This window comes from Manis pentadactyla, chromosome 13, assembly GCF_030020395.1.
Source record: "Manis pentadactyla isolate mManPen7 chromosome 13, mManPen7.hap1, whole genome shotgun sequence".
NCBI lineage: Eukaryota > Metazoa > Chordata > Mammalia > Pholidota > Manidae > Manis > Manis pentadactyla.
The window spans coordinates 93,650,028-93,794,206 of record NC_080031.1 but is presented as its reverse complement, the minus strand read 5'-3'; the positions used below and the strand labels follow the sequence as shown (position 1 = coordinate 93,794,206).

Below are 144,179 nucleotides of genomic sequence, written 5' to 3'. Positions count from 1 at the left end.
GCCAGCTTTTTGAAGTGGAAAACTTTCATGTAAGGTGAGTTAAAGCAATTCATAGCATGAACTTGGATGTTATGAACTTGGAATCAATAAACTCCCCAAATCTATGTATATATAAAGTTTATTGATATATTTAGATAGAAAATTTAGATATATTTATACACACATGCACATGAATTTAATTATGTCAACCCAAATTCCAAGCATATAAATAACTCTATGTGAAATGACATGCTCTCTCCCCATGTTAAGATAAACAGAACTTTGGTTGAGAACTAAGGACTCAAAACTTCATTCCATCTTTACCACCATACTTAGAATCCTTACTTTGAAATATAAAGGATCAAGAACAAAAAATTAGATACATTTAAGTTGCTATTTGTTAGCTGAATGAAAAAAAGTAGCAATGGCTATTGTAGGTCAATTGTTAACACCTTCAGTTTCTAGTTTCCAAATACTATGGCCTTTTCTCCAAGGCTACGGTTTCCCATCTCAAAAAGTCATGCCTTAGAATTACTGCAGGAGACATTAAGGCTGCCACCTACTGCTCACCAGCAATGGGCCATTCTGAGTATCTCCTTCAGAAGCAAACAAGCACAGACTGTTTTCTATTATCTTTGCTGCTTCTAAAATTCAACCAGCAGCTGTTACCTCCAGTGCTATCTTCCCTGCCATTCTGTCTCCTTTTCTCTCGCCTTGTCCTTTTCAAGTACTGGCAAAGCTTTGGCATTTTTTTTATTCATCCAGAAAAAAACACTTAGTAAGAATCTTAACCTGGTTTTCAACGCTTTTGCCATTTTGTTTTACTCACCTAAAAAATGTTGATGCCAGCGGGAGGTACAAAGTTGAGTTAGATCTGGTCTTTGGACTCCCATTGTGTTCTGTCTCGGCCTCCCGTGAGGTCCTGTCAATGTCGGAACATGGTTATTGTAAGTTTGTCCGATCTCTACTGTTCAAGCTGCAGGCTCCTGGAGGGCAAAGTTACTGCCTGCCTGGCCTCCCAAGTCCTTTGCGGGCAGAGTGCTTTTCACTTCTCCAAAATTGTTTGGGCAGGAGGGGTCAAATTTCTCAGGTTTCATTCTGGTAAAGAGCACTCGACAGGACTATTCCCATCCCTTTAGAAGACAATTAGAGTCTATTAATTGTAATATTCCTGTTTTGAAAAATCATTTAAGTAGAGAAGCAACCCTCAGCTCTGCAGCTAATTAGCTATATGATTTTAGGCAACTTAACATCATTGCAAGATCGGTTTCTTCATATATAATATGGAGATAATATTCTTACCTCACTGAAATACTGTGAAAAATAAATGTAAGATAATTTGTGAAAAACATAGTATCCTTCACCTAATACGTATTCAAACAATGCTGCTCTGTTAGGATAAAAAATGCAAAGTAGGATGCCCGGTAAGAAGTAGGCTTCCTCACTGATATTATTAGCTATATTTATTGGTAGGCAGTTAAGAACCGCTGTCTGATGATGTATGATGGAGTCTTGGGTAATGGTTAGCTCTTTTCTATGATGGAGCTTTCAGAAAGTTTCTAGAAGGTAGGCTTCACTGAAAACTTTTTGGTTTAAAGAACATTTCCAGGAGCATGAATGCTCTATGGAAGGAAACATTACATCTAATTTATGTCCAGTTTTTTTCTCTTTTCCAGTGGAGGCTAAATAGAGGATTCTATAGTGAAGTTAAATGAGTATGGAAGAGGAGCAAAATGAATTAAGAACGTTACTAGGTCATTAACTGATAATATTGCTCATCTCGGCCTTTTAGGGAGGCGGCATTATTTGATGCCTGAAGCATGTGCTCAGCAGTCAGACCAGTACCAGTCCTCAGTCCATCACCCTTTAGTTCTGTGACCCAACACAGCTTACTTGGGCCAATTAAATTAAAGTTTTCATATCTCTAAAATGGGGTAATGACGGCATACACCCACACCCACACACACTCTCCACAGGGTCATTGCCATAACTGGATTAAATAATGTATGTAAACCACAGATGCTCAGTACATGTCAGGATCCCCTTTGCTGAGGGCAGCCAAGTATAAAGATATACTATTAAACATGTTACATCAAGAATAGACTGGATACCCATTCAGGTTTCCAATATTCAATCAAATTCAGCAAAGACACACATAATGAACAAATGTCAACAGGAAACTTTGAAGTGAGATATAGAGCAGTAAAGATTTTATCTACCCATTATCCCAGAAATACACAAATAGTAAAAGAAAAAATTAGCCTGTCTTAATTCTTCCATTCTCATTCTATCTAAATTTGGAAATAACATTAATTCTCTCCACACTGACTGCCTCACTAATGAGTTTACCAACTGATGTACTATATTGACTGTAAATATTTCATTGTATCCATTTACTAGGTTTATTAGTGGAATTTTTCATGTGTTTACTTACTGATTTCACTTACTCAGTGCCTATTAAGTATCTGAAAAGGAGACAGATATACAGAACTGAAGCAGTCCCATGAGGGTAAAAACAAATCTGATCAAGTTCACAGAATAAGGATGACTACTGAGTCACAGAAGAGGCAAAGAAAAAATAATTTTCTAATTTAATTGGTTTATTTAAATAAATTACATATTAAATTGTGTACCCTTCCCAACATTGCAATGTACACACACACACACACACACACACACGAACTGAATTATGGTTTATGCTAGAAACTATTATCTATGTGTTATGCATTGCTTTCAGTCCTGGAACACATGATTCTTTGCCAAGATGGTCTCATTAGTAAGAAAAAGATTTTAACTCACTTTATCAGTTTGTGTGTGTGTTGCAGTGTTGGGTAAAGGAACATGAAAATTATCCTTGACCTTATATGGCTTTAGTATGTGATTAATTAACCTGCTAGTGAATGAACTGGAAGAATGAACACCTATTACTTTTATCACCATGTTCTCACTTTCTGAGGCCAATAGGGAGCAAACAGCTTAAACAGCCTATGGTCATTCTCAGGGCTCTGTGATAAAAAATGCAAAGTATAATGCCTGATAAGAAGTAGGCTTTCTCACTGATATTATTAGCTGTATTTATTGCCAGGCACTTAAGAACCTCTGTTTAATAATGTATGAGATAGGATTCTGAAATTCAAGTTATCTTTTTATCTTCTCATAAGGTTAAAATTAAGAGGCAAGAGAATCTAATATGGAGTTTATTGGATTAAAGATGGCAGCATGAGAGGTGAGACAGAGACCTCCTCCTAAAACCACATATAATATGAAAATATAATTAATACAACTAATCCTGAAAGAACAACAGGGAAGAAGGCTGCACCAGACTGCATTAACCTGGAGAACAGAGCAGACCTCACAGAACAGGGTAACATACCAAAGCTGTGACCCAGTGGGATCCAAGCCCTTCCCCAACCCCAGCTCACCACGGGAGGAAGAGAAACAGAGTGGGGAGCAGGTGGAGGCCTGGGACTGCTGAACACCTAGTCCTGGAGATCTGCTCTGGGAACACGAACCTACATTGCATGGTGCTCTGGTGAGTAGTGGGGTTGGAAAGCTAAGACAGGCAGAATATCTGGAAAGACAGATTCCAGCTGCTCGTGGAAAACAGGGATTCATATCCGGCTGATCTGGGCGGGCAGTCTGAGAGACTTCCTAACAGCGAGAGGGCTGCTAAAGGGGCAAGGATTGCACAGAGCTTGCTGCTCAGGAGAAAGGACAGGTAGACAAAATTGTCTGGGTGCACTCTGCCCAGCAGGTTGGGAGCTTTAACGATCTTCAGGTGCTCCATCCCTCTGGATTAAAAGCCGGGGTATTAAAAGCAGATTAGATATGGTGGAGACGATAAATGAAATAAAAATTAGGGAAAAGGAATACAAAGAAGGAGGTGCAGGCCATGGAGGTGCACAGATCTCCCAACACAAGGGACCTAAGGAGGACAACACCAAGACATATAATAATTAAAATGGCAAAGATCAAGGAGAATCTAATATGAACCAAGTCACAGATCTATTTTATATGCATACACATATTATAAGGATATTATAAGGATAAACATGGAAGAAGAGAAACTCAACTAATAAAGATGAAACAAAACAAGAAATGCAATGCTTGGAATGGACTTTCTTACTTTTTATTAGTTCCAGTAGTTACAGGTTGGCAGAAATAGGGAAAACCTTTTAAGTGATGGTGGGAGTTACCATGGGGGATGGGAAGGAATGTGGAAGACGGGTCGGAAGGCCTGAGTGCAAGTTCCCAGCCGTGTCCCTGGGGGACTGTGTGACCTTCCACGTGAGCTCAATGGGGCTCAGATTTCTGTTCCTTAAAATATGAAATTTGGGCCAAAAGATGCTTAAATAATTATAGAGATGACTTCTAACATTCTTTTCTACATGGATATGTATCTGTCTATACCTATAAATCCACATTTTAACTCCAACAAGAAGACTGAGCCAAGCTAAACTCTGGTTGGAACTAGTGGCCCTGGGTCAGGCTGTCCAGAGCTGGTGGGGAAGGGGCTGCAGGATGATGTCCAGGGACGTCTCTGCCTATAATAAGGGGAAGAAACAGTGGAGAAGAGCACAAGGCCCAGAGACCACAGCTACTGCTGATATGAACAGGTGGATTCCAAAAATCACCAAAAGAAAGGCAAAGGCCACAGAAAGTGCAGATGTGGGAGCCAGGCAGGGGGGAGAGGGATGAGGTCAAATGTGAGGATGAAGCAGCCAAAGGAGGTCAGTGGTCAGGGTAGTTGCATGGGGTACAAATAGAGTGAGGAGACCCTGGGGAATGCTGTGCAGCCCACCGGTTTAACCACACACACCTAGCTTGGAAAAGGAAGAGGCTCAGAGTCATAACCATTTCCCACTCCCCTTCCTCCCTCTGTGATGGCCCTGAAAACCAGGGGAGAGGTCCGATTCCAACAGCACACTCTCAGCGTTGGCATGATGCCAGTGCAGCTCACAGGCCCTGCTGAGGGCTGCCTGTCTCCCTGTCTAAGAAGCAGGTCTCACAAAATATTATAAGGATAAATATGGAAGAAAAGAAACTAGGCTAATAAAGATGAAACAAAACAAGAAATGCAATGCTTGGAGTGGAGGGGAAGGGGAGGCAAAGCCAGCATCAGCCAAGGCCCAGGCAAGAGGGACCCTGTGCCCTGGCCCGGCGCCTCCTCAGGGCTTAGAGGCCTTAGGCCCTGTGCCGCCTCCCTTCAAGATCATGTTCCTCTTACCCTGGACCCAGAGATATTTCTCCCTGAGCCTCCTTCCATGGACTGATTCTTCTTTGGTCCATCCATCTAAGGAGAAACCACGCCTCCAACAGATCTACCTCTAGGCCCAAGGGGCTTTTTCAGGGGTTTTTGGATAGAGCTTAGACACACGTACTGGGTGTCCACCTGTGCGTGTGGAACAACATGAAACAGGGCAGGAGACAAGATGACCCAGGGCCTGTGCCGTGGGCTGGGCAGTGCAGTGGGGGATGCTAAATGCCAACGAAAAGGGGCCGTAGATTAGGGCCTTGTTAATCTATTACCTGGACCCCTTCCAGCATGGAAATCCTGAGAGTCTGGCAATAATATTAAACCTGACTCCTACTAAATTTCTAAATTGTTAAAATATGGTATTGAGCCTCCATCTCTACTTTGCAGGTGTTAGAAAGGGCCTGGGCAAAGGAAGTCAAATCTGCAGTGTTGATTTGATTTATACTGACAGCAACGGGTTTGGTCATATCCAGAGAGGTTCTTCAAAACACATGCATAGTTTTACATTTTTAAATAGAATCAACTCCACCCTTTCTTTATTCCCTCTTCTGAGTCTATTCAGGCTTTCAGTCCATATGAAAATAATCTGTTCTATCCCGTGTGTGGGGGCTGGTGGGGGCAAGAGAAGTGGGGTAGGGGGGACTGTTCCTCAGAGCTCCTGATTCTATGATCAAATTTGGATAGCCTGGCAGCATTTTTTTGATGATAACCATAATACTAGTTGGTTTTCTTCCAAATGTGTGTAAAGAACATTATGTTTGTGTTCCACTGGGCCAAGAACAAGATGCTTACTCTGTGTTGTAGCTTGATCTGTTGAAGTTAACTATGTATGCATTTTTCTACCATCCTTGTATTAGTGGCGCTGATTTCAGTGCATACCTGCCTTATCTCAATAGCTGTTTACTTATTTCTAAAATACTTCTTCAATTTCAACCTTCTAATGGTCAATTTTACTCCTCATGTGTAATGCTACCCAACCCTGTATTTAACCTGTGTGACCATTCCCCAGCCAGGGCTACCAAATATGAAAGGGGCCACTTTTGCCTTCCAAAATCACGTAGACAGGCCCTCATCTAAGACCATGGTGAAAATGCACAGTCGGATTCAGGGCCTGGGTCATGAACTCACTTGAATGATCTGGGCTAAGTCACTTTCAGTCCCTAGGTCTGAGTTTCCCTGTCTGTCAAATGAAGGGATTAGAATCTTTAGTTGTAAGTGGAGTAAAAGCCAAATCAAATTGAAAAAAACCATAATGTGTCATGAGCGTGTCTGCATGCACGTGTGTGTGTGCATGTGAATATGTGATTGTGTGTTAGGGAGGGAGGAGAGTGGTTTCTTGCCTAGTGAGACTAAAATGTCCTGGAGTGGAAATGGCTCTAGGTGCAGCTTGATCTCTTACCTGGACCTGCTGTCTCCAATCCACAGCTCCCCTCTACTCCGCAGCGGCTTCACTGTCAGATAGCAGCTTCAACCCTCCAGCTTCCTAGGTTAAAGTCCAAGGACAAAAGAAATCTATTAACACTTAAAAGTGTTGAGCCCATCCTTAAGCCAGTCAATGAAGCCAGAGAGATAGAAAATGCTAATGGCCAGGTCAGAATTCTGCATTGAACCCCCACCTTGAGCCATGGAAGGAGAGTCTACTTCCCCCAAACCACCTGGGCTGAGAGTTGGGACAAGATGGGTCCCAAAATAGAAATTCAGGTGCTTTTACTAAATACAGTAAGAAATACCCCATAAAGACTGACTGTTAATGTTACATCTAGTTCCAAACTTATGTGACTCCATAAGAGATTCTTTAAAAAGTGGTTGGAAAGATGCTCCACATCACTTATCATCAGAGAAATGCAAATTAAAACCACAATGAGATATCACCTCACACCAGTAAGGATCGCCATCATTGAAAAGACAATCAACAACAAATGTTGGCGAGGTTGTGGAGAAAGGGGAACCCTCCTACACTGCTGGTGGGAATGTAAATTAGTTCAACCATTGTGGAAAGCAGTATGGAGGTTCCTCAAAATAGAAATACCATTTGACCCAGGAATTCCACTTCTAGGAATTTACCCTAAGAATGCAGCACTCCAGTTTGAAAAAAACAGATGCACCCCTATGTTTATCACTGCACTATTTACAATAGCCAAGATATGGAAGTAACCTAAATGTCCATCCGTAGATGAATGGATAAAGAAGATGTGGTACGTATACACAATGGAATATTACTCAGCCATAAAAAAAAACCAGATCCTACCATTTGCAACAACATGGATGGAGCTAGAGGGTATTATGCTCAGTGAAATAAGCCAGGCAGAGAAAGACAAGTACCAAATGATTTCACTCATCTGTGGAGTATAAGAACAAAGGAAAACTGAAGGAACAAAACAGCAGCAGAATCACAGAACCCAAGAATGGACTAACAGTTGCCAAAGGGAAAGGGCCTGGGGAGGATGGGTGAGAAGGGAGGGACTATGGCGGGGAAAAAGAAAGGGGGCATTACAATTAGCATGTGTAGTGTGTGTGGGGCACGGCGAGGGCTGTGCAACACAGAGAAGACAGGTACTGATTTTACAGCATCTCACTAAGCTGATGAACAGTGACTGTGAAGGGGTATGTAGGGGGGACTTGGTGAAGGGGGGAGCCTAGTAAACATAATGTTCTTCATGTAATTGTAGATTAATGATGCCAAAATAAAAATAATAAAAAATGAAAAATAAGTGGTTGGAAATAAATGTATGATATTTCAAATTTTATTAAAATTAATTTGGGTTAAAAATAAGAGGGAAAGTACTTAAAAAATGATGTGATGAGTAGAGATGAGATATGAAGTAACGTTTAGCACAGTCTAACTGCAGGCAAACTTCACAGCAAATACATGAATTCCTCTGGAACAAATAAGTCAGGCAAGACCCTTTGACAGATCTGCTCTTATGATACTGAGAGGCAGGCTCCGTGCATAACAGACATACCAGGGGACATTCCCCCTTAGTATTGAAAATGACAGCAAAGCAAATATGACATGGAACTCAGCAGCAGAAAAATCCCCAATGCAATTAGGTGCTGATTGTTTGGGGAGGAGGACAATAATTAAAGAAGAACCAAAGCTGGTATGAAAGGGGAGAGACCGATATTTGAACAAAAAAATGTTCCAACCCAAAAATGATCCGTGAAATGTTTGCTTGTTTGTTGTTTTTGAACACTGTACAACAGCAAAAAGGCTGCCCCGAGGGAATCTACAGGGGGAAGCCTTTGCTGTCTGCAGCCAGATTCTGCAGCCAGACCCACGGGGTCTCCTAGGGCTCCAGGACACAAAAGGGCTACGGACTGGGTGCTGGGCTGTGGGGAGTGTCCTTTTCAGAAGTTAAGGCTGTAGATGTGGTCTGAGAAATGCATGGACCGTGGCTTCCCTGACAGTGACGGTCCAGAGCATGGTGGTGCAGCTTCCTGTCCCCAAGTGGGGCCCGACACCCCTTTCCCGCAGCAACCTGTGAGGCCGTTGACAGATGACCTGGCAGCTGACACAAGTGTAGGAGAATGGGGGGAAAGCAGAAAGATGAAAAGGCAGGCAGTAAGTGAATCAATGTCATTCTCTCCTCAGTTCTCAGGAAAGCTCTGAACAAGTCCCGGGGTGTTATGTCTACAGATGTTATGCAGACAACACCCTCCATCAGAGATGCACGCTGTGCTGCCACGGAGCGCTGGCTGGGTAAGAGAGGGTCAGGACTCAGGTGCCCACAGTCTCATGTCAGGGTCCGTCACTGACTCCTGGGAAGACCCAGGAGAATCCCCTGACCCCCAGGACTTGGTTCCCTCCGCTTTGTCTAGGTATGTTGGGCTGCGTGGAAAGTGGTTGCCGAGCCTTAGGCCACTGCTAGAAAATAGGGCTACAATGATGCTCCAGGAACTTGAGATTTTACCTTTTAAAGTTGTGTTTAAGCTTGTGCTAGTCCCGCAGGCTTTGTTCACAGGAGACAGTTGTCAGGACGCAAAGGCAAAACATTCACAAGAGCTGCTGCTCAGGCTCAAGTGGGCTGAGATCAAAGAACTCACCCCTTGGCCGCCTAGCTGGCCCCTCAGCAGCTCCTCAGGGTCTGAAGAGGTGAAGATTTAGAACCGTCTGGCCTCCCTTTCACAGACGGGAGCCCTGGAGCTGAGAGGCAGTAATTAGCCAGCTTGCAGCTAGTTAATGGAAAGCTGAGATAATAACCTCTTGACCTCCGGCCGAGTGTTTTCTGTTAGACACAGGGGACACCTTTAGTGAAGATTGGCAGAGCCCAGAAGGCACAGTCTGACACTAAAATGAGCCTGGGTGTGTTCCCACAATGTTTTCTAGCTAATCTGAAAACCCCCCAGCTACAATGACAGGTACTGAGTAGAATATAACAAATATTGTTTTAAATGCGAAGGTGAGCTCACAGGAAAAAGTGAGTGTACTTGTTGGCAAGGGCCGCCGCCACAGTGTCAGAGACGGGGGGCGTGAGCGGCAGAAAGCTGCTTCCTCACAGTTCCAGAGGGTGCAGAACGGACCGAGGGTGGGGCTGCTTCCTTCCGTGCCTCTCTCCTCGCCTGGGCATGTCACCGGCTCCTCACATGGTCTTTTCTCTTACTTGTCTATGTCCAAATTTCCTCTTCTTTTAAGGACATCAGCCCTACTGGGTTAGGGCCCACCGCATGACCTCATTTTAACTTAATTACCTGTTTCAAGACCCTATGTCCGCATGCGATCACTGTCTATAGACTAGAGAGCTAGGACTTCAACATACGAATTTGGGGGGATGTGAGAGAGGACAAAATTCAGCCCATAACAGTGATTTCCTAGTTTCCAAAACTGAAGAAAGACTAACATCACCATTGTTAGAATCTCTGAGCTGATGTAGCAGATGCCTTGCACAGGATGGAAAGATGAATGTCCCAGCAACTAAGGGCTCTGTCTCCACCTGGATTTTGGAGGGATATGGGGAGGGAGGGCTCCACGGGGATTTATAAGCCATGAAAAGCCTCCTAGTCTTGGAGTTAATTTATACTGTCAGTATAGCCCAAGAAGGTTCGAGCTTAGAAATTAATAATAAGAAATTTTCAAAGAGTAATTGGGTAAAAATACCCTTAATTTGTCAACCTCTATTCTAAAACACGTTCTAAGCCTGTTCCTGGAATTTGGAAGAGCTTGCTTATAAAATCATCTGGTCCTAGTAAATGTGTGTGTGAGTGTGTTGGTGTGTGTGTGTGTTAAGTATATAACCTTAACTACAGTTTCAGTTTCCTTAATGGTTATGTATCTCCTGCATGCCCTATTCATTCTTGAGTCAAAGCAAGTACTCTGAGTAATTTTACCTCTTAAATAAACATGAATTTCATCCAACTTTTCAAATTTGATTCGACTGCCGTTGTTTACATTCCATTGTGATTTTTATATCCCTGAATGTAGCATTCCTTTTTATGTGCCCTATTCCATTCTTAATGATGTTTATTTTTCCCATGACTTTTGTGATTAATCTTACTAGAAGTTTATCTTTTTCATTAATAAGTTTCGAGAATTAGCCTTTGGTTCTCTTGGTGATCTCTATTTTCTCCTCTTTTTATTTCATCAATTTTTACTTTGGGTTTTATTATTTCTTTCCTCCTACTTATTTTGGATTTACTCTCTTTTCTACTTTCAAATACAGGCCACCCAATCTTTGCTGGACTGTGATGTCACACAAGAGCAGCCACAGGCAATTCCTAGACAAATGGGCAAAGCTGGGTTCCAACAAAACTTTACTTACAAAAACAGGCGATGGACTAAATTCAGTGAGCAGGCCATAGTTTATCAATCCCTGTTGTCGACAATAAAGAGGAAAATCTCTGCAACTCATTTAATGAGACTTTTACTACCATAAAACCAAAATCAGGCAAATATAAGAAAGAAAGAGAAAAAGGTTATGATACTTGTGAAGACCAAAGTAAAAAATTCCATAGAAAACATCAGCAAACTGAATGCAGCAATATAGGAGAGTAACAATACGACACGGTGAAACAAGGATTGTACCAGGACCCTAAAGGTCATCTAATACTAGAAAACCTATTCATTGTACTCAGTATAATTTCAATCAAAACGTCAGCAGAGGTTTTTAAGGAACTGGAAAAATCGATCCTCAAACTCACTCACTAGGCCAAAAATGGCCAAACTGGTTTTGAAGGAAAAGAATAAATGAGGGTTCCTTTTATAGATACCGACTTACTATGGGACTATAATAAGTTAAGCAATGTGATACTGGCTCTGGGAGCCCATATGCATATGGGAGCCAGTAGCTGACAGAGCAGATATTACAAATCAAATGGGGAAAAAATACACGATTCAGTAAGTGGTGCTGAAAACTTCAGTAATCCACATAACAAAACACAAAAGTAGGTCTCCAGCTCATATATAAAAATTAATTCATAAGTGTAAGAAACAAATCTCTAAAATTTTGGACAGTATCTTTATGACTTCAGGATATAATTTCTTGAACAGGACCCAAAAATCCAAAGCTGTAAGACAAAGTATTAACTTAAATTAATTAAAATATAAAACTTTATGAAAAAAGTCACAACGAAGTAAAAAGGCAAGTCACAGACTCCAAGAAGAATTAATATATGTCTCACAAATTAAAATTTATGAATAAAGACAATCCATGGGAAAAATGTATAATTGATAAGAACTGGCAAATCATAGAAGACAACAACCAAATGGACAATGAATGTATAAAACACTGATTAACCTCACTAATAATCAGAGAAATTCTATTCATTGAAAATTCCATAGAGCTATTAACATAAGTGACACTGGCAACATCAAATGCAATTTATACCATCAGAATAGCAAAATATTTAAATACCTAATAAACCTAAACTGATGCTTGAGAAGGTACGAAATTTTTTAAGAGGCATAACATTTGGTCATGCCCAGAGTATTTTGGGCAATTCAGAAGTGGGGGTGCCAAAAAAATTGGAATTCTCCAAAGAGTGGCCAGTGGCAAATATGGCCTATTTCACCATTGTATCTGGTTTGGTACAATCTACTTGCCAGATCCATAAGAGCCATTCTTTTATGCTGTGGGTAGAGTGTAAATTGGTTGAATCTCTTCGAAGAGAAACTGGATAATATCTAGCAAAGTTGAAGATGTGTATAGGTAGGTAGGTAGGTAGATAGATAGATGATAGGTGAAAATTGATAGATGACAGATAGATAGATAGACAGATAATGACCCACAAAGATCAGAAATTTCCTATTATGTATCCTAGAAAGATGTCACAAATAATCTCAAAGAAACATTGAGTTCTTTATTGTTCATTACCCTATAGCTTATAATAGAAAAACTGGAAAAATCTAACTGTCCATAAACCAGAATATAGATAAACTAATTCAAGTGTGCAATGAAATTCTAAATAACTATTAAAATTAAAAACACAGCTCATGAATCAACATGAACAGACCTGAAAAAGATGATGCGAGATTCAGAAAGCAAGTAGCAAAATACAGTATTCACAAATGCATAAATGTATAATAAAAGCATAAATACATGCTTGGGGAAGATTAAAACACACTTCTGAAGTCTGAGGAAGACAGGTGAGGTTTTGATCCATTTGTAATGTTTTTCTCCCACAAAGTAAAAAACAGAAGAGAAAAGAGAAAATTCAGGTAAATACATCAACAGTTTGACATCTGTTGAGTCTCAGTGATGGGTATATGATATGTACATTCTTTCTTTTGACTTTTCAGCATGTTTGAAATATTCCATAACTAAAATTAATTTTTAAGGGAGCTTGGAATTAGTATATGAAGTTTTACTTTCAAAGTGCCTTACTGAAGTTCTTAGTTATTTCCTTTTTAATAAATAATTTTCCCAAAGAAAATTGGCAAAAGAGCAAAAATAAAATGAGGAAAGGTGTTTAACAAGGTTGATTTATTCATCCAACCTACATCCATATTTACCTGGTAAAGAATAGCAATAATAAAGAAGAGATGAGGAAAGAGAAAAGAAAACAAAGCCCAGTTTAAGATGGAGACTCCCAGATGGTGAGAGTTTTCCATGCCCACGGGAACATAGCCAAGCACAGAACTCTCAGGTGAGTGCCTCTCCTTAAATGACTTCTTTCATCCCCTCCATGAGGTTCAGGTCCTGACTTTCCCAGTCTCTCCCAGAATGGAGCTTTTTACGCCTTATCCCTGGCTTATAGCCTCTCTCTCCTAAAGACAGGTTTTACTTAGTTTTATGGATAATTTATGCTTAATATTTACACTAAAATCTTTGTACATTATCCTAACTAATTTATAAGAATCAATTTATGTAGATGCATGGATGAAGGGGTGACTAGCTGGCTAGATGGATGGATGGGTAAGTGTGTGGATAGGTGGAAGGGTAGATGGCTGGGTGGATGAGTGAATGGATGAGTGGGCAGATGGATGGATGGATGGATGGATGAGTGGATGGGTGGATGCATGGACAGAGAGCTTATAGATAGGTTAATAAGTCATAGAGAATAGAAGTAATAAGTGTGATGTCACAGATAACAACTAAGTCCCCCAGTTTCTGGTTCCTCTGCTGTAAGGCCAATCAATCTGGGAAGGAAGGAGTTAAAGCAGTTGGCCATTTTCTATTTCTGAAAGGAAAGAAGACAAATGACCCAGACTAATCTGCTTGTAATCATGTTGATGTTCATGTTCCAAGTAGACAGACTCATAATATTTGCTAGGAGGAGAGTCCTGTTCTATGGAATGTTCATAGCAGTAAGTCTCTGAATTAGGATTGTGAAAGGCAGAATAATGTTCCCGCCAAAGAAAGTCATACCCTAGTGTACAAAGATCTCCTTTACCAGGCAAATATTCCACAATGCTTTCCTTACCTCGGGGCTGTGTTCACGCACTCCCAGTCTCCTCCAAAGTATAGTCTCTAAAGAACTTAATCACCCTGACCGCCTACAGTACAATCATGCTGACTCACTATATTGACAACTTGCGAATTGAACTTGATAAGCAGTGACAAGAACCCAAGATGCTCTGATAAGACAGGTGCATACCAGAGGGCCAGCCACAAACTTGACATCAGGCACCTGTCACATCAGTGAAGTTTCCAGGGATTCAATGGCCTGGGGCACTCCCTCTATGGATGCCAGAGGGTCCCAACTGGTAGCTGATTCCTAGCAAATATGCATTTAAACAGCTCTCCCTGCCTCACACAGTGGCAGGCCCCCAGACTCAAAGCACAGATGGGAATTGAAGAAATGCATCCATGAGTGTCAACTTCTATGCTCACTTTATTCAGATTTCTCCAAGATCAATGTCTGGGCTCCATTCCCAGAGGCTTGACTTAATTGGTCTGCAGTGAGGACTAGGGGGTTTGGATATGCTATGAATTCTTGATTTTTGGTGGATGCCCATGATATTTTCATACGTAACAAAGAGATGCTGCACTTGCCCAAACCTGAATTCAGAGCATTGTATTTCCTCATTGAGTTCCTCATATGATCACTTCCCCAACTTAAACGTTGGGCTCCAAATGGTTCTTCGAAAACACCTAGACCATAAAGTTTATCTTTCATTGCCTTGTTCCTCTTATATCCTATTAGCAGAGGGATAAAGAACATTTGCAGGAATGAGGCCACGCAGGCATCTGAGGGTTTGTAAATCAGAACACACCGAGGTTAAGTTTCACGGACCTTTGACCATATGGCTAAATTGTCCCATCTCCTCTGCCTTGTCCAGCATTTGATAAAGAGCTTATGGTGAGTAGATCCCACATCATACCAACCCCTAGCCTCTAGCCTACAGGTAGCCCCTAAACAGTACTCTATGGCTAGGGAGTAGCCCAAGGTGTATTTGCAAAGATTAAAGAATCTGAGATTATATTGAGAAAGACATATCGTATTGGTTTTACTTCAAAAATTCCAATTGAGACCCTTCTGTGATTTCCACCAAACCTGCCTTATCAACCTGTCTTCCAACCAGGGACTAATTAATTAAACTAATATAATTCATTAGTTAGAGGACCATTTTACACTATTCCCTCTTTCCTCCAACTTCTAACTTTTCTGCCTTTCTGTTCCCTTATTTCCTATTCTCTGAGAAGTGGAAAGAACTTCCACATATTCCCACAATTACCTTTACTAACAAAAAGTCACTTGCATCTGTATGTCCTGCCTTCCATCCTACAGCAGAGATTGGCTAGAAGTCCATTCAGTCTCTCTTTCATTCATTCCTGAAAACACAGGAAGACTGCATGTTCCAGCCTTCCCTGTCACTGGGTTAGGACAGGAATGGTAGCCAAAGGAATATATATTATAAAGGTTAATATAAAGGACACATAAGCCATTTCCATACCTGGGCCCTAAAATCTCCCTTATTCTTGGCTCATACTCTACCCCCTTCGTCTGGCTCGAAGGGAAGGATCCCAGCATAGCAGAACCACACCATGGACAGTATTCCAGGTCTCAAATCATCTAGAATCACCACTGACAGGGTATAGCCTCAGAGAGAGGCCTGACCTGCTCTGGACCGTGATACATGCGGTTACTGCACAGCCTCCAACAAATATTCTGCTAGTACAGCCCTGCGTCTGTGGATGAACCGTCCACACTCCGATCTAAGGCTGCTCCTCGAGCTAGATCCACCCATCTTCTCCCGCCTGCTTAAGGACAAAGCTCCGACGATTGCCCCTCTCTCTGTGACATTGTCGATGTGACTCTCTATACTGGATCCACCCCTGCGTATAAACATGCTGTAATAGCTCCTGTCCTTAGAAAAGGACAACAGTGCTTTTATCTGCGTGATGACACTTTTAAAAGAGAATCTTAACTTTTTGCTTTCTCTCCACTATATTGCTTAAATGAATCCTTTTTGCAGAAAAAAAAAAAAAAGAAAGGAAGGAAGGAAGGGAGGGAGGGAGGGAGGGAAGGAAGAAGGAAAGGAGGGAGGGAGGGAGGGAAGGAAGAAGGAAAGGAGGGAGGGAGGCAGGAAGGAAAATCATCACCGCTGAAGATGTTCTGCTGGATACATGGTATTAGCAAGTGTTTCCCGTTTCTTTCCCACGTCAGGCATTCCCTGGGCCTCCTTCAGTCATCATCAGCCTGCCAAGAGTCTGACTCCCAGAACTTCTTGCTCCATAGAGTCTCTCCACCCAGCATTCACCAAGGACATCAGGAAATGGAAGTGAGACACGCTAGCCACCCGCCTTCCCACGGCCAGTCCTCCTACTCCGCAGCGTAAGACAGGCGGCCCTCGTCCCCAGCTGCCCCTTCGCCCCGGCCAGCGGCGCTCTGTCTTTAGCTGGTGACGTCCTTCTCTCTCTCCCCTCCATCCGAGCCATATGTATGATTTCAAGTAATTCACATCTCATTAGTTTCAAATAAATCCTATTTAAGTCCATCCAGATCAATGAATTCTCTCTCCTTGGGTTTACAACCTAACACTCTGACACATGTAGCTCTTGAAAAATGTAAGTGCTTTTTATTTCTCAGGATTAATTTTTTAAAAAAATCTAAAGTGGAAGTGTTTTCTAAACAGAGACAAACTGGTCTTTTCACATTTCCATGGCAGTAATGGACACCAGCTGCTGTTGCCTACACACTTACTTCACAAAAGCACTTCTTTGGGGGAGAATTTTTTAACTGCTTGCCAGTTCTGAAATCAAGCTTTTCTGCTCCTTTTGGACAGGGACCCGGGTTTCTGTCATCTTCCTAAATGTTTCACTGCAGTGTGAGCGGGGCCCAACATACAGCAGATTGACATTCTGAAGAATGTCAGCCTGTCACTCGGCCTCCACATGTTATTCAGCTAGAAGTCTCCTTGCTGTCACTCTTTGGACAGAAAGAATAGCTTGTGGAAAAAAACAAGTCAGACAATACCCTGCTGCCCTGAAGGATCCTGCTGTCAACAGCCACTCTGGGCCACACCAAATGTCACTCCTAAGGGAACAAACACGGATTTGGAGAGCAGACATGGCAGCAGCCTCTATTTCAGTGACATCCCTGTGCATAAAATTATTGGCTAAAAACATCAGCTTAAAAAAACAGCCTGTAAGGTAATACCTGTTTGATGTTTTTTTTTTTTACTGTCTGTGTTTAATTCACTTTAATTTAAACTCAGAAAAGAGAGTTTAATTAGAACCATGGAACCATATCCAGTATACTTTGGGGGACAATAAATTATATCTTCACCATATGCCTCAGAGTTTGTGTCCAGCAGAGATGATTACTCCAAATGCAGGGCCAGACATATTCTCATGGAAAACACCAGAGGAAAATGCCTGCAGCTTTCCAGTTTCCTTATTAAAGAGAGTTAATCAATTTTAATTCAGTCATTCAACAGGTATGAATCAAACACCTGCCATGTGTCTCACAAGAGGATTTTGGAACAAACAGAGCTTGGAGCTGGATTTGAATCAGAAACAGCCAGGGGCACCATTATTCCAATACCAGCAGCTGCAGGGGAGAAGAGCAGAACTGATTTCTCTCCTCCCAGAGTTTAATGGAATATAGTTATGTATTAGGAGAACAGAGAAGAGAAACAGAGAAAAAGCTAGTGAAAGAGGTCACTTACAGCTTGCATATTATATGGCATCTGTGTTTTATGAAATTTTACTGTTCCTTATAATAAACACATATTATTATTCCAAGTAAGTATAACATATTTTATAAACTTTGGGGTCAAGAGGCTACATTCTCCAGTTAAGAAAGACTTTGTTGTCACAATAAAACAACTTGACCTTAAGAATCTTTATTTCTTTGCTGTGAATGTCAGGAAAACACCACAGAAAAAGTCTCTAACTGAAGATAAGAGATAGATTTAATCTGATCTAAGACCACTTCAGTCTAATGAATCAATTAATACGATTCTGGAGTTAACTCATTAAGTCAAAGACACTCTTCAAACTTCCCCATTCTTATCAAAGTGCTCAGATAGGTAATTGAAAACACACCTGGATACACAAAGGGATTGCTTCCTTTTGGTACCCATAACTGATTTCTCCTCGGGGCTAAAGAAGAAAGGTCTTATATACAATCCCATTTCACAGCTCCCTTCTGAAACACAACATTCTGACCTCACAGGTTCTGATTCTGTATCCTGAACAAAACAGAAGTGAGGATATATTCCCTAACTTCAAAAAGCTCTGAGAAACCCTAACATAGTTAAGACAATAAGAAGTCACTTAAGGATTTAACTGTGGGGCCCGCCCTGAGTAAAACAGGAAACCAGAATAAGGAGATTCCAGTGTGGCTGACAAGGTGAAGATGGGTTTTTGAGCTGAGTCACAGTCGCTTTAATCTGTTTTCCTGGCTTCCTCCCAAGTGTCCTGGAGAGCTTTTTAACTAATGAATTTTGGCCACACCTTCCTTAAAGCACACAGGCAATGACTACTAAATGTTATTTAAGAATCTGAAATACAGACCAAGCCAAATTCTTGTTATCCTTTAAGACCCATCTCTTTGATGGAGGCTCCCACCTATCTGCTATTGGCGTCTGAATCCCTATTATTTGGGGCAAAGTAACATTAGGTGGTATTAGAAATGACACAATGAAGAGCTGTAATCATGTTCCCAAAATCTTGTCTCACTCAGGCAGCCAGATGGCCTCCTGGCACCACGCCCCATCTGGTGCCCATAAGGGGATGCCATGCATGGCCATGAGCAAGAAGCTCCAGCGGGAGCTGACCATCCTCACGAAGTCTGGCATTAAGGCAATCTCTGTCTTCTCTGAGTCAGCCTATGGGAAGTCAACTGCCAGCCTGCAAGCAGCCACGATGAGCCAGGAGTTATCCTTCACTCACGTCACTGACTTAAACCTCCTGGCAATTTTAAGAGATTGAGTGGACACATGAACAAATGGAGGGCCGAAGAGGTTAAGAAGCCTGGCCAACATCACATAGCTAATAAGCAAGGACCTAGAACTCCAACAAAATTCTTTCTAACCACAAAATATTTTCTTTCCAGTAGATTATGCCCTAATGTAATCCAGTGTTGATATGTGAGTGAAAATGGCAGTTTAGTTGCTCTTCGATTTTGTTTCCATTCGGAATGGGAAAATGAAACCAAACACTGCCTCCTAACCCAAACAGAGTGTGTCCTTCAAGAGACCCGGACTCCACAAGCTTGTGTTTGCCAGGCTCCTAGTTCGAGCAATAAGATGGCTTCCAGATGTTCCCGGGGTGCTCCTTTGGAAATAGAGTTCGGCTACTGGGATAACCAATGGATATTCTTTCAAAGCAACAAATCAGACGAAAAACTGCTACCTGGTGCTCAGGAGCCTGTGTATGTTTGGGCGATGGGGGAGGGGGAAGGAGGATGGTTTCCTTGACTGAAAATAACCAACGAAAGCCAAGTTTGTTATTCATATTTTTGCATGAATCACTGATCAATTCCTTCTGCAGAAAACTATCAGAGCCCTCTTAAGAGTTTTATTCTTCAAATATAAAAAGTAGTTTCCACTGAAAATGTAACTATCAAGGGAACAGACACTTTACTATGTCTCAAAATCACATATCTGATCTGGGTTACTCCCCTACTTTAAAATGCTTCAGTGGCTCCAACTGCCTATTACATCATATCTGAATTTTTTAGTGTGACATTCAAGGCCTTTTAATATTTGAATTAAACCAATTATTTCAACTCCAGTGCCTTCCATTCTCTCCATGTACTGTCCTCTTAACATATGCCAAAATACACGCCATTCTGCAAATTGGCCCTACATTTCATATTTGTGTGTCTGCAGAGACTGTGCTCCCTGTCTTTTCACTATGCCTGTTGAAATTGTATTCATTCTCCCAGATCCATTTCAAAATAACCTCTACCCTCAAGTCTTCTCTAACTACAGCCTAGACAAGTGAAAACCAAAGTTTTGAAACACTGACATTATTATTATAAAAAAAAATAAGGGAGGGGGGCGGAAGATGGCGGCGTGAGTAGAGCAGCGGAAATCTCCTCCCAAAACAACATATATCTATGAAAATATAACAAAGACAACCCTTCCTAGAATAAAGACCAGAGGACACAGGACAATATCCAGACCACATCCGCACCTGAGAGAACCCAGCGCCTCGCAAAGGGGGTAAGATACAAGCCCCGGCCCCGCGGGAGCCGAGCGCCCCTCCCCCCAGCTCCCGGCGGGAGAAGAGCAGGCGGAGCGGGAGGGAGACGGAGCCCAGGGCTGCCGAACACCCAGCCCCCGCCATCCGGGCCAGAGTGCAGGGCCCTCGATACTGGGAAAACAGGGCAGCAAGAACAGTGAGCAGGCACTGGAGGCTGGGCGACAGAGGACATAAGAAAAGCGCGCGACCATTTTTTTTTTCCTTTTTTGCTGTTTTGTTTTGGCGAGCGCTTTTTGGAAGTCTTAAAGGGATAGGGACCCCAATACTAGGGAAACAGGGCAGCAAGACCAGTCAGCAGAGGCCTGAGGCTGGCACCAGAGAATAAAGAAAATGAAAGACAAACTTTTTTTTTTTTTTAATTAAAAACTATTTTTTTTTTTTAATTAAAAAATTTTTTTTCTCCTTTTTTTTTTTTGGGGCGTTGTTTTGGCGGGTGCTTTTTGGAAGTCTTAAAGGGGCAGGGCGGGTCACTTAATCCAGAGGTAGGGAATCTGGGATCTCTGGGCACCCTAACCCCTGGGCTGCAGGGAGCAGGGAGGCCCCTTACGGAGATAAATAGCCTCCCAGCAGCTCCTGCTCCAACGCGACTCCACCATTTTGGAGTAGCTGCCCGAGCCAGGCCACGCCCACAGCAACAGCGGAGATTAACTCCATAGCAGCCGGGCAGGAAGCAGAAACCCTGTCTGTGCGCGCTGCGCAGCACAAGCCACTAGAGGTCGCTGTTCTCCCAGGAGAGGAGGGCCACAAACCAACAAGAAAGGAAGTCCTTCCAGCCGTCACTCGTCCCAGCTCTGCAGACTATTCCTATCACCATGAAAAGGCAAAGCTACAGGCAGACAAAGATCACAGAGACAACACCAGAGAAGGAGACAGACCTAACCAGTCTCCCTGAAAAAGAATTCAAAATAAGAATCATAAACATGCTGACAGAGATGCAGAGAAATACGCAAGAGAAATGGGATGAAGTCCGGAAGGAGATCACAGATGCCAGAAAGGAGATTGCAGAAATGAAACAAACTCTGGAAGGGTTTATAAGCAGAATGGATAGAATGCAAGAGGCCATTGATGGAATTGAAATCAGAGAACAGGAACGCATAGAAGCTGACATAGAGAGAGACAAAAGGATCTCCAGGAATGAAACAATATAAAGAGAACTGTGTGACCAATCCAAAAGGAACAATATCCGTATTATAGGGGTCCCAGAAGAAGAAGAGAGAGGAAAAGAGATGGAAAGTATCTTAGAAGAAATAATTGCTGAAAACTTCCCCACACTAGGGGAGGAAGTAATCGAACAGACCACAGAAATACACAGAACCCCCAACAGAAAGGATCCAAGAAGGGCAACACCAAGACACATAATAATTAAAATGGCAAAGATCAAGGACAAGGAAAGAGTGTTAAAGGCAGCTAGAGAGAAAAAGGTCACCTATAAAGGGAAACCCATCAGGCTAACGTCAGATTTCTCAACAGAAACCCTACAGGCCAGAAGAGAATGGCATGATATATTTAATACAATGAAACAGAAGGGCCTTGAACCAAGGATACTGTATCCAGCACGACTATCATTCAAATATGACGGTGGGATTAAACAATTCCCAGACAAACAAAAGCTGAGGGAATTTGCTTTCCACAAACCACCTCTACAGAACATCTTACAGGGACTGCTCTAGATGGGAGCACTCCTACAAAGAGCACAGCACAAAACACCCAACATATGAAGAATCGAGGAGGAGGAAAAAGAAGGGAGAGAAGAAAAGAATCTCCAGACAGTGTATATAACAGCTCAATAAGTGAGCTAAGTTAGGCAGTAAGATACTAAAAAGGCTAACCTTGAACCTTTGGTTACCACGAATTTAAAGCCTGCAATGGCAATAAGTACATATCGTTCAATAGTCACCCTAAATGTTAATGGGTTGAATGCACCAATCAAAAGACACAGAGTAACAGAATGGATAAAAAAGCAAGACCCATCTATATGCTGCTTACAAGAAACTCACCTCAAACCCAAAGACATGTACAGACTAAAAGTCAAGGGATGGAAAAACATATTTCAAGCAAACAACAGTGAGAAGAAAGCAGGGGTTGCAGTACTAATATCAGACAAAATAGACTTCAAAACAAAGAAAGTAACAAGAGATAAAGAAGGACACTACAAAATGATAAAGGGCTCAGTCCAACAAGAGCATATAACCATTCTAAATATATATGCACCCAACACAGGAGCACCAGCATATGTGAAACAAATACTAACAGAACTGAAGGGGGATATAGACTGCAATGCATTCATTCTAGGAGACTTCAATACACCACTCACCCCAAAGGATAGATCCACTGTGCAGAAAATAAGTAAGGACACGGAAGCACTGAACAACACAGTAGAGCAGATGGACCTAATAGACATCTACAGAACTCTACATCCAAAAGCAGCGGGATATACATTCTTCTCAAGTGCACATGGAACATTCTCCAGAATAGACCACATACTACGCCACAAAAAGAGCCTCAGAAAATTCCAAAAGATTGAAATCCTACCAACCAACTTTTCAGACCACAAAGGCATAAAACTAGAAATAAACTGTACAAAGAAAGCAAAGAGGCTCACAAACACATGGAGGCTTAACAACACGCTCCTAAATAATCAATGGATCAATGACCAAATCAAAATGGAGATCCAGCAATATATGGAAACAAATGACAACAACAACACTAAGCCCCAACTTCTGCGCGACACAGCAAAAGCAGTCTTAAGAGGAAAGTATATAGCAATCCAAGCATATTTAAAAAAGGAAGAGCAATCCCAAATGAATGGTCTAATGTCACAATTATCGAAATTGGAAAAAGAAGAACAGATGAGGCCTAAGGTCAGCAGAAGGAGGGACATAATAAAGATCAGAGAAGAAATAAATAAAATTGAGAAGAATAAAACAATAGCAAAAATCAATGAAACCAAGAGCTGGTTCTTTGAGAAAATAAACAAAATAGATAAGCCTCTAGCCAGACTTATTAAGAAGAAAAGAGAGTCAACACAAATCAACAGTATCAGAAACGAGAAAGGAAAAATCACGACGGACCCCACGGAAATGCAAAGAATTATTGGAGAATACTATGAAAACCTATATGCTAACAAGCTGGGAAACCTAGGAGAAATGGACAACTTCCTAGAAAAATACAACCTTCCAAGATTGACCCACGAAGAAACAGAAAATCTAAACAGACCAATTACCAGCAACGAAATTGAAGCGGTAATCAAAAAACTACCAAAGAACAAAACCCCCGGGACAGATGGATTTACCTCGGAATTTTATCAGACATACAGGGAAGACATAGTACCCATTCTCCTTAAAGTTTTCTAAAAAATAGAGGAGGAGGGGATACTCCCAAACTCATTCTATGAAGCTAACATCACCCTAATACCAAAACCAGGCAAAGACCCCACCAAAAAAGAAAACTACAGACCAATATCCCTGATGAACGTAGATGCAAAAATACTCAACAAAATATTAGCAAACCGAATTCAAAAATACATCAAAAGGATCATACACCATGACCAAGTGGGATTCATCCCAGGGATGCAAGGATGGTACAACATTCGAAAGTCCATCAACATCATCCACCACATCAACAAAAAGAAAGACAAAAACCACATGATCATCTCCATAGATGCTGAAAAAGCATTTGACAAAGTTCAACATCCATTCATGTTAAAAACTCTCAGCAAAATGGGAATAGAGGGCAAGTACCTCAACATAATAGAGGCCATCTATGATAAACCCACAGCCAACAGTATATTGAACAGTGAGAAGCTGAAAGCATTTCCTCTGAGATCGGGAACTAGACAGGGATGCCCACTCTCTCCACTTTTATTTAATATAGTACTGGAGGTCCTAGCCACGGCAATCAGACAAAATAAAGAAATACAAGGAATCCAGATTGGTAAAGAAGAAGTTAAACTGTCACTATTTGCAGATGACATGATACTGTACATAAAATACCCTAAAGACTCCACCCCAAAACTACTAGAACTGATATCGGAATACAGCAAAGTTGCAGGATACAAAATCAACACACAGAAATCTGTGGCTTTCCTATATACTAACAATGAACCAACAGAAAGAGAAATCAGGAAAACAACTCCATTCACAATTGCATCAAAAAAAATAAAATACCTAGGAATAAACCTAACCAAAGAAGTGAAAGACTTATACTCTGAAAACTACAAGTCACTCTTAAGAGAAATTAAAGGGGACACTAACAGATGGAAAGTCATCCCATGCTCGTGGCTAGGAAGAATTAATATTGTTAAAATGGCCATCCTGCCCAAAGCAATATACAGATTTGATGCAATCCCTATGAAACTACGAGCAACATTCTTCAATGAACTGGAACAAATAATTCAAAAATTCATATGGAAACACCAAAGACCCCGAATAGCCAACGCAATCCTGAGAAAGAAGAATAAAGTAGGGGGGATCTCACTCCCCAACTTCAAGCTGTACTATAAAGCCATAGTAATCAAGACAATTTGGTACTGGCACAAGGGCAGAGCCACAGACCAATGGAACAGACTAGAGAATCCAGACATGAACCCAGACATATATGGTCAATTAATATTTGATAAAGGAGCCATGGACATACAATGGCGAAATGATAGTCTCCTCAACAGGTGGTGCTGGCAAAACTGGACAGCTACATGTAGGAGAATGAAACTGGACCATTGTCTAACCCCATATACAAAAGTAAACTCAAAATGGATCAAAGACCTGAATGCAAGCCATGAAACCATTAAACTCTTGGAAGAAAACATAGGCAAAAACCTCTTAGACATAAACATGAGTGACCTCTTCTTGAACATATCTCCCCGGGCAAGGAAAACAACAGCAAAAATGAGTAAGTGGGACTATATTAAGCTGAAAAGCTTCTGTACAGCAAAAAACACCATCAATAGAACAAGAAGGATCCCTACAGTATGGGAGAATATATTTGAAAATGACACATCCGATAAAGGCTTGACGTCCAGAATATATAAGGAGCTCACACGCCTCAACAAACAAAAAACAAATAACCCAATTAAAAAATGGGCAGAGGAACTGAACAGACAGTTCTCCAAAAAAGAAATACAGATGGCCAACAGACACATGAAAAGATGCTCCACATCGCTAATTATCAGAGAAATGCAAATTAAAACTACAATGAGGTATCACCTCACACCAGTAAGGATGGCTGCCATCCAAAAGACAAACAACAACAAATGTTGGCGAGGCTGTGGAGAAAGGGGAACCCTCCTACACTGCTGGTGGGAATGTAAATTAGTTCAACCATTGTGGAAAGCAGTATGGAGGTACATCAAAATGCTCAAAACAGACTTACCATTTGACCCAGGAATTCCACTCCTAGGAATTTACCCTAAGAACGCAGCAATCAAGTTTGAGAAAGACAGATGCACCCCTATGTTTATCGCAGCACTATTTACAATAGCCAGGAATTGGAAGCAACCTAAATGTCCATCAATAGATGAATGGATAAAGAAGATGTGGTACATATACACAATGGAATACTACTCAGCCATAAGAAAAGGGCAAATCCTACCATTTGCAGCAACATGGATGGAGCTGGAGGGTATTATGCTCAGTGAAACAAGCCAAGCGGAGAAAGAGAAATACCAAATGATTTCACTTATCTGTGTAATATAAGAACAAAGGAAAAACTGAAGGAACAAAACAGCAGCAGAATCACAGAACTCAAGAATGGACTAACAGGTACCAAAGGGAAAGGGACTGGGGAGGATGGGTGGGTAGGGAGGGATAAGGGGGGGAGAAGTAGGGGGGTATTAAGATTAACAGGCATGGGGGGGTAGGAGAAAAGGGAGGGCTGTACAACACAGAGAAGGCAAGTAGTGATTCTACAACATTTTGCTATGCTGATGGACAGTGACTGTAAAGGGGTTTATAGGGGAGACCTGGTATAGGGGAGAGCCTAGTAAACATAATATTCGTCATGTAAGTGTAGATTAGTGATACCAAAAACAAAGCAAAAAAAAAAAAAAAAAAAAAGGCAGTTCCTGTGTGGTAACCTCCAACGAGTTCTACACAATGGTATAAAGGGCATATAAAAGTGTAGGCAAAGGGTCTGTTTGTGTTTATACAGAGGATCAAAGCCTAATTGGGCTATTCCGAAAATGAACTAAGATACGATATGAAAAAGAACTTCCAACATCTGCACTCTCTGGAAGACTCATGCCAGAAGATGATCATCAAAAAACCCCAACAAAGATCCACGCACTGCTACAGCTGTAGATGCACTCATCCCACCAGTTCCTGGACTTGCCATGGGAATGAGGAAGGAGATATCTAAGCTGGCCTGTGCATACAGTAAAACAACAAATTTGACTGGTTCTATAGTGTTGGAACTCAACCAAGAATTAGGAGAAATGCAAATTGTAGCGCTCCAAAGTCTTACAACTACAGACTATTTACTGTTAAAAGAACATATGGCATGTGAACAGTCCCCAGGAATGGGTTGTTTTAATTTGTCTTATTTCTCTCAGACTGTTCAAGTTCAGTTGGACAATATCCACCATATCATAGATAAGTTTTCACAAATGCCTAAGGTGCCTAACTGGTTTTCTTGGTTTCACTGGAGATGGCTGGTAATTACAGATATGCTTTGGTTATGTAACTATACTCCTATTATGTTAATGTGTGTGCACAATTTAAGTAGTAGCTTAAAACCTATATATGAAGTTACTCTACAAGAAGATATGTCAAAGAAATAATCAATCTTCCCATGTTTTCTTCCGCCTGCTACTTCTATAGCTTTTCTTCTTCCTTCCTAATTAGAACCCTTAAATAGAATTCGTGCCTCATATCAAATTTACCGAGTATCATAATTCTTCCAAGTGGTAAAGATACCTCAAGACAAATGCTGGGCATAGAAGCCACAGGGCATAAATATGCAAAGAAGTAAAAAGCTAACCTTTTCAAACAATAAGGCTTCCCTCTCACTTACCAACTTCACATTTCCCTGTATGGCCCCGGAAGATGAATGGTTAGCCAGAGACGGGTAAGATTCCTCAAGGGAGGAACAACCTAAGACAGGCACAGTCGCAGGGGGGCCATCAGGTGAGAAATTGGGGATCAACAGAGGTGAGGCTTAGCACCTCACCCCCCCTGTTCTGAGAGAAATCTTCTGCATACGTGGATGTTTTATTGCCCTGGTCTAGCTTGGATTAACACACAGTCTACAGGAACACACCTGATCATCTACATTTGCTCTCTTACAACACTAAACTATGTTTTCTACCTTTATCTTGTATCTACCTACCACTTCAGCATTTTATTAAAAATAATAATAATAGAGAAATGTGGTATCCACATATAAATCAAGTATAAAAACCAAATGAGTATTCATATTTGAACTGACTGTTTATAGTTCATAATGCATGAGCAAAACCGAAAGTTTCTGTGATGACTGCCCTTGTAATGTTCACTATGTAACTTATTCATTATGTAAGAATTTGTTCTCCATGTAAGAACTTGTTTGTTATGCCTCAGAAGATTGGAGACTGACGAAAATTAGGCTTGGGGTGAATTAATGATTGTGCATTGTGCATTGACTCCCCTATACAGAATTTTATTGTCGTTAACAACCATTTGATCAATAAATATGAGAGATGCCCTCACAAAAAAAAAAAAAAAAAAAATAGGACAGACTTCCAATGGTAAAATAAATAAGTAACCGGGATGTAATGTATAGCATAAGGAATATAGTCAAGATATTGTAACAGCTTGGTAGGGTGATAGCTGGAACCTAGAATTATGTATATAAATGTTCTACCACTGTGTTGTACACTTGAAACTAATGTAATGTAATACTGTGCGTCAACTACCCTTCAATAAAAAATAATTATTTAAAAAAAAAAAAAAATAAGGGAGTCCTAATATAAGATTGTCCATTTTTACTTTGGCAAGTAAGGTCACACACATACATATACCTATCATAACACAGAGGACAAATTAGAACCAAAAAAAAAAAAATCACAGGATAAATGACAGCTTTTCAGTTTCATTAATTGAGCTTCCTGAAAATTTCACTCATTTGGTTATCCTTAATTTTCTCATTTTGCTGCAGGAAAAATAAACAGCCATGGACTTGGAAACCACTGTCCTAGACTATAAATGGAGTTGTTCCATTAATTGTCCTCTGTATACAGATTTGCTACATTGAGTTGTAATTGTTTTCCTGGAACTCTCCTACCCTCTTCTCACTGATTTTTGAGTTTTTGAATATAAGGATGGTGATTATTGCTATTCTCCATACTCCAAGCAGCTGAAGCAGGGGCTCGATAAATGTCTGTTAAATTAATTTTTACACAAATGACTGCATGGAAAAGGAATGCCACAGCAGACTGGTACCAGAGAGAAAACGGTCCACATCACTCACTCCCTAAGGGACCATACCTCCATGTTTGCATGTTTGTCATCATTTGATGGTTCTGCACCATTAAATGGCATCCTTCCTCCATGAAGCTCTTCTGGGAACAGGAGGGTAGACAAAGTTCCTCTCCTTTAGGATGTAAAAGAGAGGAACAACTGCATCATCATCCTCAACAAAGTATGTCCCCCACCCTGTAGTCTTCGAGATCTTACAAATCCAGAATTTCATGTGCTCATTGAGGCCACCTACATATTAGTGAGGTTGTTCTAAGTTACAAATAACACAATAGCCCATCAAACGAGATTAAATGAAAAGGTAATTTTGGGGATTCACATAACTTAAAACTTGCTCAGGAAAAGCTTGATCCAGCAGCTCACTGATGACCCCTCAGAAATGACCTTTCTGTCTGGCCACTGCCTTCAGCACAGCCTGCTTTATCTGGCATTGGCCCCTTTGGTCTTGAGAGTAGAGCTGTCAGCAGCTCCACAGGCTATGTTTTTCCATCTCCATGTTGCAGAAAAGAAAATATAATTGTCCCTACATTCCCACAAATTCAGTCTGAAATTATAATGGTTTTGGTTACCTGCCCATAGCTGAACTGAGACCAGTGGAATTAAACCCACTGACTGTCTTACTACACTCTCAGGCTCCAGCTCCGAAGCCAGGCATGGAACCAGCTTGCCAAGAAACATAAATTCCCACATGGAAAACTGGGGTTGTAGGAAGAAATAAAGAAACAGTAGTCGTTGGCAGCAAGTGTCCATTATTGTTTATACCAGTGATAATTCTCTGAAGACACGGGAATCCTCGAACACCTTAGGATTTTTACAAATATACTTGTGGGTGTTTAAAAATCTCTCTCTCAAAAGAAAAAAAAATGCTCTCCCAAAACTCATATCCTTCCCCCCAAAAAGCAGCCATATTATTCTTTCTTTAACAAAAGTAGAATTTAAAGATCCCTTCTAGAAAAAGATGGATGATAAAGGAGTTGTTTCAGGAGCTGACCCAGAAGGTAATGATTAATTACATTCTTGCGGGCTGAACTGTCCAATGTACTAGAGGACATCATCTTTCTTCCAGCTTCTAAGGAGGTCGAGAGATTTTTTTGCTTGTGGCAGTGAGATACGAATGGAAGGTTAGTCACTTGATCCTTCTGCAGAAGCAACAACTCACCGTCTCCAAGGCAAGCTCTCCAAAGAGCACATTAGAGGGACTGCGCCAGACCAGCCCACTCAGCTAAAGCGGATTCTCAGAAGTTGTTTTAAAGGGAAGCTGCTTTAGGCGGCTGGAGAACTCAGGTGGCTACCCACGTAGACTAAATTCCTCTCATTAGTGGTTCAGACTATCACAATCTAAGAAATGACTAAGGCTTATAATCTTGAAGGGTAAGACCCAAATTTTATTTGTCATGCAATTCTTCTTCACTGAGATTTGGTTAACTGAGATCAACTCCAGTTAGAATTTTAATTACCCTTGAGGTAAAGTTACTGTCATGAGCCCACAGAATCGCATCTTCCAATCCATCACCCAATACGATCGCATGCTGGGGAACACCGTCACATTGGTGCTGCCTCTGTGGAGGGAGTCAGGAATGAAGGGGAAGTAAAAAAACAGGCATCAAGCTGATATAGTAGAATGTCAGTGTTTGCTAATTCAGGAAAGGGGTTAATGGTGACATTTCAAATTGATTATGTTATCTTATAATTCAAAATATTTGATCATTTTAGAAAGAGGGACAAGTAGACAAAGGAGGCAGCCTGCTCTGTGGGTTTGGGTCTGCATTTCCTCCTCCTCAGCCCTCACAGTCAGGCAGCCAACAAGACACCAAGGCTCTTCTATGGGTGCACGTATGTGGCTTCAGGTGAAGCTGATCCCTGTAGGGAGGGGCACTCCTAGCAGCTTGTCTTGATGCGTGTCTCCTAAATGCTGACCTCATGTCAGAGCATTGTCTAGTGGACATTATATTACCTGGTTGGCATCACTGCGGGATGATGCTTGATATTTTCCTGGAAACTGAACAATGGAGACAGAAGGTCTGCCTCTGTGAAGGGCAGATAGACACAGTGAAATCCCAGGCTTCTGGTCAGCAGGGACCACGGCAGGGAGATGGCTCAGTTGCTGCTTCCTGGCTGGGCAGGGCTGTTGAGTGAGGTTGTCACAGACACACTATTTGCAGTCTCTGCATCCCTGGGGGCTCAACATCCAAAGCTCCTCATGAAACAGACTTTCATTATTAGTCAGGTCCCAGGACAGTGCAAACCCTTAAAGACCAAGACTCTAGAAGGAAGGCATTTGGGATGGCTGCTTCCCTGTGCTGTGAGGCCAGGTGTTTACCATCCCTTTTTCTCTCTGCATTGCACACACCTTGCACGTGTGCAAACATCAGCTTTCTCTATTTGGACCCACTCTGCATGTTTTCGGTAGAAGCTGTGGCATCCAATCCAGTTAGTGATATCAGGAAACCAGTTCTAAATTATATATTTTGGATGTTAACCCCTTATCAGATAAGTCAATTACAAATACATTCTCCCATACTGTAGAAGGCATTTTGTTTTGCTGATGGTGTCCTTTGCTGAAAAGAAGCTCTTTATAATTTGATGTAGTCCTGCTTGTCATTTTTAATTTTGTTTCCCTTGCCCGAGGAGATGTGTTCAGGAAACAGTTTCTCATATTTATATTCAATAGATTTTTGCCTATGTTTTCTTCTAAGAGTTTTATGGTATCATGACTTACATTCAGGTCTTTGATTCATTTTGAGTTTACTTTTATGTATGGAGTTAGGCAATAATCCAGTTTCAACAGTAACTGTAATGGGGTTTGTGGGGGGGATTTGGTGAAGGGGAGAGCCTAGTAAACATAATGTTCTTCATGTAATTGTAGATTAATGATAACAAAAAAATAATAATAATCCAGTTTCATTCTCTTACATGTAGTTTTCCACGTTTCCCAGTACCAGTTGTTGAAGAGAGTGTCTTCTGCATTGTGTATTCATGGCTTCTTTATCGAATATTAATTGGCTATCTATGTGTTGCATTCTGTTTCCCCCTTTAGTTCCGTTAGTACTTGTTTTACATATTTAGGTGCTTCTATATTGGGAACATAGATATTTATGGTGGTTATGGCCAAATAGAGAAAGCTGATGTTTGCACACGTGCAACGTGTGTGCAATGCAGAGAGAAAAGGATGGTAAACACCTGGCCTCACAGCATAGGGAAGCAGCCATCCCAAATGCCTAGTGAACATTATATCATTATATAATGTCCTTCTTTGTCTCTTGTGACTTTGTTTTGAAATCTATGCCTGATACAAGTACTGCTACTCCTGCTTTTTCCTCCAATTAGTCGCATGAAATATCTTTTTCCATCCCTTCACTTATAGTCTGTGTGTGTCTTTAGGTTTGAAGTGAGTCTCTTGTAGGCAGCATATAGATGGGTCTTCTTTATCCATTCAGTGACTCTGTGTCTTTTGATTGGTGCATTCAGACCATTTACATTTAGGGTGATTATTGATATGTATGTACTTACTGCCATTGCAGGCTTTGGATTCATGGTTACCAAAGGGTCAAAGCTTCCTTACTGTCTTACAGGCCATCTTAAATTGCTAATTAGTCTATATTTTTTTAAAAGGTACTTTTTTCCCTCCCATTCCTCCTCCCCCTTGCATTATATATACGGTATCATATTCTTCACTCTGTGTATCCCTTGACTGACTGTGTGAGTAGTTGACCTAATTTTGTATTTTTTTGGCTTCTTTTTTTCCATGCTCCCTAATTTCGAGATACCCTACAACTTTTTCCACCTGTATAAGCCTGCTGTTAATTCCCTCTGTTGTATTTTTCATTTCAAATACTGTATTTGTCAGTTCTGAGTCACTTTTTTGGAGGTCTTATTTTTGTTGAGGTCCTTCCTGAGCTCTGGAATATTTTTCTGTAGATCCCTGAGTATGCTTATGACTTTTACTTAGAAGTCTTTATCAAGAAGATTGGTGATTTCAATTTCACTAAGCCCTCTTTCTGGTGTTTTCCCTTGTAGATTTGTTAGGACCAAATTCCTGTGCTCTCATTTTGTTTGTTTCCAATGGAATAATACTTTTGTGTAGGAGGCACCCTCTAGTGTCTAGAAGCTCAGTTACATGTGCAGGAGCCGCAGCTGTTCGTGTGCTGTGGGTATAGCACCCTTCTGTCTCACTTGCAGAGATCTGACTTCAGGTGGGCTCTGTGGGCCATCAGCTGATCCCGTCAACAGGGAGAATACTCAGAGATGTGCTGCTGGAGCTGCCATGGGTGGAACCGCCCTCCACCCAGGCTGCTACAATGGCAGGGGTCACAGGCAAGCAGGACCAGCACCTGCCAGGTGGACAGAGCTCAGCTGGAAGGATTTCCTGCCTTCTCAGCTATACCACCTGCCTCCACTGCCAGGTCAAGTGGGCCTCATGTGTTGGGAGGAGCCACAGTGCTGTGCTGCAGGAGCTTCTGAGGGCAGAACCACCCTCCGGCCAGCCTGCTGGGAAGGAGTGGCAGGATGTGCACTGTGCACTGCAGGGGGTAGCCTCAGGGCTGCATTGCCAGTAAGGGGGATGGAGCATCTGCAGCTCCTGAGAGTTTCCGACCTTTTGGGATGAGGGCGGGCCAGGGAGGTATTGTCCACCTGCCCTCTATCCTGAGAAGAGAACTCTGTGTAATCTTTTGCCCTCTAGCACTCCTCTCATGGCTGGGAAGTCCTTCAAACTGCTTGCTTTGCTTTTGTCTCAGAGGTCTGGTAGTGCATACCCATTCTCCACAAGTCACTGGAACCCCGCCTCTCTGATTGCTGTCCATTTTTGCTTTCTAGCCCCACTAATCTCCAGAGCACCATGTCATGGGAGTTTGGGTTCCTGGAGCAGATCTCTAGGGCCAGATGTACAGTGGTTCTGAGCTTCTGCTCCCTCCCTGCTCTGCTCTGCTTCCTCCATCTGTGGGCTGGGAGGAGGGGAGGGTTTGGGCCCCAGCAGACCCTGGCTTTGCCACATTACCCTTTTCTGTGAGGTCTTCTCTTCTACCCTATGTGTAGACAGTATGTTCTACAGCCTTCAGGTCATTTTTAGGTTTAGTTGTATTTGCTGTACTTTTGTGTTCTATGTGATATGGGGCGGAGGTTTCTGTCTTGCTTTCTTATACCACCATTTTTTTGCAGAATCCCTGTATGTATACCACATTTTATTCATCCGTTCATCAGTTGGTTGTCAGCTGGCCTGCTTCTAATTTGTGGCCACTTTGAATAATGCTGCTATGAACATGGATTGACAAACACCTGCTCAAGTCCCTGCTTTCATTTCTTTTGTGAATACATCTGAAAGTGGAATGACTTGATCATATGATTCTATGTTTAAATTCTCAGAAAATGTCGTATTTTTAGCACATAAGGTCATATAAAAAGTTAATACAGAAAAATTAATTGATCAATGCATGGACACATTAAGTTCACTAATAATGAAAAGTTTGTAATGAATGTTTTTCCCATAGAATAAAGATGCCTCTGAATAGGCAATGGATCAACGACCAAATAAAAACAGAGATCAAGCAATATGTGGAGACAAATGAAAACAACTCAACAGCCGAAAACCTGTAGGATAAAGCAAGTAGGATAAGAGGCAAATAGATAGCACTACAGGCATTATCTCAAGAAATAAGAACAATCCTAAATGAACAGTCTAAGCTCACAATTAATGACAATAGAAAAAGAAGAAGAACAGATCAGGCCCAAAGTCAGTAGAAGGAGGGACATAATAAGATTAGAGCAGAAATAAATAAAATTAAGAGGAATACAATAGGAAGAACCAATGAAACCAGGAGCTGGTTCTTTGTGAAAATAAACAAAATAGATAAACTTTTTGCCACACTTAACAAGAGAAAAAGAGAGTATGCACAAATAAACAGAATCAGAAATGAAAAGGAAAAATTACAATAGACACCACAGAAATACAAAGACTTATTAGAGAATACTATGAAAAATCGTATGTCATCTCCACAGATGCAGAAAAATCATTCGACAAAATTCAACATCGATTCATGATAAAAACTCTCAACAAAATGGCTATAGAGGGCAAGTACCTCAACATAATAAAGGCCATATATGACAAGCCCACAGCTAACATCATACTTAACAGCGAGAATCTGAAAGCTTTTCACCTAAGATTGGGAACAAGACAGGGATGCCCACTCTCCCCACTTCTATTCAACACAGTACTGGAGGTCCTAGCCACAGCAATCAGACAACACAAAGAAATACAAGGCATCCAGATTGGTAAAGAAGAAGTCAAATGGTCACTATTTGCAGATGACATGTATTGTACATAAAAAACCATAAAGAATCCACTCCAAAAGTACTAGAACTAATATCTGAATTCAGCAAAGTTGCAGCATACAAAATGAATACACAGAAATCTGTTGCTTTCCTGTACACTAACGATGAACTAGCAGAAAGAGAAATCAGATAAACAACTCCATTCACAATTGCATCAAAAAGAATAAAATACCTAGGAATAAACCGAACCAAGGAAGTGAAAGTCCTATACCCTGAAAACTATAAGACACTCACTCTTAAGAGAAATTAAAGAGAATACTAACAAATGGAAATTTATCCCATGCTCTTGGGTAGGAAGAATTAATATTGTCAAAATGGCCATCCTGCCTAACACAATCTCCAGATTCAAGGCAATCGCTATCAAAACACCAACAGCATTCTTCAAAGAACTGGAACAAATAGTTCTAAAATTCATATGGAACCACAAAAGCCCATGAATAGCAAAAGCAATCATGAGAAGGAAGAATAAAGCAGAGGGGATTTCACTTCCCAACTTCAAGCTCTACTACAAAGCCACAGTAATCAAGACAATTTGGTACTGGCACAAGAACAGAGCCACAGACCAGTGGAACAGAATAGAGAGTCTGGATATTAACCCAAACATATATGGTCAATTAATATACAATAATGGAGCTGTGGATATACAATGGGGAAATGACAGCCTCTTCAACAGGTGGTGTTGGCAAAACTTGTCAGCTACATGTAAGAGAATGAAACTGGATCACTGTCTAACCCCATACACAAAAGTAAATTAGAAATGAATCAACGACCTGAATGTAAGTCATGAAACCATAAAACTCTTAGAAAAAAAACATAGGCAAAAATCTCTTGGACATAAACATGAGCAACTTCTTCATGATCATATCTCCCCGGGCAAGGGAAACAAAAACAAAAATGAACACTGCAACTATATCAAGCTCAAAAGCTTCTGTACAGCAAAGGACACCATCAATAGAACAAAAAGACATCAAACAGTACGGTAGAATATATTCATAAATGACAGATCCGATAAAGGCTTGACATCCAAAATTATATATAAAGAGCTCATACATCTCAACAAACAAAAAGCAAATAATCCAATTAAAAAATGGGCAGAGGATCTGAACAGAACACTTCTCCAAAGAAATTCAGATGGCCAAAAGGCACATGAAAAGATGCTCCACATTGCTAATCAAAGAAATGCAAATTAAAACCACAATGAGCTATCACCTCTCACCAGTTAGGATGGCCAACATCCAAAAGACAAATAACAACAAATGTTGGCGAGGATGTGGAGAAAGGGGAACCCTCCTACACTGATGGTGGGAATGTAAGTTAGTTCAACCATTGTGGAAGGCAGTATGGAGGTTCCTCAGAATGCTCAAAATAGAAATACCATTTGACCCAGGAATTCCATTCCTAGGAATTTAACCTAAGAATAAAGCAGCCCAGTTTGAAAAAGACATATGCACCCCTATTTACAATAGCCAAGAAATGGAAGCAACCTAAGTGTCCATCAGTAAACGAATGGATAAAGAAGATGTGATACATATACACAATGGAATATTATTCAGCTGTAAGAAGTAAACAAATCCTACTATTTGCAACATGGATGGAGCTGGAGGGTATTATGCTCAGTGAAATAATCCAGGTGGAGAAAGACAAGTATCAAATGATTTCACTCATCTGTTGAGTATAAGAACAAAGAAAAAGCTGAAGGAACAAAATAGCAGCAGACTCACAGAACCCAAGAATGGACTAATAGTTACCAAAGGGAAAGGGACTGGGGAGGAAGGGAGGGTTAAGGTGGGAAAAGAGGCATTATGATTAGCACACATAACATAGGGGGGGCATGGGGAAGATTGTACAACACAGAGAAGGCAAGTAGTGATTCTATAGCATCTTACTGCGCTGATGGACAGTGACTGTAATGGGGTACGTGGTGGGTACTTGATAATGGGGGGAGTCTAGTAACCACAGGGTTGCTCATGTAATTGTAGATTAATGATACCAAAAAAAAGTGAAAAAAAATTATATGCCAACGAATTGGACAACCTAGATGAAAAGGACAGTTTTCTAGAAAAATACAACCTTGCAAGGCTGATCCAGGAAGAAACAGAAAATCTGAACAAATTACCAGCAATGAAGTTCAATTGGTAATCAAAAAACTACCTAAGAATAAAACTCTACACCAGATCGCTTCACTGATGAATTTTATCATACACTTAAAGAGTCCTCCTACTTAAAGTGCTCCAAAAAGTAGAAGAGGAAATACTTCCAAACTCTTTCTATGAGGCCAGCATCACTCTAGTATGAAAACCAGACAAAGACACCACAGTAAAAGAAAATTACAAGCAAAAATCTGTAATGAACACAGATGCAAAAATACTCAGCAAAATATTAGCAAACCAAATCCAAAAAACACATCAGAAAGATCATCTATCATAACCAAGTGGTATTTATTCCAGGGATACAGTGATGGTACAATATTTGTAAATCAATCAAAATCATACACCACATCAACAAACTGAAGGACAAATATCACATGATCACCTCAATAAATCCTGGAAAAATTTCAACATCCATTCATGATAAAGACTGTCAACAAAATGGGTATAGAGGTAAGTACCTCAGCATGACAAAGGCCATGTATGACAAACCTATAGCCAACATCATACTTAACAGTGAGAAGATGAAAGCTTTTCCTGTAAGATCGGGGAACAAGACAAGGATGCCCACGCTCAATAGTTTTATTCAATACAATAATGAAGGTTCTAGCCAGGCAATCAGACAACACCAAGAAATAAAAGGCATCCAAATTGGCAAGGAAGAAGTTAAACTGACACTGTTTGCAAAGGACATGTTATTTATTATATATAGAAGCCTTAAAGAGTCCACCAAAGAACTATCAGAACTAATAACTTAATTCAGCAAAGTTGCAGGATACAAAATTAATACACAGAAATCTGTTGCTTTCCTATATACTAATCATGAACTAACAGAAAGAGAAATCAGGTAAACAACTCCATTTACACTTGCATCAAAAAGAATAAAATACCTAGGAAAAAACCTAACGAAGGAAGTGAAAGACCTATACTCTGAAAACTACAAGACACTAATGAGAGAAATTAGATACCAATAAATGGAAACACATCCCGTGCTCATGGATAGGAAGAAGTAATATTGTCATAATGGCCATCCTGCCTAAAGCAATCTACAGATTCAATGCAATCCCTATCAAAATACCAACAGCATTTGTCAACGAACTAGAGCAAATAGTTCTAAAATTCATATGGAAGTACAAAGGACCCCAAATAGCCAAAGCAATCCTGAGAAGGAAGCATAAAGCTGGGGGGATTACACTCCCCAACATCAAGCTCTACTACAAAACCACAGTAATCAAGACAATTTGGTACGGGCACAAGAACAGAGCCACAGATCAATGGAATGAATAGAGGGCCCTGATATAAACCCACACATATATGTTCAAATAATATTCAATAAAGGATCCATGAATATAAAATGGGGAAAAGACAGCCTCTTCAAATAACTGGTGCAGGGAAAACGGGACAACTACATGTACGAGAATGAATTGGATTACTGTCTAACCCCATACACAAAAATAAACTAGAAATGGATCAAAGGCCCAAATGTATGTCATGATACCATAAAACTTTTAGAAGAAAACCTAGGCAAAAATTATATTATCTTGAACATAAACATGTGCAAGATTTTCCTGAACACATCTCCTCAGGCAAGCGGTACAAAATCAAAATTGAACAAGTGGGACTACATCAAACTGAAAAGCTTCTGTACAGCAAATGACACCATCAGAAGAACAAAAAGGCACCCTACAGTATGGTAGAATATATTCACAAATAATTTATCTAATAAGGGGTTAGCATCCAAAATACATAAAGAATTCACATGCCTCAACATCCAAAAAACAAATAACCTGATTAAAAAATGGGCAGAGGTTCTGAACTGCCACATCTCCAAAGAAATTTGGATGGTCAACCGGCCCACTAAAAGATGCTCCATATGGTTAATCATCAGGGAAATGCAAATTAATACCACCTCACATCAGTTAGGACGGCCAACATTCAAAAGACAAGTAACAACAAATACCGGTGAGGATGCAGAGAAAGGGGAACCCTCCTACACTGTTGGTGGAATGTAAATTGATACAACCATTGTGAAAAGCAGTATGGAGATTCCTCAAAAAACTAAAAATAGAAATTCCATTTGACCCAGGAATTTCAGTCCTAGGAATTGACCTGAAGAAAACAAGATCCCTCATTCGAAAAGATATATGCAGCACTGTGGTTATTGCTGCACGATTTACAATAGCCAAGATATGGAATCGACCTAAGTGTCCATCAATAGATGACTGGATAATGAAGATGTGGTACATAGACAAAATGTAAGATAATTGAGCATAAAAAGAAAATAAATCCTGCCATTTACAGCAACATGGTTGGAGCTACAGGGTATTATATTTAGTGAAATTAGCGAGGCAAAGAAAGATAAATACCAAATGATTTCACCCATTTGTAGAGTGTAAAAACAAAAGAAAAACTGAAGGATCAGAATAGCAGTAGATTCACAGACACTGAGAAGTGATTAGTGGTTACCAGTGGGGAGGTGTTGGGCAGGGTGAGTGGGGATGGAGAAGTGCTTAGATTAAGGGCACTATAATTCACAGTCACAACATAAGTAGGTCACAGGGAAGGCAGTACAGCATGGAAAATACAATCAATGACTCTATAACATCTTACTATGCTGATAGTGACCGTAATAGAGGGGATGAGGACTTCATAATATGGGTGAATGTTAAAACCCCTGTGTTGTTTGTATGAAACCATCACAAGGTTGTATATCAATGATATTCTAAAAAAATTTTTCTAAAAAGAGAACAGTTTGTACTGATGAATAAAATGGACTAACATGTTCAATTAGGAATTAAGGTTGAGATCTTGCATTCCACTACAGTATGGATTCACCAGCATACAAGTGCTTTGCCTGTGAAATCATGATTTCTCATTACTATATTAAATTGAAGTGCTAAAATTTTAACTCATGATCTCATGAAGTGTAAAAAATGTACCCTGAATCTATTGAGATGAAATAGGAAAAGTGTCTGAAAATCTCAAATGTCTGTATTGATGACAGTAAGAAATGTTTAAAAATTATAGATCAGAATCTGCAGCATGAAATAGAATGAAGATTAAGATACAAAAATATTCAGGGGATCTTGAATGAAACACCAGAGTGTTTGCATTTTACTTTTATTTAGCAGTACTTACAAATGTGTTTTTTACAGAAAATATTAGCTATGTTTTCACACTGAAAATTAGAATCATTTTCCTGATATCTCTTATTAGATTAGATGCCATACCTTCTACCAAAAATATGCAGACTGGGTCCAATTAGAGAAAGCTAGTGTGTTCACAACTTGTGTGAAATGGGGAGAAATGGATGGTGAACACCTGAACTTGCAGGGTAGGGAATAAGCCATCCTGAATGCCTCCCTTTTAGTCTTGGTCTCCAAGGGTTTGCACTCTCCTGGGACCTGAATAATAATGAAAGTCTGTTTAAGGAGGAGCTTTGGATATCGGGCCCCCTGGGATGCAGAGATTGCAAATAGTGTGTCTGTGACCACCTCACCCAACAGCCCTTCCCAGTCAGGAAGCACCAGCTGAGCCACCTCCCTGACAAACATGTTTCAGGTTTCCTTCCCATGGAAGTGACAAGACCCAGAAATGAAATCCTTCCTTTTCAGTGTTTCCTGTCGATGTACCTGGTCAACACAATGGAAAACCTGTTCATTTCCTGGATGCCTTCTCTGACTCCCAATTCCACACCCCCATTTCTGAAATGAATGTGTCAACAGCCTCTGGAACTCCCTCTGGAGTTCTAGAAGAGGATCCTTCTTTGCCTCTTCCAGCTCCTAGTGGCTCTAGACATTGCTTGGCTTGTGGCCACATCACTCATCACTCCACTTTCTGCTAAAGTTCCACGAATTTGTCTTCACATGGCCTTCTGTGTCTGTCTCTTCTCCTCTCCTGTCTCCTAAAATTTAACACCTGTCACTGGATTTAGAACCTACCTAGATAATCCAGGATGATCTCATCTTGAGACCCTTAATTATATCTGCAAAAACCCTTTTTCCAAATATGGTCAGTCACAGGCTGGGGGATGGTGAGCACCATTCAACCCAATACAACAGAATAAAGGGTTAGAACAGTAGTTCTCAACTGCCCTCTGGGGACACTTAGTGACATCTGGAGACATTTTTAATTATCACAACTCAGGGAAGGGGTGCCACTGGCATTGAATGGGTTGAGGCCAGGGGTGCTGCTGCTAAATGTCCTGTAATGCAAAAGACAGCCCCCACCACAATGACCTGGCTCAAAATGTCAAGGATGATGTATTTTGGAAGTGCTGGGATAAATGAAAGCCCTGGTAAAGTTGCAATTGGCTCTGCAGCCCAGCACGTCATTGGCTGGGTGACTTGGCTGTTCAAATCAGCTCCTCTGAGGCTCCGTGCTTCACTGTGAAATGGGATAAAATTGTACAGACCTTGTAGGGCTCTTCTAAGAACAGGAGCCCAGCAACTCATAAGCCATCACAATAAAGTTCTCTATTGTTGAGATCATTTTGCTCTCGGTGAATTCAACTTCTTGAATTCACAGTATGAGATTTCCCAGTTTTGGCAGTTTCCCAGACTGGAATATCTGACCAGGAAATCTTTTTCTAGACACAATGTAACAGGGATGCTTCAGGAATGGGAACATTCACAAAACCTTGACAATATGAATCAAACTCTTGAGGATGAGGATTTTGTGGTTTCCTTTTCTTGTTTTCTTTCAGTTTCTCATTCTCCTATGCCCAGAAAAATCCTCTAGGACCTGGTGTTTTGGTTATCTATTGCTCTGTAACAAATCACCCCAAACTGAGTGGCTGCAATACAACAGTGAGTGACTGTTTCTCAGGATCCCATGGTGTAGCTCCAGGCCAAAGGGGGTTTCAGTTCCAGGCAAGTTTACTCTGGATTCCCTGAGACTGAATAACGCCAACAGAACACAGCAGGTACAAAAGGGCTCATACCAAGCTTTATTCTTGCAGAGGTAGGTTGTGTTAGAATCACATCTGCACCCAGAAGTCTCCAGGCTCGTAGGACTGCGGGGGTAACTTGTCATGGGCTCCAATACCCAACCAAACCAGAGCCTAACAGGTATACTTTAGGATATTTACACAAAAACAAAAGGATTCTGTGTGACACTGGTGCACGAGCCTGACTGCCCCTCTCTTTATGCTGCCGCAGAGCCCGGAAGGCCTCCCAGACAGCTGGGTGTGGGCCAGGCCGCTGCAGTTACCAGTCCCTGTGGATTCTCTCTGATGCGTATCCTCAGTCTTCTTTGCTGGGTGCTGGGCATGTGGAGCACACAAGTCCATTACCAGCCAGATAAGGACATTGCAAAGGATCTTGCTTATAAGCTCTTATCTCTCTTAGGATAAGAACTGCAAGATTCTGTTTGGAGTAGGTACCTGAAATCAGTAAAGTACATTCTGAACCTCTACGACTGGTGCTATTGCTAGAAACCAGGGCATTAAACTTACCGTGACTCTGAACTTAGGCCTGTATTCTCAAGAATGTCGTAATATCCAAATTTATGGGCCTGTTTTGACAATAGTTCTTTTACTATCTCTGAACCAGAATCCTCAGACTCAGCATTGGGCTCCGAAAATTAGAAAGGATGGACTCAGAGGCTAAATATACCTTAGACCTGTCTTGCTTCTCAGTGTCCTTGATTACAATAATTTCTTTTTCTTCTGGATATTCCAGGTTTAAGTCACCTTCCAAACTGCAACCAGCAGCATCCTGTGGAGTGAAAGGTGTGATTCTTCTGAACAGCTGCTTTTTGAGACTTCTACAAGCTACCCCCACCCCCTGCCTCTAACCACTTCAAAGCATGAATGTTATGTCTCCTATTATTCCTTTTCTTTATAAAGGAGACGTTGGATTGTCGAGCACAGTAGTGTTGGAAGGAGATAAAGTTCCCTTCCGAATGACTCCCCTCCTCCTCCCCTCTTCCCCTGCCTCCCCTGCAAGGTATTCCCAAAGCCCTCGTCTCAGGAACCATATTCCATTAATCAGCAAACTTTTGGACAGGGTTAGGTTTGTCCTTCACTTTCCCAGCATGGTATCCTCCATGCTTTAATTCTTTTGGCCCTGCCAGCACCCTCAGTGGCTTCTAAAACGAGACTTTGTCTCAAGAGTGACAGCAGATTCTGAATCAGGGATCCCGGGCTCATGAGAATGACGGCTCTCCGCCTGAGTCCCCTGCACCTGTCCACCCTCTGCCACCGCCTTGCCCTTTCTCATACTGTCCCTGATCGCCCTCCGGCAGTGTCCCACCCAGCCCAGCTCAGGGGAGCAAAGAATACCGACCTTGGAGTTTTCATCTTCCACATTCAGGGTGCACACGTCAACAAAACATATCTGTATCAAATTAGGAGGGACCCTAGAGACATTGCCAAAGAGTGAGGGGAGGGCTCTGGCGGAGATCTGTGTAGTCGTGCATGGCAAGGGCCAGGACGGTGGGCAGTCAGCAGCCCAGAGAGGCATGTGGGCGTGTCTGAATGCAGGGACGGGCCCAGGAAATGGACCATTGAAGAAGTGATGTCACTGATGACACGCCCAGGAGAACCTCAATTGTGACCCGGACGGACAGAACCCAGCTCCTGGTTGCAGACCCCAGTCCAGCTCACTTGACCGGAGGCGCTCGACAGAGCAACATGTGGTCTTGTTTTGCGGAACCTTCTTGTTCTGCGGATCCTTCTGAAGGCGTAGGAGTCAGGGAAGCCGAGAGGGAGAGTCTTTCTGCTCAGCGTGGGCGTTGGCTCAGTGACCTCCTCCAACGCCTCTGTCCATGTCTCCTGAGGAGCCCCGAGGTAACGCACGGGCCACCCCAGTGCCAGGCCACAGTGTGACCCATCCCGGGCTGACCTTCCTGCTGGCCCTTCTTGTGTGCGGTGGGCGTGGGGCATGGGTGGGACGGAAGGCTGGAGAGGAGGGGGCAGTTAGTGACACCGCTCTGGTCTCATCATTCAGGATGTGGAGGTGTTGGGACCAGGTACTTCCACCAACGTCAACCCTGAGCCCGGGGGTGACCTTTCCTTCCCTGAGCGACTGGATGTCTACGCAGGCCACCCTGTGTGCCTGTTCTCGGGGGCAGGGCTGGGGGCCTACACTGCCCTCTGCGGGGAGGTCCACGCAACGGTGGGTGCCTCCTCCCCAGCTACCAGGTGATGGCTTTGCAGAGCTCCACCCTGGAGAGCGTGGAGGAGCTGGTGGATGGATTCACCTACTCCATCTCCTTGACCTGGGGCAGGCTGTCTACACCCCAGGACCCCGTTCCACACCTGGCAATCTGCCAGGGCCCTCCCACGAGAGTGGCCGACAGTCCCACTCCAGAGGGCCTGGAACCTCGTTCCCGGGGGCACCCCGTGCCTCTCCTTGTTCGCATCCCAGGGGGCTGGGGGATCTCGGGTGAGCTGCAAGCCTCCCTCGTCCTGGTGAGTCCTGGGTTTCCCACTGACTATATCCCTGCTGCCCCCCTCAGTGTGAACCTGAGCCAACTGTCCGTGGGACTGAGGTCCCCACGTGCAGGGCTCCCCGGACAGGAGTGAGGAGGAAGGGGAGAAAGCGCTCGGTACGAGTGGAACCAGCTGCAAACACCAGCCGGAGCGCTCCTGAGCTCACACTCCCTCCCGAGGACACCAACCAGCTGGCAGCTGTGAAGGGGAAGCAGGGACTGTTCAGGGGAAGAAAGCTGTCTTCAGCGACAACCTTCAGCCGGAACATTTCTTGGTCCCTACTCCCTGCAAGGGATGCTGACCAGCCGGCCACGGTGAAACCTACTGGGTTTCACCACTGCTTACCACCGTGGCCTGCACCATGCCTTGATTTCCCTCTTGCCTTCCCACTAAGCAAGAGTCACCTCAGAGCTCTGGATTTTTACTGCGACCCTACCAGTGTGCCCCTACTTTATGCCTTTTGGGAGTTGTAATCTAGACCCTAGTTTTCTTTGCACAAGGTTTAGCATAGTACACTTGGGATCATTCCTTGAGAGCCCCCTGCCTGTCCGATAAGTGCAGGGACTGTGTGACATCTCGCTGCCAGAGCCTTGGTCAGTCACAAGCCTGTTTCACTTCCCTGGGGCTACAGGTAGGGAAATGCCATAGCCCCAGGATGGCTGCCTCTAAGGAAGGGAGGTCAATAGCATAGAACCATTTACATGTTGGACTCAGGTTTCAGCCTGACTACTGCACAGACTTCACTTACATTATACAGGAGAAAGCGGCACAGCCCTAAGAGGACGGCTTTGAACGAGGAGCAGGGGAACTTTTTCCAAAGCCAGAGATAAAATTCAGAGGCTGCCACGGACATTTATTGGGGAGCGGGGGGTCTATACACTTACACACCAGTTTCTGCCACTGCCTGGGAATCACCCTGCTAGTCACCCACTGTAAGAAATCTGACCTGTGAGACAAGAGGTCAGGGGTCATCTGTGACTCTCCCATAGGCAGCAACCTAGCCGGAGGTTCACTCAGCGCCATCGGATCCATCGGCCAGAGCCGAGATCCAAGGACCACTGTCTACTAGTCCGGTCTGCCCTCCCAGTCTGCAGCTTACAAGAGGAAAGCAGGAGCTCCGTGCAGACACTCCCTGACATTCCCATCTATCCAGAGGTGGGAATCATGGATGGCACACACCGGGAAACTTTCAACACGACTTAAGACTGGTAGCCGACGATAATGGTCTTTTAGGTGGCTAACGGGTGCACAGACACATTTTTATTAGATAAAAAGAACACCATTTAGACAGGAATAAAAGTGTAGGTCTCCTACCTTGCGGTGGTGAGCATCGGGGTCCGTGACGCTGATGAAGTTAGAAGAGAGTAAGGAACACCCCCTGAATTACTCAGAGGCCAGGGTGGCCTGAAGAAGCAGGCTGGAAGTCAGAGAGACAGAAAGAGGGACACTCCTCATGGATATCCAGTCGGGCTGTCGGGGTCTGATTCCAAACACGCGGGCCTTTGAGAGGCCGCTGAAGCGCAGCCTCAGCCTAGGCTCTCGCAGGTGCCCAAGGCCTCCCTCAGCTCCTCGCGTCCAAGGAGATGCCTCTGAAAGGGAATCCTGGCCTCCACTCAGGTGACTTTCCCGGCTCCCAAGGGAGATGGGGGAACCTCTGAGGGAGACGCAGGGGAACCTGTCGCTCGAGACTTTAAGATCGGCAGCCAGGCTAGTCCCATTTAAGTGGCTGACGAGCACCCGATGCTGTGTGCCATAGACGGCTTCCTTCTATAAGGACAGTGAAAGAAAAGGCAGGCTCGGATGCCTATACTCATCTCTGAAGTTATCCTGGACAAGCCCCCAAAAATGATGCAGCTTCTCACACCACAATGGTAGAAACTAGAAATAAATGACACAAATAAAACGAAAAAGCATACCATCACATGGAGGCTTAACAACATGTTCTTAAATAACCAATGGATCAATGACCAAATAAAAAGAGAGGTCAAACAGTATATGGAGAAAAGTGACAACAATTATTCAGCGACACAAAATCTGTGGGACACAGACAATGCGGTGCTAAGAGGGAAGTATATTGCAATACAGGCCTACCTCAGGAAAGAAGGACAATCCCGTATGAACAGTCTAAACTCACAATTATCACAACTAGAAAAAGAAGAACAAATGAGGCCCAAAGTCAACAGGAGGAGGAACATAATAAAGATTAGAGCAGAAATAAATAAAATCGAGAAGAATAAAACAATACAAAGAATCAGTGAAAGCAGGAGCTGGTTCTTCGAGAAAATAAACAAAATAGATAAACCCCTAGCCAGAGTAATCAAGAAAAAAAGAGAGCCTGCACACATAAACAGAATCAGAAATGAGAAAGGAAAATTCACTACAGAAACCACAGAAATACAAAGAATTATTAGAGAATACGATGAAAAATTGTATGCTAACAAACTGGATAACCTAGAAGAAATGGACAACTTTCTAGAAAAATGCAACCTTCCAAGGCTAACCCAGAAGGAACAAAATCTGAACAGACCGATTACCAGCAACAAAACTGAACTGGTAATCAAAAAACTACCTAAGAACCAAAAACCTGAGCCAGATGGCTTCACTGCTGACTTTAATCAAACACTTGGTGAAGATCAAATACTCATCCTCCTTAAACTTCTCCAAAAAGCAGAAGAGGAAGGAATATTTCCAAACTCAATCTACGAGGCCAGCATCACCTTAATACCAAAACCGGTCAAAGACACCACAAAAAAATGGAAATTACAGACCAATATCACTGACAAACATAGATGCAAAAATACTCAACAAAATATTAGCATAGCAAATTCAAAAATACATCAAAAAGATCATCCATCATAATCAAGTAGGATTTATTCCAGGGATGCAGGGATGGTACAGTATTAGAAAATCTATCAACATCATCCACCATATCAACAAAAAGGAGGACAAAAACCACACAATCATCTCCACAGATGCCAAAAGAGGCATTCGACAAAATTCAACATCCATTCATGATAAAAACTCTCAACAAAATGGGTATAGAGGGCAAGTACCTCAACATAATAAAGGCCATATATGACAAGCCCACAGCTAACATCATACTTAACAGTGAGAACCTGAAAGCTTTTCCTCTAAGATCGGGAACAAGACAAAGATGCCCACTCTCCACCACTGTTATTCAACATAGTACTGGAGGTCCTAGCCATGGCAGTCAGACAAACAAAGAAACACAAGGCATCCAGATTGGTAAAGAAGTCAAACTCTCACTATTTGCAGATGACATGATATTGTACATAAAAAAACCCTAAAGACTCTACTCCAAAACTACTAGAACTAATAACAGAACACAGCAAAGTTGCAGGATACAACTTTATTTAACACACAGAAATTTGTGGCTTTCCTATACAGTAACAATGAACCAATAGAAAGAGAAATCAGGAAAACAATTCCATTCACAACTGCATCAAAAATAATAAAATACCTAGGAATAAACCGAACCAAAGAAGGGAAAGACCTATACCCTGAAAACTACAAGACACTCTCAAGAGAAATTAAAGAGGACACTAACAAATGGAAACTCATCCCATGCTCTTGGCTAGGAAGAATATCGTCAAAATGGCCATCCTGCCCTAAGCAATATACAGATTTCATGCAATCCCTATCAAATTACCAACAGCATTCTTCAACGAACTGGAACAAATAGTTCTAAAATTCATATGGAACCACCAAAGACCCCGAAGAGCCAAAGCAATCCTGAGAAGGAAGAATAAAGTAGGGGGGATCTTGCTCCCAACTTCAAGCTCTACTACAAAGCCACAGTAATCAAGACAATTTGGTACTGGCACAAGAACAGAGCCACAGACCAGTGGAACAGAATAGAGAGTCTGGATATTAACCCAAACATATATGGTCAATTAATATACAATAATGGAGCTGTGGATATACAATGGGGAAATGACAGCCTCTTGAACAGGTGGTGTTGGCAAAACTGGACAGCTACATGTTAAGAGAATGAAACTGGATCATTGTCTCACCCCATACACAAAAGTAAATAAGAAATGGATCAAAGACCTGAATGTAAGTCATGAAACCATAAAACTCTTACAAAAAAACATAGGCAAAAAATCTCTTGGACATAAACATGAGCAACTTTTTCATGAACATATCTCCCAGGCAAGGGAAACAAGAGCAAAAATGAACAGTGCAACTATATCAAGCTCAAAAGCTTCTGTACAGCAAAGGACACCAGCAATAGAACAAAAAGACATCAAACAGTATGGGAGAATATATTCATAAATGACAGATCCGATAAAGGCTTGACATCCAAAATATATAAAGAGCTCACACATCTGAACAAACAGAAAGCAAATAGTCCAATTGAAAAATGGGCAGAGGAGCTGAATAGACAGTTCTCTAAAGAAGAAATCCAGATGGCCAACAGGTACATGAAAAGATGCTCCACATCGCTAGTCATCAGAGAAATGCAAATTTAAAAAACCACAATGAGATATCACCTCACACCAGTAAGGATCGCCACCATCCAAAAGACAAAAAATAACAAATGTTGGTGAGGTTGTGGAGAAAGGGGAACCCTCCTACACTGCTGGTGGGAATGTAAATTAGTTCAAACATTGTGGAAAGCAGTATGGAGGTTCCTCAAAAAGCTCAAAATAGAAATACCATTTGACCCAGGAATCCCACTCCTAGGAATTCACCCTAAGAATGCACCAGCCCATTTTGAAAAAGACGGATGCACCCCTATGTTTATCACAGCACTATTTACAATAGCCAAGAATTGGAAACAACCTAAGTGTCCATCAGTAGATGAATGGATAAAGATGTGGTACATATACACAATGCTATATTATTCAGCTGTAAGAAGTAAACAAATCCTACTGTTTGCAACAACATGGATGGAGCTGGAGGGTATTATGCTCAGTGAAATAATCCAGGTGGAGAAAGACAAGTATCAAATGATTTCACTCATCTGTGGAGTATAAGCACAACGAAAAAGCTGAAAGAACACAAAACAGCAGCAGATTCACAGAACCAAAGAATGGACTAATAGTTACCAAAGGGAAAGGGACTGGGGAGGAAGGGTTGGAAGGGAGGGACAAGGGCGGGAAAAAAAGAAAGGGGGCATTACGATTAACATGTATAGTGGTGGGGGGCACGGGGAGGGCTGTGCAACACAGAGAAGACAAGTAGTGATTTTACAGCATCTTACTATGTTGATGGACAGTGACTGTGAACGGGGATGTGGGGAGGACTTGGTGAAGGGGGAGCCTAGTAAACATAATGTCCTTCATGTAATAGTAGATTAATGATACCAAAATAAAATTTTTTAAAAAAACATAGGCAAAAGTCTCATGGACATAAACATGAGTGACTTCTTCATGAACATATCTCCCCGAGCAATGGAAACAAAAGCAAAAATGAACAGGTGAGACTATATCAAGCTGAAAAGCTTTTGTACAGCAAAGGACAACACCAATAGAACAAAAAGACATCCTACAGTACGGGAGAATATATTCATAAATGACAGACCCCATAAAGGGTTGACATCCAAAATACACGAAGAGCTCAAGCACCTCAACAAACAAAAAGGAAATAATCCCATTTAAAAATGGGCAGAGTTGCTGAACAGACAGTCCTCCAAAGAAGCAAATAGGATGGCCATCAGGCACATGAAAAGATGCTCCACATCCCTAATCATCAGAGAAATGCAAATTAAAACCACAATGAGGTATCACCTCACACCAGTCAGGATTGCCAACATCCAAAAATGTTTGCTTTAGCACAATATCCAGAATAGGCACAAAAAACAAATGTCCACTATATGTTCCTGGAGCACTCCAGCCCACTACTCCCTCCCCAACTTAAACTGTCCAACCCCTTCAAAAACAGGAACATAAATTCCTAATCTCTACTTTCCGAAGTCTTCCCAACTTTTTCCAGTATCTCTGCACTTAACCAGATGCAAACACACCAATGTTCTAAAATGGTGTCCTCTTGGAGACTTGCTGATACAAATACCTAGCTTAACTTCTCCACACTGGCTGCATCTTTCAAGAGAATAAACCCAAACCCTCTTGACCGGCCAGTGTTGGGATCCATTTTTATTGTACAGTCAACGACCTCTCCAAATTTGGTAAAATAATCCTTTAGGTCCTTTTTGCTGGTATCCCAGCTCAGGCCACCAACGAACATTTTTCTGAAATCGTAGGTTGAGAGACACACGACAAATCTTGTAAGAAAACTGTTAACCTGGCCCTGACACAGCTTTCACTGAAAGAATTACACAGAAACCACTACCCAGGACAGAACAAGGTCCACCCTCGGAGTCCATAAGGGTCCTACTTTTTGGAAACATGTTAACTCCACTACCGTCCCAAACTCCACCTTAGCCTTAACTAATACTTTCAGGAGAAAGAGTGCACCCCCAGGCTGGGCGAAGCTAAGGGACAACCTGGCCAGAGGTACGGGCCCTGAGCACGTACAACTGAAGGGATTTGTCTAACCAGCACGTTTCCAAAGGCAACCGCGCGGGCACAACTTCACCACATCCGAGGCCTCGCTCTCAAGGAACTCGGGGCTTCCGCGGCCGAGCCCGCCTTCCGACCGTGGCTTCGTCCCGGGCAGGAGGCCGAGGCTACAGGCCCCGCCGCGCGCCAACTCCTCCCACACCGCCCAGCCAGGGTCCGAGCGCACTCCGTTAACGGGCCGCCCGACCCCGGCTCCGCGTCCCACGCGAGCAACACTGGGGCGGCGCTAAAGTCAACCCAACAAACTCCTGCAAACGGCGGCGCGGATCGGCGCGGAGGAGCTGCTCCCCGGGCCACAAGCAGGCCCCGGCCGCCGCCGCTGCCCCTTCCCCCGCCGCTTGGCGCTAACAAAAGGCGGCGCCCCAGTCGGCCCGTGGCCGAACCTACCCCGCATCCTCCTCGTTCTTGCTGGCGTTTATTTGGTCGCCCTCGGCGCCATTCTGGTTTCCGGCTGGAGGCGCCGCGTTCCCGCCTCCGGCGCCCGCTGCGGCCCCTGTGACGGTGGAGGCTGGCGACTCCCCTTCGGGGGCGGCCTCATGTCCGTTCTCCGTGGCGCCCGTCGTCTCCATGGGCTGCTCCTCACTCGCTTCCGACGTGCTAGGCCAAGGCGTGGCGGCTCCTGCAAAGAGAACCCACATGCAGCCCCAGCGCGTCAGAACGGTGCGGCTCCCGCCGGGGCCCCCGCCCGCCGCCCGCGGTCCCAGCCGCTCACCTCGCCGCCGCCGACGCCGCGAGGCCCACTCGTCCCCGCCCGCCGGGAAGGTGTCACATGCTCGGCGGCGCTCACCCTCGCGCTGCCGGGCCACGTCTCCGGCAGCCTACGGAGCCGCTCCGATCTCGCGACCTCTTTCTCGGCCGCAGCCGCACGGAGCCCACCAACATACAGGAACGCACCACCCGCGCAGTGCCGCCGCCTGACAATGCCTACTCGTGGCGCTCTTTATAATGCCGGATCCGGGGTCCAACGGGCAACAACGTGCATGCTCATTGGCTCCGCTAGCCCGTCACTTAACCCCGTGCCGGCGTCCCATTGGCCATGGCGGTGCGTACACGCCAGACCCGGGCGGGTTTTGTCCTCGTTTTAGAACGCGCGCGAGCCCCAGTTTTGCAGTGATCTTGGGCCGGTCAGACTTCCTCGATCCAAGGCGGCTAGGTCCGAGCCTGGTCCATTACGTATGAGCTCTTATTATTGAATAAGGAACAATAGTGTATTGTTGGAATGCCCTCTCTATCCCCGACTCAGGTGTTTCTGTCCCCAAACCAGGTGTTTTCCATGATATCTTGTTTAATCCTCACAACAACCATATGTACATATTATCGTAACACAATGACAGAGCCTGAAAGCAATTAGAAACTTGACCCAAGTCATGCAGATAAAGAAAGAGCAGAGCCATAAATTAATGCCTTGTCTTTGGACTACAGAACTGCTATAGAAAATGATGGTAAGGAACAACTGGTAACCTGCGTACATTCAAAATTCTGGAAATAGAAAAAGAAATCACCAAATGACAAAGATTTTCAACGTCATCTTCACCTCCAGTTAACTCTTGATCCTTTCAGGATATAGAAAGCAGAAGTTACCTAAGCCATAGAAAAGCTCCAAATTTACTTCTCCAATTCTTTTTCTGATTTAATGTAAAAGAGTTGTGGGTAAAATTGAAATATTTCCAGAATCTCTCACCTGGCTTTGGGCCATCTGCATATCAATAGGTAATTACAAGGGGTGGGAGGGTTTATCTGGACCAGAGAGGTTGGGTGGAGCTCTCTTCCGCTGCAGCCTGGTCCAGAGGCAGACTGGACGACTGCTTGTAAGAAATAAATGGGTTTCTTAACTTTATTTCTCCCTTTGACTGATTTCGCTTTTACAGGTATTTTGCCCTGGGATTTTCCCCGGAAGTTACAGAGTATTTAGATTTCAGAGAACTAATGTCACAAAGATCTAACATTAACTTCAGGGAAATAATAATCAAACAGAATTGGAGTAAACTATGCATGTGAGCAAATGACTTCAGAATTGTTCAATTCTTCCTCTTTCTCTATGTCTAAACCAGGAATAGGACATTTCCTCAAGTCATAATAGCATTGAATAGTACCACATTTTCAGTTACTTTCTTTCTTGATCATTTGATTGTTAAAACTAGTTGCTTTAGAATATCTCTGCAGCAACCTCCATATTCCCCAATTAGAGTTTTTGGTTGTTTAATGTTTTTGGCCTTTCCATAGACACTTATGCTTACTATAAATTCCTTTCCTATAAAACTGATTATTCTTCTGTTACGGAAACCTATTGGTTCTGTGAGGGTACTCTCTTAGGATCCTGGCCTTTCTGAAAGTTATCCTGAAATGGGAGCAGATCGTAAACAAAAGGCACATGGTCCCTTTCACAATCAACACCCTTGTCACTTTTTGGAATAAAAATATGCCCTGGTCAAGGTCATCCCTACTTCTTGATCCACCAACAAGATTAATCTTTACAGCCTCAAGTTAAACATTACTGGTGGGGCTCTTGTTAATCCACTAATTTACATTCTCAAATCTGCCCCTCTCCCAATATCAGAGAATATAGAGGTCAGCTCTGAGCATCCCTCTTCTATTTGGTTCAAATTATGTTGCATCTAGAAGAATCTTTAATCTGTGATGTGGAATTTAACTTTCACCTTGTTTCATCAGAGATTTTTTCCCCTCTATGTGATACATTTTGTCCATTTCTATAGGCTTCTGGAGAGAAATAAGGCAAACCTACTCTCTTTCTACCATCTTTTCAGAAACTTCTCTGATTTGAATATTTAAATACCTGATAAAATATTGAATATTCATCAAAATGCTGATTAAATGCCATATATTTAAATAAGCAAAGCTATATATTATTGAATATCAAAAAAGATACCAAAAATGCAAATATCTAAAATTTTTTATATTAATCACTGAGATTAATTTTTTTCTCAAATATCTAAGATCTCTTCTGATATTAATCACTGAAATTAATTAATTAATTAAGCTTTTTTCAAAATGCAAACCTTTGACACAAGCTTGAGAAATCACATCACACTCCCTTATTAACCAATGGCTTCACAGGAGTCCTGGTGAGTACAGGTCATGCAGCTCAAGCAGAGCTGAAGTCTAACCAGTGTGTGACTACCGTGTGCCAGGAGCTCTGTGTGCTCCACTGAACCACTGGTGATGGGAGTCTTTATTGTGAACCAAATGGTGCATAATCCAGATCCAAAATCTCATCCTGCATCTGCATTTTTAGATCAATCCTAGCACCAAATGTCACAGATTGGGACTAACTCTGAGAAGGATCATGGCCTGCAGGACTGTTCTTGTGATAAATACCTGAAAGGAAGAACAAAGGAGCCAGAGTCAGGAAGAGGGAGAAGACGATGTGCAATGCAGTCTCAAAGGAAGTCCCAGCCCTCTCTGCAGGGGGCTGAAGCTGGGGTGACCCTTCAGAATTGTCTCAAGTTGGGACAAAAGGTAGAGACTTAATACCCCAAACACCTATCTGTCACTGGAGATGAGCCATCCTGGGAAGGGGGCATGATTTGGGCAAGACAGTTCTCTTCAGAGGAGGCAATGCCAGCAAAGGGTTGGCATCTGAGGGCTTTCTGCTTGCAGCCCACCCAGTATCAGGGGAATAAGTTCTTCCTTCATAAAGAGTATCTGGGTATTTATCAAGGAGACTATGACAAGCAAAACATAATGACTTTTGTGTGATAGTGTTTTAAAACACAGATGTGTACACAATAAAAATGTCAATGTTCAACTGTTACATAAATACTTAAAAACTGACAACTATAAAAGCCTCAATTCAACCTAGAGGTTATGAGGATCAAATATGAGACTGAGTGTCATGCCTGGAACTCAGTAAATGTTTTTCAAACTAAATATAAGAAAGACTGACCATTAATGTTCCCATTTGAAAATATACACATAAATCCAGCATCATAAACAGATGTTTATAAGGAATCTCATACCATAGAAATTCAATGAAGTTTCTGGTTGAACTGGGCCAGGTTTTGTCTGAAAACAGGAGGAAAGAATGAAGAGATTTTAATGAAGAGTCTGCTTCTAAAGGGGAAGGCAGGCTTTAGGAAAACAGGGGAGCAGGAAGCTACCTGTGACTAGCAGCAGGAAGTTACTCCTGTCCCAAGCCCTGAGGAAGCAAAGGTAGGGACAAGAAGTTACTGGAAAGGTCCTAGCTGCAAGAGATAGCTGTCTGACAGGAGCTAAGGCTCTGAGCAGAGGATCAAGGACACAGCCAACCTGCCCAGTGACCCAGCAGACAGAGATGTAGGGAGATACATTCCCCAGGTCTCTCCTTTCACCTTCCCCTGTCTTGTGGAGCCTCCCATTTAGCCAACCCCAAGAAGAAGTCAGAGGACATGAAAGTCAGCAATTTGGGCACAAAGAAGGGTGGAACTGTAGACACAGAGAATATCCACCACAGTGCCTTTCACAATTGCTTGCTGAAATCTAAGACACAACCTTGGGTTTTAGATGTAATTATGTATGTACATCAGAGCAAATAGAAAGGTGCTATTTTTAAAAAGGGCATTTTATTGATTCACTATTCCTGTCTTGGAGAGGGTGTGGCTGAGGACATTGCCAAAGTCAAAAGGACCAAGGAACAAAGAGAATAGAGAGGGGGGTGGGAAAGGAATTTCATATCCTTGAACAACTGAGGCACTTTGAGATTCTTTTTTGGGAAAATAAGGAAGGTTATCCTCTGTGGAGGTGGGTCCTGAGCACATACCACAGCCCCTCCTCCTGCCCTTGTTCAGGGGTCTGTACACAGAGGTGTTACAGAGAATCTGTCCAGCCACTCCCCCAGAGTGGTCTCCCCATTTGGCTTGGATTTCCTCTCTTTTCAGGACAGAGGAAACCATCCAAACAGCAGTATTTACAGCATTTCCCCTATGTGTCATCAATATTCCTTATATGGTATAAAGAAAATGGAAGTTCCTATGGCCAGGATCCTCACCTGACATTAATCTACCTTATGATGTAATTGACCACTGAGTAGGCTAATGCCTACACACCCATTGGCAATTAGCCATTATTGTCTGTGCTACTATATAAAGTGCTCTGCCCAGTTCTCTGCCTAGAGGTGAAGGCTGAGGTGAATTGGGGATTTCAGACTTGCCAGATGCAGACATGATTCTAGCACTTGGCCTGCCACTATGAGAATAAAGCTTGGTATAAACCCTTTTACACATAATGTTCCATTGTTGTTATTCGATCTTGAGAAATACAGAGTGAACTTTCTTGGGGCTGAAACCCTCCAGCAAGACATTTAGCATAGTCAGAAAGACTCACTGAAGACTGAAAAATTGAATGAACTTCCCTCATGAGAGGGGTATGTTATCAGGCTACCCCTATGGATGGGGAGACACCCAGGTACCCCACAGTGGGCATATGGTCCAAGGTGACTTTCCTCCTATAGGAGTGGACCCCTTCCCAGGACTGGGGGGAGGTGGAGGTGATGCAGTAGAGGAGGTCCTCTGAAAAATAGGGATGTCCTTGGAGAAAGACAGTGCCCACGTGGCAGCAGGAACCATGGGTTGGCTATTCCTCACAGTGTTTAAGAAGGGCCATAAAGGAAAATGCATTGCTGCAAGAAATACCAAAGGTAAAGGTCATAAAGGAGGAAAATAATTCATTGATGATTGACATGGCATTGCTGCAAGGTGCTATGGAGATGGTAAAGTATGTAATTGTAGCACAAAAAGAGTCAGAACAAGAACGCAGGCTGTGAGGTGCTGTGGAAGAAACAAAAGGTTTGTTCAACGATACGGCCCTGTTGTGTGGCATTGTGAAAGAGGTAAAGGCCATGAAGGAGATGATGAAACCCAGCAAGAAGCACAAGGAAAGGCAGTCCGAGAACACAAGCTGTGGGGTGCTGAGGAGGAGGTAAAAGATTCTTTGCAGAATGAGATGACAGCACTACAGGTGCTGCAGAAGAGGCAAAGGCCATGAAGAAGGACATACTCCTGTGAGAAGCATGAGAAGAGACAGCATGAGAACACCAGCTGCGAGGTATTGAGGAGGTCAGAGAGCTGTTGAACGCTGAGATAGCAACGCCGTGAGGCACTGCAGAAAAGGTAAAAGATGTAGCAGAGGAGGCATTCTGTGGAACAAGAGAGCTGTCAGCCCAGAAATAGAGGAGCTGAAGGACAACAAAGAGGTCGAGGTGGTGACTGAGGCACCAACCCCTCCTCTATTGAAATCCCTTCCAGTTGTAGTCAAGAAAGTAAAGACACAGCAACCATGAACTCCTCAGGGAGAGGTGCAACTCCCTCCCCAGGCTATGAATCTCACTATGATCTGCCCCTATACGCAGATAGAGCTGGTAGATTTGGGCTGCCAGTTTCAGCAGAAACCCTCGGAGTCCCTATCAGCCTGACTCCTGTGCATTTGGGATGTACGGATAGATAGTATCCTCCTCCCTGGAGCAGAGATGGCAAAGCTCACTTTCCTGATAACTCATCCTGCCTTGTTGCAGCAAATGCAGAATGTATACCAGACCCCAGGGAATCATTCACTCCTCAAGTGGGCGATGGCCACACTTCACTTCACACTGTAGGGCACAATCACGGTGACTTACCATCCTCCCCTGCTAAATGGCAGGCATTTGCCAAGCTCCAACAGGTATTACAAGAGTTAGGTATGAAAAATGCCATTTATAGCCCAGTAAAATATGTCCTGAGAAGGAGTTGTTTATGGCAGGGATGAGGGATACAGTGTGGCAAATGGCTCCCCCATCCCTCTTTCAGCCTTTAGTGGCCATTCTTGTCCCTCCCTTAGGGCAGCCCATAAATGCAGCTACCTGTATTGTGGCAGATTTGGGGGAGGCAGAAGCGATGCAGGCATGGCAGGGAGTGTTGTTCTCTATGAGAGGAAGGGCTTTAAGGGTGCCTTGAGGTCACAAGGATGGAGATGTGTGTTGATTTAATAGGGGGTGCAGGAGCATACAGAAATAAATTGGGTGGGAAGTCAAAGAGAATCTTACTGTAGCTGGAGCAGCAATTTCAGTCTCTGAGGACCAAGAAGCAGAGGCTGGAGACAGGGCCACAAGTCCAGCCTGTGTGTCTGCAAGACTTCCTGCTGGAGAGGAGCTGCTCTCACCTGGACCTGCACAGGAAGATTGGGTGATACAGTTTGACTGATGGGAGGGTTGAGGCACCCGCCTTGGCGGAACAGTTGGGTACTGGAGGCCACATGTTGAAATATCAATTAATTGGTCCCTAGTGAATGTATAATGTGTTTTGGATCTGGTAAGACATAGGGGATGAATGCTCACTGGTTTATGGTAACCCTGAGTAGTTTCCTGGGACCCCCATTGTTTTAGATGGATATGCAGGTAAGGCTGTCAGAGTGAAACAAGCCTGAATCCCATCGGGAATAGGGCATCTACCGTCAAAAGAGTATACTGTGTATATCTCCCCCATTCCCAAATATATTTTGGGGTTAGATATCCTGCAGGGTTATGGTTGCAGATGACTGCAGGTGAGCTCAGACTGAGGATACATGTGGTGAACACAGTTCTGAGGGGACATGCGAAGCACCTGTCGGTAGCTTTGCCAAGACCTCAGTCAGTGACTAATATCAAGAAATATGAGTTGCCTGGAGGGCATAAAGAAATTGGAGAAACCCTCCAGGAACTGGAGGAGGTGGAAATTATAAAGACCTTTTAATTCCCTGGTGAGGCCAGGAAAAAACTAAATGGCTCTTGTCCTATGACTGTGGATTACAGAGAGCTGAATGAAGTTATACCCTCTCTGCATGCTGCCATCCCCTCCATTGCAGGCCTTTTAGGCACCCTCAGTCATGAACTGAGGACATATCTGGCTAATGCCTTCTTTTTCATTGACATAGCACAGGAAAGTCAAGAACAGTTTGCCTTCATGTGGGAAGGCCAGCAGTGGACATTCACTGTCCTTCCACAGGGGTACCTCCACAGCCCCACTATCGGTCATGGACTTGTAGCCCAGGACTTGCCAGCATGGTAGAAACCACCAATGGTGCGGCTGTACCATAATATTGATGATATCATGCTCACTTCTGATTCTCTGTCAGACCTAGAAGGTGTAGGCCCTAGATGGCTGCAACATCTACAGGAGAATGATGGGATATGAACAGCACCAAGGTTCAGGGACCTGGTTTGTCACTCAAATTCTTGCAAGTCATCTAATTGGATAAGTCTAAAGTTATCCCATAATTAATCATAGATCAAGTCCAGGCCTTTCCTATTCCTACAACTGTGGCATTGTTACAGGGGTCTTTTAGAATACTGGAGAGTATTCATCCCACAATTGGCACAAATTCTGAAGCCCTTATACCATTGGGTACAAAAGGGGATCAGGTGGGACTGGGATGAAACATGTACAGCTGCTTTTTGAAATTTACAAATTCAATGCAATCCCTATCAAAATGCCAATGGCATTCTCCAATGAACTAGAACAAATAGTTCTAAAATTCTTATGGAACCACAAAAGATCCCAAATAGCTCCCAAAGCAATCCTGAAAAAGAAGGACAAAGCTGGGGGGATTATGCTCCCTGACTTCAAGCTCTACTACAAAGCCACAGTAATCAAACAATTTGGTACTTGTACAAGAACAGACCCCTAGATCAATGGAACAGAGAGCCCAGATATAAACCCACACATATATGGTCAACCAGTATATGATAAAGAAGCCATGAATATACAACAGGGAAAAGACAGCCTCTTCAACAATTGGTATCGGGAAAACTCAACAACTACATGTAAAAGAATGAAACTGGATTATTGTCTAACTCCAAACACAAAAGTAAACTCAAAATGGATCAAAGACCTGAATGTAAATCATGAAACTGTAAAACTCTTAGAAGAAAACATAGGCAAAAATGTCTTGAATATAAGCATGAGCAACTTTTTCCTGGACACATCTTCTTGGGTAAGGGAAAATCAAAAATGAATAAGTGAGACTACATAAACTAAAAAGCTTCTGCATAGGAAGGGATACCATCAGCAGAACAAAAAGGCATCCTCCTGTATGAGAGAATAAATTCATAAATGACTCATCTGATGAGGGGTTAACATCCAAAATATATACAAACTCATATGACCCAACACCCAGAAAACAAATAACCCAATTTAAAAAATGGGCAGAGGACCTGAACAGGCATTTCTCCAAAGAAGAAATACAAACGGCCAACAGGCACAAGAAAATATGCTCCACATTGCTAATCATCAGGAAAATGCTCATTAAAACCACAATGAGATATCACCTCATACCAGTCAGAATGGCCCCTACCCAAAATAAAAGAAGTAACAAGTGTTAGCAGGGATGGGGAGAAAAGCAAACCCTTCCACACTGTTGATGGGTATGTCAACTGGTGCAGCAACTGTGGAAAGCAGTAATGGAGGTTCTTCAAAAGTCTAAAAGTAGAAATTCCATTCCACCCAATAATTCCACTTTAAGGAATGTTTATTGCTGCATTGTTTACAACAGCCAAAATATGGAAGCAACCTAAGTGTCCATCAATGGATGATAGGATAAGATGTGGTACATATACATAACGGAATATTCAGCCATAAAAGGAAAAGAAATCCTGCCATTTGCAACAACACGGATGGATCCAGAGGGTATTATGCTCAGTGGAATAAGCCAGGCGGAGAAAAGCATACCAAATGATCTCACTCATTTGTGGAGTATATAAACAAAGCAAATGAAGAACAAAAGAGCAGTAGACTCAGACACTACGAGACTAGTAGTTACCAAGGGGGAGGGGGGAGATTAACGGGCACAACAATTCACAATCATAATGTAGGTCGGTCACAGGGGTGGTAGTACAGCATGGAAAATACCGTTAATGGTTCTGTCACACATTACTACATTGGTGGACGGTGACCGCACTGGAGGGGGTGAGGGCTTGATAATTTGGGTAAATGTTAAAACACTATGTTGTGTATTTGAAACCAGCGTGAGATTGTATATCAATGATATTTGATTAGAAAAAATACTAGCATGGTATAACGTATTCCTTTTTTTTCTTTTAACCTATTTGTCTTCATATTTAAAGCACATTTTTTGTTGGTATTTTATTCAATCTGACAAGCTCTTCCTTTTATTGGGACTTTTACACATTTAATAGTTATCCATTTTGTTAGGTTTGAGTTTGTCATCTCAAAATTTGTTTTCTATTTTCTCGTTTGTTACTTTTGTTTCTATTATTTGTTTGCTTTTTTACCTCTTTTCTACCCTCTTTTTGATTTTTACAAGTCTGGTTGGTGGGAACAGACACTATTTCTGGCCCTTTGTAAGCACCAAGCACTATTCCCTCTAGTCCTTTCCGATGGGAGTTTTCCTGACCCCAGGTAGCTTCCACACATGCATGCACTGATCAGCACAATATTCTAGGGGCATTGCCTACAGATCTCTGGGGTTCTCTATGCAGGTCTCCCCTCTCTGCTATTGTTTTCTGTGAACTCTAGCTGCTTTGGTTTCCCCTACTCTCAACTCTGTCCTCAACTTAGGGACTCTATCAAGTTGTGCCTCAGTTCCCCTTCCTGTGCTGCAGCCTGGTCACTCTCAGGGCTGTAAGCGTGGGCTACTACAAGAATCTTCTTGTTGGTTTCCCATTTCTCAGGAATTACTGTCCTTCACTGCCTGATGTCCAGGGTCTTGAACACTGCTGTTTCATGTATTGTCTTTTTTCTTTTGTATGTTATTTTGGGCAAGAAAGTAAACCTAGTCCATGTTACTCCATCTTGGTAGAAGTATAAATCCTCAGCCCAATTTAAAAAATTGCTCTAAGGAACCAATATTCAAGACTATGGGTGAAGTATGAGATACATAGATTAATGGAACATCATAGAGTCCAGAAATAGAGCCAAGCAAATATGGCAAGCTGATTTTTGGCAAAGGTGCAAAGACAATTCAATAAAGGGTAGTCTTTCCAACAATGGTGTTGGAAGCACTGGATGTTCATATGCATAAAAATGAACCCCAATTAAATATCACAACTTGTATAAAAATTAACTGAAAATGGGTCATGAATCTAATGATAGACATAAAACTGCAGAACTTTTAGAAAGAAACAGGAGAAAACCTTTATGACGGGATTAGGCAGAGTTGTTAGACATGACACCAAAATCACAATCCATAACAGAAAAAAAATTGATAAATTGTAGTTCATCAAAGTTAAAAACTATAAAGAGTACTGTGAAGAGAATCAAACAAGCTACAGAGAAAAAAAATATGTGCGAATCACATATCTGACAAGAACTTACATTCCAAATACAGTAGACCCTTTCTGCAGTTTCAGTTACCTGCAGTCAACGTTGGTCCAGAAGCAGATGATCTTCCTTCTGACCTACGGTCAGCTCAGTAGTAGCCAAACACTGCATCACAGTGCCTACATCATTCCCCTCACTTTGTCTCATCATGTAAGCATTTTATCATCTCATATGATCACAAGGGTGGTACAGCAAAATAAGGTATTTTGAGAGACCACATTCACATTTTATTATATATTGTTATAATTGTTCTATTTCATTATCAGTTATTGTTGTTCATCTCTTGCTGTGCCTAATTTATAAAATTAAACTTTATTATATGTGTGTATGTATAGGAAAAAACACAGTATATACAGAGTTTGGCACTGTCCTGGTAAAAGGTAGTCTTAGAACACATCCCCCATGGATAAGAAGGGGACTACTGTATATAATGAACTCTCAAAAGTCAACAGTAAGAAAACAACTGACTTCATTTTAAAATGGTCAAAATACTTGGGCAGACATTTCACCACAAAAGATATATGAGTGACTGCTATAGGCTGAACGTTTGTGTCCCTCCAAAATTCGTATGTTGAAATGTCAGTGCCCAATGGGATAGTATGAGTAGCCTTTGTGATGAGGTGATTAGGTGATGAGGGCTGAGCCCTCATGAATGGGAATAGAGTCTTTATAAAAGGGGCCCCAGAAAGCTTGCTTATCCTCTTCCACCACGTGAGGACACAACGAAAAGTCATCAGTCTGTAACTAGGAAGAGGGTTTGCATCAGAGCCTGACCTTGCTGGTACCCTGATCTTGGATTTACAGCCTCCAGAACTGTGAGAAATAAATTTTGGTTGCTTATAAGCCAGACAGCCTGTAGTATTTTTTAAAAGCAGCTTTAACAGACCAAGACAGTAACAGACTAAGCAAATAAAACTATGTTCAGCATTAGCAGTCATTAAAGAGATACAACCTAAAACCATGACCAGATACTACTGCACATTTAATAGAACAATAAGAAATATATATATTGACAGTATTAATTGCTGTCAAGTATGTGGAGCAACTGGAATTCTAAGACTTTGCTGGTAGAAATGCAGAATGATATAGCCACTCTGGAAAATAGTTGGTAGTTTCTTATAAAATAAAACAAACACTTAACATATGATTCAGCAATCCTATTCCTAGATATTTACTTATGGAATGGAAACTTATTTCCACACAAAACTTGTACACAAATGTTCAGCTGTTCTACTTATAATTACACACACACACACATACACACACACACAAAAGAATGGAAACAATATCATTAAACAGGTAAGTGGTCAAAAAAATGTGGCACATTTTATACAATGGAATGCTACTCAGCAATAAAAGGAAACGAACTTTGATGTACATAACAACTTGGATCAACCTCAAAGGCATTGTGCTGAGTGAAATAAGTCAGTCCCAAAAGTTACACACTGTATGTTTCTATTTATATGATATTATCAAAAAACAGAAAGCTGGAATGTCAGAGAACAGATCAATGGCTGGCACGGGTTAGGGGTAAAAGGAGGCTATAACAACAAAGAGAATTTTGGGTGAAAGGGAATTCTATCCTGATTGAAGTGAAAGTTACATAAATCTGTACATGTGCTCAAATTCACAGAGCTGCACATATAAAAAAAGTTCATTTTATTTTAATTTACAAGTTAAACACATTTCAAAGGGCATTCCAGGCACACTGAACAGCTATAACAAGGCTGTAACATGCCTGGTGTATTGAAGGAATAGTGAGGAAGTCAACATAGAAAAAGTGGAGTGAGTATCGGAGAGGACAGGAGAGAAGGTCAGAGATACAACGGGAGACCAGATCTTGGAAGGCTTTTATGCAATTATAAGAACTTTGGCTTTTGGGTGAAATGGGAGCTGTTGGAGAGTTTTGAGCAAGAGTGATATGAGCTGATTTCATGTGTTTAAATGTTCACTGATCTCTGTGTTGAAAACAGATTGGTGGCAGAGGTGGGGGAGGCAGAAGAGGGGTTCTCAGGAGGCTGTCTCAGTAACTCAGATAAAAATGATGGTGGCTCAGTCCGAAGTGCTTGTGACAGGTGCGGAGGGAAACAAAGTCCAGGTATATTTTGAAAGTAGACCCTAGAAAATTTTCTGATGGATTGGACCGAGAGAAATAAAGGCATCAAGGGTGACTGTTTTCTGGCCTGAGCAAACAAAAGAATGGACCTGAAGAGGGCAGCTTTAGGTGGAACAGGCTGCAGGGAAAGAATAGTAGTTCAATACTGAATACACAGTCTGAGATGCTATTACACAGCCATAGGGAATTTCACACTTGGCTGGAAGGACCAAGGTGCATCTGAGAGTCTTGGACCTATAACTGTAATGCGTGGTCCTCTGAGTAGAGAGGAACGGTGCAGAGTGCTGGGGCACCGCGGGGATGAGCGCTCCGGGAAGCTCACTCTGACTACAACGTGTGATCAGTTGAGGTACATGTTCAATTGAAGTATTTTTGCCCTAGTGTTGATTCAGGGATGAAGCATCCTTGACTTATTCCTCAAGACTGTCTCTATTCCAGAATATAAGATTCTAAATGGTGACTGAGTCATTGTTAAATGAATCTGTCTTTTCTTAAAGTACTTATTTGAGATATTCCTTCCTCGCTGACTTCTTTGCTACAACGGTGGAGTGAGGCTGGGCTGTTCGGCAGACACACGGCATGTCACCAGAATGCAGGGTCTGAACTGGGAACGGAAGGTGGGTAGCTGCGCATTTTATTAACATGCAGAAGATTGGCTCTTTTAAACACATGTTGAGATTTTTTTCCATTTCCCTATCATAACAAGGTAAATTTTTTCAAGGAAGAGATACTGATGAAACTCACCTTTTACATCAATTTCATATTCTTCAAGGCATTTGAAATTCATTAATATCTCAAGGGATACACTGGTCACGGTTACCTTAGACCTATTACACAGTATCAGAAATAACAAGATCTAAATAATTGAACAGAATTCGATAAAGTTCATCTCTTCCAAAAACAGAATTTTAATTATAATCAAAGTGTGTTCACTTTAAATATTAACAAGTTCATCATTTACATACAGGGCTATATATTAGAAAACAGATGAAAATTAAAACAAGTTTTATCTTTTGAAAGTTCTTCCAAATTTAGTAACTGTAAACTGCTAAATATACACCTAAACAAAATGTATGTATCATCAGAAAAACACAAGTGGCTCTAACCGGAGAAGAGCTGTAATACACATACAGTGGAACATAACTCACATAGGCACAATTTAAAGGCATGTCTCAAGGTATAAAACAAACCAAAAAAAAACACACAATAACTACAAATTCAAGCAAAAATCATGGCTGATGTTCTAAGCTAATGCACCAACACATAATGCTTTCCAAGAGAAAGTAGAAGGGATCTCAAGATTTTATGTAGACCCATGATTTTTACTCCTTTGTTCTTCAACACAGAAATAGTGACTTAGTCTTTTCTTTTTGCCTTTGAATTAGACTTATGTTGGTTTTCTGTTACATAGCAATGACCCAAATAAATCATAAAAAGTGCTATCAAAAACCTGTTCTATTTAGAACTCAGTAACCAAGATATGTTTCTCATTTTTCCCTGTACTTCTATTTCCCTTAAAAAATACTCTAAGGAAACTTTACAGACAATGATGGTAAAAAGATCAAATACTTTTGAGATGCAAAGAAATTGGCACTAACATGGGTTCACAATAAATTCCTCCTCATTTATTAAACTAGAAGTGCAAAAAAAAAAGTGAAATCATACCCCCAAACAGATATGGGATAAAAAGTACTAGAAAAATAAAGAGGCATTTAGAATTGTGGTGTTTCTGGGTATTTGAAAGACCTTTCATAACACACAACCCCATCTCAGTTTTTGAAAGTCAGTGCTCTCAGCGGTTATAAGTATGATGGTCTTCCATAGCTAAGAGTTCTGGAAGGGAAAAAAAAAAGAAAAGAAAAGAGAGATAAATATCTGAAAGGTATCCTTAATGATCATAAATACTGACAATAGTACTCAAAATCAAATATGACATAACCTGAGTGTCAATCAGTTGTGCTTTTTTCTCCCAGTGGAAGGCGTTCCCATAACTGGAGCAACTGTTCACCAACCTGAGGTTCCAGCTCCTAGGTAAATCAAAAGTAAGAATGAACAACTGGATTGAGTTTTTTTTACTCACCAGAATATGTACTGATTAAAAATGTAAGAAAAGCACTTTAAATTTCATTTTTCTACAAGAATACGCTAAAATTATATGGTTTGCATGGCTTTCATTCTTTCCATTAAAGTTTATGGAAGTGACTTTCAGACTTCAGAACTGTAGTTAACCTGCAAATTTTATAAATATTTGTTGCAAAATGGTAAGACATTTCCATGAAGTTCTTCTGCAAATTTTCTCTATCTGGAAATAATGAATTTTGTTTTTATGAAGATTTAGCTAAAGCACTCAGCTTGAACTTCCAAAGGTTAACTGTGAAACTTGGCATATTAGATGTTTTGGAGGGTTTTTCTCAAGAACTTATCTTAGGTGACTGTATAAAATTCTTATGAATCAGGTTTATTCCAATATCATTATTAAAGAATAAAAATGAAAATACCCTTATACTACATATACACAATGGAATATTATTCAACCACAAAAAGAAAAGAATCCTGCCATTTGCAACAACATGTATGGATCTAGAGGGTATTATGCTCAGTGAAATAAGCCAGGTGAAAATGACAAATACCAAATTATTTCACTCATTTGTGGAGTATAATAACAAAGCAAAACAAAAGGAACAAAACAGCAGCAGACTCACAGACACCGAAAAGGGACTAGTGGTTACCAAAGGAGAGGGGTTGCAGAGGGTGAGTGGAGAGAGTGGAGAGGAAGAAGGGGACTAAGGGACACTATAGTCCTTTTTTTTTCATTTTTTGGTTGTATCTTTCTTTTTCCTTTTTTTTTTTTTATTAAGGTATCATTGATATACACTCTTATGAAGGTTTCACAAGAAAAACAATGTGGTTATTTCATTCACCCTTATTATCAAGTCCCCCCCCCACACCCCACTGCAGTCACTGTCCATCAGTGTAGTAAGATGCCACAATCTCCCCACTTGTCTTCTCTGTGCTACACTGTCTTCCCCGTGACCCCTCACACACCATGTGCACTAATCATGATACCCCACAATTCCTTCTCCCTCCCTCCCCATATGCCCTCCCCTACCCCTCCCCTTTGGGAGCTGCTAGTCCCTTCTTGGGGTCTGTGTGTCTGCTGCTATTTTCTTCCTTCAGTTTTGTTTCGTTGTTATACTCCACAAATGAGGGAAATCATTTGGTACTTGTCTTTCTCTGCCTGGCTTATTTCACTGAGCATAATAATACACTCTAGCTCCAACCATGTTGTTGCAAATGGTAGGAGTTGTTTCTTTCTTCTGGCTGAATAGTATTCCATTGTGTATATGTACCACATCTTCTTTATCCATTCATCTACTGATGGACACTTAGGTTGCTTCCATGTCTTGGCTATTGTAAATAGTGCTGCGATAAACATAGGAGTGCATCTGTCTTTTTCAAACTGGGATCCTACATTCTTAGGGTAAATTCTTAGGAATGGAATACCTGGGTCAAATAGTATTTCTATTTTTAGTTTTTTGAGGAACATCCATATTGCTTTCCACAATGGTTGAACTAGCCAACATTCCCACCAGCAGTGCTGGAGGGTTCCCCTTTCTCCACATCCTCACCAGCATTTGTTGTTCCTAGTCTTTTCTGTGCTGGCCATCCTAACTGGTGTGAGGTGATATCTCATTGTGGTTTTAATTTGCATTTCCCTGATATTTAGCGATGTGGAGCATCTTTTCATGTGCCTATTGGCCATCTGAATTTCTTCTTTGGAGAACTGTCTGTTCATATCCTGTGCCCATTCTTTAATAGGCTTACTTGCCTTTTGGATGTTGAGGCATGTGAGTTCAAGGGGCATTATAGTTCTTAATCATAATATAGGTAGGTCACAAGGACAGTAGCACAGCACAGAGAATACAATTAATGACTCTGTAACATCTGACTATGTGATAGACAGTGACCACATTAGAGGGTGTGAGGACTTGATAATATGGGTAAAAGTTGAACCACTGTGCTGGGTATGTGAAACCATCATAAGATTGTATATTGATGATACTTTAATGAATAAATAAAAGAAAATACCCTCATACAATTGAAAAGAATGTCATTTATAGTCCTCTTTGTGACATGATGTGCATTTAAAAAGAACTCAAAGGCTTTCAGTGATATGAGGCAAGTCACTATGGTTCAAATAAATTATCAGCTGTGTGACCTTAGGCAAGACTAATTCCTCTGAGTCTGTTTTCTCCTACATAAAATTGGGCTAATAACACATTTTATGCATTAAACTAAATTACCTTGGATAAAGCAGCTAGCACAGTAGTTCATACACACACTAATTTCTATCACCGTAACTAAAGTACATATTAGCAGCATTATGAAGGCAAAGCAAAATGTCACAGAAATAAGACAAGTCACAAAAGTATAAATAAAGACTGTTACTTATGTCACATAATTAAAGCCATAAAGAAGTTAAATACTGTTGTTATCCTTAGGTTTCAGTGAAATTACTTTAGAATTACACTCAGTGTTAATCATATCTGTAGTTAGTAATACAACAGGAGCTTCTGTGAAGTAACCTGTGAAAGATTTTACATATGCATATTATAAAATAAATATTAGATATATGACAAGTCAAATTTATGAAACGTTAAAAAACATTTCTGGCATGAACTCTGTCAGACATACTTGTAAGCAGGTTTTTACTAGCTCTTTTTCAAATCTGAACCACTACCTCCCATGTGCATATGGAATATACAATTTGTAGTCTTATATTTGCTCCTCAAACAAGTCATTGAATAATAGCAAAACAAAACAAAAAGAAAAGTAAGACAAGAAATATTAGTGCCATTGTATACCTGCCCGTCTCTGCTGATCTGGACTTTCTTGTTGTCATTCCAAGGATTGAGTAAATGGTGTGTAAACTGAAAAGGAAGACTTTCTTTTTGTATCCACTCCACCTTAAACACTCCTCCTAGTCCAGCAGAGCCCCAGTCCTGGCTCTTCTCCTTTCCTATCTCAGAAGAAATCCTAGAAAATCCCTGTGGGTAAAATGAGGTTTGGGAAGAGGGAAGGTAAGGGTGATATTAAAATGTCTAAGTTCAATTTATCTGAGAAAGCTCTGAGTTTTCTAAGGTAAGAGCTAATATTAAAATAATAGATATCTAACAAAAACCAAAAAAAAGTTGCTTATTAAGTGTTTTTCATAAAAACATGTATTAGCAATTTTAGAGGAAAAACCAATCCCAGCCTTCCAACATAATTTCAAATATAAAGGTATTTTCTAAATAATGTATCAACAGTTCTAAACCCACATTTATTCTGATAAATGGATACAATCTAACTTTTAAGTTTTTACTTACAAAAATTATAATAATGTCAAATAATTTCTTATTTTGTAAATTCAGATTTATATCAAGTCAAGATGAGTTAAGAAACATACTCAGTTTCCTGATTGTCAATACTAACTTCCTTGGTCTAGTTAAATAAAATTTAACTAAAAAGTTAGCTTCTCATTATTTTTAATCCACCTGAGAAATAGTAAATCTAAAGCTGTCTTCCAATGGAGAAATTGTTTATTTGGAGATGCTCTGGTAAGACAAGGCAAAAAAAAAAGGGATCCCTACATATGATTCTCCTGAAGAAATGCAATATACTCCTTATTCCCAGTGAAACAAGATGCATTTTTTATTCCAATACAATAGAAAGCTAGGTTTGAGGAGTGGTTTTAATCTCTGTAGTCTAACTTTGTCAGAACAACCCCATTATACTGTTGCAGGATGGCTCACCTGAAAATGTCCAGATCCTTGAACAGAAAATACCAAGTAAACCATGCTGCTTTCCGAAAAGGCTCGATTTAGCTTCCGTTCATTATTAGGGGTTGTAGACCAGATACCCTTCTGTTGAGAAATTTCAAGGTTTCTCAGATTGCTACTCTTCATTATGAAGTATCGAATAGGCATGTTTGGTCTTGGTGAAGGAGATTTTGAGCCCTGTAAGAGAATGCCTAAGTTTTTGAAAGGTAATTTGACCTTTCAAAATGAATAGACTCTATTAAATAACATCTTCATAAATATAAACCAAAATATTTTACCAAATATTCCACAAATGCAAATAACTCTACCATGCCTGAAAACCTACACAAGGCTCAAGCAACATGAGATTAAAGAATCAAAACCAATCATTCATTTTCAGAGCATTCGAACTCCCTTATCAAGGATCCTGGACTACCAATAGAATCCAGTGGTCTCACTGAACTGCAGAGAAAAGAGCTCATAGTTAAGAGGCCATGGTAGTCAGAATTTCTATAGTAGAATACTAGACATAGGGAGTTGCATGGAAAGAGACTTAAGGGGAACTGCAAAAGGTTCTCCACAGTTTCTGGCTAAGTACTGACCTGTACATATGTCAGAAAAAGTGACTTGAAGCCACAGAAAGTCCACAGGAAAGCAGGAGAACAAACAATTCCCAGAGCTTACACGTGGTTGGAAATATTTCATGTTATCCCCAGCCAGAATGGTAAGAACTTGTAAGACATGGGGCATTAGCCCACAGAAAGATCACACCTTAGTACTGGAACTAAATCAGTATCAGAATAAAAATTGTTCTACATCCACACTAACACTGCTTAAAATTAAATCTCAAGAGGATTAAACTGATTGCGACTAACTATGTACCAGATCCATGTCTAATATTATTTAAAGGAATACAATAAAAATAGCAGCCAGACAAAATTATAAGTAGTACATGAAAAACAGGAGAATATGACCCATAACCAGGAAAAAAAATTAATCAATAGGAATAGACTCAGATCTGACAGATGATGGAATTAGGAAATGAAACATGTTAAAACAGCTATCATAAATATGTTCACTGTGTCCAAGAAAGCAAAGGAAACATACATATGGATGAAAGGAGAAATGGAAGGTATTTTTTGAAGACCCAAAGAGTGCTCTATAAATGAAAATATAATAGTTGAAGTGAAAATACACTAGAAAGAATGCATAGCAGATTAGTCACTACAAATGAAAACATCAGTGAATTTAAAGACTTATCGATAGAAACTATCTCAAATGAAGCAGAGATAAAAACAACTGAAAAGAAATGAAGAGAGTATCAGTGATCTGTGGAATAGTATCAAGTGGTCTTACCTTTCTGTATCCACAGTCCCAGAAAGGAAGGAGAGAAGTAAGGGATAAAAAATATGTGAAGGAACAGTGGTCTTAAATTTTCCAAAACTGATGGAAACTAAAATTACTTAGCTTGAAGAAGAACTATAGAGAGAACCATACCAAGTCATATCAAAATCATATTGCTGAAAACCAGTGATACAAAGAAAATATGAAAAGCATCTAAAGGAAAAAAGACACATTATATACAGTGAGACAAAAATAAGAGTGACAGTAAACTTACCATCAGAAATTATATAAACCAGAAGATAATGTAGTGACATCTTTATAGTAATGAAAGAAAACCACTATCAACCTAGAAATACACACAGTAATGATATCTTCCAAAATTAAGAGTGAAAAACTTTTCAAGCACCAAATATTACAGAATTCATTTCCAGAGTATCTGTACTAGAAGAAATGTTAAAAGGTTTTTCAGGAAAAAGATACATGATCCAAGATAGAAATTCATATCAACACAAAAGAATAAGGAACACAGGAAATGGTAAATATTGAATAAATTATAAAACACATTTTTCTGATTTTTGGCAGAAGATAATTTACTATGAAGTAAAAGATAATACATTGTGTCATTTATGATGTAGGTACAAATAAAATATATCAACTCAATAACATAAAGGACTAAAAGGATAAAATAAAAGTACACCATTGTAAGGATCTCAAACTATACCTGAAGTGTCATAATACAGATTCAAGATACACTAGGAAAAGCTAAAAATGATTTCACTAATGAATTCTACCAAACATTGAAAGAAGAAATAATACCAATTCTACACATCTCTTCAAAAAGTTTAAGTAGAAGGAATAGTTCCCAACCAATCTTATGAGGCCAAGCATTACCCTGATACCAAAATCATATAAAGATAACACCAGAAAAGAAAATTACAAAGTATTCCTCATGAATAAAGATCCCTCATTTAAAAAAATTTTTGACTGAACAAAATGAAATCAAGCAATATTTTAAAAGGATAATAAATCATGACCAGGTGAGATATAAACCTTAGAAAAATCAATCAAGGATTTACAATTGCATTAAAAAAATTAAATACCTAGGAATAAACCTAACCAAGAAGGTAAAAGGTCCGTTCTCTGAAAACTGTAAGACACTGATGAAAGAAATTAAAGAAGACACAAATAAATGGAAATCTATTCCACGCTCATGAATAGAAATAATTGATATTGTCAATATGTCTATCCTGCCCAAAGCAATTTACAAATTCAGTGCAATCCCTATCAAAATGCCAATGGCATTTTAAAAAAAACTAGAGCACATAATCCTAAAATTCATATGAAACCACAAAAGACACCAAACAGCCAAAGCAATCCTGAGAAAGAACAAAGCTGGGAGGGTTATGCTCCTTGACTTAAGCTATGCTGCAAAGCTACAGTAACTAAAACAGTATGATACTGGCACAAGAACAGACCCATATACCAATGGAACAGAATAGATAGCCCCAAAATAAACCCATGCATATATAGTCAAATAATATATGATAAAGGAGCCATGAATACACAATGGAGAAAAGAAGTCTCTTCAATAAATGGTGTTAGGAAAACTGGACAGATACATGCAAGAGAATGAAACTGCATTACTGCCTAACTCCATATATACAAATAAATTTGAAATGGATTAAAGACCTAAATATAAGACATGAAATCATAGAACTCTTAGAAGAAAATGTAGGCAAAAAATCTCTTGAACATAAGAATGAGCAATTTTTTTTCTAGAGGTTTCCCCAGGCAAGGGAAACAAAACCAAAAATGAATAAATGGGACTACATCAAACTAAAAAGCTTCTGTACAGCAAAGGATACCATCAACAAAACAAAAAGGCAACCTACAATATGGGAGACAATATTTGTAAATGATTTATCTAATAAGGGGTTAATAGCCAAAATATATGAAGAATTCAAACATTCAAAATATATAAAGGACAATATAAAAAAACAACCTGATTATAAAATAGGCAGAGGATCAGAGGAGCTGAACAGACAGTTCTCAAAAGAAGAAATTCAGATGGCCAACAGACACATGAAAAGATGCTCCACATCGCTAGTCATCAGAGAAATGCAAATTAAAACCACACTGAGATATCACCTCACACCAGCAAGGATTGTCACCATTCAAAAGACAAACAACAACAAATGTTGGTGAGGTTGTGGAGAAAGGGGAACCCTCCTACACTGCTGGTGGGAATGTAAATTAGTTCAATCATTGTGGAAAGCAGTATGGAGGTTCCTCAAAAAGTTCAAAATAGAAATACCATTTGAACCAGGAATTTCACTCCTAGGAATTTATCCTAAGAATGCAGCAACCCAGTTTCAAAAAGACATATGCATCCCTATGTTTATTGCAGCACTATTTACAATAGCCAAGAAATGGAAGCAACCTAAGTGTCCATCAGTAGATGAATGGATAAAGAAGATGTGGTACATATACACAATGGAATATTATTCACCCATAAGAAGAAAACAACTCCTAACATTTGCAACAACATGGATGGAGCTAGAGGGTATTATGCTTAGTGAAATAAGTCAGGCGGAGAAAGACAAGTACCAAATGATTTCACTTATCTGTCGAGCATAAGAACAAAGAAAAAACTGAAGGAACAAAACAGCAGCAGACTCACAGAACCCAAGAATGGACTAACAGTTATAAAAGGGAAAGGGACTGGGGAGGATGGGAAGGGAGGGAGAAGAGGAATAAGAGGCATTATGATTAGCACACATAATGTAGGGGGGTGCACAGGGAAGGCAGTATAGCACAGAGAAGACAAGTAGTGACTCTAAGGCATCTTACTACGCTGATGGACAGTGATGACTGTAATGGGGTATGTGGTGGGGACTTGATAATGGAGGGAATCTAGTAACCACAATGTTGCCCATGTGATTTTATATGAATGATACCAAAATAAAAATAATAAAATAAATAAAAGAGTTCTGAGAGAACTCCTTTGATCTTCCACCATGTGAAGTTACAAGACAGCCTTATATGAACCAGGAAGCAGGCTCTAATGAGACACAGATCCTGCCGACACCCTAATCTTGGACCTCCAGCCTCCAGAACTGAGAAATAAATCTGTGGTTCACAAGCCACCCAAGTGTGAGGTATTTTGTTAGAGCAGTTCGAATCGAGTAATAAGACATGAAGGGAATTGTCCTAAGTGAAAAAATATAATCTCAAAAGGTTACATACTATATGATTTCATTTATATAATATTTTTGGAGTGACAGATTATACAGATTAAGAATAGATTAGTGGTTTTCAGAAATAGTATGTAGAGGAAAGGAGGTGAATATGGCTACAAAAGGGTAGCACATGGGAGCTTTTTCCATGGAGTTATCTATATTTTGATTGTTATGATGGACACATAAATCTACAAGTGTGATGAAATACATACAACTAAATACACACAAACACACAAAAGAGTGTTTATAAACCTGGCGAAATCTGAATAATACTAGTAGATTATACCAATGTACGTTCCTAGTTGTGATATTACAGAATAGTTATGTAAGGTGTTATTGTGAGAAACTGGGTAAAGAGCATAGGATATCTCTTTGTGTTACTTCTTACAACTACATATAAACTGACAATTATCTCATAATAAAACATTTTTTTAAATCACTTAAAAAATAAATAAATAAAAGGTATACATTTTGGTAACAGATTAAAATACTATCACCTGAAGGTGATAGCTTAGTAAAGCAGTTAAGTAAATAAAATATACTGTCTATAGTAGTGTTCCTATTAAGCAATATAAGAAGTAAAATGACACAAAGAGAACCCATTCACTATAATAAATCAAGAACAAAAAAATCTTGAGAATCTTAACAATATAGACAATTTTTATAAAAGTTACAAAAAATTAAGATACTAATAAAGTTAACAGAAGGTATAGTTGCATAGAAGAATATACTAAATTTCCTGGAAGCAAACATTAAATTAAAACCACAAAAGAATTGCTGGTTGCAGAAAGGATTACAAAAATATGCCTACTGAATATTCAATAGGTAAAAAATAGGTAAGATTATCAAAGAATAGCTTAAGTTACAGGTACATCCTCTACTACCAGATTCTAGGAATTATTAAAACACAAAACTACTAAATAAGATGGTACAATATGAAAGCTTAAATTTACAGGAATAGAGTATAAACAAAGTTTTAAGTGCCAAATGTAATTACATAATGATTAAAGGATCAATTCAAAAAGAGGATATGGCTGTAAATCTCTGCAACCAACCCAGAAGTGCCTAAGTATATAAAGCAAATATTAGCAGACATAGAGGGAGAAATTGGGAGTATTACAATAATAGTAGGGCACTTTAACATGCCACTTATATCAGTAGATAGATAATACAAACAGAAAATGAATAAGGAAATAGTGGTCTTAAATGACATTAGACCAGATGGATTTTATAATAAATATATACATATGTATAGATGGAATATATATATTCCATCCAAAAAATGCAGGATACACATTCTTTTCAAGTGCACATGAAACATTCTTCAGGATAGATCACATTAGGTCACAAAACTAGTCTCAATAAATTTAAGTACACTGAAATCATATCAAACATTTTTTCTGACCACAACAATATCAAACTAGAAATCAATTACAAGAACACTGGGAAAAAACACAAACTTGTGGAGGTTAAACAACATGCTACTGAACAACTAAAGAAATCAAATATCTTGAAATAAATGAAAATGGAAACACTATGCTCCAAAACCTATGGGACACAGCACAAGTTCTGAGAGAATTTTATAGCTATATAGGCCTACCTCAAGAGAAGAAAATCTCAAGTAAACAACCTAACCTTACATCTCAAGGAATTAGAAAAAGATTGAATAAGCAAAGCCCAAAGTCACTAGAAGGAAGAAAATAATAAAGGTCAGAGCAAATAGAAATGAAATAAAAACTAAAAAATAATTTAAAATATCAATGAACCTAACAGTTGGTTCATTGAAAAGATAAGCAAAATTGACTAATCTTTAGCCAGACTAATTGAGAGAGAGAGAAAGAGACAGAGAGGGCCCAAATAGATAAATCAGAAGTGAAAGAGCAGTTACAACTGACACCACAGAAATACAAAGGAAAGACTACTTTGAACAATTATACATTAACACGTTGGACAACCTAGAAGAAATGGATAAATTCTGAGAAACATACAATCTTCTAAGACTGTATCAGGAAGAAATAGGAAACCTGAACAGACTGATTACTAATAATGAAATTGAATCAGTAACCAAAAAACTCCCAACAAACAAAAGTCCAGGACAAGGTAGTTTCATGGATGAATTCTACTAAATATTTTTAAAAGAGTTAATACCCATCCCTCTCAAACTATTTCAAAATGTTGAAGAGGAAGGAATGCTGCTAAACTCATTATACAAAGCCAGCATAGCATTGCCCTGCTACCAAAATCAGACAAAGACACTACAAAAACAAAAAATTACAGGCCAATATCCCTGATGAGCATAGGTGCAAAATTCCTCAACAAAATATTAGCAAGCCAAATTCAAAAACACATTCAAAAGATCATATACCATGAACAAGCAGGATTTATTCAAGGGATACAAGGAAGCTCAATATCCACAAATTAATAAACATGATACACCACATTAACAAAATAAGGTTAAAAGATAATATGATCATCTCCATAGATGCAGTAAAAGCATTCTACAAAATTCAACACACATTCATGATAAAAACTCAACAAAGTGGGTACAACTGTTCACTATGTAACTTATTCATTATGTAAGAATTTGTTCTCCATGTAAGAACTTGTTTGTTATGCCTCAGAAGATTGGAGACTGACGAAAATTAGGCTTGGGGTGGATTAATGATTGTGCATTGAGCATTGACTCCCCTATACAGAATTTTATTGTCGTTAACAACCATTTGATCAATAAATATGAGAGATGCCCTCACAAAAAAAAAAAAAAAAAAAAAGGACTTCAAAAAAAAAAAAACAAAGTGGGTACAGAGGGAACATATCTCAATATAATAAATATCATATTTGACAAACACACAGCTATCATACTCAGTGTTTAAAGCTAAAAGCTTTTCCCCTAAGATCAATAATAAGAGAAGGATGCCCACTCTCATAATTTTTTCAACATACATTGGAAGTCTTAGCTATAGCAATCAGACAAGAAAAAAAATGGTATGCAAGAAGAAAAACTGTCACTATTTGCAGATGACATGATACTATATATATATAAATACTATATATACAAAACCCTAAAGATTCCACCAAAAAACTATTAGAATTAATAAATGAATTCAGTAACATTGCAAGATACCAAGTTAATACACAGAAATCTGTTGTATTTCTATATACTAATAACAAATTGTCAGAAAGAAATTAAGAAAACAATTCCATCCACAATTCTATCAAAAAGAATCAGATACCTAGGAATAAATTTAACCAAGAACGTGAAAGATGTGTACTCTGAAACTATGACATTGATAAAAGAAATTGAAAACAATGCAAATAAATGGAAAGAGATACATGCTGATAGATGAGAAGAATGAATGTTGTCAAAATGCCCGCAATACCCAAAACAATCTACAGATTCAGTTCAATCTCTATCAAAATACCAATGGCATTTTTCACACACCTATAACAAATAATCCTAAAATTTATATGGAACCACAGAAGAACAGCTAAAGCAATCTTGAAAAAGAACAAAACTGGAGGTATCACACTCCCTGACTTCAAGCTATACCACAAAGCTATGATAATCGAGACAGTATAGTACTGGCACAAACACAACACATAGATCAAAGTAACAGGACAGCCCAGAAATAAACCTATGCTTATATAATCATTTAACCTATGACAAAGGAGGCAAGAATACATATAGTGAAAAAAGGCCTCTCCCAAAATAAACAGTGTTGGGAAAACTGGGAAGCTACATGCAAAAGAATGTAATTGGACCACTTTCTTATATATTATATACAAAAATAAACTCAAAATGGATTAAAGACTTAAATGTAAGACCTGAAACCATAAAACTCCTAAAAGAAAAATGGGCAGTAAAATCTGACATCAGTCCAGCAATAATTTTTTAGATCTATCTCCTCAAGTAAAGGCAGCAAAAGTAAAAATAAACAAAGGGACTTCATCAAACTAAAAAGCTTTGCACAGAGAAAGAAACTATCAACAAAATAAAAAGGCAACCTCCTAAATGGGAGAATATATTTGCAAATGTGATGTGATATCTGATGTGAATATCCAAAATATATAAAGGTCTCATACAACTCAGTAGCAAAAAAAAAAAAAAAATCCAATTAAAAAATGGGCAGAGGATCTGAATAGATGTTTTTCCAAAGAAAACACACATACAAGTGGCTAATAGGTACAAGATGCTCAACATCACTAATTATCAGGGAAATAAATGCAAATAAAAACCATAATGAGATATCACCTCACTTGTCAGAATGGCTATTATCAAAGAAACACCAAATAACAATTGTTGCCAAGAATGTGAAGAAAAGGGAACCCTCATGGACTGTTGGTGGGAATATAAACTCGTGAAGCCAGTACAGAAAATAGCATGGAGGACTCCTAAAAAAAATAAAAATACAACTACTATAAAGTCCAGCAATTCCACTTCTGCGTATTTATCCAAAAACACTAATTTGAAAAAATATATACAACCCTATGTTCATAGTAGCATTATTTACAATAGCCAAGATATGGAAGCAACCTGTCTATCATAGAGGAATGGGTAAATAAAACGTACACACACACACACACAAAAAAAAAAACATAAAAAAGAATGAAATCTTGCCATTTGAACAACATGGGTAGACCTAGAGGGTATTATGCTAAGTGAAATAAGTCAGAGAAAGACAAATACCATATGATTTCACTAATATGTGGAATGTAAAAAATGAACAAAACGGAAACAGACTTATAAACACAGAGAACAAACTGGTGGCTGCCAAAGAGGAGGGGTGTTGACAAATGAGCAAAATAGGTGAGGGGAATTAAAAGGTACAAACTTCCAATTATAAAATAAATAAGCCACCAGAATGTTAAGTACAGCCTGATTATAGTCAATAACTTTGGAGGCAGATGGCAACTAGACTTATCACAGCCGTCATTTTGTAATGTATGTAAATGCTGAATCAAAACTATATAATATTGTATGCCAACTACTCTTCAATAAAGAAAAAAACAGAATCATTCAGCAAGCTGCCATAATCAAAAACCTGAGAGTTAATTCAATCCAGCAGTACCAGCACCTCCAAAATAATATTGAATCTATTTCTCTTCGTAACAGCTTGCAACTACTACAGTTCTGAGCCATCATTATCTATTGTAAGACTACTGCAAAAGCCTCCTACTTGCCTCCTGTTTTCTATTCTTGCTCCTTCACTAATCCTTTCTCATAACCAAATTGATCTTTTTGAAGATAAATCACATCATATCACCACTACCTTACTTAAAACCCCTGATGTCTTCCCTTGCACTTCCCATGGCTTTCAAGTCCATGTCTTTCTTCCAACCTTACTGCATCCCACATTCCCCTTGATTATAATGTTCCCAGTTACATAACCCCTTTGTGTCAGCTCCTAGATCATTTCCTAGTGCAGAATCTTGGCCCTTGACAGCTGCTTCTACCTAGAGCTTATTTCTGCATCTTCACATGGTTGGCTGCTTCTCATATTTTAGGTCTCAGCTTAAATTACATCTCCTTAGAGAAACTTGCCTAGAGTCCCTTCCTAAAGTAGGACATCCCTAAGGCAGTCCTCTTTATTTCTTTCATAGTACCATGCAGATTATTTATGTTTTTGCTGTCTGTATACTCCCTCTACTGTGTAAATTCCTGAGGACAGAAACACCTTGCCCATCTTGCTTTGTTATATCCTCAGTCTTTGCACAATACCTGACACATAGTAGTTGCCCAATAAATACCTGAACCACTGAGTAGCAAAAAATTGGAAACAATCAAGATGTCCAACTATAAAGGAACATTTTAAATGCATTATGCACATTATACCACTTTAATGTGATAGAATATTTTGCAACCATTAAAATACTAGTTTTTTAATATTCTGTTCAATGAAAATAATGTAAAATAACAGTATGAGAAAATAAATTATGTAAACATTAAAAATATAAGTGCACAAGGATAATGGAATTATTACCACTTCCTTTAAATATTTACCTTTGTTATGTTAAACTATCATTAAACTCAAGGGGAAGAGAAAAACTTCCTATCAGCAAGATTAATAAAAAATGCATAAATCAATATCAAGCTAACTTAAGAATCAATTTCAAAAGAGTGGAATGCTTTAGTATTTTGTTATTAGTCTTAATATATCAAAAGGGAACTGCTACATAAATTTTTGTCCTTTCAAAATCTGTTAGGTTTAGAGGTTTAGCAAGAAAAAAAAAATTTCACTTCAAGAAGATTTTTACCTCGAAAGGATGAAGGTTCCTGAAGAGCATTACTCGCCAACCTAGCTGGTCCACCAAATACCAAGACAGTGACAGGTGTCACTGCTGAACAACATCAAATATTAGCTATTCTGTGGGCTCTGGTCATTTCGTCATAAATAAGCCAATCTGTAGGTAGTGCCTGAATTGCTGCAGCTTGACCATTGGCTGGAGGTATCTATTAGAAAAAGAAATAAAAAAGTTGTTTACTGTAGTTATCACATAATTTCCTGGCAATACTTATAAAATATAGAAAGTCCCTCAATGAAACAGATGATGTATAGTAGTACCCAAGCAAAAAATTAAAGCAGGTCATTGCTTAAGTAGTTTGTATAAAAGTCCTCATAGCACATCAACTCTTCCAACACCAAGATTTGATCAAAATTTTGTTTCAATGTTAAATTATATATATAACTAATTAATTTCTTAAAACAGGTTGGTATTTGGAGCATTTTTCATTAATCTTCAACTATCTAAATTACATTAGTTTCATCACAAGGCCTAAGAGCTTTAAAAATGTTTTACCTTTTTGTACTGTGGCTGACTGAGAACTGAAGTGGGATGAAACCGTACTTTCTTCTCCTTTGGCCCTGTCAATACTACATTATCTCTGTCCACGTGGATTAAATTAGGATACATGCCTGCAACCAATGCAGCTTTAACAACAGCCCAGTTCTCAGAATTTGTGTTAACATCTCGAATGTTACCACCACCTCGTGCTCTAACAAAACCTACAAGAGAGGGAAAAAAACACACCAACTTTTTCTATTTGTACAAAATATATTTTAAAACATACAATTCCTAAGTTTATGTTCAAATTCCACAATAGTTAATAAAATCTCCTCTGTTAAGTTCAAAATATAGAAGCAATGTTCTAAGACAGTTTAGGTTTGCTCAGGCTAAAATATGTAGAAGATTCATTAGGAACTTCAGGACTTCTTAAAAACTACACAGTCATATTAAGTTTTTCATAGGGCTTTAAAGCAGCTTTAAAGCTATAAAGCTGCCTCAGAAACATACTAAAATCATAGCTGAAAAACTATTTGACTGGTATATGTAACATTTTGCTCATAATAAACATGAACTGTGGCGGTGAAGTCAAGTAAATATGCAGTATTGTTGCTAGAATTTCAAAAGTCCTCCTATATTTCCCCATATTTGAGACTACTCTTAAATGCCCGGGTTCATTCCTTATATGACTTTGGCACTTCAGCTAATTCATGAATCCATATTCTGGTTCTCTTCTTCTATTTTCTTCAATGTACTAAGCTACTCAAAAAGAAATTCAAAGCAACAATTCTAAAATGAAATAGCAACACTGGCACCCTCTTTAAATATAAATAAATAAAGTGCCTTCAAGTGATTACTATTTTTTTAATGTCCCAAATATAGTAATTTCTATTTCACAGAGCTAAATAATTATTTATTGATGTGATAAAATATAACAACTATGATATCTAAATTGATCTTTGCCAAAAAACACATAACGTGCTCATTGGCAAGAGTATCAAAACATATTCATATATTTCTCAACTTCAGCTTTTACAATATCATTTTTTTAAATCAACAAACAAAAATTCAGGTCACACAGAAGTCTACAAAAGTGTTCATGTATGTAAGACAGAAAGCAATATGAAAATGTCATAAAATAAGATGGCATCAGTTAATACTAGAAACACTATGAGATATGGGCAGGGTACTCTAGGTGGTTTTAATAAGTTTTTTGAGGAAAAACTTCACCTGATGCTCTAAGTTGACCAAGCAAGTGAGTTCTCATGCCTATGATTATTTCCATGGTAGCTTGTGAAAGAAAGTTCTTTTCACAAAAGGCTCGCTCCCATCCATCACTTCGTGCTTTCTGCCATGCCTATAAAAATATAAATAACAAGATATATTCACCAGGTGGAGAAAGACAAATACCATATGATTTCACTTATCTGTGGAATATAAAGACAAAGCAAAACAGCAGTAGACTCATAGACACTGAGAAGAAACTAGTAATTTCTAAGGGGGAGGAGTTGGGGCAGCTGGGGGGTGAGAGGGAGGGGAATAAAGAGGCACAATAATTCATAATCACAATATAAGTTAATCACAGGGACAGCAGTACAGTATGGAGAATACAGCCAATGTTCCTGTAACATCTTTCTACACTGACAGATAGTAACTGAACTAGTGGGGTTGAGGATTTAATAATATGGATAACTGATGAACCACTGTGTTGTCATTTGAAAACAACATAAGATTGTATATCAGCAATATGTCAATTATAAAAAAGATGCATTCACCAATCGCTTCTTAGTTAGGCTGCAAAGTAACTGAAAACCACTACATTAACCACTCAAGGTCAATTCTTCTAAGACTTTATTTTTAAAAAAACAACTACAATAGATGCAGAAAACAGATTGGTTGCCACAGGCAAGGAGTTGCATGTGTGAAATAGGTGAAGGTGATCAAAAAATACAACTTCCAGTTATAAAATATATAAGTCCTGGGAATATAATGTACAGCATGGTGACTAGTTAATAACACTGTATTATGTATTTGAAAGTTGCTAAGAAAGTAGATCTTTTTTTTTTTTAAGCAAACTTTTTCTTTGGAGATATAACTGACATATAACATTAGTTTCAGATGCACAACATAGTGATTCAATATTTGTACACACTGCAAAATGATCACCTCAAAAAGCCTAGTTAACAGACTAAACAGCAGATCATAAAAGTTCTCGGGGCAGAGTTGAAAGGCAAGGACGAACCTCCTCCCAAAAATACATAAAACACGAAAATACAGCAAATAAAGCTAAGCCTGAAAACGACCTGAAAACTGTAGAACAGACTACCTACCTCTAGGGAAAAAGAAACAACTACACAGAAAAGGGTAAAGTGGCAGAGTCCCGATCAAGCCGAACCCAAGCCCTTTCCCAACCTCAGCCCACAGGCAGTACAAAGAGAAATGGAGATGGAGGGGGCAGAAGCCCAGGACCACAAACACCTGGCCCTGGAGATCTGCTCCAGGAGCACGAGCCCTCATTAAATGGTGTTCTGGTGAGTAGCGGGGCTGGACAACAGACAAGTGGAACACTCAAGGAGGCTGAGATCCCACCCACTTGTGGTCAACAGGCATGCTCCACCAGTGCCCATGAGAAAAAGCAAAGCAGGCAGTATGAAAGACTTCCCAAGAGCAGGAGGGGTGCCAGAGGGGAGAGTGTTTGATGGAGCTCTCTTCTCAGGAGAAAGGGCAGATGGAAGATACCTCCCCAGCCTGATCTCAGTCCAACAGGTTGGGAACTTTTGGGAGCCCCAGACACTCTATCCCCCTTGCTGCCAATGCAGCTCTGAGGCTCCTCGCTGTGTGCATGTCCAGCAGACAACCCACTTGGCACGGCAGTAGTGTCAGATGTTGCTGCCAAGCAGGCAGGAGACCCTCTCAGCACTCGGCTGTTTCAGCCCCCCTGGGGAGGTGCCCATAGGAACCAGTCCCAAGAGCTCCTTCCTCCTTCCAGGTGTCCAAGCCTGGTGCTGTATGCAAAGCAGCAGCACATCAGCCTTCCCACCCCATTATCCCTTCAGCCCCGCCATTGCTGCAAACCAGGCAGAGTGCAGCCCTGTACACAGAAAGCCCAACAGAGACCTCTGTGCTAATCACAAAGGCATGACCAAAGCAAACTGCTCACCTAGAATCAGACCACAACAAGCCACACAGAAAGGCAGCCCACCCAGTGCATGCCAACAGATGGGGCTCCCTCACAAAGTTATTACTCAACAGGTCAGGAAGCAGAAGAGACATTTAATACAAAAGAAGAAACAGAAACCCTGACAAAACAAGGCAGCAGAGGAATATGTCCCAAACAAAACTACAAGACAAAACACCAGAAAGAGGGCTAAATGAAACAAGGAATCATCAATCTTCTTGAAAAAGATTTCAAAGTAAAAGTCATAAACATGCTCACAGATCTACAAAAATATTCAAGATCTCAGGGAGGACTTCAACAAATGGACAGAATACCTTCAGACCTGAAGAATACAGTATCTGAAATGAAACATATAATGGAGGGATTTAAGAGTAGATTATTACAGGTTGAAGAAGCTGTAATGAAATGGAAATTAGGGAACAAGAAAACAATGAAGCTGAAAAACAGAAAAAATGATCTCTAGGAATGAAAGACTAATAAGAGAACTGTGTGACCAATCCAAATCGAACAATATTCGCACAATATGGGTACCAGATGGAGAGAGGGAGACTGTGTTATGAGTTATAAGAAGTACATATTTGGTCATTCATATGTCCAAATATATATTTCCCAGGTATATTTGGTTTTCATCCACAGTTCCTAAAAACACTGCAGACTTAAAGGTGAAATGAGGGTCTGTCATGTTAAAGAGACTTTTGGACCCCCTCCCAAGGGCTGGAGGCTGAAAGAACCAGTGGCCAATAATTCAATCATGACTATGCAATGAAGATCTCACAAAAACCACTGAGAAGAGCTGTGTCTCTCCACTGTGCTCTGCTCTGTATTGCTCAGTTGATGCTGCTTCTCACTTGTTGAGAGCTTCTATGCTTGGGGAACCACATTGCATCCCTGTTCCACAGAGCCAGGCCCCAAGCTCCACAAGTACAGAAGCTCCTATATTTGGGACCTTGTCCTGTATATCTCTTCATCTGGCTGTTAACTTATATCCTTTATTAAACTGGCAAATGTAAGAGCTTTCCTCAGTTCTGTGAGGTGCTCTATCAAATTAATTGAACCTAAAGGGGAGGTCATGGGAACCTCCAATCTATAGCCAGTAGGTCAGAAGCACAGGTAACTGCCTGGGGCTTGTAACTCGTGTATGGAGTTGAGGGTGGAGGGCAGTCTTGTAGGACAGAACCCTTAACCTGGGGAATCTGATGCTGTCTTAAGGCAGATAGCATTAGAATTGAGTTGAGTTCTCGGACACCCTGCTGGTGTTCAAGAATTGCTTGGTGTTAGCAGGTGAAGGAAGACCACCTCCCACATACTTACACACATGGGAATCAGGCCTGGGAACCCAAATGGAGTTATACTACTATTACTGCTGTGTAATAATGTTATGGTTATTTATATATATATATGTGTGTGTGTGTGTGTGTGTGTGTGTGTGTGTGTGTGTAGGGAAAGACTACACCATTGTATTTGGCATCAGACGAGTGGGAATCACAGAGACAAAGGGATAGAAAGTATCTTTAAGGAAATAACTGTTGAAATCTTCTCCAATCTGGGGAAGGAAATAGACTCTCATGTCATGGAAGCACAGAGAACCCCTAACAAAAGGAACCCCTAGGAAGTTGACACCAACACATATAATAATTAAAATTGCAAAGATCAAAGAAAAAGAGAGAGTACTGAAAGCAGCCAGAGAGAGAAAAACGATTACTTATAAAGGACTTCTTAGCAGAAACTTTACAGGTCAGAAGGGAGTGGCATGATATATTTAATGTAATGAAACAGAAGGACCTCCAACCAAGAATCCTCTATACGGCAAGATTATCATTTAAATTTGAAACAGGGATTACACAATTTCCAGACAAACAAAAGTGGAAGGAATTCACCACCACTAAACCAGCCTTGCAGGATATGCCAAAGGGACTGCTGTGGTTGGAAATGACCCAAGGGTTAAATAGTTTCCACCAATGAAAATAAACCCACAGGAAAGGTAGTAGACCAACTAGTACCAGGCAAGTATGAAATTAAATCAACTACTCACAAAATCACTCAAGAGATACATAAAAAGTGCAGAATATGACCTAATACATAAGAGTGGAGGAGGAAGAAGGAGAGGAAGAAAAGTAATTATAGATTGGGTTTGAAATAGAGTAATCAGTAATTTAAGATAAACAGTTATATACTAAGGAATCTATCCTTGAACCTTTAGTAACCACAAATCTAAAGACTCCAATAAATACACAAAAGAAAGGAAGAGAAGGAGGGAGGAAAGGAGAGAGGAAGAGAGAGAGGAAGAAAGAAAAAAACAGAGAGAGGAAAGGAAGAAAAGGGAAGGGAGGAAGAAACGCAGAAAAAAAGGAAGGCAGAAAGGAAGCAAAAAAGAAAATCTAAGCACAACATCAAAGAAAGCCATCAAATTTAATAAGAGTATATGAGAGGAAAAAACAGAACAGAGAATAGACATAAAAACAACCAGAACACAAGTAATAAAATGTCAATAGGTACATATCTATCAAAAATCACCTTAAATGCAAATAAGACTGAATGTAACAATCAAAAGATAGAGTGAAAGAATGGATTAAAAGAAAAAAGACCCATGCATATGCTGCCAACAAGAGACTCAGTTCAGAACCAAAGACATTCACAGACTAAAAGTGAAGGGATGGAAAAAGTTAGTTCATGAAAATAATAGAAAAAACAGGAGTAGCAGTACTTATATCAGACAAAATAGACTTCAAAACAAAATAAGTAACAAGAGACAAAGGACATTACATAATGATAAAGGGGTCAGTCCAGTGATATAACCACTATAATCACTATAACCAGATAAAGGATATAACCACTGTAAGTATCCATGGACCCAATATAAGAGCACCTAAGTATGCACAACAAATTCTAACAGAATTAAAAGGGGAAACAGATTGCAACACATTCATTTTAGGAGACGGTAACACACCACTCACACCAACAGATCAACCAGACAGAAATAAGTAGCAAACAGAGGATTTGATCAGATCGACCTAACAGGTATCTACAGAAAGTTCCACCCAAAAGCAGCAGGATACACATTCTTCTGAAGTGTACATGGAACGTTTTCCAGAACAGATCACATAGAAGGACACAACAAGCCTCAATGAATTCAAAAAGATTGAAATTGTATCAAGCAGCTTCTCAGACAATGCTATGAAAGTAGAAATCAATTACACAAGGAAAACAAAAAAGCCTACAAACACATGGAGGCTAAACAACATGCTTCTAAATAATCAGTGGATCAATGAACAAATTAAAACAGAGATCAAGCAATATATAAAGACAAATAAAGACAACTCAAGAGCTCAAAACCTGTGGGAGGCAGCAAAGGCACTTCTACAAAGGAAGTACACAGCAATACAGGCTTACCTCAAGAAGCAAGAAGATCCCCAAATAAACAGTCTAAAATCACAATTAGTGAAACTAGAAAAAGAAGAACAAATGAAGCCAAAAGTCAGTAGAAGGAGGGACATAATAAAAATCAGAGCAGAAATAAATAAAATAGAGAAGAATAAAACAATAGAAAAAAATTAATGAAACCAGGAGCTGGTTCTTTGAGAAAATTTTTTTAAAAAATAGATAAACCAAAGCCAGACTTATGAAGAAAAAAAAAGAGTGTACACACACATAACCAAAATCATTAAGAAAAAAAGAAGAATCACAATAGACACCACAGAAATACAAAGAATTATTAGAGAATACTATGAAAAATTATATGCCAATAAATTGGACAACCTAGAAGAAATGGACAACTTCCTAGAAAAATACAACCTTCCAAGACTGACCCAGGAAGAAACAGAAAGTTTGAACAGACCAATGACCATCAATGAAATTGAAATGGTAATCAAAAAACTCCCAATAAACAAAATGCCAGGTCTAGGCGGGTTTGCAGGCGAATTCTACCAACAATCTAAAGAAGAGCTAATACCCATCCTTCTTAAAGTATTCCAAAAAGTAGAAGAGGAGGTAATACTTCCAAACTCATTCTATGATGCCAGCACCACTCTAATACCAAAACCAGGCAAAGATACCACAAAAAAAAGAAAATTATAGACCAATATCCTTGATGAACATAGATGCAAAAATCTTGAACAAAATACTAGCAAACAGAATTCAAAAATACATAAATAAGATCATCTATCATGACCAAGTGGGATTTATTCCAGGGAATGCAAGCAGGGTACAACATTCATAAATCAGTATCATATATCACATCAACAAAAAGAGGAGCAAAAATCACATGATAATCTCAATAGATGCTAAAAGAGTATATGACAAAATTTAATACCTGGTCATGATAAAAACTCTTTAACAAAGTGGGTAGAGGGCAAGTACCTCAACATAATAAAGGCCATATATGACAAACCCACATCCAACAGCACACTTAATAGTGAAAAGCTGAAAGCTTTTCCTCTAAGATTGGGAACAAGACAAAGATGCCCACTCTCACCACTTCTATTCAACATAGTACTGGAGGTCCTAGCCCCGGCAATCAGACAAAAAAAAGAGATAAAGGCATCCAGAATGCTAAGGAAGAAGTAAAACTATCACTATTTGCATATGACAAGATACATGGAAAACCCTAAATAATCCACCCAAAAACTATTAGAACTAATAACTGAATTCAGCAAAGTTGCAGGATACAAAATTAATACACAAAAATCTGATGCATTCCAGATTGTACCAGAGAAAATAGCAGAAAGAGAAATCAGGAAAACAACTCCATTTAAAACTGCATCAAAAAGAATAAAATACCTAGGAGTAAACATAAGGAAGTAAGTGAAAGGCCTATAGCCTGAAAATGACAAGACACTCATGAGAGAAGCTAAAGAAGACACCAATAAATGTAAATACATCCTGTACTCATGGGTAGGAAGAATTAATACTGTCAGAGTGGCCATCCTGCCCAAAGCAATTTACAGATTCAGTGCAATCCCTATCAAAATACCAACAGCATTCTTCAACGAACTAGAACAAATAACTCTAAAATTCATATGGAACCACAAAAGACCCCGAATAGCCAAAGCAATCCTGAGAAAGAAGAACAAAGCTGGGGGAATTGTGCTACCTAACTTCAAGCTCTACTACAAAGCCACAGTAATCAAAACAATTTGGTACTGGCACAAAAACAGACTCATTTATCAATGGAACAGAAAAGAGAGCCCAAATATTAACCTATGCATCTATGGACAATTAATATACACTACAAGGAGCCATGAATATGCACAATGGGGAAAAGAGAGCATCTTCAGCAACTGGTGTTGGGAAAACTGGAGAGCTACATTTAAGAGAATGAAACTGGATTATTGTCTAAGTCCATTGTCTAAGAAGATCCAAAACTTGAAATGGATCAAAGACCTAAATGGAAATCATGAAACCGTAAGACTTAAAAAAAAACACAGGGAAAAATCTCTTAACTATAAGCATGAGCAATTTTTTCCTGGACACATCTCCTTGGGCAACGGAAACAAAATAAAAAATGAACAAGTGGGACTACAACAAACTAAAAAGCTTCTGTACAGCAAAGGACACCATCAGCAGAACAAAAAGGTATCTCACAGTATGGGAAACTATATTCATAAGTGACTCATCTGATAAAGGGTTAACATTCAAATATATAAAAAAAAACTCATATGCCTCAACACCCAGAAAACAAATAACCTGATTAAAAAATGGGTGCTGAGGGGGCATGGGGAGGGCTGTACAACACAGAGAAGACAAGTAGTGATTCTACAGCATCTTACTACACTGATGGACAGTGACTGTAATGGGGATTGCAGAGGGGACTTGGTGAAGGGGGAAGCCTAGTAAACATAATGTTCTGCATGTAATTGTAGATTAATGATAACAAAAAAAGAAATGGGTGGAGTACTAAACAGAAACTTCACCAAAGAAGAAATAAAAATGGTCAACAGGCACATGAAAAGACGCTCCACATTGCTAATCATCAAGGAAATGCAAATTAACACCATAATGAGATATCACCTTACACCAGTTAGAATGGCCACTATCCAAGACAAGAAACAACAAATGCTGGCAAGGATGTGGACAAATGAGAACCCTTCTACACTGTTGGTAAGAATGTCAATTGGTATACCTACTGTGGAAGGTAACATTGGGGTTCCTCAAAAAGCTGAAAATAGGACCTGAGAGGAAAAAAGATGGCAGTGTGAGAAGTGAGGCAGAAATCTCCTCCCAAAACTACATATAATATGAAAATACAGCAAATACAACTAGTCCTAAAAGAGTGACCAGAAATAAGAGTGCATCAGCCAGTCTACAGCGGCAAAAAGAGAACATCTAACATCTCACGATAAAGGGTAAAGTAATAAAACTGCAACCTGGTGGGACCTGAGCACTCGCCACACCCAGGTCACTGGCAGGAGGAAGAGAATCAGAGCAGGGAGGGAGTAGAAGCCCAGGACTACTAAATACCCAACCCTAGAAATCTACTCCAGGAGCACATATCCACATCACTTGGTGCTCTGGAGATTAGAGGGGCTGAAAACTGAAGTCAGACTAAGACTGCGAATAGGTTCATACAACCAGCTGCCCTGGAACAAAAGAAAGGCAAAGACTTCCCAACAGTGAGAGGGTGGCTAAAAGGGAAAGGATTCAGAAGAAGGAACAGGTGGACAAAATCGTCCCAGCATATTCAGCCAAGCCGGTAGGGAACTTTCAGGAGCCTCAGGCACTCCATTCCCCTGGCTGGCAACGCAGCCCCAAGACCGCATACTGCAATAAGCAGCCTGTTGCTTCTTCCTCCATGCTGGCAACTGCACACAAACCCGCTGCTCCCACCATTGCTCCAGACCAGCCAGAGAGCAGCCCCACCTACAGCAACTACACGGTTTAACGCAGAGGCTGCCCCCTGCGCACAGCTCACTGGCCATGACAGCGGAGGCAGGCACTGCAGCCAGGACACAGGAAACGGCTCTGTCCTCCCAGCAGACATGGGCACCACTCGCCGGTGAACCCCACCATCGCTCCAGACCAGCTGAAGGGCAGTCCCACACATGGCAGCTTAGGCGATTAACCCAGAGGCTGCTCCGGGCACATGGCTCACTGGCCCAGACAGCAGAGGCAGGCACTGCAACCAGAAAGCAGGAAAAGGCCCACTCTTTAGGGTAAGCACTAGCACTGCTCACCTGCAACCACTGCCATCACTCCAGGTACTGGGCAGCTCCGAAGAGCAGAGCTGCTGGGCACTAGAGGGCACCACCTAAACAAATCTAGTATTTCTCATTATCCAATAGGATTATGAAAAGAAAGAAGAACCTTACTCAACCCCAAATCCCTCAAACACCAGAAAGAGGGCTCAGTGAGACTGAAATCACCAATCTTCCTGAAAAAGAATTCAAAATAAAAGTCATAAGCATGCTAATGGAACTACAGAAAAATATTCAAGAGCTAAGGTACGAATATAGGTGGTAGGCAGACACCTTAAAAAATACAGTAGCTGAAATAAAACATACAATGGAGGGATTTTAAAGCAGATTAGAATAGGGAGAGGAGATGGTAAATGGAATAGAAATTAGAGAACAGGAATACAAAGAAGCTGAGGCACACAGAGAAAAAAGGATCTCTAGGAATGAAAGAATATTAAGAGAACTGTGTAACCAATCCAAATAGAGTAACATTTGCATTATAGGGATACCAGAAGAAGAAGAGAGAGAAAAAGGGATAGAAAGTGTCTTTGAAGAAGTAATTACTGAAAACTTCCCTAATCTGGGGAAGGAAATAGTCCCTCAGGCCATGGAAGTGCACAGATCTTCCAACACAAGGAACCCAAGAAAGACAACACCAAGACGTATAAAAATTAAAATGACAAAGATCAAGGACAAGGATAGCAGCCACAGAGAGAAAAAATAACACATACAAATGAAAACCCATCACGCTGTCATCAGACTTCTCAACAGAAACCATACAGGCCAAAAGGGAGTGGAATGATGTATTTAATGCAATGAAGCAGAAGAGCCACAAACCAAGAATACTCTACCGGGCAAGGTTATCATTTAAATTTGAAGGAGGAATTAAACAATTCCCAGATAAGCAATAGTTGACAGAATTTACTTCCCACAAACCATCTCTACAGTGTATTTTAAAGGGACTGCTCTAGATGGAAGTGTTCCTAAGCCTAAATAGCTGTCACCAGAGAAAATAAAACAACAGTAAAGAAAGTAGACCAATTAATTACTAATAAATACAAAATTAAATCAGCTACCCACAAAGTCAGTCAAGAGATACACAAAGAGTACGGGATATGACACCTAACATAAAGAGAGGAGGAGGAAGAAAAAGAAGTTGGGGGGAGGGAAAGAGTCTTCAGATTATGTTTATAACAGCATAATAAGTGTTATGGTAGACTTCTAGGTAGTAAAGAAGCTGCCCTTGAGCCTTTGGTAACTAATATTCCAAAGCCTGAAATGGCAATAAGTACATATCTATGGATAATCACCTTAAATGTAAATGGTCTGAATGCACATATCATAAGATAAAGAGTTACAGAAGGCATAAAAAAGCAAGAATCATCTATGTATTGCCAACAAGAGACTCACTTCAAACACAAAGACATACACAGACTAAAAGTGAAGGGATGGAAAAAGATATTTCATGCAAACAATTGGAGAAAAAAGCAAGAGTTGCAATACTTGTATCAGATAAAACAGACTTCAAAACAAAGAAAGCAACAAAACATAAAGAAGGACAGTATATAATGATAAAGGGGTCAGTCCAATATGCACAATGGGGAAATGACAGCCTCTTCAATAACTGGTGTTGGCAAAACTGGACAGCTACATGTAAAAGAATGAAACTGAATTACGGTCCAACTCCATAAACAAAAGTAAACTCAAAATGAATCAAAGACCTGAATGTAAGTCATGAAACCATGAAACTCATAGCAGAAAACAGAGGCAAAATTCTCTTGAATATAAACATGAGCAACTTTTTCATGAACATATCTCTTTGGGCAAGGGAAACAAAAGCCAAAATGAACAAATGGGACTACATTAAACTTCTGTACTGCAAAGGACACCATCAGTAGAACAAAAAAGTATCCTACAGTATGGGAAAATATATTCATAAATGACATCCAATAAGGGGTTGATATCCAAAATATATAAAGAACTCATGAGCCTCAACAACCAAAAAGCAAATAACCTGATTAAAAAATGAGCAGGGGATCTGAAGACACTTCTCCAAATAAGAAATTCAGATGGCCAACAGGCACATATGCTCCACATTGCTAACCATATGAAAAATCCAAATTAAAACCACAATGATGGTAATTATAGGTCTGCTTTGGTTATGTAACTGTATTCCTATTATGTTAATGTGTGTGCGCAATTTAATTAGTAGTTTAAAACCTATACATGCTGAAGTTACTCTACAAGAAGATATGACAAAGAAATAATCAATCTTCCCATGTTTTCTTCCGTCTGCTACTTCTATAGCTTTTCTTCTTCCTTCCTAATTACAACCCTTAAATAGAATTCGTGCCTCATATCGAATTTACCGAGTATCATAATTCTTCCAAGTGGTAAAGATACCTCAAGACAAATGCTGGGCATAGAAGCCACAGGGCATAAATCTGCAAAAAAGTAAAAAGCTAACCTTTTCAAACAATATTGCTTCTCTCTCACTTACCAACTTTACATTTCCCTGTATGGCCCCGGAAGATGACTGGTTAGCCAGAGACGGGTAAGATTCCTCAAGGGAGGAACAACCTAAGACAGGCACAGTCGCAGGGGGGCCATCAGGTGAGAAATTGGGGATCAACAGAGGTGAGGCTTAGAACCTCACCCTCCCTGTTTTGAGAGAAATCTTCTGCATCCGTGGATGTTTTGTTGCCCTTGTCTAGCTTGGATTAACACTTAGTCTACAGGCACAGACCTGCTCATCTACATTTGCTCTCTTACAACACTAAACTATGTTTTCTACTTTTATCTTGCATCTACCTACCACTTCAGCATTTTATTTAAAAATAATAATAATAATAATAATAAGGAAGAAATGTGGGATTCACATATAAATCAAGTATAAAAATCAAACAACTACCCCGAAAATGAACTAAGATACGATATGAAAAAGAACTTCCAACATCAGCACTCTCTGGAAGACTCATGCCAGAAGATGATCATCAAAAAACCCCAACAAAGATCCACGCACTGCTACAGCTGTAGATGCACTCATCCCACCAGTTCCTGGACTTGCCATGGGAATGAAGAAGGAGATATCTAAGCTGGCCTGTGCATACAGTAAAACAACAAATTTGACTGGATCTATACTGTTGGAACTCAACCAAGATTTAGGAGAAGTGCAAATTGTAGCGCTCCAAAATCTTACAACTACAGACTATTTACTGTTAAAAGAACATAAGGGATGTGAACATTCCCCAGGAATGGGTTGTTTTAATTTGTCTGATTTCTCTCAGACTGTTCAAGTTCTGTTGGACAATATCCACCATATCACAGATAAGTTTTCACAAATGCCTAAGGTGCCTAACTGGTTTTCTTGGTTTCACTGGAGATGGCTGGTAATTACAGGTATGCTTTGGTTATGTAACTATACTCCTATTATGTTAATGTGTGTGCGCAATTTAAGTAGTAGCTTAAAATCTATACATGCTGAAGTTACTCTACAAGAAGATATGTCAAAGAAATAATCAATCTTCCCAGGTTTTCTTCCGTCTACTACTTCTATAGCTTTTCTTCTTCCTTCCTAATTACAACCCTTAAATAGAATTCGTGCCTCATATCGAATTTACCGAGTATCATAATTCTTCCAAGTGGTAAAGATACCTCAAGACAAATGCTGGGCATAGAAGCTACAGGGCATAAATATGCAAAGAAGTAAAAAGCTAACCATTTCAAACAATAAGGCTTCTCTCTCGCTTACCAACTTTACATTTCCCTGTATGGCCCTGGAAGATGACTGGTTAGCCAGAGACGGGTAAGATTCCTCAAGGGAGGAACAACCTAAGACAGGCACACTCGCAGGGGGGTCATCAGGTGAGAAATTGGGGATCAACAGAGGTGAGGCTTAGAACCTCACCCCCCCTGTTCTGAGAGAAATCTTCTGCATACGTGGATGTTTTATTGCCCTTGTCTAGCTTGGATTAACACATAGTCTACAGGCACACACTTGATCATCTACATTTGCTCTCTTACAACACTAAACTATGTTTTCTACCTTTATCTTGTATCTACCTACCACTTCAGCATTTTATTAAAAATAATAATAAAAAGAGAAATGTGGTATCTGCATATAAATCAAGTATAAAAATCAAATGAGTATTCATATTTGAACTGACTGTTTATAGTTCATAATGCATGAGCAAAACCGAAGGTTTCTGTGATGGCTGCCCTTGTACTGTTCACCATGTAAGAACTTATTCACTATGTAAGAATTTGTTCTCCATGTAAGAACTTGTTCGTTATGCCTCAGAAGATTGGAGCCTGACGAAAATTAGGCTTGGGGTGGATAAATGATTGTGCATTGAGCATTGACTCCCCTATACAGAATTTTATTGTTGTTAACAACCATTTGATCAATAAATATGAGAGATGCCCTCACAAAAAAAAAATAAAAAGTATACACTTCCAATGGTAAAATAATAAGTAACCGGGATGTAATGAATATAGTCAAGATATTGTAACAGCTTGGTATGGTGATAGCTGGTACCTAGAATTGTCATGTATATAAATGTTGAATCACTATGTTGTACACCTGAAACTAATGTAATGTAATACTGTGTGTCAACTACCCTTCAATAAAAAATAATTATCTACAAAAAAAAAAAAAAAAATCAAACAAATATTCTTATTTGACCTGATGCTTTATAGTTCATAATGCGTGACCAAAACCGAAAGTTTCTGTGATGGCTGCCCTTGTAGTGTTCACCATGTAAGAACTTATTCACTATGTAAGAATTTGTTCACCATGTAAGAACTTGTTCGTTATGCTTCAGAAGATTGGAGACTGACGAGAATTAGGCTTGGGGTGGATTAATGATTGTGCATTGAGCATTGACTCCCCTATACAGAATTTTATTGTTGTTAACAACCATTTGATCAATAAATATGAGAGATGCCCTCACAAAAAAAAAATAAAAAGTATACACTTCCAATGGTAAAATAATAAGTAACCGGGATGTAATGAATATAGTCAAGATATTGTAACAGCTTGGTATGGTGATAGCTGGTACCTAGAATTGTCATGTATATAAATGTTGAATCACTATGTTGTACACCTGAAACTAATGTAATGTAATACTGTGTGTCAACTACCCTTCAATAAAAAATAATTATCTACAAAAAAAAAAAAAAAAATCAAACAAATATTCTTATTTGACCTGATGCTTTATAGTTCATAATGCGTGACCAAAACCGAAAGTTTCTGTGATGGCTGCCCTTGTAGTGTTCACCATGTAAGAACTTATTCACTATGTAAGAATTTGTTCACCATGTAAGAACTTGTTCGTTATGCTTCAGAAGATTGGAGACTGACGAGAATTAGGCTTGGGGTGGATTAATGATTGTGCATTGAGCATTGAGTCCCCTATACAGAATTTTATTGTTGTTAACAACCATATGATCAATAAATATGAGAAGATGCCCTCTCAAAAAAAAAAAAAAAGAAAAAAAAAAACCACATTGAGTTCTCACCTCACACCACTTTAGGCAGCCAACATTCAAAAGACAAACAACAAATGCTGGCAAGAATGTGGAGAAAGGGGAACCCTCCTACACTGCTGGTGGGAATGTAAATTAGTTCAACTGTTTTGGAAAACAGTATGGAGGTTCCTCAAAAAACTAAAAATAGAAATACCATTTTACCTGGGAATTTCACTCCTAGGAATTTATCCTAAGAAAACAGGATCACAGATTCAAAAACACATATGCACTCCTATGTTTATCACAGCATTGTTTACAATAGCCAAGACATGGAAGCAAACTAAGTGTTCATCAGCAGATGAATGGATAAAAAAGATGTGGTACATATACACAATGGAATATTATTCAGCCATAAGAAGAAAACAAATCCTACCATCTGCAACAACATGAATGGAGCTAGAGGGTATTATGCTCAGTGAAATAAGCCAGGCGGAGAAAGACAAGTACCAAATAACTTCACTCATCTGTGGAGTATAACAACAAAGCAAAAACTGAAGGAACAAAACAGCAGCAGACTCGCAGAACCCAAGAATGGACTAGTGGTTACTAAAGGGAAAGGGGTTGGGAAAGATGGGTGGGAAGGGAGAGAGGATAAGGGGATTAAGGGGCATTATGATTAGCACACATAATATAGGGCATGGGGAAGGAAGTGTAGCACAGTGACTGTAATGGGGTATGTGGTGGGGACTTGATAATGGGGGGAATGTAGTAACCACAGTGTTGCTCATGTGAAACCTGAGCATAAGATTGTATATCAATGATACCTTCAGGAAAGAAAAAAAGAAAACTAATATTAGAAATACCATTTGACCCAGTCATTCCACTCCTAGGAATTTACCGAAAGAAAACAAGATCCCGGATTCAAAAAGACTCATGCACCTCCATGTTTATCATGCACTATTTGCAATAGCCAAGATATGGAAGCAACCTAAGTGTCCATCAATAGATGAATGGATAAAGAAGATGTGGTACATATACACAATGAAATATTATTCAGCCTTAAAAAGAAAAGAAATCCTCCCATATCCAACAATGTGGATGGATCTAGAGAGTATTATGCTCAGTGAAATAAGCCAGGTGGAGAAAGACAAATACCATATGATTTCACTTGTCTGTGGAGTATAAAATCAAAGCAAAACAGAAGGAACAAAATAGCAGTAGACTCATAGACACCAAGAAGGGACTAGTGGTTACCCAGGGAGAGGGGGTGAGGAGGGTGGTGAGGTAGAGGAAGGGGGATAAAGGGGCACTATAATTCGCAACCACAATATAAGTTAGTCACAGGGATGGTAGTACAGCATGGAGAATATAGTCAATGATTCTGTAACATCTTACTACATTGATAGTAATAGCACTAAAGGGGTTGAGGATGTAATTATGGGTAACTGTTGAACCACTGTGTTGCATAATTGAAACCAACATAAGACGGTGTATCAGCAATACTTTAATGTTAAAAAATTTCCTGTATAACTTTTGACTACCCATAAACTTAGCTACTAATAGCTTACTATTGAACAGAAGCCCTTCCCATGAAATAAATAGTAGATAAACACATTAAAAAAGAAAAAGTTCTCAATACAAGAAAAAAACCCTGTAACTATGTATGGTGATAGATAACTAGACTTACTGATGATTTTACAATATATAGAAATTGTTTTACACCTGCAACTAATGTTATATTTCAATTATATCTGTTTTTAAAAAATAATTTAAAAACAGATATAAAAAGTAAAATCTAATACTTCATAATCCAATAAAATTTATCATTAGTTAATTTACACTCAAATGTTATGAAAGCCAATGAGTTAATAAAATCCCAATGAGAACTAAGTACCAGGTAACCTAAATGACCAGCTATATAAAAATATTTACCTTTTCAGGTGTGTCTGCTAATTTCCCTCCACCAAAGTGTGGGAGGTTTTCAACTAAGCCCTCATAATACTAGTTTTATCTAAGAATCCTGCCATGCTGGTCCTCCAAAAATAACCTGTATATCAACCTCTTAATCTGTCTGAGAATGAAAAGTGGGATTTCTAGAAACCATCTATCAGTACAAGAATGCTCCTTGAAAATGAAATCACTTGCTCTGGACTATATCAGAAAGACCAACCCAGTAATTTGTGCTCTCTGCTTTTGAAGAGGCTTAGGATAAAGCAAAGAACAGATAGGAATCCTACTCACTATCTCCCTCAACCATTATCACACAACGAATCTACTCTAATATGTGGTTTCTAATAGACTTAATTAATACTAATGTATCATCCATTGTTCAGTAATGCTCACAAAAAGAACTTACAATTTTTTTTGTATGTACTGAAAAAACCCTGTATGCTTGGAAAAGAGTACTTTCTGCATAAACAAAATGAAATTTTTTTTAATGTATAGGCACAGCCTACATTCAAGAAGATAAATAACATGTCCACCTTTTCAAGAAATTATATTCTTCCTCACCTATCTAAATTTCTAAATTATATATCATTTCCCTTCGTCAGAGTCCTACCTTCCTTATCTTTTTTTTTACCATTTGTCACTTTCTTTGATTTCTCACTACTGTTGTCTTAAAAGGTGGTGGTGTTCGGATTTTGCTTTATAAGATTAAGTTCTTAGCATAGTGTCTTGAGCACACACACAAAAAAGAAAAAAATGCACTCTAAAAAAACACAACAAAGAGGTACCAAATTCAAGATAATTTTCCCCCAAGTTTTATTCTATATCCTTTAAATAATATGCAGCTTTTTAACTAAACTTTTAGAGCATTCCTTACCCAAGATATGACTGAAAGGAACTTAGGTATTAAAAAATAAATATGAGTATAAATAAAAATAAATACACACACACACACACATACATACACATATTCCTACAAAGAGAAAATTAGGAAAAATGAAAGACAAAAAAGTAGAGAAAACAATGATAATTTTAATGTATTAACAGTAGGAAGATGTTTTCCTGGGCTGTTAATAAAATGTGACTTTATAATGAAACAAAATTAATGGAATCATATCTCCTTTTTCAATTTCTTATGCTTCCCTCATAAATGTGCTTAACCGGCAACATTTTCAGAAATAAAATGACAATAATAGTACTTGAAATGCTCTTAGAAGTGCCATATGGTCACTGAAAGTTCCTGCAGTGAATCGTTTCCTACAAAGCATAGCTGCACATTTTTGAGAGGCCTGTGCTGGCAGTACAAAAGGATCTCGATAGGCTAGTGTGCAGGCAATTGTAAGGATGGGGTCCAGACACTTTAAAACAATAGCACACAGCACCATTTTACCAAGATGTGGTTCTACTGGCAAGTCAGCCAAATGATACCCGAGTTCAGTGAGATCTTCCCATGCATCCATTGCATCTATTTTCTAAATAAAAGCATAAAAAAGTCACTTGACATGACTAAAGACTATGTGTAATCAAACCACATCCTTAAAAATTCACAGGAAATAAGAATTTAACTTTTCTTTTGCTACATCTTACTACAAATACATTTTGCTTCAAATATATAAAAAAACTTATACTTACTGTTTTACTAAAATTATCATGAAAGTACTACTCAAAGTACATAATTATTTAAGATAACTTTTTCAAGTACAAAATTAGTTAAGATGAATTCTCATTTGGTTACATTTCAAGTAAAATAGGTAAAATAAAGCTATCAAGACACCAACCTTAAGCATTTGTACAGCATTTCTTACAATTAAAGCTGGTGGAGGTTCAGGAGCTTTCATAAGGAAATCAGCAATAGGACAATTAACTGGAGCTAACAGTTTGGTATGTAAACAAAGTTCCTGTAAATAAGGACAGCAAACAATTTTGAAATATTGAAATTTACAATTGATTTTTATTTTTAAAGAAATCATGGGAACTGTAGTTCCCAAATGCATACTACTATACTCGTCTTTAGTTAAAATGAACAGTAGGGAGGAAAATGTCTTGTTATAACAAGTTTAGCAAAGAGCAGGAGAAGGAAGCCACAGGAAGTCAAAGACAATTTTTCTGAGTTAACAACACTTAAACTAAGATGTAAAGATTGAGTAGGAGTTAATTATAAAAGGAATAAGGGGAGGATTCTAGGGAGAGTAGACAGCACATATGAAGGTCCTAAGAGAGAAAGAAACAAGACGTGCTTGAGAAATTCAAACCACTGGTGTGATATGAAAGAGATGGGGAAAGGCAGGAATTAAAAATGAAAACCAGGGATATAAACAGGAGAGATAACTTAGACTCATGTTAAGAATTATGTATTTTATCTTAAGAAGAACAGAAAACGGCATACAGGCATGGAAAAATGGGAAGTCACCTAGGTATATGGATGCCAAAAATGTGATCCACTTTCTCTTTAAAGGTTTGGAAGCCAGCATCTAGCTCAGCACCACAGAGAATCAAAGTAATGAATGTACTGTTTTCTCTAGATACTACACAGTGTCTAATTGTTTCATGAAATCAGAAAATCTAAAGGAAAACAGTTAATAAAGGCCAGGAATTCTCAGTGAACCAAGATTACCAAGGTAATCTCAGTATTTTAAACTGAGATTTTTTGGTATCATCTTTTGGACCTTAAATAATTTATTTTCTAATCCTCATTGAGATCACAAAAGTTAAACACTATGTGGTTGACAGACTCCCAGCATGTTGCATTGAAAAAAAACAATATATTTATAAGCTATACCATAATCTAAATGCACTCAAATAATTCTTTATATTTTTTGGAAGCTTACGAATTAAATTTTTCATACAGAAAAAAATATTCATATAGCCGCCCTCCAAAATATATATGTTGTAATTCTGTTCATAAATTGATTATCTAAAGCCCAATTAGTACAGTTGTAATGAGCCCTCTCCTCCCTCACCCACAAAAACAGCCTTTTAGAGTTAAGTAAATTTCTACCTGTAATGGCATTCTCAAAAGTTCTGGAGTCTGATATTCCAACATATTCTGAAATCAGAGTCTACTGAACAGCCGGAAACAAATTCCAGGTCTGCATCGCCCTGCCCTTAAAAGTATAATACAAAATTAAGGCTCAAACAAGGATAAAGATTATAACAAGAAACTGTAAAAGCAATGTGATTTAGGAGACAGAAGAAGGAACCAGGATCAGGCATCTAAATTTGAATCCCTACTCTGATATTTACCCCCTACAAATCCTTTCAGGAGGCACTTCAGCTGTCTACAACTCAATTATCTCTGTACAAAGTGAAATTCATGAATGACACCTATGTGACAGGCCTTCTAGGATCACAATAGAAAACAAACAAAAGACATACATACGAAAGTAAAAAATAAAGTATGAATAAATGCAGGAAAATTTAAATATAATCAATTTTACTGAGCTGACAGCACTGTGTTCACGTCCTCTGACTAGAGTTGCGCAAACATGCATCACACAACTCCGAGGGAACGTCATTTACCCTATCACCATAGAGAACTGTATAATTTTCTGGGAAGTAGCAGAAAAATATCTTAAGGAAAAGCAGTTTGATTTCATCTGTGGTCACTATGGCTAATGGCAAGGCTGAACATGCTAAGTGATAGAGACACAGAAATATCCCTGTGCTCACATAGCTCACAATCCAGAGCAGCAAACAAAACTGTAGCACAGTGTGCTACAAGTTACAAAATCTGACATTGTCCCACCATACATACCTTTCCCAAATACTTCCCTTTATCTATCAGTCGGCTATCCCACCTATCCAGCCCCTCTGTGTGACTTCTATCTTTGCCCAGTCTTTAAATGTTGGTGTTTCTCTAAGGTTGGACCTCAGCCCTCTGCTCTCCTTAACCTACACTCTCACCCAGGGTAATTTTAACCATCCTCCTGACTTCAATTTCCATCCACCTAGATCTCCATATCTTAATTCTAGATCTACACTTCAGAAGTCTCTTAGTTCCACGGAGATTTTCCAGTCAACTCAAACTCAACACAACCAAAAGTTTATTATTCTTCCCAACATAACCACTCTTCCCATTCTCCCTGACAATGGCACCACCATCCACACACAGAAACCTGTATGACATCCTTGACTCCACTCTATTCTTTACCCCTCACACTAGACATATGATCACCAAAATTATTCTCCCCAAAATCTCCTGAATTATTTACTTCTCTTTATTTCTACCATCACTGTAACAATTCAGGCTATCAACTCTCCCTTATTATAAATGGAAGTTTTAACCAAAGAGCCTCCTACTGGGTCCTCCTACCATCATTTTATCACTACCAATTCATTCTTCAGAGAGCTGAAAAAATACTGTAACCATGCCCTACCCCAGTTTATTAAGAAGGAAAAAAAACAAAACACAAGATGGTCCTTAAGGACAGTCTGCAACTTACCTCTTTCCACTCATTTTTAACTATTCTCCTCTATACTCAGCTCCATCCAAACAACTTTCTTGCTCACTCTTGCCCTTTAGGCCCTTGTATATGCTCTCCCTCTGCCAGAAATCCCTTTCCACAACACCTTATTATTCATATTTATCTCAGATTCTATCTTAACTCCTCTGGGAGCATTATCCAGTTGTAGCACAGATCACACAATATTAAAACTGCTTCATTTATTGGATTCCAAGATGGAATGCAACATTCCCTCCACCCAAACTTTACCCATAGTTTGCATGGGTATAGTTTACTGATCATTATATCCCAAGCTTGCACAGTGAAGGCTGTCACAAAATATCTATTGAAAAAGATGACAATGACAATTTCTACAATTTCTGATTTTTACCCCTGATAATATACTATTAACACCATATAAGTCCAGTTCCATGTGTCAAGCCACACTTTGTCATGAGAGGACAACTGACACAGTAACAGCAACAAAGCCCTCAAGGGGCAATCTGTGAAGTTACAAAGTACAGAAATAATGCATTCACTGTCTTTGGCATACGAGGCACTCTTTCAAAGTCAGTATTTGATGTTTCCCTATTAGTTAAAATGCAAGAATAATTAGTCATATAATTACTGAAAACTGATTTTTAATCTTGCCTTTTTAAAAATGAAAAAGTAATGAAAGCATGTACTGAAATAACCAAGCTACAAAAAAATATAAAATGAAAATTAAGTCTCCTTCCTTCAAGAGCCCCACAAATCCTCCTCCTTAGAGTCAGCAACAATTGTTTTCTTAATGTTTATCTCAGACTAGACAATGCATTTGTATTTAAATATATATACAAACTTAAACATATTTTTAGCACAATAGATACATGTTCTATACCTTATTTATTTTCAATTAATAATATATTCTGAAAACTCATTCCACATAAAAACACATGCATCTACATCTTTCCTTTTAAAAGTTTAGTATACTACTGTATGGCTATCACATCACTTAACCATTTCACTACTGATGGACACCAGAGTGTTTCCAGACTTAACTACTACAAGCAATGTTGCAGAACAACATTCTTAAACACATATCTTTGCACACATATGCAAGGATACTCAGGGTAAGTTATGAGAAGTACAATTTATTGTCAAAGGTAGATTTGGATAAATAGTTTCAAACCACCCTCTAAAGAAATCATACCAATTTACATCAGCAAACTATGACAGCCAACTGGTCTATGATTTTGCCAGCTCTGTTGTGTATACCATTAAACATTGTCATCGATGCCAATTTGATAAGTAAAAAATAGTACCTCACTAATTTGAATTTCTTTTAGTATATATGGGGTGGTATCATGAGGTTAATATATTGGTCTTTATTAATTTATTTTAAAGAGCTTTTTGTACAATACAGAAATTAGTCCTTGTCCTGTATTATGAATGTTTAGAATTTTTGCTTTAATTTTTCCTTTTTAAGCTTCCGATGATTATACTAGGCAAAAATTTTTAATTTTAAAATAACCTGAATTTGACTTCTAAAAATAGTATTAAAATGGTCTGCTTTGCAAAACCAATATAAAAATTAAGACTAACCTGAAAATTTCAACATTTTATAAGAAGTGGAATATGTATTAAATATGTAATATATATGAAAATGTTTCCATTTTACAGACAATTGAATGAACATACATTAAATATACATTACCTGCCTTTTCGCTGTATGGCACTAGCTTTGGAAATCCACACCATTTTTAACATTGTAACCAAGTTCAGTGCATCAAAGGATTTCTGTAATATTTAAATTATCTTCATGTTAAAACATAAAAGGTATTTAAGAAGAAATAAGAAACACTATGAATATATTTTAACATGCCATGTTTAATTCCTAATTAGATAATTAGATCTTTTTTAAAACCCAGATTCTGATTATAAATATTCTAAGGAAAAAGAATGAAAACTAAACAGAAGAGCTGTGAAACTTCCTTGTTCTGTGCCTTGCTGAGCTATTTGCTTCTCTCTGCTACAGATGGTTAATGGCAGTCAATTCACTTAAGGCATCAAGATTGGACAGAACTGATTTATTCTCTTAAAGTCATTTTCTATCAGATTTACATCACTGTGCATATATGAGTGATCAGTGAAAGATAGCTTCTGAAATATTTCCCAGGGACCTGATCTGGAGGAATAAGAATAACCATCATTGAACTAAATCTATCCCAAAGAGAAGAATTTTTTAACCTCTTCGATTTTACCTCCTCCTGAACTACTTACTAATGCAATTAGCCCAACTGGAATATTATAAAAGAGAAAGTATAAAAGATTCATTACTACCCCCATACTTCTTCAATGAATCTAAAGTAAAAATTTACTGTACAGAACTATTTCAAAAGAATGCATTCCTAGCTGGAATGTATACTTCAATCATTTAGTGATTTATACTTTCCCTTTCATAAATAACTAGATAGAGCAAATACAAATGTGTTCTCTCAATAGTTTAATTATGGGATTTTTAGAAAACATGCTGCTTACTTCACTTTTAATAAAATGTCATTATTTGGCAATTTTGTATGTAAATAACTTTGACATGACCATCATGTTCTAACGTGGTCTACTTAATAAATAACATACCTAAAGGAATTAATTTCCAAAATATTCTAAATCTATTTCATCAGCATTAGATAATTTTAGGGGAATTAAATCTGAGTTTTTGTTGACTTGCCACTTAGACATGTAGTGGTGAAACTCATCACTATCCTCTTTAAAAATTTTATCCCGGAGGTTTGGAGCCAAGATGGCGGCATGAGTAGAGCAGTGGAAATCTCCTCCTAAAACCACATATATTTTTGAAAATACAACAAATACAACTCTTCCTAAAAGAGACCAGAAGACTTCACAGGACAACAGCCAGACTACATCCACACCTGCGAGAACCCAGCGCCTAGCGAAGGGGGTTAAGATACAAGCCCGGCCCGGTGGGACCCGAGCGCCTCTCACCCCAGCTCCCGGCAGGAGGAGAGGAGTCGAAGCGGGGAGGGAGAAGGAACCCAGGACTGCTAAACAGCCGCCCTAGCCATCCGCACCGGAGCACAGACACAGTGCGTGCATGGGGTGCTGGAAACTAGGGAAACGGGACAGTAAGACCTGTGAGCAGGACCCCGCAGCCGGCACCCCTGGGATAAAGAAAAGCAAGTGCTTTTTGAAAGTCTTAAAGGGACAGGGACCCCACAGCGGGACGGTCTTTTCAACAGATGGTGCTGGCAAAACTGGACAGCTACATGTAAGAGAATGAAACTGGATCACTGTCTAACCCCACAGACAAAAGTAAATTCGAAATGGATCAAAGACCTGAATGCAAGTCATGAAACCATAAAACTCTGAAAAGAAAACAGGGTCAAAAATTTCTTGAATATAAGCATGAGCAATTTTTTCCTAGACACATCTCCTTGGGCAAGAGAAACAAAATTAAAAATGAACAAGTGAGACTACATCAAACTAAAAAGCTTCTGTACAGCAAAGGACACCATCAGCAGAAGAAAAAGGCATCCTACACTATGGAGAATGTATTTGTCAATGATTTATCCAATAAGGGGTTAACATCCAAAATATATAAAGAACTTATATGCCTCAACACCAAAAAAAACAAACAACCCGATTAAAAAATGGGTGGAGAACCTGAACAGACACTTCTCCAAAGAAGAAATACAGATGGTCAACAGGTACATGAAAAGATGCTCCACATCACTAATCATATGGGAAATGCAAATTTAAACCATAATGAGATATCATCTCACACCAATTAGGATAGCCACTGTCCAAAAGACAAGAAACAATACTGGCATGGATGTGGTGAAAAGGGAGTCCTCCTACACTGTTGGTGGGAATGTAAATTGGTCCAACCACTGTGGAAAGCAATATGGAGGTACATCAAAAAACTAAAAATAGAAATACCATTTGACCCAGTCATTCCACTCCTAGGAATTTACCCAAAGAAAATAAAATCCCTGATTCAAAAAGGCACGTGCACTGCTATATTTATCACTGCACTATTTGCAACAACCAAAATATGGAAGCAACCTAAGTGTCCATCAATAGATGAATGGATAAAGATGTGGTACATATACACAATGGGAGGACTCCTTTTCTATTTATGGTTGAGTAATATGCCATTGTGTACTTGAACAACATTGTGGTTTCAACATTCACCCATACTATCAAGCCCTCACCCCCTACCCCATTGCAGTCCCTGTCTATTAGCGTAGTAAGATGCTAAAGTCATTCCTTGTTTTCTCCGTGCTGTACTGCCTTCCCCACAATATATATTTACATACATTGTGATTGTGAATTATAGTGCCCCTTAATCCCCTTCTCCCTCCCTCCCCACCCACTTCTGTTTGGTAACCATTTAGTCCCTTCCCGGGAGACTATGGGTCTGCTGCCATTTTGTTTTGTTTTTATACTCCACAAATGAGTGATGTCATTTGGTACTTGTCTTTCTCCACCTGGTTAAATAGCTTTTTCTTTTAAATATCTTTTTTCTTTCCTTTAAATATCTAGCCTAAAATCTATATAATCTAAATATATAACCTAAAACTATTTAAAATCTTTAATTATCTAAAAGAAGGATTAGTTTCATAGGATGTTGGATGGTATCTCTACTTTCAGTCTTTAAGTAGACTTCTACTTAAACCCCTTTTCTGTCTGATACCTGCCTCCCACTCTAGGTTTAGTACCTGCTAACCCCAAGTCCAAAGCCTCCATGGCTTAATTAATTAATTAAATGAACTTCCCACTTCCTGCCAAGGTGGAGGAATGACATCATCTGATGATGGGGGAAAAGGGAATCCGGAATTCTGAATGTTCCTCATAGAGAAGTTCAACTATTTCTATTGTTTTTTTTAGCACTTTCTTTCATTGTTTCTTTCAAAATTGTTGAATGAACCTCTAAGTTGTTCCAAAGCTAAACTGAGTTTATTTCTCCACTGGCATTTCCCTCTGCAGGCACTCAGGTTTCAGTTTTCTTAGCTCTGCTAAATCAAACACCACTGATCCATTAGCCATCTATTATCCAAAAACTTACGAACATCTTCCATCAGCTGCCATGTCCCCTTCTATTCTCTTTGACTTTGTTAGTTTACATATTTTATTTTCCTTCCTTACCATTTTAGTGAGGATTTGGGAAAATGCAGAGATAAATACATGTGTAATATCTACCAGTTTAACTGGAAAATCCCTCTTCTGCTTTTACAAAATAAAATAAAAAATAAGATAAATACAATAACACAGTGGATCTTCTTAGTGACCTACAAAGAAATCAGAAAAATTCCCAAGGTTTACAAAAAAAAAAAAAATCTCTGGATAAGAGACTATAAACAGCCTATATTTGTCACATTCTATGATTTACCTGGCTAAGCTTTTTAAAGGAGTTAGGATTAATTAAACAGTATAAAATTTTACCTGTAAGATTCCAAAAGATCCACAACTTCAGTCTGCCCAAAGTGTTTAGCCCAATCTAAAGCCATCCTGCCAAAATTCAAAGATATTAAATTAAGACAAAGAAATAATATTCTCAAAATTATAAAACTAGTCACTCAGAATTATTAATTCACCCATTAATATACAGATATACCAGCAATTATTACAAAATAGCTTTTAATATAAAGATAAATACAAGAAATCACAAAAGATGTATGCAATAGCTATACAAAGGTATGCCAAGAGTGGACGTAGTTTAAAATTACCAGCCATTTGATGCTTTACTGTGGACATTGGCTCCCATACTAATTAACTGCTCTACTTGACTTGAAAAACCTCGTCCTGCAGCAACCATCAGAGCTGTTGCACTGGTTTCACTATGTCTGTAATCAACTAAAAGAAGGAAAAGATGAACATATGTTAAATTTCCAAATGATCTTAGGTCATTTAAATTTTTCTTTTCAGGGAAGTGAACCTGGAACTTGCTCTTCCACCTAACTACATGATAACAGCATTACATAACCCTTAACTCAGATCATCCAAGGAAATCCATTACTGATATGCCCTCAGTATAAATAGGATGGAATAGGGACTATCAGTTGGAAGGCAGGAGAAGGGAAAGATAGTTGTTAAGCTGTCTTAAACTCATCAAGATAATTAAAACAGAAAAGGAAAGCTACTAACTTGCAGAACCCTTGAATAATCTCCCTAAATGTCATCTGCCTTGTACAGATATCCATGCCTTACTCCTAGATTCAGATTAAGCAGGTCTGGGATAGGCAGGCACATGCATTTTTAAGGAGGTCTACAAAGATCATGATCTATACTTAGTATATGAGAATTACTATTTCAACAGAATATTCCATTGATAGCCTTGGAGAACAGAACTAAAATGTATGTATTTTGAGCAGAGGGGTATGAATAAGTGTGGGTGTTTTAAAACATCCAAAAATTCTTTCATACTCTTTTCAAGAGGTGGAGCCTAGTTCCCTCCTCCTTGACTAAGGGACTAAATGCCTCAGTCTAATGAAGAGAATAGAATGAAAGTAATAATGTATAATTTTATAGATTAGATCATAAAAGCTTCCAGCTTGCTTTTTCTCCCTCTCTTTTGAATCATTCACTTGGGAGAAACCAGCTGCCACATACTGGGAAAAAGGCAACCCTATGAAGAGGTTCAGATGGCAAGGAACTGAAACCTTCTGCTCAGGCCTTTTGCCAACAGCCTTGTGAGTGAGCTTTCTTAGATGCAGATCATCCAGCTCCAGTAAACTTCAGATAACCATAGCCGCTGACAACAGCTTAAGCACTACTTCCTGACTAGAAGACAGAACCACTCAGTTTAGTCACTCCCAGATAGTAAAAAAAAAAAAAATATATGTCAGGTAATAAAGGTACAATAATGAATAATAGAGCAGGGTAAGGAGAAATAGTGGCAGAAAGGTGCCATTTGAGTGAAGTGATCAGAAAAGGCCTCTCTGAGAAGGTGACAGCTGAGATCTCCCTGAAGTAGGCAGTGGCCATATGGTGGCCATATCAACATTCCAGGCACAGGAAACAACAAAAGCAAAGACCCAAAGGCAGGAATGAGCCAGCGTATATAAAGAGCAGCAAGCAGGTAAGAGTGGCTAAAGCACAGTGAAGAAGGGAAGAGTAGCAGAAAATAAGACCAAGCAGGCAGCCAGAGACCAAATAAGGAAAAGGACTTTGATTCTTATTCAAGGTGTAAGTGAAAGTCATGGGAGACTGGAGAGCAGGGAAGAAGCGCGGTCCAAGCTCCTTTTTGAAAGGATCTACCTGATCTTCTCTAGAGAAGAGTTAGCAGGCTACTGGCTAGTCCAGGAGAGAAATGTTGGCTTGGACTAGGATGGCAGCAGTATAGAAGTGACATGGGGTCAGCTTCAAGATTTATCTAGAAGGTAAAGCTAACAGGTTTTGCTAATGGACTGTAAGAGGGGTGTGAGAGCAAAGTCGAGGATGACTTTGTTTTGTTGCCTTAGCATGTGAATGGCAGTATTCTAGATTCAGATTCAGTAAGTCTGGGATGGCCAAGTACTTGGATTTTTTTAAGATGTCTACAACTGATTATGATGACTAAGGAAACTAAGGAAAGAGCAGGCTAGAGAGAGGTAGGTGAGGAGGGAATCAAAAGGTGTTTGGGACATATCCAGTTTTATTCCCCTAACAGACATCTAACTGGAGTTGTCAAGTGGTTAGGTGTACTGAGGTCGGGGGGAAGTCAGGACTGGAGAAGTAAAATTAGGAGTCATTCTAAATAAATATTTAAAGCTTTGACTAGATGAGATCCATAGAAGGAGTAAGTGTAAATCAAAGGAAAATCTAAGGATTGAGGCCCAGGACTCTCCATATGTAGAGGTCAAGAAAAAGAGGAAAATCTTGCCAAGAAAAACAAGAAGTTCCAGAAAGCAAGAAAAGAAAATAAATCGAATATCATAATTGAAGAACATGTATTAAGAAGGGCATAATCAATAATAATTATCATAATAATAATGCTAAAAAGTTCAGGTAAAGAGATAAAGTACTTGACATCTAAATCTTTTCCAGTATTGACCTTCTCACTTTCATTCTGCCTTTTGCCAGAAGTCTTCAGGGTTCTCAAACTCACCTCTTGGGGCCAATATCCACTATATCAACTCATAGAATCAGGATAACTCATCAGTGAAAACATATATGACATAAAGCATGTACATGTGAATCAAACTTGAGCTTATATAACCAAAGACATGCCAAAATTCTCCAATCACTAAATGAAAAATCTAGAGCAAAGTTACTAACCTTTTTTTTCCTTTTTTGAAATCATAAATCCAAGTTACTCCTTCGGGAGTGTGGCAGGGGAATACGTTAATGTGAATACATATACATAAAAACAATCTGCACATAACTGTCATATATTCACAGACTCTATAAAACTATTCTGGTTAAGAATTCCTGATTTAACTTTCAGCTTTTGGCTCAGAGGAGGCCAAAGTGCAACTTTCTTCGGTCATCCTTTCTTTGGATGATCCGGGTTCATCTGACACCAGCCACCTCCGCCATGCTGCCTAAATTCAACCCCAATGAGATCCAATTCAACCTTAGATGCACCACTGGGGAAGTTGGTGCCACATCTGCCCTGGTCCCCAAGATTGGCCCCCTGGGTATGTCTCACAAAAAGGTTGGTGATGACATCACCAGGGCAACCAGTGATTGGAGAGGTCTGAGTACTGCAGTGAAACTGACCATTCAGAAAAGATAAGCTTAGACTAAGGTGGTTTCTGCCTCTGCCCTGATCATCAAAGCCCTCATGGAACCGCCAAGAGACAGAAAGAAGAAGGAAAACATTAAGCACAGCAGAAATATCACTTTTGATGAGATTGTAAACATTGCCTGACAGATGCTAGAGGACTTTCTGGAACCATTAAAGAGATCTTGGGAACTACCCAGTCTGTGGCCTGCAATGCTGATGGCTGTTACCCTCTTGACATTAACAGTGGTATAGTGGAATGCTCAGCTAGTTAAGTACTACAAAGGAAAATTTTTCAATAAAGGATCATTCGACCACCAAAAAAAAGAATCCCTGATTCAACATAATATTTATTTATTCTACTATGCTAATAAGAAGATCCTGATTTTTGCATTCTAGATAAGTAGTCCAAAAGAACACACTCATTACTGGTTGTGAATAAAAACGTAGTACATACATTTAATGAAAGTTCTGTAAATAACTGCAAGAGTAATTTTTAAATTTAAATTAGACTTACCACTAACATTTTCAGTTAAAATAAGGTGGAAGACCTGAGCAAAGGCATCAACATCTTTATGTAGCCATATGTCAGAAAGACAAGCATCCATTTCCTTTATTAACCATGGTTCAAGGCAGTTCACATCTTTTTCTGTCTTCAAATAAAAAGCAAAGATTATAAATCACCTACCAGCTTAACCTTTATTTGCGAGGAAGGTGAGATGGCCATAATGGCCACAAGAACTACTAACCATGTATTACAGCGTAGCTTTGACATAAATGTTTCTCATCTCATCACAAACATTATCACTTACAATACTACATCTTGTTCTTACACTCATCTTTTATCTGGGAATGGACTTGTCAACAAAGGAGTATGATCCAGTCAAAATACTCACTAAAAGCGCTTCTAATCAATGTTACTAAATATGCCTGTACATCTGTGGTTCTCTCTTCCAACTGCACATCACAGGGACCATCACCTGGAGCTTTTCAAAACTGATGCCAGGTTCCCCTCCAGAGCAAGTACACTGGAATTTCTGGTGATGGATGCTAGATTCCATAGAGCTGTAAAAGTTCCTTAGATGATACTAATGTGCAACCGGGCTTTTAAGAGCCACTAATTTAATATCAAAATACTGTTCACTGAACCAAACGGATGTTCCAAATACTAAATAGCAATTTGTAAATATTCTTTAAAAGTACTTTTGAAAAACTCATGCATAGTTCACTTAGATGCTTTGGAACTGTCCAACAGTTTAGAAGACTGAAAGCTTATCTGCCTTGTGTACCTTCTCATGCTCAAAACAGTTTCAAAATTCTGTTTCAAAAAATGCAAAGTCCCTGCATCACACTAATCACCAATGCCTTTTTAAGAATTCTAAACCAGAATTAAAGATCAGAAAGGACCTAGGAAATCATCTAGTTCCGGTTTTCAAAGACTCCATGGAAACCAGGGTAGCAGTGGCCCCACCTGGGGATGGGGGTGAAGAGCAAAGAATGAGCAAGCAAGGCTTCGATGAAACATTTCAGTGGTGAAAAATTTTGTAGCAAAATAAAAAGAAAAGAAGGTCTACAGTGGGTAATTGATTTTATAAAGTCACACAACTGAGTGATAGTGAAAACACCGCTGGTATTGACTATTTGCTCCAATACCAAGTCTTTTCTCAATTTTCTCCTAACTTATCTTATATTGTTTAGCTTATAGGTTCTTCAACTTTTGAGATGATGAAATATCAAGCAATATAATTCAGCATAAAACAATAAAAGATGTTACATTATTTTTTTTTTAAAGTTTTTCTGAAAAATGTGTGGCCTATGATAAACTAAGAGAACAACACTTTAATAATGCAGTAAAAATTATGATCTCATAAGATATTCTTTAAACTATACAATCTTCACTCAAAATATCAGTATGAAACCAGTGATGTCTTACCAGCTGACTGAAGACAGCATCACCGCCATCATCTAATAAATCATACTCTGCAGTCACACTTGGAACAGTTCTCTGCCTTTGAGACTCAGGCTTGAAAGTATTCTCTTGAGCTGAATACCATTCCGTAAGCGTGGTTTGTTGTTTCTCTTCTAAATTATTTATCAAAGAAAGAGTAAATAGATAACTTCTTTGCTTTTTGAAATATATTCCTTTGTCTTAAAAAATTAAGTGAATCTGCAAATACTTAAAAGTTGGCCTTACTTTGAAGTTACTTTTTTAAAACATTAATTAGGAACACTAAAAAGAATGTGCTATGTTAAACCATAAGGACAAATGAAACTGCTTAAAAACCTCATCTATTCATCTATTAGTATGAAGTTTACTTCTATGTAAGTCCATAGTTCAAAGAACAGTATTTTAGCCATATAATAAATATTGTTAAAATCAATGACTAACATTCATATAACATTTTGCCGAAAACCATTTACTGAATGTCTACACCATGCTAGTTCTTTGAGATACAAGTTACATACAATTTTCTCTTTTCTTCCTTTTTTATTGAGATATAGTTGATATACAAACTTATATTGGTTTCAAGTACATAATAGTGGTTCACCAGTTACCCATATTATTAAATCATGACCCCCAGTAGTGCAGTTACCATCTGTCACCATTGGAAGATGTTCCAGAATCACTGACTATATTCTCCATGCTATACTACAAAGCCCGTGACCAACTTTTATTAAGACTGAAAATTTTTGTGCCTCTTTATCCCCATTACTCTCCCACCCACCTCGACCCCTCCACCATGGTAACCACCACTCCCTTCTCAGTCTGAGACTTCTACTGCTGTTTTGTTCATTTTGTTTTGTTTTGTTTTGTTTTTTTAGATTCCACTGATAAGTGAAATCATATCTGTCTTTCTCCACCTAACTTATTTCACTTAGTATAATACCCTCTAGGTCCATCCATGTTGTTGCAGATGGCAGGACCTCTTTCTTTATGGCTGAATAACATAAAATTTTCACCTTCAAAAGTTTCAAGATGTAGGTGTTCTACAATTTACGCACTAGTGATTCAGCACTGCACTGTGAAACAGGTATTGCTAACTGCTTTTTTTTCAAGTGCAAAACCCAAAGAAGTTTAGCTATTTGTCATATAGACTAAACAAAGGAATCAGAGCTTGAAGTCAAATCTTCCATCATGAATAATGTAGTTTAAAGTAAACTAAAAGAATCTAACCCTAATTCAAAAGCTCTGATATAGTGTAACTCATGATAAGAGACGTATTATTGATGAATGCTAAATCCAAAGCACAGATGCAATTCATAACAATATCAAGATTTGAAAACTTTGACATTTGTATCAAGACAAGCCTGTTAATACTCATGTTACTCTTCTCACTCCTCACAGCACTCCCATCCAGAGATATGCTGCAGCGTATCACACTCATGATACATGGCACATCCTATGTGTGGTAGCACATACTCTCCTGTCCCCTTTAAACAGCAGTTGAATCTCTGGATACAGAAACACTCAACTTCCTCAACTCTGGCATCCACCCTCAATTTCTCTCTATAGGTTATCATTTCTGGACATAAACCAGAATGCAAAAAGTACATTTGGGACAATACTCTTATAATACACAATTATATGCAAGAGAGAAATACTTCCAAGTGTCCTTGTACCTACAAAGTATAAGACTGGAGTACTCCAAAAAATCAATATCAGTAGTAATTTTATTCATATTTGTTTTATAATCAGCTTACCTCTCTGTTTTTCCTTTTTGTATTTTAACATTTCTTTGTTTGTGTATCCAGTAGTTCTTAAAATGTCTTCCAGAAACATTTCTTTTACTTCAAAGGGTATTCCCTGTACTAAATAACAGGAATTTTTTTAGTCACTTTGTATCTTAGAGATAGATCAAATAAAAACATGAGAACTTGGATTAAAATCCAAAAGCAGTTTAAGTCAACTGATCCTCATGATATTGCCTTTTAGATATAACTGAGATCTTTATTTTACAGAACCATTCACTTCTTGTTTTTTCCAGTGTTTATTATCTACTTATCATGTGTTTGGCATCATGCTAGGCACCAGGAATACAAATTGTAAACAGAAACAGAACTAGCTTCTGGCCTCTTGACGCCGGCAATTTAGCAGAAGAGACAGACATTAGTCCCATAACCCAGAACATAAATGTAAAAATAGAGTTGTGAAAAGTTCTGTAAGTATAAAATACCATGACAGTACATAATGGAGGGATTGGACTGAGTCAAGAAAAGTATGCTCACTGAGAAGAAGGGGGTAAACAAAATAGCTGAGCTACCTGGAAAGGAAAGAGTGTACAATGAAGAAAAAGCTGCACATGCGAAGACCCTATGGTGGGACAGAGCATGATGTTTTCAAGAAACTAAAGGGCTACCATAGTTGGAATATGGTGGGAGAGGGGGTTTTAAGCTCAGGAGAGTGTTCAACATCATTAGAATTCCACCTCAAAAAAGACCACTCTGGCTGCAATAGGAAAATTGATCTAAAAGAGAACAGAATGAATGGAATAGACACGGTACAAGCTGTTCCACAAGTTCAGGAAAAAGAGGAAAATAACTTGAATGAGACTGGTGATAGTAAAAATGGAAAAGAGACAAACTCTAGAGACAGTCAGGAAGTAAACTCACAAAACTCAGCACTAGACTGGCTATGGAGGAATGTTAAGGAAGGGTCCACAGTTCTTGGACATCTGGCTTTCAAAACTGGGGAGATGGTATCATTCTCTGAGGTAATGAAGAAAGTTTAAAGAGGCAAAGGCAGGAGTTGGGATTTGGTTTTAGAAATGGCAAGTGTGAGGTGCCAAAACAAGCTTTCAATTAGGAAATGTATACATTTTATGTGCCTTATCCAAGAATATTATGAGAAGAAAGACTTTTAGGTTTGTGACTTAGGTGACTAGGTTGATGGTATGATTAACCAGAACAGGCAACACAGGAGAAGTAGATTCTGTAGCAAAGATTGATCTTTCAATTTGGGACACAGTAGAAGTGAACTGCTTATAAGATGATATCTAAGTCCAAAACTCTGGAGAACAGTGTGAATTGGAAGAAGAGATTCAGGAGTCATCGGGATAAAGACAGAATAGAAGCCAAGGGCACAAATGGGAGCTTTCAGTGAAACTAACTATGCATCCCCAGGTACCTAGAAAGGTACAGCGTAGAGAAGAGGAGGAAAAACAGAGAAAAGAAGAGTGGAAGGGAAGATGAGTAAGTAAGAGGGGAAAAAAATGAATCAAGGGAATAATCCTAGAAAAATACCAGTATTTAAGCACCATGCAAAAGAAGAGAAGCCCACAAAGGAGATCATAAAAGTACAGTTTATAATATAGAACAAGACATAGGAGGCAGTGCTGCCAAACAATTATGGGATCTGAGCATTTCATTAAAAAAAGTGGGAGGCAACCATGAGAAATAACTAGAGAAAATTTAAGATTTTTATGTAAAATTTAAATAGTAGGCTTGGCAATTAAATCAGTATCAAAACAATACTGGTAAGAATGCACAAATCAACAGCCCCATACACTGCAAAAACGTGAATAATTTTGAGAAAGTGCAATGGCAAAACCTGTTAAAATTAAAATAAATACTCATTTACTCAACAATTTCACTTTCAGGAATCTATCCTTAGAAATAAGAGCACCAGTATATAAGGATATATATACAAGGATGTTCATTACGGCACTGTTTATGGTGGAGGGAAGGGAGGATCTAGAACCAATCTGCAGGTCCAAACATCAGAGAAACAGTTAAACAAATCATGGCATATTGAAATAGTAATGCAGCCACTTAAAATAATGAACTACAGCTAGAGCTACTGACCTGGAGGACTGTTCATGATGTACTATCATTTGAATAAAGTAAACTGCAAACTATTGTATAAGGTACATGGTTGTTTTGTAACCCTAATTTCTGTAAACCCAAAATAGATGTATATATTTGCATGTGTTGCATGAGCATGGAAACAGTTGAGAAAGGATATACACTAGGCTTTAACATCAAGTAATTTCAGGAAAGTTAAGACATGAAATAAAAAGAGGATGAGGCAATCGTGAACTTTTTTCCTTCATATATTTACACTATACCACTGAGGTGAACACACACAACCTTTTCAATTTTTGAAGAGGAATATCATAGTGTTTCAAAGATTGGTGGCAAAACAGTTCTGATTAAAGGACAAGGACAAAAATTACATGGCAGCATATATTCGTAAGTATATGGGAAGTTAACATGAGAGTGTCAATTACTCTTTCAAGGAGTCTAGCGAAAAAGGAGAAGCTATAGCACAGAATTTAAAAGGGAATACAGGCCAAAATAAAGAGAACTGGGCTCACGACACAATACCAGAGAGTTGTAGATGGAAAAGGAGAGGATGATATTATACACAACTGATTAAGTATACCTCTGAGGAAACAGAAATGAATGCCCTCTACTTCAGAACATTCCCCAATTCCCATTACAAAAAACATAATCATGCCAAAAAGCATTCTTTCTTAAAAATCCTCGAAGAAATCTGATCATTTAACTTACTATATATATATTACTGGACAACTTCCAAAATATCTTATAAAAAGATTTATATCCAACGCAGCACTAGAAAGAATTAGTTTCAAAGTTGGGTGCTTTTGCAACAAATCTCTTAACTTTGTAAGTAAAACATCGCTAAATCGATCCCTTTCATGTACTTCATCCTGCAGAAAGCAAGCAAACAAACAAGGAACAATTAAAACATTAAGGATGACCAAGTCTTTAAAGTTGTGGAGCTACTGGGTTTTATACTAATTCAAATTAAATATGGACAAGGCAAATAAGTGAAAATTCTGTCTTATGGAGAATTCAGAAATAATCAGACATTAGCAACCTGTTGTGGGTAACAAAGTACTACCCTTTCTTTCACAGAATATAAAACCACACAAACTACAATAAATTCTGAATTAGTGGTGCCTAATTTAAAGTACTTTGATATATGCAAAATCTATTTATATATGCTTCTGTTGGCATCATGGTTCAGGTGAACCCTTGCACAAAATTAGTAAGTTTCTAAAAGCTACTTATTGCAAGCTTGTAACAACTTAACCTAATTTTTCTCAGACAAAAACTGGATAAAAGCTTAAAATTATTTATAAGTCAGTCGATCAGTTCATATACTCACTTGATCAGCAGCTAGTTAATTTAGCAGCTTAACCATGAAGTTAAATTACTATAAAGTATGCCCCAAGACTGGGAAATAACATGTTAGCTAACAGGAATCAGATGACTAAGGCAGAAAAAAAGAAAACTTTCACCATTCTGGAGAACTCTAAGTAAATGTATCATTTTCATAAACAAAAGGCACTTATTTAAAAGCTACGTAGTTATTTTATTTTTCCTCATAAAACCTGATAACAATAACTTTATTTAATACAAAGCATTTATTTCTAATAACTATAGGGAATAAGAAGTAACTTGATTATAATAACCTGTTCAAAAACACAAAATGATTCTCACTTATACCCTATCCTAAAAACAATGATATATTTAAATTTTAAGCAATCTGAGTTATTTATGGCAAATTCAGCAATATTCTTACCATAATAACATGTGTCACAGTTGACAATGTACTGTCTCCTGCCATCAATGTACGAAGCAATACCCCATTAGTGCAAAATGTCAGAAGTGTCTTTGGAGAAACCCTTTTTAGAAAATAAAAATAAAGTGCACAATTACAAATCTTATATGCAATTAAAACATGATCACATTAAATGCTAATCTCAAATGTACTTCAATAAACGTTAAAGTTATTAATAGTGCACTGGTATGTATGCTTTCTTAACAAAGTTATGGAAATATGTACTTTATGCCTGACAATCTCACAAAATTTTTATTACCAAAAGCCTTTCATTAATTGATAAAAGAACCATAAATAGATTTTTTTTAAGACCTTAAATATTTTTTACTTGGGAAAAAAATATATCATAAATGAGATCAGTTTTTTGAATTACTGTATCCAAACTATTGAGAACAAAGCATAGTACTACTTAACAAGAAGGTACAACTACTACTAAAACTAATCAATTCAGTCACTAACATTTATTGATTACTTACTATAAACTCTACACCAAACCTGTGCTCTAATGCTTTTATTAGCCCCATTTTATATGTGAGAAAACTAAGGCTCAATGAGGTAAAATAATTTGTACCTGATCATGAAAGTGTAAAATGGGATTTTTATCTATGGCCCTTACTCTTCCTTAAACTATTTATTCAAAACCACACTAAGACATAACCTCAATGTCCTGTCATAGACTTACCTGGAGCAAAATGATCATCTAACTTTTCAACTAACACATTCCCTACATTTAGTGAAATACAAGTATTTAGTCTTTCCTAAGAATAATAAAAGGCGACAGGAGAATCGTCTTTACCTGCTTTCTAATCAGATCTGGTAACCAATTGTTTGCCCAACCTTTTCTTTCCTCTCTGCAGCAACTCTTTCGGCCACAGCAATAGCTGCTAGTCGTCTTGGTTGAGTACAAAATATACGGCAGGGTATACCATTTTCAAAGCAATCATCTAAAAGGAACTGAGGAATCTGAAACAAAAGTTTTGAAGTACTAAAAAATGACATGATTGCATATCCAGAAAACCCAAACCAGTAACAATGGAAAAAGTATTAGAACTAAAAAAGTTCTGTAACATGTCAACATATAATATATTTGTAAGATCAACAGCTTTCATATAACTAATAATACAGCCAGAAAATGTAATTTAAAAAGATCCTTTTCACACCAGTTAGGATGGCCACTATCCAAAAGACAAGAAATAACAAATGCTGGCAAGGATGTGGAGAAAGGGGAACCCGCCTACACTGTTGGTGGGGATGTCAACTGGTGCAGCCACTGTGAAAAGCAATATGGAGGTTCCTCAAAAACTAAAAATAGAAATACCATTTGACCCAGCAATTCCACTCCTAGGAATTTACCTACAGAAAACAAAATCCCTGATTCAAAAAGACATATGCTCCCCTTTGTTTACTGCAGCACTGTTTAAAATAGCCAAGATATGGAAACAACCTAAATGTCCATCTGCAGAGGAATGGATAAAGAAGATGTGGTACATATACACAATAGAATATTATTCAGCCACCCATAAAAAGAAAAGAAATCCTCTCATTTGCAACAACGTGCAAGTATTATGCTCAGTGAAATAAGTCAGGGGGAGAAAGACAAATACCAAATGGTTTCACTTATTTGTGGAGTATAAAAACAAAGCAAAACAGAGGGAACAAAGTAGACTCATAGACACCGGGGGGAAGGTTGAGGGGAGGAGGAAGCGGCTTAAGGGGCACAATAATTCACAATCACAATATAGGTCAGTGATGGGGACAGTAGTACCGCACGGAGAATACAGTTAATGACTCTGTAACATATTACTACATTGATAAGGACCACACTAGAGGGGGTGACGATTTAATAATATGGGTAACTGTTGAACCACTGTGTTGTATATTTGAAACCAACATAAGGTAGCGTATCAATGATATTTTAATTTTAAAAAATACCCTGTTCACAATAGCAGCTAAGCTAAAATATGGAAAACCAAATTCATAAAGAAATAGTTAAGGATTACAAAAAGAAGACTATAAAATACTACTGAAAAGCATAAAATATCTGAATATATAAATATGACATTCTTGAATGGGAATAATCAATATTGCAAAAATGTCAACTCTCTCTGTATTACTCTGTAAAGTCAATGAAACAACAATCAAAATTTCACTGTGATTTTTTTAGTCATGAAAAAATAGCCTAATACTAGGATTGCAGATACTTTTCTGTAATTAAATTCAAACAGGCCAGAAAGATTTAAAATAAAAAGTAAAAGTCTTCCCTAACCAATATTCCTCAACCAATATTCCTCCCTATAAAAGCAACTACTGTTAGCTTCTTATGAAGCCTTTCAAGGAAAAAAATATTCATACAATTTAGAATATTAATTATATAAACAGGTTTTTATTCACACAAATTATTGCACTTAATGTTTCTAATTTTCATATTTTGTTTAACACATCAGATCTACCTAATCCATTTTAACAGATGAATATTCCACTCTAGGGATGTGCTATAATTTAACAGATACAGCTACACATGAAATGATTTCCAGTTTTTTTAGGTTATTATTGATGCTATTGTTTGCTATTATAGAGACTACCACAGTGAAGAACATCTATCTTCACATACTTTTGCAAAGAAAAATATAAATAAATATATATCCTAAGCTGAAGAGTATCTAAGTTTAATTTGGGTAGGAAATTACCAAATCATCCTCCAAAACAATTTATACTCCTACCATCAAAGCAGAAGATGCTGTTTTCCTACCACCATGCAAATACTGGATATCAGTTTTTTAATTTCTACCAATCTGATAGTTGAAAATAATTCTTTCATTTTAATTTCTTTGAGTGAGAGAGCACCTTTACATGCATGTCTTAGCCTCTAGGATTTTTTAAAAACTTGACTAGTTCATCCAGAAATGTAATTGAACACAAACTAAGAAATATTTAAAAGGAAAAGACAATGAAGAGGAGTATTATGCTACATACTATAAAACTACAAAAAAGCAAAAGTGGGATTCTGGTACAGAAAAAGATAAAGACATAACAAAAATTCCAGAAAAATGCCCAGGTATTATAGAAACTTAGTATTTGATCAAAAATGGTATTATAAATCAGAGTGGAAAGGATAATTAAAAGTTATATTGGAACAACTAGATAGTAATATGAGGAAAACAGTAAAATTTCTACCTAATATGATACAATTAAATAAATTTTGGATGGATTTTTAAAACTATAAATATGTAAATATTAGAGCAAAAAAGATATTTTAATCTTGGAATAATTTTGTTAGCATGGCTCCAAGTCCTAAAAAATAGATTGAAAGATTTGACTAAACAAGAATGAAAATCCACTAAAACAAGATAGCACAAAGCTAAAAACCAAACAAAAAAATTGGGAGAAATTATTTTTAAGATCTCTAACAGAAAACAGGCATGCATCCATAATACGTAAAGAACTATTAAATATAAATAAAAAATTATTAAGCCAAAAGAAAAATAAGGTATAAATAAACAACTCAAAATATTAGTAGATAGTAAGCAACTGAAAGACTACTCAACGCTAAGAATCAAGAAAATGCACATTGAAACATTATTTTTTGCTTATAAGATAAAAAAAAAATACATCCATTGTTGCCCAAGCTTTAGGGAAATGGGAACTTTGAATATATTCAATACTATTTTAATACAATAACTCTTTTCTGAGTTAACAAACAATAACTAGTTAACTTAGCCATTAAAATTTTAACTGCTATATTCTTGATCCAGCATCTCCACTTCTAAGAGTTTATCCTATTAAAATACTCCCACATAGTAGCAAAGAAATATTAGGATACAACCTAAGAATTCTAAGTACAACAATATGATTCCTGCCCTGCACTTCCTAGCTATGTGAACTTGGATTATCTGTAAATTTTAGTTTTTATTCCTCATCTGTAAAAAGAGAAAATAAAGGGCCTACACATGTTGGGAATTTTCAGAGGTTTAAATGAGATTACTCTTGTAAAAGTCTAACACACAATAAATTGTCATTTTTTATCATTGTTACTATAAAAATTTTCAGCAATAGTATAAAATTGCTTTAAAAATAAGCATATCTCTAGGTACGAACATAGAAAAATACACAATATATATTGAGAAAAAAAGCAAGATGCAAAATGTCTGCATATTATTCCACCTTTGTGTTAAAAAAAAACTGTGTATCAGTGCTATGAAGAGAATAAAAACAAAACAAAGACACATTTTCCCACCACGCAAAAAAAAGAACAGAAATACATACTTCAAGTTTCTGATGGAGAAAGTGGCAAGAGAGTTAGAAATATTTCACTTTCTACATACTATATATATTCTTCTATTAAATGTTTTCTATAAGATCTGAGTTTTACACAGTGAATATGAATAATGAAGATGAAAATTCAAAAGGCACTTAACTTCCTAAATACCTAATGACAATATGAAACTTACTGATGACATTAACTTCAAACTGTTATATTTATATTTCATAGAACAGAAACATTAGTCATTTAACTCCTTGAACAAGAGGCAATTATTTAAGTTTAAGCCCATTTGACTAAGTATCTTTTTGAAAAGCAAAGAGCATAATTAAATTCTCAAATTTCTTCTCATACCTAATAAAATGATATACATACATAATTATGAAAATAGGTATATATAATTCTAATATATAAACATCATGAGCAAGGACATTCAAATAATTTTAATAAAAACATATTATATTAATCAAAACTTTCATCCACCACCAAAAGACAAACAGCAACAAATGCTGGCGAGGATGTGGAGAAAGGGGAACCCTCCTACACTGCTGGTGGGAATGTAAATTAGTTCAACCATTGCAGAGAGCAGTATGGAGGTTCCTCAAAAAACTAAACATAGAAATAACATTTGACCCAGGAATTACACTTTTAGGAATTTACCCTAAAAATGCAGGAGACCAGTTTCAAAAAGACATATACACCCCTATGTTTACTGCAGCACTATTCACAATAGCCAAGAAATGGAAGCAACCTAAGTGTCCATCGATAGATGAATGGATAAAGAAGATGTGGTACATATACACAATGGAATATTATTCAGCCATAAGAAGAAAACAGCTTCTACCATTTGCAACAACATGGATGGAGCTAGAGGGTATTATGCTCAGTGAAATAAGTCAGGCAGAGAAAGACAAGTATCAAATGACTTCATTCACCTATGGAGTATAAGAACAAAGCAAAAACTGAAGGAACAATACAGCAGCAGACTCACAGAACCCAAGAATGGACTAACAGTTACCAAAAGAAAAGGGACTGGGGAGGATGGGTGGGAAGGGAGGGATAAGGGGGAAAAAGGGGCATTACGATTAGCACACATAATGTAGGGAGGAGGGCACAGGGAAGGCAGTATAGCACAGAGAAGACAAGTAGTGATTCTATAGCATCTTACTACACTGATGGACAGTGACTGTAATGGGGTATGTGGGGGGGACTTGATAATGGGGGGAGTCTGGTAACCATAATATTGCTCATGTAATTGCACATTAATGATACCAAAATAAAAAATTTTTTTTCATAATCTCTATTTAATATAATTGGAACTGCTACAGTTAACATCTACTGGCAAAATATACTCTAATCCTAAAACAGTTATAACAATCTAAAACAACCTGAAAGATTCTTTGGTGTGACTACATGGAATTTCACTTAATCATAAAAGGACTCATGGTAAAGGAAATCTTATATATTTTCTCCAGGTAAAAATTTCATCATGTTTTTAATTATTTAGTTTTACAGGCTCAGTTTTTTAGGGATAAAGAGTTATATTTCAGTGAAAATGGCTGAGTCCTACAAGTAAATACTTGGTAATATTCATAGTTAACCTCTCCTACCATCTTGTCTTACCTACTAAATTTATTAAACCAACCAATAAAACCACAGGAAATCTTAAGCAATTATCAAATGCAAGATTCAAATTCTATCTGAACCTCTATCATAAACAAAGTAATTCTACTATTTTAACAGCTAACACGTAAAACACAAACAAGAAAAGGTCATGGCAAAATAAAATAAAATCCAACTTTCATACAAACATAAAAAAAAAGGTCATATGATTGTGCCATACTTACTTCCAATCTGTCATCTATAAGTGAAACTTTAAAATAATGAAGTACTTTGATTCTAAACATCCAAATACTAATTCCATTCTATGGTTAACTTTATAAAAATTTCTTGTTGTTACTATTATTGCTTTTAATATAGCTGCTATACACAAAACACTACATTAGGCACTTTACAGACATCTCTAAACTTCACCCTGAATGGTAGCAATCATTAGTTCCATTTTACAAATGAGGTCTCTGAATCACATAGGCTTAAAGACTAGCCTAAAACCTCACATCAATAAATGAGGAAATTGGAATTTGAACTGAAGGTCAAAGTCCATGTTCCTTCCATGATGCCAAATCACATCCTCACCTCTATTTAAATCAATATCCAATGTACTAGTTTAAAAATAAATGTTTATAGTGTAGCACAGAGAAGGCACATAATGGATCTGTGGCATCTTGCTGCACTGATGGACAGTGACTGCATTGGGGTATGGGTGGGGACTTGATAATATGGGTAAATGTAGTAACCACATTGTTTTTTCGTGTGAAACCTTCATAAGAGTGTATATCAATAATACCTTAATAAAAAATTAAAAATAAATAAATAAATAAATGTTTATGTCTACAAACCCAATTTAAGAGCACCTAAATATTAAAACAAATACTAACAGAATTAAAGGGGGAAAGAGACTGCAACAGGAGCATTTTAGCAGACATTAACACACCACTCACACCAATGGACAGATCGACCACACAGAAAATAAGTAAGAAAACAGAGGCATTGAACAATATATTAGAACAGATGGACCTAACAGATCCATCCAAAAGCTGCAGGATACACATTCTTCTCAAGTGGACATGGAGCGTATTTCAGAAGAGATCACATATTAGCCCACAAAAAGACCCTCAAATTCAAAAAAATTGAAATTTTATCAAGCAGCTTCTCAGACCACAATGATATGAAACTAGAAATCACTTACTCAAAGAGAACAAAAATCCTACAAACACATGAAGGCTAAACAACATGCTTCTAAATAATCAATGGATCAATGAACAAATTAAAATGGAGATAAGAAATATGTGAAGACAAATGAAAACAACAATTCAATAGCCCAAAACCTGTGGGATGCAGTGAAGGCAGTCTAAGAGGAAAGTACATAGCAATACAGGCTTACGTCAAGAAAGAAGAGCAATCCCAAACAAGCAGTCTAAAATCACAATTAAAGAAATCAGAATAAGAACTAATGAAAGCCAAAGTCAGCAGCAGGAGATGAGAGCAGAAATAAATAAAATTGAGAAGAATAAAACAATAGAAAGAATCAATGAAATCAGGAGCTGATTCTTTGAGAAAAATACACAAAATAGACAAACCCCCAGCCAGACTTACCAAGACAAAAAGAGAATGTATACATAATAAACAGAATCAGGAACAAAGAAGGAATAATCACAACAGATACCAGAGATATAAAAAGAATTATAAGAACACTATGAAAAAATTATTTGCCAGTAAATTGGACAACCTAGAAGAAAAGGACAACTTTCTAAAGAAGTACAACCTTCCAAGACTGACCCAGGAAGAGACAGAAAATTTGAACAGACCAATTACCAGCAATTAAATGAAATTGGTAATCAAAAAACTACTTAAAAACCAAATTCCGGAACAGACGGTTTCATGACTGAATTTTCTCAAACATTTAGAGAAGACCTAATACCCATCCTTCTTTTTTATTTTTTAATTCCTATCCTTCTTAAAGTATTCCAAAAGTAGGACAGTAAGGAATACTTCCAAACTCATTGCATGAGGCCAGCATCATACCAAAACCAGACAAAGACACCACAAATAAAAGAAAATATTATAGACCAGTATCTCTAATGAACATAGATGCACAAATCCACAACAAAATATTAGCAAACAGAATTCAAAAATACATCAAAAAGATCATCCATCATGACCAAGTGGGATTTATTCCACACAGGCAAGCACAGTACAATACTGTAAATCAATCAATATCATACACCACCATCAACAAAAAGCACAAAAATCACACGATCATCTCAATAGATGCTAAAAAGCACTTGACAAAATTCAACATTCACTCATGATAAAAACTCAACAAAATGGGTATAGAGGGTTATATACCTCAACATAATAAAGGCCATATATGACAAACCCACAACAAACATCATACTTAATAGTGAAAAGATGAAAGCATTCCCTCTAAGATCTGTAACAAGAAAAGAATGTCCACTCTCACCACTTTCATTCAACATAGTACTGGAGGTCCTAGCCACGGCAATCAGACAACACAAGGAGATAAAAGGCATTCAAACTGGTAAGGAAGAAGTTAAACTGACCCTTATTTGCAGATGACATGATATTATACATAGAAAACCCTAAAGAATCCACCAAAAAACTATTAGAACTAATAACTGAATTCAGCAAAGTTGCAGGATACAAAATTAATACACAGAAATCTATCACATTTCTATATACTAACAACAAATTAGCAGAAAGGGAAATCAGGAAAACAGCTCCATTTATAACTGCATCAAAAATAAAATACCTAAGAAGAAACCTAACCAAGGAGATGAAAGACCTTTACTCTGAAAATTATAAGACACTCAGGAGAGAATTTAAGGAAGACACCAATAAATAAAATCTATCCCATGCTCATGGATAGGAAGAATTAATATTGTCAGAATGGTCACCCTGCCCAAAGCAATTTACAGATTCAGTGCAATCCCTATCAAAATACCAACAGCATTCTTCAACAAACTAGACCAAATAGTTCTAAAATTCATATGGAACCATAAAAGACCCCAAATAGCCAAAGCAATCCTGAGAAGGAAGAAGAGAGCTGGGGGGATTATGCTCCCTGACTTCAAGCCCTACTACAAAGCCACAGTAATCAAGATAATTTGGTACTGTCACAAGAACAGACCCATACATCAGTGGAACAGAATAGAGCCTAGATATAAACCCAAGCATATATGGTCAATTAATATATGCTAAAGGAGCCATGGATATACAATAGGGGAAAGACAGTCTCTTCAACAACTGGTGTTAGCAAAACTGGGCAGCTACATGTAAGAGAATGAAACTGATTATTGTCTAACTCCATACAGAGAAGTAAACTCGAAATGGATCAAAGACCTGAATGTAAGTCATGAAACCATAAAACTCTTAGAAGAAAATAGGCAAAAATCTCTGGAATATAAACATGAGAAACTTTTTCCTGAGCACATCTCCTTGGGCAAGGGAAACAATATAAAAAATGAATAAGTGGGAGTACATCAAACTAAAAAAGCTTCTGCAGCAAAGGACACTGTCAGTGGAACTAAAGGCATCCTACAGTATAGAATATATTTGTAAAAATATAGAATTTATATTCCAAAGTATATAAAGAACTCATAAGCATCAACACCCAAAAAACATGATAAAAAAATGGGTGGAGGACTTGAACAGACACTTCTCCCAAGAAGAAATACAAATAGCCAACAGACACATGAAAAAATGTTCCACATTGCTAATCACCAGGGAAATGCACATTAAAACCACAATGAGATATCACCTCACACCAGTTAGGGTGGCTGCTATCCAAAAGACAAGAAACAATAGATGCTACTGAGGATGTAGATAAAGGGGAATCCTCCTATACTATTAGTGGGAATGTCAATTGGTGTAACTACTGTGCAAAGCAATATGGAGGATCCTCAAAAAACTAAAAACAGAAATACCATTTAACCTAGTCATTCCCCTCCTAGGAATTTACCCAAAGAAAACAAGATCACAGATTCAAAAAGACACATGCACCCCTATGTTTATCAGCACTATTTGCAATAGCCAAGATATGGAATCAACCTAAGTGTCCATCGATATGTGAATGAATAAAGAAGGTGTGGTACATAAAAGGAAAAGAAATCCTGCCTTTGCAACAACATGGATGGATCTAGAGGATATTATGCTCAGTGAAATAAGCTAGGTGGAGAAAGACAAATATAAAAAGATTTTACTCATTTGTGGAGTATAAAAACAAAGCAAAACAAATGGAAAAAATTAGCAGTAGTCTCACAGACACCAAGAAGGGACTAGCAGTTACCAAAGGAGAGGGGTTAGAGAGGGTGGGGAGGAGCGAGAAGGGGATTAAGGGGCACTATAATTCGCAGCCACAGTATAGGTAGGTCATGGGGACTTTAGTACAGCACAGAGAATACGATTAATAACTCTATAACATCTTACTGCATTGATAGTGTCCACAATGGGTGGCTGAAGACTTGATAATATGGGTAAATGTTGAACCACTGTGTTGTGTGTGTGTGTGTATTTGAAACCATGATAAGATTGTATATCAATGATAATTTAATTAAATAAAAATATTTAAAACATTTCCATTTTATAAATTCTGAAAATGTACTCCCAGGAATCATTTATTTCTGAAATAACCATTAAACTAGAAGCTTTTTTTTCCCATTAAAATATATGTACTATAAATTTTATATAAACTATCACATAGGAAAAAAACATTTTTTTCTCCCATAAACACAAAGAAGAAACAAACCTGTGTAGTCTTTCCAGACCCAGTTTCTCCTACAATTAAAACTACTTTATTTCCCTTAATTATTTTAACAATTTCTTCTTGTTTCTCAAACACTGGCAGAGACTGTCTGAAAGAATCAAATTCGGATTCCCCTCTTTTCACTGGAATCTGAGGTATGCCATTGTTGAGTCGCCCACTTGTCTTGCTCACTTCCCGGTTTTCTTTGAAAATGAATACAAGAACAAAAAAATTATGATCAACATTTTTTTAAAAGTGTGAAATGTAAGGAATAAGTATTTCCAATGTAATTCTGCTCAAGTGTTTTTTTCTCTACTCCGTCTACATAAAGTTAGCAAGCAATCCTTCAACTATTGTACTCCTATACCTAAAATTCTTAAAGAAAATGATATAAATTCCAGTATCAACTAGAAAGCAAATTTCTCAAGTATTTCTGGCACATGATGTTTACAAATGAGCAAAATTCAATCATCCAATAGCCATTAAAAATAAAAAACAATTTTCATACCCTAAGATGATTTTCAGGCCTGTTTCTATCAATAATGACACAGAAAATCAAAATTTTATAGTAGGAAACAATGTGCATTATACTTCATAAATCTGTTATATACAATATGAAAACACAAACATAACCTGTATGTTTAAACATGTAAGACTATGTGATCAAATAGAATAATACATGTAAATGTAAGATCCTAATGCTTAACCGATTTCCTAATAGAGCATTTTAGCCACATCTGCATCTAACTGAGCAGACAGGAATAAAAAAGAATATTCTTCACATAACTCAAAATATTTTTGTGTGTGTATCTAAAATCGAATTCCTTGATAAGCAGGGCCATGTATTTTCTACATTCTGCAAACCAGTTCCAACAATAGAAATTATGCAAATTCTGTCACTTTAGATAATAAATAATTTTCTCACCAGGTAATTTACTTTTCCAGACAATGACATTACAACTTCATTTTATAACCTAAATGTATTATTTATCTGCTTTTCATCAAGTTAATGTACTGATACCTCTGTACTTTCTCTTATCAAAAGTTAATGCCCTAATTCAAAATCTTACTCATTAGCGTATCATGGCAGTGTAATAAAAGGAAAGTCCAGACCTTGGAGTCAAATCCCAGCTCTGCAGTTTACTGGCTGGTTGAATGGCCTTAAACAATTTATTTAACTTCTCTGAACCCCAGTTTCTTCACCTGTGAAATAATGGAAATTCTTACCGTGCAAGGGTTGCAATGAGGTAAACCTCTATAGTTTAGTATACTGCCTAGCACACAGTAAGTGCTCAATAAATGGCAGCTATTATGATGACACTTAAAAAAAAACTTGTTTTCTCGCTTCATGACGTGCCTTAACATGTTTCATTCCAAAATTTTCACATCTCAATCGTTTCTAACAGACCAAATTGAGAAAGCTTATTTGACCACAGTTTTTAAAAATAAATTTTAAATGGAAAAAGAACAATTAAATAATAGGATAAACAAGGAAGCTCCCTAGAAAATACATACCAGCTTCAACTGCAAACACATTTCTTCTTTCTGTTTTAGGCAGAAGTTGAGTACGCTCTTTACTGATGATGGGATATCTTTGAATTAGGCTCCTAATAGCATGTTTTGTATTATGAGTCAAATTACAGGTCATCAGTGCATGAACTGTTTCTGATCCATCTTTCTTCTTCACAGTTAGGTATCTATTTGCTCCCTTTCTGAATATTAATAAAAATCATTTATTTACTACATATAGTCAGTTTGTTCACATATGATGTATGCCTAGTTAGAAAACACGACTCAAGCAAAACATTGAAAAAATCAAAATGCTTTGGGAGGAGATGCTGAAAAATCCAAAAAAATTCAATCAAAAGGGGTTTGGTGTTAAAGTAGCCACAAGACCATTTTCAATTAGAAATTCAAAATGCTGCAAATCCAATTCTAAATCAGCAAAAATGGTCTACTTACCCATAAATGTTAAAATCTGTCTTAGCAGACTTTATGGTGGATGAAACATCACCAGTTAATACACGTTGGGCAGCATATAGAGAGAAAGGGAAAACCAATCTGACCAACAGAAACTAAAAAATGATAATGAAAAAAGTTATGGTTCACTGTCCAGACTAAAATATCCTACTGCATGTTCCCACCGTATGTGGTAATGTCACATTCCCATGAAAACCTGCTAAGAGAGCCAAGTTTAGTTCTTGGACCAAAACAGCATAAAATTAGCATTACCGGTAAGTATTTTCAGAAGCTAACTGTGACAGAAATTTTTTTTTTCCAAAGCTTCTGGCTCTACCCGTCAATTATAAGGTAATGATAATTAATAACTGTTCAAATTATTTAATATAGGTTATGTTTGTTTCTTCAACTGTTACAAGACTGATCACATCTTTTATGGTTTTTGTAGCTCCAAAAATACAAAGTACAATGTCATACACACAGGAAGTCCTCAAATGTGTTTTGAATGACTTAATAATACATGTCTATAACCTAGTACAATATACCTCAGGCTCTAAAAGCACACCAACCTGGGTTTTAATCCCCGTGCTACCATTTACTAGCTGCAGGACTATAACCAACTATTTAATAGCTCTGAGCCTAAGATAAATAACAATACGTGCCTCAAAGGCCTATTCATACAATTAAATATGACAATGCATGTGAAGGACAACATCTGTTACAGAATAAGCACTCCATAGATGAAAGCTAAAAATAAGTAAGTGAGAGCTAGTATAATTGTAGTCCGGAAAAAATAACATTTCTTATATTTAAAAAAATGTTACCCAAAATATTTAAAATGTTTTACCATTTGTTAATTTCACTGTATTATAGAAATGAGCAATGAAGCCACAAAAACAATGAAAATTACATGCATAGTTTTCCTAATTAACACTAGATTTAAAATTTTTCAAACAGTATCTTCACATTAAGTTTCATATAACAGTGGAGATTAACCTACACAGTTTTTGCTATCTAAGCTTTCTTTTTTTTTTTTATAATTTTTTCTTTTTTTTTTAATTTTGGTATTATTAATCTACAATTACATGAAGGACATTATGTTTACTAGGCTCCCCCCTTCACCAAGTCCCCCCCACATACCCCTTCACAGCCACTGTCCATCAGCGTAGTAAGATGCTGTAAAATCACTACTTGTCTTCTCTGTGTTGCACAGCCCTCACCATGCCCCCACACACACTATACATGCTAACTGTAATGACCCCTTTCCTTTTCCCCACCCTTATCCCTCCCTTCCCACCCATCCTCCCCAGTCCCTTTCCCTTTGGTAACTGTTATTCCATTCTTGGGTTCTGTGATTCTGCTGCTGTTTTGTTCCTTCAGTTTTCCTTTGTTCTTATACTCCACAGATGAGTGAAATCATTTGGTACTTGTCTTTCTCTGCCTGGCTGATTACACTGAGCATAATACCCTCTAGCTCCATCCATGTTGTTGCAAATGGAATCTAAGCTTTCTAAGTGGAAGATTTCAATTTTTGGAAACTCCCTATTTTGAATGCTTTAATGAATTATAAGTTTTCTATGCTGTCATCTACTACTTGAAGTGCTTAGTGATCCTTAAAACAATGACATAAATATGATATAATTAAATGTAACCTGATCTAGAAATTTTAGTTACTCATTGCATGGAGATCACAATTACTGGATTCTAGAGATGGTCTCTGAAATACATTCTTTTCCCATGGACCTTTCTGAAACTTCAGCACAGTTGTTATAGATTTAAGTCATTCTGTGACATTTACTTCATAAAATGTTAACTACAGAAGGCAAGAAGTGTGCTGAAATGAGCACTAATGCAAGAGTTAGGAGGATTTTGTTCTGCTAGTAATAATCTAGCTATGGTATCAAAAATAAACCATCTTACTTCTCTGACATTATATATTAATTTAAACATCTCTACCATTTCTACCAGCTCCAAGATGCTTCAATTTTCTTAAAAATCATCTCCAGAAAGTTTTCCTGTATTTCACCTTTTCTTTTATTCATTCAGTCATTCATCATATATTGAGTGCCTACATAATGCCAAGCATTATATATCATTCATCACATACTGAGTGCCTATATAACACTAAGCATTATGCTGGTAGGTGAAATTATAAAGCTGACTAAAATATACTCTTTCCTCAACAATTTCACAATTAAAATAGTGGGCCAGATTGAAATTTTTCTAACACAGGTTCACTAATAGTAATAATACAGAATTTATGCATAAAAATAATTTATACTGGGCAGGGGAAACAAAAGCAAAAATGCACAAGTGGGACTACATCAAGCTGAAAAGCTTCTGTACAGCAAAGGATACCATCAATAGAACAAAAAGGTACCCTACAGTATGGGAGAATATATTCATAAATGACAGATCCGATAAAGGGTTGACATCCAAAATATATAAAGAGCACACGCACCTCAACAAACAAAAAGCAAATAATCCAATTAAAAAATGGGCAGAGGAGCTGAACAGACAGTTCTCCAAAGAAGAAATTCAGATGGCCAAGAGACACATGAAAAGATGTTCCACATCGCTAGTTATCAGAGAAATGCAAATTAAAACCACAATGAGATATCACCTCACACCAGTAAAGATGGCTACCATCCAAAAGACAACAACAAATGTTGGCAAGGTCGTGGAGAAAGGGGAACCCTCCTACACTGCTGGTGGGAATGTAAATTAGTTCAACCATTGTGGAAAGCAGTATGGAGGTACATCAAAATGTTCAAAACAGAAATACTATTTGACCCAGGAATTCCACTTCTAGGAATTTACCCTAAGAATGCAGCACTCCAGTTTGAAAAAGACAGATGCACCCCTATGTTTATCGCAGCACTATTTACAATAGCCAAGAAATGGAAGCAACCTAAGTGTCCATCAGTAGATGAATGGATAAAGAAGATTTGGTACATATACACAATGGAATATTATTCAGCCATAAGAAGAAAACAAATCCTACCATTTGCAACAACATGGATGGAGCTAGAGGGTATTATGCTCAGTGAAATAAGCAAGGCGGAGAAAGACAAGTACCAAATGATTTCACTCATCTGTGGAGTATAAGAACAAAGAAAAACTGAAGGAACAAAACAGCAGCAGACTCACAGAACCCAAGAATGGACTAACAGTTACCAAAGGAAAAGGGACTAGGGAGGATGGGTGAGAAGGGAGGGATAAGGGTGGGGATAAAGAAAGGGGGCCTTATGATTAGCATGTATAATGTGGAGTGGGGTGGGGGCATAGGGAGGAATATGTAACACAGAGAAGACAAGTAATGATTCTACAGCATCTTACTACACTAATGGATAGTGACTGTAATGGGGTTTGTGGGGGGGCCTTGGTGAAGGGGGGAGTCTAGTAAACATAATGTTCTTCATGTAATTGTAGATTAATGATAACAAAACAAATAATAAAATAGAAAAAAAATAAAAGTAAAAAAATAACTCATACTAAGCAGGTATGAGTGCTTAGCCATTACCACTTAAAATGTACTGAATTCAGTCTGAACAAAGATTGGGAGGGGCAGAAAGATAATATCAACTTGATGATTTTTATGTTTTAGTAAAAGATTCTACTTGTGGCTATTAGTGCTTATTCCTACCACATTCAGCAACACAGTGACATACATGCAATAAAGTGACTAGTGAAATTTTTGGCAAAATATTCACCTTGTCATTGTGAGGATGGTAACATTCAAAAAAGAGATTTGTCCTACTATGTAAATACATTGAGATCTCATGCTTTCATTCCATATTATTAACTGACACTACCCTTTAAAGGAAACCATAAGAATCTCCTTTACAAAGCAAAATTAAGTAGAAACTAGCTGCATGATGTGGAAAAGCCCCATATGCAATGTTTAAATATAAAAGCAAATATACTAAAATTACAAATAAGAATGTAACTTCTAACTTTCAAAGGGTGAAAGTAATCAATACATGCTCTAAGTTTTAGCATATCAATGGCTTTTCCTTCTACGTAAAATGATGATACAACTAATCAATTTGATACAATTTTAATACTAATTTATCAATTTACACAATGAATGGTGTAATGAATATTTAACTCAAATACAACCCTATGCCTCACTATTCCCCACTTTCCAAATCTGTGAACAGTTTAAAATCAGTTAAAGAGCCAAAATATGAAATGACTTCTTAAAGAGCTCACAACCACCAAGAAACTAATGTCCTTAAAAAAACACATTCATCTGATGTCTAGTAGAAGCCTAATTTCTTATCTCCTTAATTTATACTTGTTAGGCAGAAAGATGCAAAGACCTAATGCCAAACCATTTTCTCCCTAATATGCAATAGAAAATTACAAATTTATTAAAGTTTGCATCATACTAATTTGCACTTTTTTATGATTACCTAGAAATTAATAAACCAACCATTTAATTTTGTCACTAAACATGGTTGCTTTCAGGTCATGAAAACTATCTTATAGTACATCTGTTCTTTCTGTGACTTAGTGGACTGTGAGAAACTTAAAGAGATGAGACCTACTTAATATTTCTGTTTTAACTCCTCACAACTCCCAGGATATTGCTATAAACTCTCTGTGAACATCAAGAATTAATTAAACATTAACTATGTTCAAATACTGGCTCTGCCACTTGCTGGCTGTGTGCTCTCAGAAAAATTAACCTTTCCAAGCTTGAATTGCCTCATCTGGTATACAGGCACCAGCTGTTAATAACAGACGCTACTCTGTTAGACTATTGTGAGGATTAAGAGATAACTACTCAAAGCACCTAGCAGAATGCCTGTTGCACAACAGCATTTAATAAATGTTTCCTGCTGTTATTATTATTGGGCACTGCAGGCTTTTTCTTTCAACGAATATCCACAAATACATTTAGGGAGTTCAGCACTTTTAATCCATTTTTCCTATTTTAGGTAGGAGAAAAGGAGAAGTGCAATATGCAACCTTCCAAGGCAAGAGGCAAAAGAGGTAGCATCCCAAATCTGAAAAGGGGGGGCCTTCTTGAAGGGTAGAGCCCCCAAGGCAGGGTAAGCAGAGTACACGGATACCTACAAGCAGTGAATTCAGGCATGACAGGTTAAGAAATTCATATTTGGAAAAAAACTTTCATATTATTTTATATTTTCTCTTTCCACAAGTTTTAGTTCATTTTGTAAATTTCACTATGTCTAACTTGGACTAAGAAGAATAGGAAAAAGATTTTGTTTTTCTCATGAGCAAGCCAAAGACTCTGCTCTTAAAACCAAAACACAGTGACTTCAATTGAGGAAAAAAGGAAATTATAAGGAGGTGACATTTTTGGTACAAGAAAATCTAAGTAAAACTTCAAAGAAAACTTCAGAATACACTAAAGAACATATAATGGGCGTGTTACTCCTACAAGAATATTTTCACCGAAAGAGCAATTATAAAAAAGTGGTCAATTGCAAACTAAATTCAACTCCTGGTGGGGGAATAGGGAGTGAGAAACAAAATCCAACACACACGGCTTCATTTTGAAAGAAAGCAGATCAAAAAGGAAGAAGTGATCCCCCCAAAATTGTAAAATTTGTAAAAACAAATTGTAAATTATCACACAGTAAGTCTAGAATCTATTTTTAAAAACCTTGTAAGAAGTGCAAAATAAACTACTGAAATTACAGAATCTTAACTAAAACAAAGAGATTAATGCCTTCATATTTTACATTTAAGAAAAAGGCCTTTAAAGGTAAGGGACATGACGCTGAGGCAGTGACAAAACAGGAGCAGAATCTAGGTTTCCTGCCCTTTCCTCCACATTCAAGTATGGATTAAGGAACTGTAATACCAGGCACAAAAGAAAAAAGACAGAAAAACTAATTTGCTAAATTGATAAAGTTACTTGGAGGCTAAAAAAAAATGTTTACTCAAGGGTGAACAGAAAATCCCATGAAATATAAGTCAGTAGTATAATACAAATTCTCATATAAATGAAAAGGATTTGAGACACGATACTCAAAATGATTTATTTAGTTTAATTTACATATGTGAAAAGAAGGAAAATCATTTGAAAAATCATAAGGACCTCTAGATACACACTGTGCTCAGTTTGCTCAAAGACAAGGAGGAGAAGGAAAGAGCCAGGCAATTTCTTAAGAGGGTTGGTGGAGCACTGGGCTTAGGTATCAGGACTGAGTAACCAGGACTGAAGTAAGCCTTGCTTCCCACAGCATACTTTTCCTTTTCCTCTCTGTCTCCTCAGTGTTTCCTCATCCCGTTTTTTTGTCCTGATAAATCCTTTCTTGTTCTCCTCTTCCCCAGATGTTTCTCCATTCTGATCATCCTTTAAATGATCATGCTACGGAACAGAACTAGAGGTAGTCTATTCTAACGAACTGCTTTTCTAAGAGTAATTTCCAATGGTCATTTCTAAGTTAACTGTTCAAAATTCAAACCCCATATAACCATGGAAATAATGCCACTGCAAAACTGTACATTTATAACAGATGTCTTCTAGTGCATACCACATCCTCTTAACCCCAAACAGCTCTGAAAACTGAAAGACTTTTGTAAATTTGCAGCAACTTTATTTGGCAGCAAAGCCTGATAAAAGGGACATGAAGCTATTTCTAGTCTTTATTTACTTTAGTGTGAATATTCATACATTTTCTGGCAGAAATATTAATGTGTTTAAATGTGATGGCTATACCTTATTAGGAGTATTACATAACATATTGCAAAAGTACAGTACTGCATTTCTAAAATCTGAAAACTGAATCTTAAAACATATTTGGTCCATATTTGGTTTTTAGATAAAGGATTAGCACTCTCTTTTTATTTTCAAGTGCAGTCTTTTACCTGTCCAAGGGACTGTACTATGGGTGTGCTCCAGAACCTCCCACTGTTCCAGCACTGGCCTTAGGGATATTCAAAACGCATTCACCTAAACGAAATCCCCTGTCTCAGTCATTAACAAATCACTGTGGTGGGTACTCATATCCAAGATACTCCTATATAAGCTACTTTCATCTTAGGACCTTCCAACTATTTAATTATTAATATATCACTTAATAAAGTTTTGTTTTCTCTCTTCTTAACCTAAACACTGGTAAACTGAAATTATATCTTTTTTTTTTCCCCTGTGTGGTTCTCAACAGTTTGGCAATACCTAGAAGAGTTTTGGTTTTCACAATCGGGAATGGCAGTGTTGCTACTGGGTAAAGACTAGGTATGGTGCCAAACAGCCTCCAGTGCACAAAGGCACCATCCACACTAAGGAGCTGATCCAGTGCAAAATGTCAGTGCTCAGAGCCAATACTGACAACCCCTCCTGTATACCAATCCCACCATCCTTCCTCCCCAAATTAAATGGCTCCACAGAATTTTAGAGTTCTTCCATTTGTCTGGCTTAGATAACTTTTCCCCCTACCGATCAGTGAGCCTTAAAAAATATATATAGTTTCCTCTGGTTCCATTTTATTTAATCACTTCTAATCATCAGATTCTTGAGTTAGCAGGAAAGAAAACAGTGAACATTTGTTGTAAAGTACAGTACAGTAACAGTAAAAGATAAATTCTGCAAATAATTGTACTTATTATCTTTAGTCCATCCAGTGTTAAAAACACAAGAGACTTAGTTGCTATGCAAAATATTTTTCTCAAGCAATCAACTTCAACTTTTATGCTATTTTTTCTTACATCTTAAAATTTACATTTTTTTTTCTTTTTGCCCCTAGAGAACATAAAAAAGGGGGATAGGAGGAGGAAAAGGAAAGAGCTGATACAGATATGAATCAGCTTATCTATATGTAAAATAATTAAGGATGTGAACCTAAAACAGTAACAAATATTTAAATGTAGTCAGAAATATTTCTCTTTTTTTGGTAAATAATTTTTTTGAATAAGCAAAGCTATCAGCTTACCCTTTACTTTTAGAGATCAAACCAAGAGACTGACTCAATCGATGAATAAAGGCTCTTTCAGTACTGGTAAATGAAGACGGAAATTCCATTTCTACATGGGAAAAAACATGAAGTACCTTTTAGGGATAGGGAATTTTCTTTCAAGGTGCTTCAATATACATACATAGATACAAAATATGAAAAAGTCATACAAGCACATAATCAAATTTATATTTTATGTGAAAAGTAGATATTAATTCAACAACTACCAAATGTCTACCAGAGTTATGATATTAATAAAAATTAAACCTAAATGTGGTAAAGGACTGTAATATTCACCAAAGATTACTCTCTTATTTGTGCTGGAATCTTGAGTTGGTATGATTACTGATGAACACATTTTACTATTTTAACTTAGTCCTTACTTGCTTCACAAAGTGTTTCCTTCCATGATGAGGTATGCTCAAGCATTATGAATGCTCAACATCCAATTCCATTTCTTTGCCTTCAAAATTATATAGAATTCGTATTTCACTATACTGAATTGGATTTGTTGTTAATAGGTGCTGAGGCTTTCTTTACCTTTGCTTAAGGTACTCCGTTCAGGTCATCCCAGTTTGGCGCCGTAAGCTTCCAGAGTAAGGGATCCCCTATTTAGGCCAGCCAATCGGAATGAGCACTCAATATATTGTACTGATCAGCACAGGTCAGCCGTATCAGCACTGTGTGCACCCAAGAAGCTTTCTAAGCTTAAGAGGTGTGGAAGACGTTTCATCTACAAAGTAAGTTTAACCCTTTGTGTTAGCGTTGATGCTTCTAGAATTTAAACAAAGCACTACATAATGCCAGTGCATCTATTTGTCTGGCTATCTTCCCTTCTTCTACTTCTGTAGCTTAAACGTGCCTGGGTTAGGGCTACCACAACCTCCTTTAAAAAATAAAAAAAAAAAAAGAGGGGAGGCTAACAATACCTAAGAACTGGTGGCTTAGCCTCCCCAACTTGTCAGAAAGCCTCTCCCTAGGGAAAGAAACGCCTCCTGCAAGGGAGCCTACCTGACTCTCCACCTTCTGATTCTAGGTGAGCGCGATCCGCTGGACGCCGAGCTCTTCGCAACCCACCCGAGCGCTAACACCCGCGGCCCAGGGCCCACCCCGCCTCTCTGAGGCCGGCTCCAGAGGGCCCGGCTGGGCGGCCCAGGTCTTCCCTCCTTCCTCTCAGGCAGCCCCTTCCACGGGTGTCCGGGCTCAGGGGAGGTGAGGCAGCCGGCGGGGTCCCCTTCAGGAACCTTACCTCTCTCATCCCCATATCGGAAGCGCTCCAGAGCGATACTAACTGCGATCTTCACCTCCTCATCTATACGAACGTCCTTCAGCCCCTTGGCCCGGCCTCCGCCCCCAGGGCCACACAGAGTGGGGACGCCCCCGTCGCCGCCAGCGCTCGGAGCCGGCGGCCGCGGGGAAACGCCGCTCGGCCTGGACATGACTCTGCGAGGTCCTCCCCGCGGGAGAGCGGCCGTGCTTGCTTGCTGACGACCAACGACAGGACCACTGGGCGGCAGGCGCTGGGCCGGGGGTCACCAGAAAGCCCCCAGTCACGACTGCCGAGGTGAAGCCGGCGCCACTAACACCCGAGCGAGAAGCCGAGCGCGGGCGTGATGACGTCACCAAGGCCGCCGGCGCCCGTGACCTCAGCACGTCGGCCGCCCCTCTGCTCCAGCCGCTACAGGCCGGACTCACGCCCCTCCGCGGGCTGCTTCTCCCAGTCATCTCCCTCCGTACCCGCACCGAGATGCTCTCGTTCATCCCTTTATTTAGTCCCTCGTTTGGCTAGGCCCTTCATTAATTAATTCAGTAAGCGCGTGTGGGCCTTCCCTATGTGCCGGCAGGCACTTTGCTACCCCCTAAATACACCTTGGGGAACCAGACCTGGCTCTGGCCCTTATGGAGTTTGCATTCTAGTGGGGAGTTGCCAGATTAGCAAACAAAAATACAGGACGCCCAGTTTATCTATATTTCAGACAATTTTTCAGCATGCATATTTCCCATGCAACATTTGGGAACACGTAAGGAATTATTTATTACCTGAAATGCAAATTTAACTGAGCATCTGTATTTTATCTGGCAACCCTGAATGGGAGTGACTGACAATAAACAAGTAAATGATTAAATGATAGTTAATTAGTGTTATATGAGATGATGGAATCAGAAGGTCTAATCTTTTAGTTTGGGAAATCAAGGGAGATTATGAGAATTTCCACTTGCTTAATATCCACTGACATAAACTTAATCCCATTCACCCTAACTCCTTCCATTTTGGTCTTGTGTTCTCCAGAGCACAACCAGAGTGATCTTTTTAAGAACATAAGCAAGGTAGGCTTTTATGTAAGCATACATAAAGCACTCCTAAAGTTCCCCATTGCAACTATAAAAGACCCTCAATTCCTTACCATGACCCTCAAGCCCCTGCTTGATCTGGCCTCTGCCTGCCTTCATGAATCTCATCTCCACTACTCTCATACTCACAGTGCTCAAATGCACTCATTTTGATCTCCCCTGAACAGATCAAGCTCATTACTGTGGGGGTGGAGGGTTGGAGAGTTTCCCCCTGTACAGGAACAAAACCAGTATTTCATATGGGTGCCTCTTTCTTACCATTTAAGGCAGGATTCCATCCCTTACCTAGACAGGCTCTCTCACATTTTTCTGTTATCATTTACTACAATTTGATTATTTTATTTGCTCTTTCCACTAGAATATAAGCTGTTTTTAAGAGCAGAAACCTGATCTTGGTCATCATTGTTTCATCAGTAGCTAAAACTGCACAGATACACGTGGTTGGCCTTATATTAGAATCTGGAATTTGGATTGGTCATCTCTATCCTTTGAAACCCTCCTTCATAATCCTTGACCTCCTAATCTCTTTGGTTGGCCACTAGAAAAAGTTCTGAATAAGTAGAAATAGATCCTATATCCTGGCCCTGGTATGGTTACCAGTGAGCGAACTGTTTAAGCATTTACTACTACCTTGATCCTTATGTATCCTAATTTCCTTAACTGTGCAATACTAGTAATTGCCATTTATTCAATGCCTAGGGGCACTGTCTTCATTTTCCAAATCCTCACAAAACTATATGAAGTAGTTACATATTCTCATGATACAAATGAGAAAACAGGCTGCATGAGGTTTAAATAACTGGCCCAAGGCCATGCTGTTGTTAATCAACTAGGTAAGGATGGAAACCTACCTAGGCCCAGCCAATCAAGAAACCCAGATTTATTCCAAGGTAAAACACAGATAGTAGATCATAACTGGATGCACCAAATATATTGTGACACAACTGAAAACATTTCACATGGGGTCAGAAACATACTGCTTTCAATCTCACTCGGT

The 144,179-nt window shown here is 38.7% G+C and overlaps 2 protein-coding genes and 1 pseudogene across 2 annotated transcripts; 1 reads left to right on the top strand and 2 right to left on the bottom strand.

Moving 5' to 3' along the window:
• Positions 1-50,705: 50,705 nt before the first annotated feature.
• Positions 50,706-51,867, bottom strand: LOC130680284 (heterogeneous nuclear ribonucleoprotein A/B-like). Its single transcript, XM_057490529.1, has 2 exons — positions 51,617-51,867; positions 50,706-50,898 (listed from the first exon to the last, which is right to left on the bottom strand). Exons 1-2 carry the CDS (start codon positions 51,865-51,867, stop codon positions 50,721-50,723), a joined length of 429 nt encoding a protein of 142 aa, XP_057346512.1. The 3' UTR covers positions 50,706-50,720.
• A 12,333-nt stretch (positions 51,868-64,200) lies between these two features.
• LOC118933500 (3'-5' RNA helicase YTHDC2-like) lies at positions 64,201-142,449 on the bottom strand. Its single transcript, XM_057490528.1, is given in 24 exon segments — positions 64,201-66,460; positions 66,567-66,654; positions 69,493-69,675; positions 70,423-70,640; positions 81,267-81,462; positions 81,810-82,015; positions 83,025-83,151; positions 100,757-101,029; positions 101,336-101,455; positions 102,556-102,661; positions 105,696-105,778; positions 106,330-106,342; positions 109,445-109,510; positions 109,729-109,855; positions 113,224-113,359; positions 114,640-114,788; positions 116,409-116,516; positions 119,221-119,377; positions 120,256-120,358; positions 121,091-121,257; positions 130,941-131,140; positions 132,453-132,649; positions 140,810-140,900; positions 142,080-142,449. Coding segments are annotated over 23 exon segments (3,297 nt in total). The 5' UTR covers positions 142,270-142,449; the 3' UTR covers positions 64,201-66,460; positions 66,567-66,573.
• Positions 109,863-113,203, top strand: LOC130680397 (60S ribosomal protein L12-like; annotated as a pseudogene).
• Positions 142,450-144,179: the final 1,730 nt, after the last annotated feature.

What these genes read in the sequence shown, in the direction of transcription:
- LOC130680284 (XM_057490529.1), bottom strand. Translation starts at nt 51,867, where the DNA reads ATGTGGGTTCTCTTTGCAGGAGCCGCCACGCCTTGGCCTAGCACGTCG. An exon ending in AAGAACGAGGAGGATGCGGG is followed by an intron (nt 50,899 to 51,616) that starts GTAGGTTCGGCC and finishes CTACGATTTCAG; the next exon opens with AAAAATGTTCGTTGGTGGCC.